This window comes from Lontra canadensis, unplaced genomic scaffold (genome assembly GCF_010015895.1).
Source record: "Lontra canadensis isolate GAN:19392208 unplaced genomic scaffold, GSC_riverotter_1.0 scaffold100, whole genome shotgun sequence".
NCBI lineage: Eukaryota > Metazoa > Chordata > Mammalia > Carnivora > Mustelidae > Lontra > Lontra canadensis.
In genome coordinates, this window is record NW_022631094.1 from 6,860,342 (window position 1) to 7,004,520 (window position 144,179).

The window sequence follows — 144,179 nt, forward strand, 5'->3', positions numbered from 1 at the left end:
TAACTATCACTATCTTCTTTCCATAGCAGTGGAAATCTAAGATGCTCCACAATGCTCCCATGGCATGGAGCTCCAGGCACTGACAGTCTTGAGATTAAAGAGACACTAAGGGAAGAAAAAATGTGAGGGAAGACAAATCTGCATAAAATACTAGGAGCTTCACTACTTACCACAATCCCCAAAACTATTTGCCTCTCTGAAGACATCCATGTGTAATAGAGATATTAGAGAGTGTTGGTGTGTGCTTTAGGATACCCAAAGTTTCTGAGAAACTGACGGTTCCAACTATTAGCTAATGGACAGCTGTCATACGACCATAGCCTTCGGTCTGGACATATTCAGGACAGAATGACACAACTGAAGTGAAAGTCAATTTTTATTTGGAAGAAGAAGCCCTGTGAATAAAATGGAGGCCTTCTTGATGACAAAGTGTTAATTATCAGAGGACAAAAAAAAAAAAAAAAAATCTAGCCCTACTTACTGCTTGAAGAATTAAGGACATTATGTTTAATCCACACCCTATTTGTCTTCCATTCTACTTTTTAGGAAATAACTGAAAATGTAAAAAGAAGGGACAATCTAAATTAGAAGCTGGAAAAAGAAAATTATTCAAATACTGGCATCTTTGGAAGCTTTCTCCTATACATAGTTCTGATGGCACATTAAATTAGGGCCAGCTTAAAAGTGACCTGTCAGAGAAGTGGTATAGCTTCTCAGTATGATGTGGCAAAGATCCTAGACTTATAGTCATCCACACTTCAGTGGTCAAGACTGAACGTTGATTTTGATTTTCACTCTCACTGAGAAAGTTCTATTTGAATTCTTAGTCTCTGTGTGTTGTGGTGACCATAGAACTCAAGATTATAGGCATTTGTAAACAAACAAACGAACAAATGACTCCCTGATCCAAAGGCAGATAGAAATTAAATTCTTACTTAAATGTAATATGACACGGTTTCCATTAGAAAGTAAGTAAATGAGGATGAGCTGGTAACAAAACAAATGGGAGTAAACATCAGTTGGATTAGAAAGGAAAAATAGGTAGTTGTGAAAAAGAATATTCTGAAATAGAGCAGAAATGATCACAATTTTAAAAGACATTATAAGTAGTCAAATTGTACAGAAAGTAAAGTCAAGAGTAAAGTATATTGTCTTTATTTACAGAAACAGGCAATAAACCAGATTTGGCTCAAAGCTTAGTTTGTGTACACTTGAATTGCATTGTGCTACATAGCTGGTGTTTTAAATTTGGTGTTAACTTGCTCTTCTTGAGGTATTTCTGTCATTATAACTTGATAATAATAGTTAACATTCATTGACACTGTTTCTAGAAAGGGGGCTAACCAATTTAGATAAGTAATTCAATGCTTATAATAACTCTATGAACTGAGAATCCAAGGAACTCAATACATTGTCCAAAGTGACAAATTCTCACAAGTGTGAGCCCTTAAACACTATGCAATTCCTGTCCTTTTGGAGCATTTGAATCTATGACAAATATACAACATAGACAACATAATTTTGTCTCAGATGGTATGATACATAAATTCTAGCTAGGTTTTTCTGAAACAGAAAGCTAGAAATTTCTTATAAACAAAGTCAGGAATTAAAACAAAGTGGGTATGCACAAAACAGGAAATATGTCTCAGAATGGACAAGCATATTCATGGAAGTCTTGAGAATTAAGAGCTTACTTTGGCTTAGTAAGGAAAACAAAAAATTGTAAGCAACTGAACTATCCAGTTGATTTGATTCACTACTCATTTGGTGCTTCCACGGAAGGACCAGATAGACTACCTACAGTTAAACAAACCAATGAGAATTTTTATTCAAATCTCATTCTGTTTTGTTTTGCTATTTTATTTAAATTATCGTGTAGCATATTATTAGCTTCAGAGGTAAAATTTGGTGATTCATCAATTGTATATAACACTTAGTGCTCATTCCATCAAGTGCCCTCCTTAATATCTATCACCTAGTTACCTCATCCTCCTACCCATCTCCCCTCCAGCAACATCTCATTCTGTTTTAAGCATGGAGATCTAAGGATGGTCAGATCCATATACAGCTAGCCTAAGCCAAGTTGAAGAGTCCTTAAAATCTGAATTTCACTTTAAAAAATTTATATTTTTAGAGAGAGAGAGAGAGTGCACAAGCAGGGGGAGTGGCTGGCAGAGGGAGAGAGAGAAGCAGGCTCTTCGCCAGTGGGGGAGCCCAATGCAGGACTTGATCCCAGGACCCCAGGATCACAACCTGAGCTGAATACTTAACCAACTGAATCACCCAGGCACCTGGAATATGAATTTCTATCTTTAACAACTCATTTCTTTTGGGGAAGCATTGTCTTTTCCTTGTGGTCTTTTCAATTGCGACTAATCTCTGCAACATAACATTTTGTTTTCCTAATAGAATCGTCAGGAAAATAAATTCAGTATTCAGTTTCTTCCCCTACTTTTATTTCTTTCCCTCACTTTTGGAATTCCTGTGCATTTCATCATGTTTTCAGTTTTATATCAGTTTCCAAAATCTATTTTTAACTTGAAATCTCAGATATCTCAAAGTTAGCTATAAATGCCTAGACTAATTTGATAATAATCACTTCAGGAGCATTTGGAAAGGCTTACAAGATCCAAATAAAAATTCACTTGATAAGTAGTAAAAATGATGCAATACTCATTTGTACTCATGGATTTCATCTGTGCTAGTGAATACAATAAACAAAATGATTAATTAAAAAAGAAATGCAATGTTAAAACAAGTTGAATATAAATAGAAAATAGTTTTACTTAATGAGGACTTTTTCATTCCTTTTCTTTCAGTAAAAATGTTAAATTATGGTTTAATCTTTTTCTTTAGTATCTAAATATGTCGAACTGTGAAAACCCAAATTTATTTCCAAGCACCATTAATCCTTAAATGTAAATGCTTTCAGTGGGAAAGTAAAAACATATGACATTTAATGAGGTTGTTCTTAAATCACAAAAGCATTACTTGTTAAGACTATTTGATATAAAGAAAAAAAATCAATCTTTCTTTATTAGCTCTTTTTTTTTTCTTTCTCTCTTTTTGCCAGGATGACATGCTTTTCTTGGTTTATGTAAAACTTTCCATGAAAAGGATGAATCTGAACTCTAATTTATTTTAGTGTGGGTTGCACACACCATAGACTGAGCTAAGCCCTTATGTCCACATTTGCACAATCCAGGGTCTAGAATGTTCTTTCTTTCTATCCTTTCACTGCCCATCCTCTGAGTTTTACTCCTTTTTTCATCTATCACATTTTGAACACCAGAAAGGAAAAAAATAAAATTTGGGTTTTTTTCACTGTTTTTTTTTTTAATATCTTGCTCTAAAAAATTGATGATTTAAGATATTAATTGAAAAGAGCCATAGGACAATTGGTATTAGTTATGATCAATCAGCTTTTAATTATTTGTGTCAACCTTGCCTTCCTGAATATTTAAGAAAGCAGAAAGAGTCATTCAAGTTTTGACCTTGCCCTGAAAGACAAGGTTTTGTTCTAAATGAATATGATTAATAAGGGAATACCATCTAGGGCACAGAAAAGTACTTGTGGAATATTAACATGAATGCTTGTTTGTTTGTTTGTTTGACAAAAGAAGTCACTGATTGCTGAAGTAGATTCAGTTTGCACTAGAAATAATTTTTACTTCCATTTTACCCATATGTTAACAAGTAGATTTGAAAAAAATATTGGTTCAAGACCTCAACATTTGTATAATGTTTACTTAAGTTGAACTTTAAATTTTAAAATGCCCAGGCAAATGCAAAATGTAGAATGTACATATATAGTATTTTCTCACTTTTATAGTGTTCTTTAATGGGTCATTATACCAATGTTAACTATTAATCTTATTTTTGCACATTCCACTTTCTTAGCTGCCTTTTTTTTTTTTTCTCTTTCCTAACCTGTGTCACAGGTATGAAATCATCCAAAACATATTTCTGAACTGAGGCCAAAGATAGCTCTTTTTTTTTTTTAAAGATTTTATTTATTTATTTGACAGACAGAGATCACAGTAGGCAGAGAGGCAGGCAGAGAGAGAGAGAGAGGGAAGCAGGTTCCCTGCTGAGCAGAGAGCCCAATGTGGGACTCGATCCCAGGACCCTGAGATCATGACCTGAGCCGAAGGCAGCGGCTTAACCCACTGAGCAACCCAGGCGCCCCCAAAGATAGCTCTTGAGTAGATTCTCTGTGCCTTTCTCCCATCTCTGGACATGTCCATTTTCTATTAAGGGGATAATAACTATGTTCTGTTGTTGCTGCTGCTGTTCCTCTAGTTTGTATTATTCTTTTCTGTTTATTTACTGTTCATAGTTTTTACAGAAAACAAACTCAAAATAAATCTGAAGAGGGCTTATTATGAGGTTTTAATGTTGGCAGAGATGGAGTCAACCATAGCATGTTAGGTGTTTGGAGTAACAATCCTTATGTATGAGCTTAATCATCACTAGACTTCAGATGGTCATTTGTCTTCAGTTTACTCTTTCCAAAAGAAAGGTGTGAAAATCATATCTTTATTATCCATGAATTTTAGCAGTCTATTATGTACCATCAAATTAAACTGCCCTTCCCTAAAGAATGTAAACATCGATAAATATTGTAAAATTAATTTTAATCGGTCAACTGTGAAAATATCCTAAACTAATTTTTCTACTTTCGAAGCCAATTTCAGTACTATTGTTGTGCTTACAAAATAAATTTTCTGTTAGTTTAACCCAATTCTATTTGAAAAATTGAAAATGTAAACTCTATTCTACTGAGAAATTCCTTTGTTTAACAAATCCATGATATTTTAGCTATAAATTTCTCTCCTCAGTGATTTGAGATTATGTTGGAGACATTTCTGCTTACCATTCTAGGATCAATGTATGACCATATAAACTTTATAATCAGTATAATATTTAAATTTTAAAAAATACCGTATTAGCATGACCAAATACTGGAAAAATAGTTTCCAGTGCTAAGTGATGCTGGAGAATCCATAAAATTGCATGGTTAAAAAGCTATTAATTCTTTTTGGAGGGATAATTTCGGATTTTACTGAGCTTATTTTAAATCAAAACCCAAGTATGAGACCATCTCAGTGGAATTCTATCTCCTATAACACACCCTACCTTATGACTACTTTTACATGAGGAAACATGTTTCACACATTGTTAAATTCTATAAATTATGAAACAAAGGTACCTGTGAAGAGTATATAATTATGACAATGATCTGGAAGTCATATAAGAGTAACTAACTTATGTGATGATTTCATAGTTCCTAATCTGAGGGTATCTCAGAGAATATTATTTAAAAATCTTATATCCCAAGGTGCCTGGTTGGCTCAGTCAGTTGAGTGTCTGCCTCTGACTCAAATCATGATCCCAGGGTCCTGGAATCAAGCCCCACATTTGGCTCTCTGCTTAGTGGGGAGTTTGCTTCTCTCTCTCACTCTCCCTTTGTGTTCTCCCTCTCTCTTTCTCTGTCAAATAAATAAATAAAATTTTAAAAAAATCTTATAGCCCAACTAGGTATTGATAAAATACAACTTACACTATGAAAATTAGTGTCAAAATTTGAGGTTATTTCTCTTGGAAATTAGTTATTTAGAGAACTTTTTATGTTTAGATGATGGAGCTGCAGAAGTTCTAGGAATTCAAAATGGCAATTTTACAAGTAGCTTTAGAAACCAGCATAGCATATCTGGAAATAAGAATATTATATTTAAGCCTACATATCTAAATGAAAAATGACAAGACAGATTTTTGTGGAGTCAGCCTGCTTTAGTCAGATTTCATAATCTATAACTTTTTTAGTCAAGTAAAACTAAGTCATGCTGGTTTTTAAAAATATGGTTAGTTTGAAAAATTCTTTGAAAGGAGGCATCCAGATAATATATTTATTTTTTATTTTATTTATTTTATTTTATTTTATTTTTTCAGTGTTCTAGGATTCATTGTTTATGCACCATATTACCTTTGTTTATTTATCACTACCTATTATAATCTTTTGCATTGACATGGATTTTCTTTTTTTTTCTTTTTAAAGATTTTATTGTTTTATTTGACAGAGGGAGATATAGTGAGAGAGGGAACACAAGCAGGGGGAGTCGGAAAGGGAGAAGCAGGCTCCCTGCTGAGCAAGGAGGAACCTGATGTGGGGCTTGATCTCAGGACCCTGGGATAATGATCTGAGCCAAAAGCAGATGCTTAACAACTGAGCCACCCAGGCACCCCAACATGGATTTCTTTATTGACAGGTTATGTTTGTATGGCTTTGGCCCATACACAAATATCACAAATTTGTTCCTTTAAGAAGATAAATGAGATATTAAAAGAAAGATTGTTTTGCTCTCTTGCTGAGTCCAATTTAATGGGTATCAGTAAAAATAACCACACAACTATATTAATTATAAAATCATATATAATCTGAGGCAAGACAATAGCTTAGTTGGGTTCCAAAGATTAGAAACTACAGAATCCTTAGAAAATGTCCTGATTTTGTTTGGTGATAAATTAATGAAATCTCCCAAAATATTAAGGTATTACTCAATTCACTGAATACAAATCTATGATGAAGAATAAAATAAAACATCTCTATTGAATTCCAATTACGTGAACTAAATAAGTCAGCTCTTCTAAGTTAAAACTTTTTAATGGATAAAGATTTACCATTTGTTTACATTTATTCACAATCTACCATGTGTCAGGTAATGGCAGTCCCTTGTATACAAAAGTGAGTAAGACTAAGTATTTTCTCTTAGTCTTTGGAGACACAGGATTCTTTTTCTTTCCCCAAACACTTATCCCTTAATTATGATAATAACAATAACAGTAAGAACAATAGCAACTATAGCAGAAACAACAATATTTTCAGTCCATCTCTCATTTCCATGACAAAGCTATGTTTTTTGTAATGTGTGTGTGTAGGTGTGTACACACAGGTGTGTATGTGTATAAAATTCAAGGAGCTGGACTTGAATTTTAATTTTCAAGATCTGATTCCTAGTAATAGATCTGGTAAAGAAACAAAACAAAACAGCAAATTCTGGGAAACCTTGAGCAAATTATTGAGCTCCATGTTTCTGCTTTTTGCTTAATGACGATTCCTTTAATAATAGTTCCCAAAGATCCTGTCCTTTAGATGTGCTTGCCCACTATGCTCTGTTGATGTCTTAAGATCAATCTCTAACATCTTTATTGCAAGAATTCAAAGAAAGAGAAGGCCTTTGTGGACTAAGTTGGAAAACTACCCCAAGAACAGCAGATAGGTTTCATCACTTTGCTTCAGTATAAATTAAAACAGATTGTGTTTTCTTCACACCCCCCCAAAAAATGTTATTATTACTTAGCAATTCCAGTCACATCTTTCTTTCAAAATAGTCCTTGAAAGTCCCAGAAAAATTGTAAATGAAATTCATAAAGAGGGGAAAACACAGTTATTAGGCGGGTATACATCAGCATGTGGGCAGGATTTAGCAGAGTCCCTTTTTCCTATTGAAGAACTGATCAGACGACTTGACAGCTGGAGTTTACATGATTGTTGTACAATAAAACAGGACTACAGTTACCTTTTGCTGTGTTACAAATGCCAAGTGCAATTCTGAATACTTCTTCTCTTGCATAAAAATATGTTCTCTTCATAAAAAGGAAGAATAGATACAACTTAGAAGTGGGTGTGTTTCTACAGAATCCAACATGTATAAAAAATTAAAGAGAAATTAAACCTATGACTTATAATTAAAAAGGAAAGGAAAAACCTATTGAAGTTTAATGGCTGGGTTGTAAGAGAAGCCACACACAACATAGTTGGCCCTCTGAGGTCTGAGGTAAATGGATTGTAGGATGTGTCATTGGAGCTCAGCTGTGAACACTGTGATTTTTTGAGAAAAAAGGATTGAATGCACATCTCTTTGTTGAAACTCTCTCAGAAATCCTAACGAATCTGACCATTTTAGATGCCAAAGATGGCATTAAGAAGTGTAAAATACCAAATAGGTGTAAAACCCAAAATATATAATATAATTAAATCACAACCCTTGCTTAATTTTTATTTTACTCTTTTGTATTAAATTCTTCTTTTTTTTTTTTTTTGGATGAATGAAGAGTCAAGTAAATTTCCTCCATTTGTATGGGGCTATAATGACATGATTTGGAATTTTAGGAATTGTGAGTAGGGTCAATACTTTTAGTTCAAACAGAAATTGAGCTTAAAATTGAGTTTTTGTTTTCCCTGGACTCTCAATTGTTCCAATGTATACTAGAACCTCTTTACAATTAAGGCATATTGAATTCAAGAATATAGTAATAAGTAACTCAATCTTTTCAGCACTTTTAATAACATCAGTACTCTCACATTTATCCATTTATAAATACAATATTATTTTGTAGCACCTACTACAAACCAAATACTGTTTTAGGTCTTAAGGGTACTATAGTAAATAAAACTTAAACATATTGATTATATTTTATAGGACGAGATAGAAAGTTTTTTAAAAGACAGGTGAAGAGATAGTGAATTAATTATATTCATGGGGAAAATAATTCAAGGGAGGACATGAAATGTTAAGAGTTGGAGTTGAAATTTTAGATTATATGGCTAGTTCTGAAGAGATGACTTTTGAGTAAATATCTGAAGGCATTGGAGCTACCCACTTGGGTATTTATTGGTAGGGTATTCAAGACAGTGGAATAGCATGTGTTAAGGGCTTGAGGTAGAAGTGTACCTGGAGTGTTTGAGGAAAAGAATACCTGTGTGGTTGGGGGTGAACAGAGTCAAGTGGAGGAAAATAAGGGAGATGTTCATAAATGTAGCATAAACCAGACTCTAAGGGCTTGTGATGAATGGTAAAGACTTCAGCTTTTACTTTGGAAAAGACAGGAAGTCTACCTCATTTGTCTTACATTGCAAACTTCTTCTATGAGGGAATAGATATGTAGGTTTTGTAGACAGATAGTCCTTGTCACAACCTCCAACTCTGAAGTTGCAGTATAAAAACAGCCAGAGATAATCCAAAAAAATGAAAGAATGTGGCTATGTTACAATAAAACTTTAACTACAAAAAAACAGGATGACAGAATAAGAAGTTATAGGTCCTCAATTAATGACAACAGATGAACAAGAATACCTCTGTGAGAACTCTAGGGACCAACTGAGAAACTACAACAGTCAGGGCATATAAAACCAAGAGGAGAGTCTAGTGAAAAAGGTAAGAAAATTTGCAGCATTTGTTACATGTCTGTGCCCCTGCCCTTGCAGCCTAATGCATAGAAACTCAGAGGAAAGACTGCATAGGGGGCTCCCTCATTAGGACAGGAATAAAGAAATAGACCATATATCCAGCATTCTTGCTCTTGAGGGCTGCTTAAGGGACTGGTTTCCATCTTACCTGATTCAGAGCATTGATGGAACCAGCATCGCAGTTTGAAAGCCACTGAAAACAAAGGTAAGTATGATGCATATTAAAATTGCTGTTCCTCACACAGAGATCATGGGGAGCAAGATGTGAGTGAGAGTTTCAGAGGTCCTAGAATCTTCAGCTAGGGTGACTGGTGAAGGTGTTCCCCTACACACTTGGCACAAAAACAATGTTTTGTTTTGTTTTTGTTTTTGTTTTTAATTCCTAAATTTCAACAGAAGATTACAAGACAGAGAAAGAAATAGGTTAGCATGGTGTAATCAAAGAAACAAAATAAAACTCTAGAAACTGACTCTAAAGAAACATACCTGCCAAAGAATTTAAAATAAAGATATTCATAAAGATATTCAATATCTGAAAGAGAACAGAAATGGACAATTAAAAAATAAAATCAAGGAATAATGAAGGAATAAAATGAAAATATCAACAAAAGATAGCAACTATAGAAAAGAACCATAAAGAAATTCTGGAATGAAAAATAGAATAACTGAATTGAAAAATTTATTAGAAGGATACAACATCAGATTTCAGAGGCAGAAGAAAGAAAGAATCAGTGAACCTGAAGATAGTTCATTTGAAATAATCAAGTCAGAAGAGGGAAAAAAAAATGAGAAAAAGCAAAGAGACCTAAGAGACTTATCAAGAGGATCTATATGCAGAATGTGGGAACTTCAGAAGAGGAAAAGGGCAAAGAGCTTATGTGAAGAAATAACTGCCCAAACTTCACAAATCTGAAGAAAAAGATGGATTCAGAAGCTCAAAGTACTCCAAGAAAAAAAGAAATCCAAAGAGGACCATACTGAAACATTATAATTAAACTGTCTAAAGTCAAAAAGCATCAAGAGAAAGCAGTTTATCACATACAAGTGAACTCTTATAAGACTATCAGTGGATTTATCAGTAGAAACCTTACAATAGGGCAATAGGAAATAGAATGATATAATCAAAGTATTGAAAGAAAAAATACCTATCAATGTATCTGGCAAAACTGTCTTTAAAAAATGAAGGAAAAAAATGAAGGAAATTGAAGACTTTCTCAGATAAACAAAGACTGAGATAGTTTATTACCACTAGAACTGTTCTATGATAAATACTAAAGGAGATCCTTTAATTTGAAATGAAATGATAGTAGACAGCAATGCAGAGATGAATAGAAATTTAAGGTTCTCTAGGAAAGTACAATTTATTTGGGCAAGCCACATTTCAGCTGTGAAACAGTCAGAAGTGACTAGTATCTACCATTTGGAGAGCATAGCTCTAAAGGTTAGAAAATCTGATTTTCTTTCTTTTTCTTTCAGTTGTCTAGCACTGAAATCTGCATTTATTTTCATAAAGTATATTGTACTGAGAATTATGACATCACAATAAATCCAAATTAACTCAGTGTCTCTCAGACAAATTAGAGGGAAAAAAAAAAAAAAAAGCAGAGAGAGGCTCAGCCTAGGAGCAGTAAGTAGTTTGCCAGCCTTTTTTTCAGTTATGTTTGTGATTACATTTGGTAGATGAAATAACTGAGTCCTAAACATATAAGAAACATTCTACAAATAACCTAACAAGTTGCAAATGCTATTGGGCCTAAAATTCAGGTGGGTATGTTTCCAGATTCTTTCAGCTACATTATATTACCTTCATAAAGACCTCTTGGTTTTGTAGACCAGTAGTTCTCAAAGCGTGGTCTATGAAACACATTCAGTGGTCCAATGAGGTAAAAAAAATCCTTGTAATAATACAATATCTTTCACTTGATCACATTTGCAATGCTGATACAAAAGCAATGCAGAGGAAGGGAGATGTGAACTTGCTGGGACCTAAGCACAAATCAGGGCACCAGCCCATATTGTACTAGTACTCATTGCATTTTTCTCCACCACATAGTCACAGGAACATTAAAAGCCAGTTTTACTTAAGAATGCCCTTGATACAGTAGTAACAATGGTAAATTTTATAAAATCTGAACCCTTGAGTGTATGTCTTTGTAATTCCATGTAACCAAATGGAAAGTACTCATAAAGTACATAAGGTGTCTATGACAGAATGGTGGTTTTCTCCAGGAAATGCACTTGAGTGACTGAGTTGTAAGCTGAACTAGCAATTTTTTTAATGGAATACCATTTTATTTGAAAGAATGACTTGCAAACTAAGGTTATGTTTGTTTATTTTTTGGAGGTAGAATTTATTTTCAGTTTTATTGACACATAAAATTGTAAGATACTTAACATATGTGATGATTTGATATATATGTATACATTGTGAAAAGATTCCCTCCATCTAGTAAATTAGTGCATTTGTCTCCTCACATTTAATTTGGATACCTGACTGACATTGGGAAAAAAAAAAAAAAGTGTGCCCATTATTTAAAGAAAGTAGCTGACAGTCTTTGTGGCCAGTGACAAAATAAGAGCTTTCAAGTTAAAATTATAATTTTGGAAAATTTATATCTGCCTCTGTGAGCTTGACATCTTTCTGATATTTAAAGACTCTCTTGATGAGATCAGTGGCAAAACTAACCAATGTAATTTTTATATATTAAATGGTGTATTATCTCAACATTTGCAAAATCTGTGAAAATTAGCAAACCAATATTTTCCAAATTACTAATGCATGATGTTACGAAATCATGAGTGAATTAAAAGATTCCTTCAAAGCATAAGACAGGCTATTGGATTTAATGTAAGAGAGAATAGAAGCTGATTGAAAGGGTTTCAGATCTAGGTGTGCCTGGGTGGCTCAGTCTGTTAAGCATCTGCTTTCAGCTTGGGCCCTGATCCAGGGTCCTGGAATCAAGCCCCATGTCATGCTCTCCACTCAGAGGGGAGTCTGTTTCTCCCTCTTCCTCTGCATGCCACTTCTTGTGCTCTTCCCCCCACCCACCCCATCAAATAAATAAATAATCTAAAAAAAAAAGAAGAGTTTCAGATCTACCTTGTAATGAACACTTAAGAAACCACCACTTGTGAAGTTTTGATGCAATGTCTAAGAAGAATTTCTATAAGATTTTTAAGGAGATCATTAAAATACTTCTCCCTTCCTTTTTTTTTTTTTTCAAAGATTTTATTTATTTATTTGAGAGAGAGAGTGAGAGAGAGAGAATGAGAGGGGAGAAGGTCAGAGGGAGAAGCAGACTCCCCATGGAGCTGGGAGCCCAATGCAGGACTCGACCCCAGGACTCTGGGACCATGACCAGGGCCGAAGGCAGTCGCCCAACCCACTGAGCAACCCAGACAGCCCCACGCAGAGCTGAAGGCAGTCGCCCAACCCACTGAGCCACCCAGGCAGCCCCAATACTTCTCCCGTCTTAAGCTACATATGTGTGTGAAGCTGGATTGTTCATATGCTTTAAACAAAAAACAGAACAAAATAAATGCAAAAGCAGATATGAAAACTTGTATCTTCTATTGGGCAAGACATTAAGATACTTGCAAAACTATAAAACAGTATCATTCTTCTCATGAAGTTATTTTTTCTTTGAAAAATATAGTTATTTTTCAGAAAATGTCATTAGTCATGTAATATTTATCATTTTATTAAGTACAAGAATATAATTCTTTTAAAGTTTCTCCTCCAATTTATAATACTGTAAATATTTCTTGGTATAACCTACATAAACTCAAGCTTGTTGTCATCCTCAAGAATCCTTAAGACTGGTAAAAGGGACCTGAGACCAAAAGTTTGAGAATAACTTCTATAGACAGTTATAGAGGGTATGTGTGCATGTGTGTGTGTGTGTGTGAGTGTGTGTATATGCTGTATGGTAAATTCTCAATTAACAGGAGGAAGGAGAAGGAACAAAAATTTTCTATTAACTGGCCTGTTTTCTTTGATCAAATTTAAGAGGATAGTAAAGAAATCATTAAACAAATCAGTGTTGAATGTCTTCTCAATATAGAGTCAACATAAACTGTTACTTATATGACTATATGTGACCAAATCTGATACAATGTAGGATAGTAAAAAATGTCTCCTATTTTCAGGGGTTCTTATAAGAATAATAATAACATTGAAAAAAATGGGATATTAGATAAGAAATCTTTTTGCATATTAAAAAGCAATTTTTAAAAAAAGATTTTATTTATTTATTTGACAGACAGAGATCACAAGAAGGCAGAGAAGCAGGCAGAGAGAGGAGGAAGCAGGCTCCCCACTGAGCAGAGAGCCCGATGCGGGGCTCAATCCCAGGACTCTGGGATCATGACCTGAGCCAAAGGCAGAGACTTAACCCACTGAACCACCCAGGTGCCCCTGAAAATGCAAATTTAAGTCAGTACTATATATTACTTAATATGGCATTTCACAAATATTGGCTATCAGAGTTATTATCTTATATTTTGACCATCAGATTTAATTACTTAATTTGACATATACATATTTCTCAAGAACCTGTCAGTATTGTATTAAACTCCATTATATACAAAGATGATTAAGACATATTCATTATGTTAGTATTCATGAAAGAAATTCAAACATGATTTAAAAAATAAGGGTTCTATATTTTGCCCTTAGACCATTTTATTTTCTAAGTCTGTGGGTAAATAATTTTCTGTATCATAAGTTGATAATTCATCATAGATAAGTCTATTTGGACATATTCTGAAAATTCCTAATCACCTAAAATTGTGTATTTAGTGTCATAAAACAAATTGTATAAATTAGCCTCTCTGGAATCCTGGATTCTTTTGAAATTTCTCTTTTGGACAGAAATAAATAGCTCTTAAAAAGGAAACAAATAAATGAAATAAGCAGTACTAAAATCACCAACATTAGAAAGCTGTAAAATACCTGTCTTTCTACCTGACCGATCTTTGGCCCTGGACAGGAATGCTTTTTCCTGTACATTCACCTACAGTGGCTCATGCACTAGCTTTTTGCTGTAGATTCATCTATGGTAGTGCCGTTTCCCTAATCAACTGGGGCTACTCCATCTTTCTCCCATTCTCCTGCCTAAGAAAGGTTTTTTTTTGAATTATAGAACAGAAGTCTTGTATTTAGACCAAAGGGATATATATTCTTTTGCAGACTCTTGTTATGTGTCTTTTCCCCTACAAAGTCTAAAAGTCAGGTTTTGGGTATGCTTCATTCAGTTTTTAGAAGGACACAGGGTAGCATTTTTTTTCTTTCATTTTTTAACATACACAAAATCAAGTCTCTGGTAGATGTAAATGTTAGAAAGTGGGACTTAGAGAAGTGATGTGAGAGTTAACAAACAGCTCTAATTTTGGAAAGAGAGCTTACATATCTTAAGTTTCAGGGCTTTCCAGAACTTTTAAAGACTTATTTGAGTATTTGAGCTATCATCTATCCATTCAATTGATTGACCCAAAAAACAATAAAATGAGTCTGAAAATTACAACTTTATTCACTGTAAGAAATTTTTCAGTGTCATCGGGCATCCAGAATATGATTCTCATTAGTTGTCTTTAATTTTATTAACACCTTCCAAAGTATTGAAACCTGATCCACATTAATTAATTAATTAATTTTAATTATAGTGCTTGATTGCAATTTAATCCTTTGCAGATGGGAAAGAATTCTTACTAAGAATCAATAGAGAAGTGCTGATTATAACACAGAAAAGAAAAGCCATAGGGTTGCCTGATGAGTGTTTTAGTCTTAAACACAGTTTCTTTTCTTTCTGTGCCTAGAGCTCATTAGACAGATGAATTTTCCCCCTGATTGCAACACCCACAAAAGGGCAAAGCAGAGAGAAAATCCACCTTGGTTTCAAATCAATCTGAAATCCTTTAGGCCTCAGTAGGTGCCCAAGGCACATTCTGCACCCATGTTATTTTTAGTCTATCGCTATTCTTCTGTTACTGGCAGCAAGATTGAAAACTGTCATGACTCTGAGCAAACCTGGTTATTTCAGAATACAGGCTTTCACAGCATTTCCCTCTAATGGCCCAGATTAGAAAAGAAAGGTTGTTTATACGTTTAAAAGGCCAAGGTCTCCTGAACCATCAAAGCAGTGGCTGGTGGTTTTAGAGCAATACAACTTCCTGCTGTGTGTAATGGGTGAGTGCAAATAGACGGTGCTTGAGCTGGGCTGCCACTGGGCACAGATGCTAATTGGCGTTCTGTGAGGGACACTCAAGCAGTGGATGAGCCTTAGCACTTATTTCATTTAGAGGGAAATGTACTGTAAGTAACAAAGGACACATACACCTTCAATGCCTTCTATCTGGATTTTTTTTTTTCCAGTGGATGGACTCAGAGACCAAATGCCATTATGTCACCTCCCATTTCTGTACTGACAACCATTTATAATGTTTTAAATAATAATAACAAAATAGTTCTTTGTAATTTGAATTTCGATCTTTGAAAAGGCTTATTGGAGAGAAAATATGTTGAATTTATTTTATTAATAAAATTTTGCTTCAAGAAACTGTAAACAGGAGAATGCATGTAGTTATCAACAACTCCTCCCACTGTCTGATGGCCTTTCTGACATCACAGGCAGCTTGGTGCTTCCTATACAGTCCCTCAAACTCCACACCCTCTGTTTGTCTCCTATGCTTTGTCCACTAGTGAGTAAAGTTGGTTACCTGTGTGTATGGTTATTCTATAATCCATGCTCTGCTGATTTCCTCACAATAATCATGTGTTAATAATGATCTCATGCTTGCTGAGCAAAACACAATTACCTTTCTCAGTGCATCAGATGTGCAGAGCATCTTATGACATTCATGAGAGACTCTTGCCTGAAGAAAGGAGGTAAAACACAGAACAAAATAGGTACTGTCATTAATGCAAATCTTAAACAAGTCATAGAATTAGGTACGCTTTCTGTATGAAGCAAAAGTAGAACTGGAAAAGCTAAGATTAGAAATTAGAGCTGGACTATAAATACAGCCCCACTTATGATATAATTCACCAATAATGATACTGTAATAGTAAAACTATTTGTGGTCATTTGTTTCACATGTAGTACTAATTGATCTTTTTCTGTGAAGTAAGACTCTGGCTAAGTCACTCTTTCTGGGCCTCAGTGTCTTCATTTTTAAATTTTATTCTTTTTAAACATTTTATTTACTTATGTGACAGAGAGAAAATGCTCACAAGCAGAGGAAACAGCAGAGGGAGAGGGAGAAGCAGGATCTCCACTGAGCAGGGAGCCCAATGCAGGACTTAAACCCAGGACCCTGGGATCATGACTGGAGCCAGAGGCAGTCACTTAACCTACGAAGCCACCTAGGCACCCACCTCAGTGTCTTATATGCAGGAGAGAGAATGGATTCTAAAGCACCTTCCAATTAAAACTATAATGATGTTTCTGTGATTTGTGCAGTGTCAAAAATATTCTCCTGGACACCTGGGTGGCTCTGTCGATTAAGCATCTGCCTTTGGTTCAGGTCACGATCCCAGAGTCCTGGGATTAAGCCTTGCATCAGGCTCTCTGCTCCTCGTGGAACCTGCTTCACCCTCTGCCTCTGCTTCTCTCTCTCTCTCTCTCTGTCTCTCATGAATAAATAAAATCTTTAAAAAAATATTCTCCTAATATTGGAGTCTTATTATAAAAGTCAAGACATAATAATAATAATACTTGGGACAATGAAACAAAATAATTTAAGAGTCAGTTTCTGTTCTCTCAACAGTTAAATAAACCCAGTTAATTACTCCTCTACTATCATATACATTTGACCAATTTAAAAAGCTGTTGCTCCATTCATCTCTGCTTTCACATTTTTAAAAAACTGAAATGCTCACCTCAAATTAAAATTACCTTAAATACATACATATTTTAAATTAGTCATATAATTTTTTTAGGAAAAGGAAGAAGTATGTCAAAAACTTTAGGGATTATTATTGTCATGATTAAATCTATAATGTTTATAAAATGTTAGCGCAATTATTACAAGGGGAATACTTTTTTTTCATCATGTTCTGTCTGGGCTTTCTATTCTAAAATTTTAAAAACCAAACTATTCCATTCCTTCCCCATGTTTCTTTGGGCATTTGTAACTCACCAGAAAAGATGTGTGTGCTTAGAAAAAAAATCATTGATTGCGCACTACACATGGATACAACTCACCCTCTCATTTTAAATGTCTGCATATCATACTCTAAATCACTTTGTGTCATGACAAAATCCCAGATCCTTATGATGCTTACCCTGTACATATAAGATTCCCTGTCATCTCCCATGTACACAAATTGCTCCAGTGTTCCCCAACTCTCCCTATCTCCCTATGTAAACTTATCTCTCTTATTCCCTTAATTTTTTAAAAAAGTTCTCTGATTTACTATTCTCATTTCCCTGTGTTTGCACTGACACCAACCACTACAGTCTGACTTAGTCCCTACTCTTCCACTAAAAATGCTCTCAAAAAGATCAAAAGAGTGTACAATTGTCTTCTCTAACTCCATCTCTTTTAGCATTTGACACTTTTGACTTTGCTCCCCATGCTCTCAAATGTGAATTTGGTGACACAATTCTCCATTTATTCAGCCTTTATCTTCCTGGGCCCTCCTTCTTATTCTCCCCAATGCATTTATATCTCAGGGCTGAAGAGAACAAAGACTGATTTCTCAGTTAGGTTGTATAAACATTGTGTTGTGTTGTCCTCTTCAGGTAGCCAGGCAGTCAGGATAGTCTCTCTGAAGCATGCAGGTCACAGTAGCAGAGGAAAAAGTGAGCCCAGCAAAGAACAAACTGGCTACTAAAGCTTCTGCCATTTCATTTCTACCACATTTCATTGGCCAAAGCTAGTCACATGACTGAGCCTTACTCCCATTGGGCAGGGAAATAAAATCCTCATTCTGAGAGTGGAGGGAAAACAGATACTGGTGGGGAATACCACCACATCCAAGTTCACCTTTTGTCCACTGACTTATTGTTGTTGTTTCCTGCCCTATATCTCCTCTTTTCTTATGTGTGTGATCCTTATGGTAGAGTTTATCCACAGTCAGGGTTTGGAATTGTCCTAGAAACTGGTAAGTCAAAAGTCTACCTACCATCTTCATCTCTTTTCTGAATTTCTGTCACTAGGTCCAAGTGTGCATCCACCCAAGTTTTAGTGATTCAAGGGATAGATAACTCTTAAGGTTTTGTGGAAAGGTGAGAAATTAGGATGAGACTGAGATAGGGATGGGCAGGATGATGCAAAGGTTCATATGTTTTGTAGGTTTACTTCTTAGTTGAAGTTTAATTACAATATTTCTGTTTATCTGTAAAATTAATAATACTAATAATAATAATTCCTACTTCATAAGATGGTTCTGAGAACTGAATTCATATATGTAAAATGCTAAGAATGATGGTTGGCTTATATAATCATTTTTTTACCCTCAGATTTTTAGCATGAGAGGAAGCTTAGGTATTATTCATTCTAACCCTCTACTTATACAGATGAGATAAATAAGGTCAAGAAAAATGCAAAGATTGACACAAAGCTGATAGCTAGCTATTGAGTGGACAAGCTCTAGCATTCGGCTTTCCCAATCCTCCACTCATCCACATTTCAGGGATACCATACTGTCATTTTTTATGTGAACTATAAAAATTCAAAGACAGGAATGCAAACTGATGTATCCAGTCATAGTACAGATTTTCTTCTGATTGTACTCCATTGCTAGAATCTGACATGTCTCATTATAAGTGCTACTTCATATAAGAGTCATGTGCTGGAAAGTTTGTACTCTCTTGAGAGAAGCCAAGATCATGTGGCAGGATTTGGTCTATTGGTTTAATTTGGAAAGTTGCACATAACTTTCTGGTATCCCACAAATTAAAGTAGAATTACTATAATTTAGATCCTAAGAGTACTGTGTGAAATCAAATTATATTGCATTATTATTGCTATAGCTATTCTTAAAAATATTCTTTTTTTTTAAACCAATATCAATATATGGAAAAGTTCAGAACTAGTCAAATACAGCCAAAATTCCTGTTTGTTATAAACAGAGAAGAATGTCTTGAGTGTAATAAGTTGTTTGGGCAAATCTGTTTTTGTCTGCTGTGACCAACTGTCCATTATATCTGTGTCTATTATGGACAGCATGTAATTTAAGAGCAGTGGTTTGTGAAGAATGAGGCAAATGCCAAGGTTGGGAGGGAAACCCAAGTTACTCTGTTAACCAAATTCATCTTAAAATAATTTCAATTTTTCAGCAACCTACCAAGCATACTTGGCTTTGCAATGTTACAAAATCAAAATGCTTTATTCAACTTAAATATATACTTCACAGGGGAAAAAAGACTCCCCCTGTCCAGGAATACTTAATTTAAAAATTCTGTGTTGAGAAGATTTCAGAGAGATCTATAGAGACCCAGGCCCAAGAATAAATAAATTAATTAAAGATTATAACACAGGAGAATACCTGTGAGCTTATGAATCTGTCAGCAAATTGGCTAGAAAACTTGCCTAGTTTTAACCCTGGAGGAAAACATTATCTTCATTATATTAGTCAGGAAACAGCACCATAATATTGATACCATCTCTGTTCTCCCAGGCTGTTTTTCATACAAACATCCTTTAAAAGACAGTCTGGGAAAAAGTTGCCTCTGGCAGTATAGAAACCCCATGGAGAATTATCATGTTTCTTTTTATTGTTGTGTAGTATTCCATGAAATGGATACACCACAATATATTTATCCATTCACCAGTTGAGCATTTGCATTATTTTGGGTTTGGCTAATAAAGCTCTTTTAAACATTCCTATATAATGTGTTGTGTGGATATTATGTTTCATTTATCTTACTGAACATATAGTTGTGGGATTTCTGTGTCATAGAGTAAATACATATCAAATTTTTGAGAAAGTTTCAAAATATTCTACAAAGTAGTTAATCATTTTGCACTTCTAGCAGCAAAGTACAAGAGTTTCAATTGCTCTGTATCTAAGTCTGCACATTAATTTAAACCCCTCTCCATATGAGCTAGTATCTTATTGTAGTTTTAATTTGATATTTTTAAAAAATTTTTAAAAGATTTTTATTTATTTATTTGTCAGAGAGAGAGAGAAAGCAAGCAAGCACAAGTGCACAAGCAGGCAGAGGCAGAGAGAGAAGCAGGTTCCCTGCCAAACAAGGAGCCTGATGCAGGATTCGATCCCAGCACGCTGGGATCATGACCTGTTGATGGTTAAGCAGTGGCTTAACTGACTGAGCCACCCAGGCGTCCCTTAATTTGATATTTTTAAGGAATAAAACTGTTGGATCTTTTTTTAAATTTAATTGAAATTTATTTTTCTCAGTGATCCATAATGTATTGTTCTGTTGGATCTTTTTATGTTTAAAAAGGATTTGCGGGTTTTTTTTTTTTTTGGTTAAATTTTCATTTAAATCTTACTTTATAATAATATAAAGTATATATATACTATATAATAATATAAAGTCTTCTTAACGTTGAGTTGTAATTGTTGACATAGACTCTCTTTGACTAAACCTCAGATAGATTCTTCAGGCCCTCTTTTCATTTTTTGTTTTGTTTTGTTTTGTTTTTGTTTTTCCTTTAAAAAAAATTTTTGTATCTGTTTTACCCATTTGATCTGTTTGAAGAAGAGCTTCCCATGTGTAAAAATTTGGGAAGAAAAGAATCCCTGGACAACTGGTGCCTAGAATACCAATACCCTGTAGGTCTTGTGTTCATCTAATTGGCCCGTCCACCTGGCAGGGACTCCCACATGCCTCTGGAGAACACAACAGAAGGTGCTGGGATAGGAGGGAGGGACATGGCTCAGCAGCTGCCCCTACCTAGACTCTTCTCTGTATACACAGAGAGGAGCAGCACTCCCAGCAGGGCAGCCTCTAGGTGAGGCTCCCTTTTCTCCATGGCCTGCAGTGCCTGGCCCCAAGCCTGTATACTCAGGAGCCCTCCATCTCTATCTATTACCCATGATGCAGGATGTGCTATAGCAGCCTGTTCAGCATGTCCAGCATATGGTCCTTCTCCAGCACAATGTCATAAGAGTCTGTGTGCTTCTGCTGCTCTTCCACCTTGTTATTTAAGAAACCAATCTTGAAAACTCTCTCCACACTGGGAACCCCATCAGCCATAGTGAGGTCCCTTATGGAATCTCCCAGCAGGAGGCTGTGGTTTTGCCCTGAAGCTGCTGGACTTAGCCAGAGTTCTCACAAACAGAGTTGTTCTTGTTGGTTATCTGTGCACATGAGCTGGCTCTTGAATCTCTGTAGGAAGCTGTCTTTCTCAAAGTCTGTGTAATTAGACACAGTGTGGATAATGGGGTAGAACACTTTCATCTGTTGGATAATCTCCTCTGGGATATCGCCAAGGTATGTGGAAAAGATGAAAAGGAAAAGTTATGTTGGTAGAGGATATTGAGGAATGTCTTGTCTTGAATCCCTCCCTAAGCATTGCATTGGACACTCTAACACTTGGGCTATCTGAAACTTCTCAATCATCTGCTGGCATGGGCAATCATGTGCTTTGGTCCACCAATCCCTTAGATGAAGTAACTTCTCTATGATGGTGCAGTGTGGGTCAATCTCAGCTGGATAATAGTGGTGAAGGAGCCCCTTAAGCTCATTCCAGTATTGCTCACTGATGATCTTCCTGCTCTCTAGAATGTTGTAAGAAGTCCATCACTTCTTACAAGTCCATTCATTGCATGCAAACCTGCTCAAGTTCATGTCAAAATCAGAAATGACCTGTAAGTGGTCCCCTCCACCCCTGAAGAGGGTGCCAACAATCTCTTACACCTGTCCAGGCTGTCAACATCAGGACCCTGGTCTTCATCAGGATGCTCACCTGTCCCGAGACCTGAGAAGCACTGATACAAGCTCCGCACTGGGCCCAGGGAGAGCTCAGGGCAGCTCAGCAGCTCTGTGAGGCTGGGATACAGGGGTGGGAGGTGGATGAAGGGAACTCCAGCTTGGTTTAGGGTGTCTACTGGCCAGGGTGGCATGGAAGGGACAGGTCGGGGGGAGGCTTGGAGAGCCTTGGGGTTCTGGGCCTGTCCCTGACATTTCATTCTGTCTCACCTCTCTGCCATGGCACTCCTGGCTCTCTTTTTGATTAAGCCTCATCCTTGGGCCTTGTCTTCAGCCTTCACTGTCTAGTTGTGGCAAGAATGTTGCTAAATTTGTTAATAGAGAATCCTCTATCTTTGATATCTGATCACCCTTGATATCTAATCAAATTTCTCATCCTCCATTTTTGATGTTTAAGCCCTTGAGTTGTCTTCAGCAAGAATCTTGTACAGATGGTCTTAAAGATACAGTCAGTTTAGCGAGAATAAACCTACCCTAGATATCCCTTCATAAGTGATTTTCTATCCACCAACCCCTCTACCTGCTTGATGTCTGTTAAGTCCCCAGCTGTCTCTGATGTATTTACATTTGGGCCAAATCTCTCTCAGTTGTGATAGTCCTAACACCATTTGAAATAGTTCTGAAGGAAGTCTTCCCTACTGTTTTAACAAGTAGCATCATAATTTTTTAACAGTGTTTTTTTATGTGTTCTAGATACAGTCCATAATCTATTGTGTATTTTGAAAATATTTTCTCCAAGTCCATGCCTGGCATTCTCATTTTTTATAATTGTCTTTTGGAGTACAAAAGTTTTTAGTTCTATTGAAGTTACATTTTATGAATATTTCTTATATACTTCAAGCTCTTTCTGTCTTGTTAGAAATCTTTGCCTAACCCCAAGGTCACAAAGGTATTCTCTTTTTTATATATAGCTTCAGCTCTTACATATAGGTTTATGATAATTCTGCATTTAATTTTCACTTATGTTATCAGGTAATGTTCAAGATTTTTTGTTTCCTTTTTTTATATGTATATTTAGTTTCAGCATTATTTTTTTTAAAGATTTTATTTATTTATCTGACAGACAGAGATCACAAGTAGGTAGAGAGGCAGGCAGAGAGAAAGAGGGGGGAAGCAGGCTCCCTGCTGAGCAGAGAGCCTGATGCGGAACTCAATCCCAAGACCCTGAGATCATGACCTGAGCCGAAGGCAGAGGCTTTAACCCACTTAGCCACCCAGACACCCTAGTTTCAGCATTATTTATTGAAAAATTTTTCTTTCATGTTTGAAGTGCTTTAATGCCTGTGTCAAAAATCAGGTAATTATATTAGTGTGGGTCTATTTTTGGACTTTATATTATTACTCCATTAATCTGTTTATCTTTACATTAGTACCACACCATCTTGGTAATTGTAGCATTCTAATAAATGTTTTTTTAAATTTTTGTTTAAATTCGTTAGTTAACACACAGTGTTATACTAGTTTCAGGTGTACTATATAGTGTTTCAACAACTGCATACATCATTCAGTGCTCATCATGACAAGTGCCCTGCTTAGTCCCCATCATTTATTTCACACATCCCCTTCCTCCCTACATTCTGGTAACCATCAGTTCGTTCTTTACAGTTAAGAGTCTGTTTCTTGGTTTGCCTCTCTCTCTCTCTATTCCCATTGCTCCTTTGTTTCGTTTCTTAAATTCCACATATGAGTGAAATCATATAGTATTTGCCTTTCTCTGACTAAGTTATTTCTAGTAAGATTTGATAGCAGGTACTGGAAGTTTTCCAAATTCTCTGTCTCTCTCTCTTTGTCTTCTGCCTATTCTAAGTTCAGTGAATTTCCATAAAAATATTAAATCAGCTTGTCATATTTCCTAATTGTGATTGTGTTGAAACTATGGAGTTTCAATTTTGGAGAGATTTGACATTTTAGTAAAATTGAGTGCTCTGTTCTGTTAATGTGTTATATCCCTCTATTTAATTAGGACTTCTTTAATTCCTGTCAGGAATGTTTTAAGTTGTCTATGTGTACGTCTTACATATATTTTGTTTAATCTATATTTAAGCATTTACTTTCTGATTCATTGTAAATAGTATTATTTAACTTCATTTTTTTTCTGATATATGATAATAAATTAATTTTTTGTTACCTGTGACTTTGCTAAACTCACCCTAATAGTTGGTTTGTAGATTCCTTATGCTTTTCTAGACAATAATGTTGTCTGCATATAAAGAAGTTTTGTATCTCCCTTTTGTATATTTTTTTGCGTGTGTGTATGTGTGTTCATTGCCTTATTACACTGTCCTCCAGCACAAATATGAGTGGAGTAGATGGGAATGGACACTCTTACCTTGTCAGTCTTTAGGGTCCAAAGCAAAAGGAACAGTATTTCACTGTTAAGTAAGATGTTAAATGAAGATTTTCTGTTTGTGTCCTTTATCAGTTTATCACATTTTGACATGGATTTTTATGATTAATATGTAAATTTTCTCAAATGTTTGGTGTATGTAATAAGAAAATCACATGTTATTTTTAAAAAATCTATTATTATAATAATTGCAGTGTTTTATTTTTGAATATTAAGCCAATTTTGCATTCCTGGTATAATTTCCCACTTTAGTTATGCTATATTATCTCTTTTATATATTGCTACATTTAATTTGTTAATACTTTGTGGAGCATTTTTATATTTATGTCTATCATTTTCTTACTATGTCTTTTTTTCTGGTTCTCCTACCAGAGTAATGCTGTCCTCATTAAACAAACTGGGAGATGTTGGCTCCAGTTCTATTTTCTGAAAGAATGTCTATAGATCTATATACCTTTTTCTTAAATATTTCATAGACTTCACTTGAGAAGCAACCAAAGCTTGGAATTTTCTTTGGGGAATATTTTTAACTATGAATTAAATTTTTAATAGTTGCAAGGCTTTATCACTACAGAAATTTTTTCTGCTTGTCTGTTTGTTCTATCAATTACTGAGGGAGGATTATTGAAATCTCAATTATTTGTCTGTTTCTATGAATTCTATTAGATTTTAATTTTTTCATCTCTGAAATTTCCATTTGAATCATTTTTAATCTTCCATTAAGAAATTCTTCTTCATTATCTTTATATTTTCCTTTATATTCTTAAGCATACTTATAATATTCTAATAGCTACTTATTTATTTTATTATTGAAGTGTAATTAACATACAGTATTATATTAGTTTCAGGTGTACAATATGATGATTCAGCAATTCTATGCATTTGTCTGTGCTTATCTTGACAACATTATTCTTAATCTTCTTTATCTAATTCACCCATCCTCACACTAACCCCCCTCTGGCACCTACTGGTTTGTTTTCTGTATTTAAGAGTCTGTTTTTTGTTTGTCTGTTTTTTCCCTTTTTTAATTTGTTTTTGTTTCTTAAATTCCACATATGAATGAAATTACATGGTATTTGTCTTTTTCTAACTGTCTTATTTCATTTAGCATTATAACTGTAGGTCCATCCATGCATTTGCAAATAGCAAGACAATTCTTTTTTATGGCTGAGTAATATTCCAGCATATGCATATCTATATCTATATTTGTATCTATATCCAGCACATTTTCTTTATTCATCTATGGATAGACACATGAGTTGCTTTCATATATTAACTTGTAATTACACTGTTTCTTCTTTTTGTGTCTGTTACTATTGATTACTTTTTCTCCTATTATGTGTATATTCCTGCTTCTTTGGTAAGTTTCTAGTGATTACCAGATATTATAAATTTATATGTTGAGTGCCAGAGTTTGTTTCATTCCATTAAGAAATGTTGAATTTTGTACTAGCATGCAGTTACTGGCATATCATTTCAATTCTGTTAAGTTTACTTATTATCTTAAGTGTGGCACGTACATAGCTCTTGGGCTAACTTTCTCCACTATAACGATGACAGCCTTTTGAGGAGTTTTTCTAATGCCCCACATATGATGAGGTCTCTTTACTTTGGCTGAAGAAACACAAATTGTTCCCATCCTTGTGTTACTCTGAGAATTGTTCGGTTGATTATTTTCTGGATATTCTTTCCAAGCTTATGGAGATTCCAGATATTGACTTAAGTCAATACTCAGACACAGATGATTCCTCAGCCAATGTCTGGAATTCTATATGTGTATATTTATGTGCATGTGCATGTATGTACCTATTTTTTTTCTCAAAATTGTTTTAATCCTTGCTATGTATAATACACACTGATATTTTCAATTCTGTTTTGTTTTTTTTTAATTTAATTTAATTTTTTTCAGTGATCCAAAATTCATTGTTTATGCACCACACCCAGTGCTCCATGCAATATGTGCCCTCCTTATTTTCTAGTATTCTGTCTCAAAATTTCTAGCTGCCCCAGTTTCACTGAACTGTGTCTCTCTCTGCAACTCATCCAAACATCCCATCTCTATTTGGGTTCTCCCTCTCTGCCTTTCAGCCTGAAAACTACCTTTAGGAAGTAAGCTTGTTCACTTGTTTCTTTTCCTCCTGTGCTGTATGATGTCCAATGTCTATCCATTGTTTTTTTTTTCTTCTTAATAGTTAAGCTTCTTTATTTACAAATTCTATTTTGAAATTCACATACTTGCTAATATATTTGTATATTATATTTGTAATCCCAAAATTGGTATTAACAGTGTTTTTGCACCATTTGCAACCATACATAGGATAGGGGAAAGTTTGAGTTGTCCAATATGCATTTTCCTGCTGAAGACCAAGAGTATGCTCTGCCTTCTTGTTTTAATTCTCACATTCATAGCAAGGGTTCTTTTCCTGGTCTATTGGATGTCACATTTTTTTTTTTGCATGTGTGTGTGTGTGTGTGTGTGAATGTGTGTTTTGGGTGGTGATTTCACTGCTTAAAATGGCCCTTGAGCATGGTGTTGAAACACTATCTAGTGTTTCTAGAAACATGAAGCCTATGATGTCTCTTAGGGAGAAAATATGTTGGTTAGATAAGCCTCATTCAGACTTGAGTTATACAGCTATTGGCCATGAGTTCAAGGCTAATGAATCAAAGAATATATGAAATAAGGTATTTTGAAACAGTAACATACATAACACTAGATCTCCTACTGATGGGTTGATGAAACTGTTTGTAACCAGTGTCTCTGATCTATTTCCTTCTTCTTTTAGAACATACAGATACATTCATCTCTGCCCTAAGTGAATATACATATATACATATGTATTAGAAAAGTTAATTTTAAAGAAAAATATGCATTTAACATTTCAGACAAGACCTCTTTCTCTCTCCCCCCACCAAATAATTAACACTAAGTAACTTCTTGATAACATGCAATCTTTCTTTCTATTTCCAAATGTGCACTAGACATGTTGTTATATTATTAATTTCTTGACACATCAGTAATTAGATTCTAAACTAGGCACTTCTTGTATCTATCATCAAACTCAATAATGGTCACAATCTCCAGACATCCCTACATTAATAATTGCTTGTATTTAGGTGTGTCTGTGTAACTAGAAGTTTGTCTACCTTGCCTTCTTGAGAACGGGGTCTTGTATTTACAAAACTATAGTTTTCTCCTAACATCTAGTAAAGAGCTACTCATTTAGTGGGTAATACTTATACACCCCCAACTCATTCATACATGTATACTGTGCCACATTCTTAAAAGGCCTGTAAGACTGGTGTGTGTCTATGTATTTAAATCAGGGATAACCTTATATGCCTATAGAATACAGGTACAAAAGCATACTATTTTGTGAGAAGAACCCCTTCTACACAGTCTGAAATCCTACTATTAATCATTCACCTATTTGAATTAGTTAAGTCTGCTGTATAAAAAATGTTAACTAACAAAATAGCTATTAATTATGTCCAAACTTTGCAACTTAGCAGTATAACAACTACAGTATTGTGGTAATTACACATTTTAATTTATAAGGAGGGCTCTGTGTTTAAAAAGTCAGTTTTTTATTTTATTTTATTTTTTATAAACATATAATATATTTTTATCCCCAGGGGTACAGGTCTGTGAAACACCAGGTTTACACACTTCACAGCACTCACCATAGCACATACCCTCCCCAATGTCCATAACCCCACCCCCCTCTCCCAAACCCCCTCCCCCCAGCCAGCTTCAGTTTGTTTTGTGAGATTAAGAGTCACTTATGGTTTGTCTCTCTCCCAATCCCATCTTGTTTCATTTATTCTTCTCCTACCCCCTTAACCCCCCATGTTGCATCTCCACTTCCTCATATCAGGGAGATCATATGATAGTTGTCTTTCTCCAATTGACTTATTTCGTTTAGCATGATACCATCTAGTTCCATCCACATCGTCGCAAATGGCAAGATTTCATGTCTTTTGATGGCTGCATAGTATTCCATTGTGTATATATACCACATCTTCTTTATCCATTCATCTGTTGATGGACATCTAGGTTTTTTCCATAGTTTGGCTATTGTAGACATTGCTGCTATAAACATTCGGGTACACATGCCCCTTCAGATCACTACATTTGTATCTTTAGGGTATATACCCAGTAGTGTGATTGTGGGGTCATAGGGTAGTTCTATTTTCAACATTTTGAGGAACCTCCATGCTGTTTCCAGCGTGGTTGCACCAGCTTGCATTCCCACCAACAGTGTAGGAGGGTTCCCCTTTCTCCGCATCCTCGCCAGCATCTGCCATTTCCTGACTTGTTAATTTTAGCCATTCTGACTGGTGTGAGGTGATATCTCATTGTGGTTTTGATTTGTATTTCCCTGATGCCGAGTGATATGGAGCACTTTTTCATGTGTCTGTTGGCCATCTGGATGTCTTCTTTGCAGAAATGTCTGTTCATGTCTTCTGCCCATTTCTTGATTGGGTTATTTGTTCTTTGGGTGTTGAGTTTGCTAAGTTCTTTATAGATTTTGGACACTAGCCCTTTATCTGATATGTCGTTTGCAAATATCTTCTCAATTCTGTCAGTTGACTTTTGGTTTTGTTAACTGTTTCTTTTGCTGTGCAAAAGCTTTTGATCTTGATGAAATCCCAATAGTTCATTTTTGCCCTTGCTTCCCTTGCCTTTGGCGATATTCCTAGGAAGATGTTGCTGCAGCTGAGGTAGAAGAAGTTGCTGCCTGTGTTCTCCTCAAGGATTTTGATGGATTCCTTTCTCACATTGAGGTCCTTCATCCATTTTGAGTCTATTTTCGTGTGTGGTGTAAGGAAATGATCCAATTTCATTTTTCTGCATATGGCTGTCCAATTTTCCCAACACCATTTATTGAAGGGGCTGTCTTTTTTCCATTGGACATTCTTTCTTGCTTTGTTGAAGATTAGTTGACCATAGAGTTGAGGGTCTATTTCTGGGCTCTCTATTCTGTTCCACTGACCGATGTGTCTGTTTTTGTGCAAGTACCATGCTGTCTTGATGATGACAGCTTTATAATAGAGCTTGAAGTCCGGGATTGTGATGCCACCAACTTTGGCTTTCTTTTTCAATATTCCTTTGGCTATTCGAGGTCTTTTCTGGTTCCATATAAATTTTAGGATTATTTGTTCCATTTCTTTGAAAAAAATGGATAGTACTTTGATAGGAATTGCATTAAATGTGTAGATTGCTTTAGGTAGCATAGACATTTTCACATATTTATTCTTCCAATCCAGGAGCATGGAACATTTTTCCATTTCTTTGTGTCTTCCCCAATTTCTTTCATAAGTAATTTATAGTTTTCTGTGTATAGACTCTTTGCCTTTTTGGTTAGGTTTATTCCTAGGTATCTTATTGTTTTGGGTGCAATTGTAAATGGGATTGACTCCTTAATTTCTCTTTCTTCTGTCTTGTTGCTGGTGTAGAGAAATGCAACTGATTTCTGTGCATTGATTTTATATCCTGACACTTTACTGAATTCCTGTACGAGTTCTAGCAGTTTTGGAGTGGAGTCTTTTGGGTTTTCCACATATAGTATCATATCATCTGCGAAGAGTGATAGTTTGACTTCTTCTTTGCCGATTTGGATGCCTTTAATTTCCTTTTGTTGTCTGATTGCTGAGGCTAGGACTTCTAGTACTATGTTGAATAGCAGTGGTGATAATGGACATCCCTGCCATGTTCCTGACCTTAGCGGAAAAGCTTTCAGTTTTTCTCCATTGAGAATGATATTTGCGGTGGGTTTTTCATAGATGGCTTTGATAATATTGAGGTATGTGCCCTCTATCCCTACACTTTGGAGAGTTTTGATCAGGAAGGGTTGCTGTAATTTGTCAAATGCTTTTTCAGATTCTATTGAGAGTATCATATGGTTCTTGTTCTTTCTTTTATGAATGTGTTGTATCACATTGATTAATTTGCAGATGTTGAACCAACCTTGCAGCCCTGGAGTAAATCCCACTTGGTCGTGGTGAATAATCCTTTTAATGTACTGTTGAATCCTATTGGCTAGTATTTTGGTGAGAATTTTTGCATCAGTGTTGATCAAGGATATTGGTCTGTAGTTCTCTTTTTTGATGGGATCCTTGTCTGGTTTTGGGATCAAGGTGATGCTGGCCTCATAAAATGAGTTTGGAAGTTTTCCTTCCATTTCTCTTTTTTGGAACAGTTTCAGGAGAATAGGAATTAGTTCTTCTTTAAATGTTTGGTAGAATTCCCCCGGGAAGCCGTCTGGCCCTGGGCTTTTGTTTGTTTGGAGATTTTTGATGACTGTTTCAATCTCCTTACTGGTTATGGGTCTGTTCAGGCTTTCTGTTTCTTCCTGGTTCAGTTGTGGTAGTTTATATGTCTCTAGGAATGCATCCATTTCTTCCAGATTGTCAAATTTGTTGGCGTAGAGTTGCTCATAGTATGTTCTTATAATTGTCTGTATTTCTTTGGTGTTCGTTGTGATCTCTCCTCTTTCATTCATGATTTTATTTATTTGGGTCCTTTCTCTTTTCTTTTTGAGAAGTCTGGCCAGGGGTGTATCGATCTTATTAATTATTTCAAAGAACCAGCTCCTAGTTTCGTTGATGTGTTCTGTTGTTTTTTTTGGTTTCTATTTCATTGATTTCTGCTCTGATCTTTATGATTTCTCTTCTCCTGCTGGGTTTAGGGTTTCTTTCTTGTTCTTTCTCCAGCTCCTTTAGGTGTAGGGTTAGGTTGTGTACCTGAGACCTTTCTTGTTTCTTGAGAAAGGCTTGTACCGCTATATATTTTCCTCTCAGGACTGCCTTTGCTGTGTCCCACAGATTTTGAACCGTTGTGTTTTCATTATCACTTGTTTCCATGAATTTTTTCAATTCTTCTTTAATTTCCTGGTTGACCCATTCATTCTCTAGAAGGATGCTGTTTAGTCTCCATGTATTTGGGTTCTTTCCAAATTTCCTCTTGTGATTGAGTTCTAGCTTCAGAGCATTGTGGTCTGAAAATATGCAGGGAATGATCCCAATCTTTTGATACCGGTTGAGACCTGATTTAGGACCGAGGATGTGATCTATTCTGGAGAATGTTCCATGGGCACTAGAGAAGAATGTGTATTCTGCTGCTTTGGGATGAAATGTTCTGAATATATCTGTGATGTCCATCTGGTCCAGTGTGTCATTTAAGGCCTTTATTTCCTTGTTGATCTTTTGCTTGGATGATCTGTCCATTTCAGTGTGGGGAGTGTTAAAGTCCCCTACTATTATTGTATGATTGTTGATGTGTTTCTTTGATTTTGTTATTAATTGGTTTATATAGTTGGCTGCTCCCACGTTAGGGGCATAGACATTTAAAATTCTTAGATCTTCTTGTTGGACAGATCCTTTGAGTATGATATAGTGTCCTTCCTCATCTCTTATTATAGTCTTTGGCTTAAAATCTAATTGATCTGATATAAGGATTGCCGCTCCTGCTTTCTTCTGATGTCCATTAGCATGGTAAATTGTTTTCCACCCCCTCACTTTAAATCTGGAGGTGTCTTCGGGTTTAAAATGAGTTTCTTGTAGGCAATATATAGATGGGTTTTGTTTTTTTATCCATTCTGATACCCTGTGTCTTTTGATTGGGGCATTTATCCCATTAACATTCAGGGTAACTATTGAGAGATATGAATTTAGTGCCATTGTATTGCCTGTAAGGTGACTGTTATTGTATATTGTCTCTTTTCCTTTCTGATCTACTACTTTTAGGGTCTCTCTTTGCTTAGAGGACCCCTTTCAATATTTCCTGTAGAGCTGGTTTGGTGTTTGCAAATTCTTTCAGTTTTTGTTTGTCCTGGAAGCTTTTAATCTCTCCTTCTATTTTCAATGATAGCCTAGCTGGATATAGTATTCTTGGCTGCATGTTTTTCTCGTTTACTGCTCTGAATATATCATGCCAGCTCTTTCTGGCCTGCCAGGTCTCTGTGGATAAGTCTGCTGCCAATCTAATATTTTTACCATTGTATGTTACAGACTTCTTTTCCTGGGCTGCTTTCATGATTTTCTCTTTGTCACTAAGACTTGTAAATTTGACTATTAGGTGACGGGGTGTGGACCTATTCTTATTGATTTTGAGGGGGGTTCTCTGAACCTCCTGGATTTTGATGCTTGTTCCCTTTGCCATATTGGGGCATTCTCTCCAATATACCTTCTGCTCCCCTCTCTCTTTCTTCTTCTTCTAGAATCCCAATTATTCTAATGTTGTTTCGTCTTATGGTGTCACTTATCTCTCAAATTCTGCCCTCGTGGTCCAGTAGCTGTTTGTCCCTCTTTTGCTCAGCTTCTTTATTCTCTGTCATTTGGTCTTCTATATCGCTAATTCTTTCTTCTGCCTCATTTATCCTAGCAGTGAGAGCCTCCATTTTTTATTGCACCTCACTAATAGCTTTTTTGATTTCAACTTGGTTAGATTTTAGTTCTTTTATTTCTCTTTAAAGGGCTTTTATATCTCCCGAGAGGGTTTCTCTAATATCTTCCATGCCTTTTTCGAGCCTGGCTAGAAGCTTGAGAATCGTCATTCTGAACTCTAGATCTGACATATTATCAATGTCTGTATTGATTACGTCCCTAGCCTTTGGTACTGCCTCTTGTTGTTTGTTTGTTTGTTTGTTTGTTTTGTGGTGAATTTTTCTGCCTTGTCATTTTGTCCAGATAAGAGTATATGAAGGAGCAAGTAAAATACTAAAAGGGTGGCAACAACCCCAGGAAAATATGGTTTAGCCAAATCAGAAGAGATCAAAATCATGAGGGGGAGAAAGAGGATAAAAAGAGGTTCAGAAAGAAAAAAAAAGAAATAAGAAACAATTACAAAAAGAAAACCAATAAAGAAAAAATTTAAAAAGGAAAAATATATATATATATATTAGATAAACTAGTTAAAAAACTTTAAAAAAGAAAAGGGTAAAAGTCAAAAAAAATTAGCAGAAGAAGAGAAAAAAAATTGAAAAGGAAAAAAAAAGTTAAATTAACTGCAAGGCTAAAGAATCATGGGGAGAAAGCCATGAGTTCCGAGCTTTGCTTTCTCCTCCTCTGGAATTCCGCTGCTCTCCTTGATACTGAACCTGCACTCCTTGGTAGGTGAACTTGGTCCTGGCTGGGTTTCTTGTTGATTTTCTGTTGGAGGGGCCCTTTGTAGTGTTTCTCAAGTGTCTTTGCCCCAGGCGGAGTTGCACTGCCCTTACCAGGGGCCAGGCTGAGTAATCCACTCGGGTTTGCTTTTGGGAGCTTTTGTTCCCTGAGCGCTTTCCGTAGAGTTCTGGAGGACGGGAATGAAGATGGCGGCCTCCCAGTCTCCGGCCCGGAGGAGCCGAGAGCCCGTGGCCCCACTCCTCAGTGCGCCCTCAGAGAACAGCGCCCAATTACTCCTGTCACCCTGGCCTCCGGCCGCGCTCTGAGCTGACTGAGCCTGTGAGCGGTTCAAGGTAACACCGAGCTATGAGCTCACTCCTCGTCTCTGTCTCTGTAGCCGGCTTCCCCGTTCTAATCCCTATAAGCTCTGTGACACTCAGACACCCTCGATCCTTCTGTGACCCTGCGGGACCTGAGGCCACGCTGACCCCGCATGGGCTTCACCCCGGTTAAGCTTCTGGAGCGATGTCCTTCAGTGGAACAGACTTTTAAAAGTCCTGATTTTGTGCTCCGTTGCTCTGCCGCTTGCCGGGAGCCGGCCCCTCCCCCCATGGTCTATCTTCCCGTCTCTTTGGATTCACTTCTCTGCCAGTCCTACCTTTCAGAAAGTGGTTGATTTTCTGTATCTAGAATTGTTGTTCTTCTTCTCTTCAATCTCCGGTTGGATTTGTAGGTGTTTGCAATCTTTAAATAAGCTATCTAGCTGATCTCCCGCTACCTGAAATAGTCTCAGCCTGCTACTTCTCCGCCATCTTGACTCCTCCCAAGAGTCAGTTTTTAAAATGAGTCGTTTAGAGGTAGGAGGGAAGATGGCAGGGGTAGGGGACCTCATTTCATCTGGTCCCTAGAATTCAGCTAGATATATGTCAAATCATTCTGAACACCTGTGAATTTAGCCTGAGATCTAAGGAGATAATGATGCAACTCTATAAATATGCAATCACTTTTTGCAAGGTAGGAGGTGCAGAGAAGTGAGTGAATCTAAGGGGATATATTGGAAGATATACAGCAGGTGGGAAGGAACCTCCAGAAGACAGCTACCAGAAAGTATATACACCAGAGTGCAAAATCAGAACTTTTCGAAGTCTGCTTCTGTAAGGAATGACCCTCCCTGAAGGGTCCTCAGGTCGTGAAGTGGGGCAGAACCCTAGGTAGTACAGTGTAGTCTCAGGATCCCCAGGGTCATGGAAAGAATGGGAGAGGCTGACTTGGCAGAGTTCCCAACCACTGGAGCAGGGAAACTGGCTACAATCAGCTCAGTTGCCATCATCAATGAACTACAGTACTATCCAAGGACCATTTTCTGAGCTGGTTTGCTGCAAAAAGCAGAAACTCAGTAATCCTCATGCTTCCCCAGGGAGGATCTGTGCAGTGTGCACTATAGGAATCTGTAGGGTTTAGTGAACACAAAAGTGATTGACTGCTGGGGTCCCTGGGTGGCTTAGTCATTTTTAAGCCTCTGCCTTCAGCTCAGGTCATGATCCCAGGGTCCTGGGATTGAACCTTGCATTGGGCTCTCTGCTCAGTAGGGAGCCTGCTTCCCCCTCTCTCTCTGCCTATCTCTCTGCCTACTTGTGATCTCTCTGTCTCTCTCTCTGTCAAATAAATAAATAAAATCTTTAAAAAAAATGATTGGGGGTGCCTAGTTGGCTCAGTGGGTTAAAACCTCTGCCTTTGGCTCAGGTCATGATCCCAGGGTCCTGGGATCGAGCCCTACATCGGGCTCTCTGCTCAGCAGGGAGCCTGCCCCCCCCTGCAGCTCCCTTCTTGTGATTTCTGTCTGTCAAATAAAAAAATAAAATCTTTAAAAAAATGATTGACTGCTTTTCCCTGAGGATTCACTGAAGAGTGGGGGCCTCAATCTTTCATTTCCAGGACTGGAGATCAGGGGGCTGCCATTTTAATTTTTTCTTTCTTTTCTTTTCAAATCCTCTAAAACATCAAAGAAATCCTTCAGTGAACAAAAGCTACATAGAGCAACCCAAAGCAGCTTACACTGAGCCTGGCCCCATGGAGGGGGTAGAGCACTCCACCCAGACAAAGACACCTGAGAATCAGTGTAGCAGATCTCTTCCCCAGAAGACCAGCAAGAACATCAAGCTAATAACAAGTTTATGGGTCACATAGAACTGAAAAACTGCAGCACTAGGGGAAAAGAGTATATAGAATTAGAGGTTTTTTTTCTCATGACTTTTTTGTCTTTCAATTTAAAATTTTCTTTTTCATTTTTTTTCTTTTCAACTAGCTTCTTATTTTATCAACCCATTTTAAGCCTTTTTTTAATTTTAATTTTTACATTTACATTTTATAGATATATTCTTCATTTTTGGCTTCTTTTACTGTGTTCATTTTTATTTTTGTGTACATATAAATTTTACTTTCTTTACAATTTTGGGATCAAGGGCCTTCTAATAAAGAGACCAAAATACATCCAGGGCCAAGAGTATTACCCTGTTCTACCTGTTTAATTGTATTCTCTCTTCCCCCTCCTTTTTTTTTTTTTTTTTGGTTTCTGATCTCTTCTCATTTGTCTAGTGTATATTTCTCTGGGGTTGTGGTTAATTTATTTTATTCTTTTTTGTCCTCTCATTCATCTATTCTTTCCTGGACAAAATGACCAGAAGGAAGAATTTCCAGAAAAAAGAACAAGAGATAGTACTCACTGTCAGAAACATAATAAATATCAGTATTAGTAAAATATCTGAGCTAGAATTCAGAACAACAATTATAAAGATACTATCTGAGCTTGAAAAAAAAAAGCATAAAAGGTACTAGAAAATCCCTTTCTGAAGAAATAAAAGAACTAAGATCTAATCAGGTTGAAATCAGAAAGGGTATAGCTGAGATGCAATCAACAATGGAGGTTCTTATTGCTAGGCTAAATGAGGCAGAAGAAAGAATAAGTTATATAGAAGGTAAAATTTTGGAGAACAAAGAAAATGAGCATAAGAGAGATAAACAATTACTGGATCATAAGAGGAGGACTAAAAAAATAAGTGATATCATAAATGGAAACAATATTAGAATTATTAGGGTCCCAGAGGAAGAGGAAAGAGGGGGCAAAAGTATATTTGAGCAACTTATAGCTGAGAACTTCCCTAATCTGGGGAATCTAGACATCCAAATCCAGGAAGCACAGAGAACCCCCCTCAAAATCAATAAAAATGGATCAAGACCCCAACGTATAATTGTGAAGCTTGTAAATTTCAGAGATAAAGAGAAAATTCCAAAAGCAGCTTGAGACAAAATGTCCTTAACCAACAAGGGTAGGAACATTAGACTGGCAGAAGACATATCTATAAAGACTTGGCATGATATACTCAGGGTAGTAAATGAGAAAAACATTCAGCCAAGAATACTTTATTCAGCAAAGCTTTCATTCAGAGTGGAAGGAGAGATAAAGAGCTTCCAGGACAAACAAAAACTAAAAGAATTTATTATCACTAAGCCAACCCTGCAAGAGATATTAAAGGGAGTCTTATAAGCAAAGAGAGAACCAAAAAGTAACAGATCAGAAAGGAAAAGAGACAATACATAGAAACCGTGATTTTACAGGTAAAACAATGACAGTAAATTAATATCTCTCAATAGTTGCTCTGAATGTAAGTAGGCTAAATTCTCCAATCAATAGACACAGGGTAACAGATTGGATAAAAAAGCAAGAACCATCGATATGCTGTCTGCAAGAGACTCCTTTTAGAACCAAAGACACCTCCAGACTGAAAGTGAGGGGATAGAAAACCATCTGTCCTAGTAATGGACATCAAAAGAAAGCTGAGGTAGCAATCCTTATTATCAGACAAATAAGATTTTAAACCAAAGACTGTAGTAAGGGATGAAGAGGGACACTATATCATACTTAAAGGTTCTATAAAACAAGAAGATCCAACAATTATAAATATTTATGCTCCTAACTTGGGAGCAGTCAATTATATACACCAATTAATAATAAGATTAAAGAAACGTATTGATAATAATAGAATAATAGTGAACGACTTTAACACTCAACTCACAGCAATGGAGAGATCATTTAAGCAGAAGATCAACAAAGAAAGAAGGGCTTTCTTTGAATGACACACTGGATTAAATGAGCTTCACAGATATATACTGAACATTCCTTCCTAAAACAACAGAATACTCATTCTTCTTGAGTGCACATGAAACTTTCTCCAGAATAGACCACATACTGTATCACAAATCAAATTGCAATCAGTACCAAAAGATTGGCATTATCCCCTGCATATTTTCAGACCACAATGCTTTGAAACTTGAACTGAATCACAAGAGGAAATTTAGAAGGAACTCAAACACTTGGAGGTTAAGGAGCATCTTAACTGAAGAATGAATAGGTCAAACAGGAAATTGAAGAATTAAAAAAAAATTATGGAAACAAATGAAAATGAAAACACAATAGTTCAAAACATTTGGGATGCAGCAAAAGGGCATCCTAAGAGGAAAGTACATAGCAATACAAGCCTTTCTCAACAAACTAGAAAAGCCTCAAATATATAAGCTAACCTTATTCTTAATGGAGCTGGAGGGGAAGAAAAACAAAAACAAACAAACAAACAAACAAACCAAAAACAATAAATAAAGCCTAAACCAAGCAGGACATGAGAAATAATAAAGATTAGAGGAGACAATGAAATAGGAACCAAAAGAACAGTAGGACATATCAGTAAAACTAGAATTGGTTCTTTGAAAGAATTAATAAAATTGAAAAACCCTTAGGCAGACTTATCAAAAAGAAAAGGCAAAGGACCCAAATTAATAAAATCACGAATGAAAGATGTCAACCAATACTGAAGAAATACAGGTAATTATAATAACATATTATAGGCAATTATATACCAAAAAATTAGGCAATCTGGAAGAAATGGATGCATTCCTAGAGACATACAAACTACAAATACTGAAACAGGAAGAAATAAAAAACCTGAACAGATCCATAACTGGCAAGGAAATTGAGGCAGTAACCAAAACTTCCCAAAAAATAAGAGTTCAGGGCCAGATGGATTCCCAGAGGAATTCTACCAAGCATTCAAAGAAGAAATCATATCTATTCTACTGAAGCTATTTCAAAACATAGAAATGGAAGGAAAACTTCCAAACTCATTTGTTGAGGCCAGCATTACCTTGATCGTCAAGCTAGACAAAACCCCATCAGAAAGGAAAATTACAGACCAATATCCCTGATGAACATGGATGCAAAAATTTTCACCAAGATACTGGCCAATAGCATCCAACAGTACATTAAAAGGACTATTACGACCAAGTGGGATTTATTTTTGGGATGCAAGCTTGGTTCAATATTTGCAAATCAATGTGATACATCACATTAATAATAAAAGAAAGGACAAGAAGCATATGATCCTTTCAATTGATGCAGTAAAAGCATTTAACGAAATATAGCATCCTTTCTTGATTAGAACTTTCCACAGTGTAGGGGTAGAGGGAACATACTTCAGTATCATAAAAGCCATCTACAGAAAGTCCACAGCAAATATCATTCTCAATGGAGAAAAACTAAGAGCTTTTCTCTTAAGGTCTGGAACATGACAGGGATGCCCACTCTCATCATTGTTGTTCACCATAGTAGTAGAAATCCTAGCCTCAGCAATTAGATAACAAAAAGAAATGAAAGGCATTCAAATTGGCAAAGAAGTCAAACTCTCACTCTTCACTGATGACATGATACTTCATGTGGAAAATCCAAAAGGCTCTAATGAAAAATTGCTAAAGCTCAAAAAGGAACTCAGCAACATGGCGGGATATAAAATCAATGCTCAGAAATCAGTGGCATTTCTATATGCTAACAATGAGACAGAAGAAAAAGATTAAGGAGTTGATCCCTTTCACAATTGCACCAAAAACCATAAGATACTTAGGAATAAAGCTAAAAAAAGAGGTAAAGAATCTGCATTCAGAATACTGTAGAACACTCAGGAAAGAAATTGATGAAGACACAAAGATATGGAAAAACATTCCATGCTCATGGCTTGGAAGAATAAATATTTTTAAAATGTCTATGCTACCTACAGCAATCTACACATTCAATGCAATCTTTATCAAAATACCATCAACATTTTTCTCAGACCTGGAATAAATATTCTTAAAATTTGTATGGAATCAGAAGAGACCCCAAATAGCCAGAGGAATGTTGATAAAGAAAGCCAATGCTGATATAATTACAATGCCTGACTTCAAGCTCTATTACAACGCTGTACTCACTAAGACAGTATGCTACTGGCACAAAAACCAACACATAGATCAATGGAACAGAATAGATCGCCCAGAAATGGACCCTCAATCTATGATCAATTAATCTTTGACAAAGCAGGAAAGAATATCCAGTGGTAAAAGGGCAGTCTCTTCAACAAATGGTGTTGGGAAAAATGGACAGCCAAATGCAGAAAAATGAGACTGGACCATTCTCTTATACCATACACAAAGATAAAGTCAAAATGGATAAAAGATCTAAATGTGAGATAGGAATCCATCAAAATCTGAGAGGAGAAGATAGACAGCAACCTCTTTGACCTTGGCAACAGCAACATCTTGCTAGACTTGTCTCCAAAGGAAAGGAAAACAAAATAAAAAATGAACAATAAAGACTTTGTCAAGATAAAAACTTCTCCACAGCAAAGGAAACAATTGACAAAACTAAAAGCCAATCTTTGGAATGGAAAATATTTGAAAATGATGTATCAGATAAAGCACTGGTATCCAAAATCTATAAGGAACTTATCAAACTCAACACCTAAAAAACAAAAAATCCAGTCAAGAAATGGTCAAAAGACATGAATAGACATTTCTCCAAAGAATACATACAAATGACCAACAAATGTATGAAAAAATGCTCCACATCCCTTGGCATCAGGAAAATACAAATCAGTGAGATACCATCTCACACCAGTCAGAATGGCTAAAATTAACAAATCAGGAAACATCAAATGCTGGTGAGGATGAGGAAAATGGGGAACCCTCTTATAATGTTGCTGGGAATGTAAGCTAGTGCAACCACTCTGGAAAACAGTATGGAGGTTTCTCAGGAAGTTAAAAATAGAACTATCCTATTACCCAGCATTGCACTACTAGGTATTTACCCCAAAGATAAAAATTTATTGATCTGAAGGGGCACATGTATTCCAATGTTCATAGCAGCAATGTCCACAATAGCCAAAGTATAGAAAAAGCCCAGATGTCTATCAACAGATGAATGAATAATGATGTGAGAAAAATACATAAATTACTCAACCATCAGAAAGAATGAATACCATTTACAGTGATGTGGATGGGACTGGAGGGTATTATGTTGAGCAAAATAAGTCAATTGGAGAAAGAAAATTGTTATATGGTTTCACCCACATGTAGAGTGTAAGAAATAGCACAGAGGATCATAGGGGAAGGGAGGAAAAATGGAATGGATGAAATCAGAGAGGGAGAAAAACCATGAGAGACTCTTAACTATTAGAAACAAACTGAGGGTTGCTGGAGGGAAGGTGGGTGGCAGGATGGAGTAATTGGGTGATGGGCATTAAGGAGGGTACACAATGTGATGAGCAATGGGTGGTATGTGCAACCGATGATTTATTGAACACTACATCTGAAACTAATGATGTACTATATGTTAGCTAATTAAATTTAATAAAAAATAAAATAAATTATTTAGTAGGTGATTTATTTCAGTGTTTGCTTCAGAAAATAAAGTTGTCCTATGCTCATGCAAAGTCCTCAAGGAATTACAATAGTCACTTCCCTTTTAAAAGTATAAAATGCAGTTGAATATGCTGAGGAAACTAAATATGAAAGTAGAGATAAATAGCAAGAGTGGATTGCTATATGAGAGAAGGCACTGTAAGGACACCCAGAAGACCAAGGATTCAGAAAGGCGGTAGGTATAAGGATGAGGTGAGCCAAAATAACAATTTTGAAAGGCATCTAGAAAGGCCATAATTATATTTTTACTAGAACCAAGCCAAGTACATAAATGTCAAAATAAACTGAGAGATCCCATTTTTGCCTCTTCACACATCTGACAATGGAAATCAATTTTATAACACTTTCTCCTCATTAAACAATTTCCAGGAAATCCTGAAATATGATACTGGAAACTTGCTTAATATTTTGTTGGCCTCATGCTTTGTGGTGATAAAGTCTATCAGCCACAAGACTTATGTATCCTTTACCAAAAATATGCTGAGCTTATGTGATTCCTTGATCATGTCTTGTCTCTCTTGTGGTATTGGAATGTACCTACAGAAAGAAACAGGGTACTCTATACAGCTTTGTTTACTTGAACATAAAAGACATTACAGTAACTTTGTGGTATTTTTAAATGCCTTCAATTTAAACATCCTAAATGAGCACCTCAGATTCCTGGTTTAGGTTTGGCCTAAAATAAAGCCTCTGGCCCATCTGATTTTATGCTTTCTCAGTACCCTCAGAGATAAGCTACATAACTGGTGATAGCAGCAATTGCTGCAAGAATAAGTGAATTTAGTTGATAAATATTCCCAGCTTGGCATATAGGCAATATACTGAGAGGAATACCAGATTTCTATTTAGAACAAAATTGCACTGCAGGCTAATTTTGTAACTGATTGAAGGCATGAACTTGGGGAAGTCCATGACTATTCTTTGAAAACTGTTACTACATTTTCAGTTAGTCCATCTCTTTTCATTTCCACTGTTCTACTCCACTAGCCATAATACTTTTTTACCCAGATTAACATTTCCCACCTTCTGTCTTCTGACCCATTTGTTTTCCAGGTAGAAGTCAGAATGATTTCTCTAGTACTTGTTTATGTTTATCTCATCTTCCCTTTGAAAAAAGCTAGCCAAATCATGATCTGATTCCTGCTTAGGTCTTCTGTCACATCTGCAGACACTTCCTCCTCATCAAGAGGTTCCAGATAAGCTCATTTTTTAGTTTCAGATCTGAACTCCTTAAAATCTAGAACTATATATATATTTTTAAAGATTTTATTTATTTATTTGAGAGAGAGAGAGAGAGACAGTGAGAGAGAGCACGAGCAAGGAGAAGGTCAGAGAGAGAAGCAGACTCCCCATGGAGCTGGAAGCCCGATGCAGGATTCGATCCCAGGACTCCAGGATCATGACCTGAGCCGAAGGCTGTCATCCAACCAACTGAGCCAACCAGGCGTCCCTAGAATTATATTTTTAAATATCCGCTGGATATTTCTTCCTTGAACTCTTACAAGCATTTTTCTTCTATTGTATTTTTTTTAAAAACTGTGGTAAAAACCATTATCCACCCTCTTAATAAAGTTTTAGATCCATAGGCAAATTCCCCCCACCCCAATAAGCATCTTAAACTTACATAGTCTAAAACTGAAGTCTTTAAAAGTTTTCTCATCAGACCCATTCAATTTCTATCTGTACTATTAATTCATCCAGTGAGTTTCTAAAGCTGGGACTTCATACTGAATTTTGAAAACACTTGTCCACCTGAGCAACCATTAACTTCTCTCAATTCTCCCCAAAAGAGTCTTGATTCAATTTTTCTCTCACATTATTTTAGAATTTCTGTTTTTACATCTATCTCAGTATTCTTTTGTAGGCTCTTTGAAGGCAGGATCTATCAGGCACTTAGATCTATCCCTGACACTATTGTAAACTCCATCAACAGTTGTTGAATGGCTCCATATAAAGGAAAGACTTGGTAGCACTCTGTTCTATGTGATTTATTAGTTACTAATGTACCTTTTTTATGGGATATGAACCATATAGGACAAGCTCTTCTCTGACTCAATGTTGTTCCTACCACAGAGCAGACAATCCAGCAATGTTTTAAATGATAAAGAGATTTGGAATCTCCTAATTGCAGATTATTATATTAGTACTTAATTAAAACATATAAGAATCTTTTTCTTATATATGAAGCAATAAGCTTTGAGATTCCATCATCAATAACAGCCAAAAAACCAAATTTTTAAAATCCATAATACAAAGAAACACCTATATTGTCAACTAAAGAACTTTTAGAAAATGACATTCATTTTATAATCATATTTTATAAAATTGAACACATTTATATGTATAGAGATATTTTAATGTCTGGTCTTAAAGCATTGGCAATGAGTATCTCTTTGTTGTATAATTTTATTTTATGTTTTTTTGGGGGTACATTTCTTTATTTTAAACATTTCTTATAGTGAATATATATTGATTTCCACAACCAATAATTCTATTAAAATATATATTATATCCTATATTTAGTAATGTACTTGCCAAATTCCTGAAAGATCTCTTTTGTCCATTACTCCTTATAATGTAAAAGAGGTAGAGTTGATGATTGTCCAATATTTTAAGCAGTGTTCTTTCATCAAGAGTGTGAATGTATTGCAGTTTAACAGTTAGCAGAGTAAAAGATGAAGTTGGAAATTGAGTGTTGCATGTGAGTGGCACAGAAGATAGGTGTCTATGTGTTTGTGTTCTGATGGGTGCATTTGTAATGCATAAAAGAGTGAGAATGAAGGAAAGTAAAAGTGTTGACAAGTGTTTTTCCTTTTCTGAAATTCCAATGATGCTGACACCCTTGTCTGAACAAATAACACTTGTATTCAAAACAGAAAAGAGAAGAAAAATAGACCAAATTTGTTTGGCTAAAATAAATCAACTTATAAGATAGGGTGGAGATCTATCAATATCATGGAATTTCTTTTTCCTTCTCTCTCTACACAAAAATTGGCTTAATGAAAAGGACATAAAATTTTGACCTAAAGGGTCAGATAAATCTGAAAAGGTGCATGCATGTATATATACATATAATTAAAATGAAGATTTTTAAACACAGATTACTATTTTTAGTAAGAATGAAATTTGTGCTTAAAAATATGTCAGTGTAAATATATATGGAACAAGTTATAAACTACTTTGAAATTTTCTGACAGTAACAGAAGATAGAAGTAGAGACTCACCAGAAATTATACCCATCAAATTAATAACCAAGGATTAACTACTGAGTTAGGAAACATGCCCAAGCTATGAGAGATAGTGTTTGTCATAGGAGTGGTACTTTCTATTTTCTTCTCTTCTCTGGTAATCCCTCTCTAATCAAGATTATTTAATTTTTCATGGCTATTAATTTTCAGTTTGAATTGTTTTGGATAACAGTGTGATTTAAAAAAATAATAAATTGTGCTCTTTCGTAAGAAAAATCTTGCCTAGTTTCCTGTATAACTTTGGTAAAATGTCAATTTAAAGCATGATATTAAAGTCCTCCTACTTCTAGCACAGTTGTTTTTGCTGAATTTAGTGGAGCCCAGGAATTGAAGAGAATTTTCCATGTCCTCATGTGGTATTTTCTTTGTGAGAACCCTAAACAAGAAGTACCTATGCTTAGTAACAAGAAGAGTCACAAATTCTCCTTACAAATTAAATTATTCTATTGAGTTTAAACTGTATAACAGACATTTCCCTTTTCTTCTGGACTCTCAAGCTTACAGCCAAATATTAGCCCATTCTTGGTGCTGCTAAATGTTTCACAACTAGCTCTCTGGGGAAAACAGAAAAGTTCTGCTTTGTGGTATTTACCAATTTCTGAGGTGTAAATTCTTCCACTAAAGCTGATTTCAAGCTACCAATGTGATGTTACAATGGTGGAACTGAGAAAATATGTGCTCAGCTGGCTTTTAAACTGGTATGAACTGGGGTGCCTGGGTGGCTCAGTGGGTTAAAGCCTCTGCCTTCCGTTCAGGTCATGATCCCAGGATCCTGGAGTCAAGCCCTGCATCAGGTTCTCTGCTCAGCAGGGAGCCTGCTTCCTCCTCTCTCTCTCTGCCTGCTTCTCTGCCTACTTGTGATCTCTGTCTGTCAAATAAATAAATTAAATCTTTAAAAAAAATAAAATAAACTGGTATGAACTAGCTCCAGTGTACTGCTGAGCCTACCCATTATATTTATGCTCTAATCATATACTATTTATGCATTTTCCTAGCTCTCTTTTTTCTTACACTTGTTTTGTTTTGTTTTTTGCTCGTGTTTTGCTCACCACATTTTTATCACAAAATTAAACAACCTGCAATTTTTTTCTGGTATAAGATAAAATAAAATAAATAAACACCAACTGACCCATTAGTGGGAAGATGCATTTAAGATGTAACTTTTGTGATACCTGCCAAATCTAGCTTTCATTAACAATAATGACTGGAAGATAATTGTTACCATAATAGATTCTCTAGAACTTTTCTTCAGGTCTTTCTTCAAAAAGAACGATGCAATATTAATTAAGTACATCACTCTGGATTTCACAAACATGCTATGTACATTAGCTTTTTTATCTTCTTGCAAAAGTCCTCTGAGTAAGAAAGGGAAGATACTACTGTCCTCACTGTATGGATGAAAATGCTTCAAAAGTCTAAATATGTTACTTGAAATCATACAATCTATAAGTAGCAGAAACTTCAGTCCTGTTTTTATTCCATTAACACTCTAAAGAACAAACCACAATTCCTACTACTTTCTCCTGGGATATCAGGGTACACTAGATACTATTTTCAATGGTATAATTTTCATGGTAAATGAAAACATATATTGCTGCTAAGTTCTAAACATTACTAGGATTTTGAGCCCTAAGATAATAATGATGTACTTAATTTTTAAATTCCCATGTATACTGTTGCTTTTAAATTATAAAATAATTGCTTTGAGGAGAATCATAATGCTAAGGGTCCTGTTGTGGGACAGTTTTTCAAGGAAATTACTGCCAACGTAGTTGATAATTGAATAGTGAGAAAGTTTGTCTGTTATCTTCTAAAGGGCTAATAAATTCTGCATAACTCATTTGAGCTATGAAATCTGTATATGAAACGTAGTAATTGAAGGTAGGAGAGTATTCAGATATAATATCTTGAGTTAGTTACATCTTAACAAAAACCAAATCTAAGCGTTCTCTTTTTTTTTAAGATTTTATTTATTTATTTGACAGACAGAGATCACAAGTAGGCAGAGAAGCAGGCAGAGAGAGAGGGGGAGGCAGGCTCCCTGCTGAGCAGAGAGCTCGATATGGGGCTTGATCCCAGGACCTTGACATCATGACCTGAGCCGAAGGCAGAGGCTTAACCAACTGAGCCACCCAGGTGCCCCTAAGTGTTCTCTATAGGGGACTCAGAAGAATTTTGTGCAGCAGTGGCTTACTCACCCACCTTCCAGGCCATTATAGCCTAATGGCCGGAGAACTACCGGGATGTAAGCTGCAGAACTGCATTTTCAAGTACGCTTACAGCACCAGTATTGATTGCTTGATTTTGTCCAACTACCCCTTGCAATAAACAACCCAGCTAGAGTCTGCACTGCTGGGAAGCAGTGATGCATTATTTAACAGTAACTAATCAATATAAAACAAGCCTCCCCTTTGTTACAGCAGTACTATTGATAGACTGCTTCTCCATTTTAATTTTTTATTATTTTGCATTGATTTCTGAAACTCAATTCTGTATCTTACTTTTCTTCCATCAGTAACTGTGAGCTGAGCCCTACCTGACTAGAAATCTAACATCCTTTTTGAATCACAAATTACCCAGCTTCATTAAGAAACAATTAGTTGAGAGTTTTAAAAAAAAAAATCATTCAACTTTGCTCTAATCAAATTTAATGAGTGTGACACATTAAGTACAGGATTTGGGGGAGGATACATATAGAAAAAAAAATCTAAAAAGACAAGATTTTTGCTGCTGTATATGTTTTAGGGAGCAGGCTCTCAAAATCTTCCATTTAACCTGGGTGAATGTGGGAGGGAATTCAGTCCTGCAACTACCATTAACAGTAATAGGGGTTTGTCCTCTAAATCCTGCTCTATCTATGGAAGAATAGGGTCCTTAGTTCTTTCCTTCCTTTCTTTCTTCCTTCCTTCTGTTATTTTTCTTCCTTCCTCCTTCACCTCTTCCCTCCTTCTCCCCCTTTCTTTCTCTCCCCTCCACCATCCCCCCTCCCTCCCTTCTTTTCTCTCTCTTTCTTTCTTTTCTCTCTTTCTTTCTTTCTTTCTTTCTTTCTTCTTTCTTTCTTTTCTTCTTTCTTCTTTCTTTCTTTCCTTCTTTCTTTCTTTCTCTTTCATTCTTTCTTTCTCTTTATTTCATTCTTTCTTTCTTTTTCCTTTCTAAATCTTAGCTGAATTTATTGTCTATAACAAAACATCAGTGGCAGCTACTTTGGTCATTGTTGCACCTGAGTGCTAATCCCTAATCAGCCAAACAGAAAAGATCTAATCCTCTGTCTGTTTAAACAGTGTGAGAGAGGAAGGAAGTCAGGTGTGAGCAGGCACACAGATAGTGTAGATGTATGTACCTATGTGAATTGTGCTTAAAATAAGCAGAGAGATGCCAGCTGATCTGTTCATTTGATAAAATGTTTTTAGTTACGCTTTTTGGCCTATTATAAAGCAATGGCAAAATACAATTGGGCTTCTAGATAATTTATAGAGGTTTAAAATTTATGTACTAAAGATATTTCTTTGGTTAGTTATGCTCATCAATAAGCATTTGTTGTTTAATATGTATTTTTCTTTTTTTAAAATATTTTATTTATTTATTTGACAGAGATCACAAGTAGGCAGAGAGCAGGCAGAGAGAGCGGAGGAAGCAGGCTCCCCTCGGAGCAGAGAACCCGATGTGGGGCTCGATCCCAGGACCCTGGGATCATGACCCGAGCCGAAGGCAGAGGCTTAACCCACTGAGCCATCCAGGCGCCCCAATATGTATTTTTCTAATTAAGAAAGAAATTCAAAATCTTTGGAAAAAATTAAAAAGTACATGAGTAGAAAGAAAATACTAACTGACCTGTACTTCTACTTATCTAATAACAACTGTTAAGTTGTTCAAACTTAGGTGTGTACAGCCAGCAACTCATTCTCATTTTCTTTTTTTTCCCCATATATAATTAACTTATGTTACCTAAAGTTTAAATAATACAGAATATCATGTCTACTCCCTATGTAATTTTGCACAATGTAACAGAGTCCAGATTATTTTACTAATGTTTTATTTTTGTCATTATTATTTAAAAAGACACATTAGCATGACATACTGTATTAATATTAAATCGTATGTTTGCTCTAAGTGTTAAATTACCGTTAATTTGGTAAGGGACACAGGGTTGCCAGGATTTACTCACCATTACAAGGTCAAGAATTCCAAAGCCAAATTATTAATACAAGGAATAAAAACAAACCAGGATTGGGAATGTTAGCTCTGGTTAATTGGGAGCAGTAAAATAGGAGATCAGAAACAAAAACGCTCATGGAACTAGGATGTTCAGGCTCACAAATCAAAATAAGCTATAAAAAGAGAATTAAAAAGTCCCTCAGAAAGGGACAAGATCTAAGTGTACATTTCCAGTTATACTTACGGTATCTCCATTCTAATTTTCCTTCAGCAATAATCAACATATATTGAGCACTAACAATGCCCATGTTTTTCTCTGAGTTAGCTGCTAGAAATCTGACAGCCAACTTTAAGTGCAGTCCCTGGAAGGTACATAGCATTTTAAGATTAATATTTTAGACCTTGTGTTGACTCAATTTGACATGCTCACCCTGGTTTTTTCTTAGTCTACTTTAAGAAATCAACAGGGTCCTCTATATCTATATTTATGGATATATCATTATAAGCTATTTAAAATTATGTCTGGAATGAGGCTAAGTGAGGAAAACACAAAATATAGCTTCACTAGAAACTTGAGGAGAATAAGCTATCAATAAGGGGTGGTTTTGATTCACAGTAAGAATAAGAGTCTAGTAAAAAAATACCTCTTTACTAAAAGAAAAAAAGCCTTAATAAGTGTTACACAGTGAGGGTTGAAGTGGTGGCAAAATGATTGAGTCAGGACCTTGCAATGTGCCCTGTAGTCTCAACCTGCTTGAGTCATTTTAAGATATTTAATAGTCATCATTGCCAAATAGCCATTTTGGGGACAGAATTTGGTCATTTGGTTTTTAATCTCTGGAAGGCCTTAATATATTTAGTTTCTTACTTAAGGAATTTCAACATGTTTATATTTTTTTAATTGAGAGAATTACCACAAAAACACAATGCTTCTATTTAGAAAAAAAAAATCAAATTACCAGAGCTTAATGATAGATTTAAATGACCTAAATAGGGTTCTTTAACTTTGACTTTTAAAAATATCTATTTTATATTTTATTTATTTTAGCTGTTTTCATTTAAGCCACAACAAGTAATCAATACTTATTAGAAAGTTTAAAACATGATTTAGTCATAGGATCTCTTTATGCCTGAACAAACACTCAGTCCTTAGGGAAAACCTGGTAATGGGCAAGTCAGTGTTTTTGTTTTGTTTTATTTTGTTTTGTTTTTATTAACATATACTGTATTTTTTTTTCAGGGGTACAAGTCTGTGACTCATCAGTCTTACACAATTCACAGCACTCAACCAATGACCATCAGCCAGTCACCCCATCCCTCCCACCCTCCTCCACTCCAGCAATGTTCATTTTACTTTCCAAGATTAAGAGTCTCTTATGGTTTGTCTCCCTCTCTGGTTTCATCTTGTTTCATTTCCCCCCTCCCTTCCCCTATGATCCTCTGTCTTGTTTCTCAAATTTCTCCTATCAGTGAGAGCATATGATAACTGTCTTTCTCTGATTGACTTATTTTGCTTAACATAATATCCTCTAGTTCTATCCACATAATTGCAAATGGCAAGATTTCTTTTTTTGTTCTTGTTGGCTGCATAATATTCTAGTGTGTGTGTGTGTGTGTGTGTGTGTGTGTGTGTGTGTGTGTGTAGATAGATAGATAGATAACATCTTCTTTATCCACTCATCATTTGATGGACATCTAGGCTCTTTCCATAGTTTGGCTATTGTGGACATTGCTGTTATAATAATACATTGGGATGCATGTGCCCCTTTGGATCACTACATTTGTATCTTTGTGGTAAATATCCAGTAGTGCAATTGCTGGGTCATGGGGTAGCTATATTTTCAACTTTTTGAGGAGCCTCCATACTGTTTTCTAGTGTGACTGCACCAGCTTGCATTCCCACCAACAGTGCAGGAGGGTTCCCCTTTCTCTGCATTCTTGCCAACACTTGTCATTTCCTGAGTTGTTAATTTTAGCCATTCTGACTGCTGTGAGGTAGTATCACATTGAGGTTTTGATTTGTATTTCTCTGATGCTGAGTGGCATTGAGAACTTTTTCATATGTCTCTTGGCTATTTGGATGTCTTCTTTGCAGAAATGTCTGTTCATGCCTTCTGCCCATTTCTTTATTGGATTATTTGTTCTTTGGGTGTTGAGTTTGGTAAGTTCCTTATAGGTTTTGGATACCAGCCCTTTATCTAATATGTCATTTGAAAATATCTTCTCCCATTCTGTCAGTTGTCTTTTGGTTTTGTTGATTGTTTCCTTTGCTGAGCAAAAGCTTTTTATCTTGATGAAGTCCCAGTAGTTCATTTTTGCCCTTGCTTCCCTTGCCTTTGGTGATGTTTCTAGGAAGAATTTGCTGCCGCTGATGTCAAAGAGTTTGCTGCCTGTGCTCTCCTCAAAGATTTTGATGGATTCCTTTCTCACATTGAGGTCTTTCATCTATTTTGAGTCTATTTGTGTGTGTGTGTTATAAGAAATCATCCAGTTTCATTCTTCTACATGTGGCTGTCCAATTTTCCCAGCAGTATTTGTTGAAGAGACTGTATTTTTTCCATTGGAAATTCTTTCCTGAAAGACCCCAAATAGCCAGAAGAATGTTGAAAAAGAAAACCAAATCTGGTGGCATCACAATTCTGGAGTTCAAACTCTATTACAAAGCTGTAATCATCAAGACAGTATGGTACTGGCACAAAAACAGACACATAGATCAGTGGACCAGAATAGAGAGCCCAGAAATGGACCCTCAACTCTATAGTTAACATAGACTTTCAAAAAGAAACAAAAGAAAGAAAGAAAGAAAGAAAGAAAGAAAGAAAGAAAGAAAGAAAGAAAAAGAAAGTCTATCAGTTGAGCCAAAACTTACAGGTGAAACTACCAATCTTAGACACATGTATAATTAATTATTTATATATGTGAGATATATTTGTCTTTGTTCAATATCTTCTCACTAAGAAGTGGGAAAACTTTAAAACTTTGTATGTCTAGATATAAATTCAACACAGCTCAATCCTCTTATGAGTTGTCCTTTCCTTGAGATTCATGTTTTTCTCTGATGGTTGACAGTCATGACTTCTTGATTAAAATTAGTTTTCTTTTCTTTTCTTTTCTTTTCTTTTTTTTCTTTTCTTTTTCTTTCTTTCTTTCTTTCTTTCTTTCTAAATTCTGGGTCACCTAGGTAGCTGAGTCAGTTCAGCACCCAACTCTTCATTTTGGCTCAGGCCCTGATCTCAGGGTCATGGGATTGAGTCCAGTGATGGGCTCTGCCCTGAGCTTGGTGTCTGATATAGATTCTTTCTTCCTTTCCTTTTGCTTCACACACCCTGACTCTGGTTCATGCTCTCTCTTTCTAAAAAAATAAATAAATATAATCTTTAGAAAAAAAATAATTCTATAAGGTATAATGGGCATAAAGCAAGGTGCACAAATCTTAGGTATACATCTCCATATATATTTACCCCTGTGATACACCTGTAAGCACCCTTGTAATTTCTAACTGAATCAATATATAAAACATGCCCAGTATCCTGGAGGCCTCCCTTTGTACTCTTTTCCATTAACATTCCTTAACAGAAACACTACTCTGACTCCTACCTCATGAAATAATTTTTTGTATATTTTTAAAAGGTTTTATTTATTTATTTGTGAGAGAGAGAGAGAAAGAGCACAAGCAGCAGGAGCGACAGCAGAGGGAGAAGCAGACTCCTGGCTGAGCAGGGAGCTTGATACCGGACTTAATCCCAAGACGCTGAGATCATAACCTTAGCCTAAGGTAGGCCCTTAACCCACTGAGCCACCCAGATGTCCCAAAAATAATTTTATCTGTTGTTAAAATTTATATCAATGGAATCACATGATAAAAACTTTTTGTTTGACTTCTTTCACTCAGTATAATTTTTGAGATCATCCATGTTCTGAGTAATCTATTGATATTGTTCATTCTTTCTTGTGCAGTAATTCTATATATGAATATACTGCAAATTATTCATCCATTCTACTGATAGACATTTGAGTTGTTTTCAGATATTGTGATGGAGCTGCCATGAAAATTCACCAATGTCAGGTAACATTGGTATTGTCAGGATTTGATTTGTTTTAATTTTGCTCATTCTATTGAACATGTAATGATTATTTCCCTCTAGTATTAATCTGTATTTTTCTGATGACTAATGATGTTGAGAATCTATTCATATGCTTATTGGTCATTTGGATGCTATATTCTGTGAAGTGCCTGCTTTAACTCATTTGCCCATTTTTCCTTTGGGTTGTCTTAATGATTTTTTTTAAGTTCATTATTCAACTCAATTCAATTCAACAAGTAATATAGAGCTAGAACTTGATGTTTCACAATAACTTTTCTCTTCTCTTGGCATTGCTGCTATTTCTGCTTCAATTGAATGTTTTTTCATGGCCTGTGCTATCCTTTGCTGTTTAATATTTTTCTCTCCTGCTGTGAGCTGCCATACTCTCTGGGTCATATGACTTTTATTGCCACTTGCCAAAAATAAACTTTCTAGTCTTCCAAGGGACTCCAATGTAAGATTTCATAGCCCAGAGACAGTGACCTTTCTATCAAATTCCAAGTGGAAGTCTTATCTTTTGGGGTTCCCTAGTAGCATCAATGATTTTACTATTGATCACTTATTTTTGAAATCACTCATCCTATTGGTTACACTGGTCCATATCACCTACAAACAACTGTTGGATGAACCAACATATCTCTTAAATTTTCTTGGAATTCCAGGTGTAATTTTCCTGAGTCTCTTTCCTCTGTTGACTAAGTAGTATAATTTTGGACAGTGAATAATGCTTCTAGCAAGAGTCCAGTAGAAGATTAGCCATAGTTAACAACATACTTTTTTTACTAACTTCTTTCTCATCTCTCTTCTTTCAGGTTCCTTCTTCATTATGGGTCATTCACAGATTTTCTAAGACACATGTAAATGCTTCTTACAATAGGAAAGGTTAATGGCAGGACTTTTAAACTCCTTTAGCATTCCCACTTTCCTGCCCTTAGTAGACCTTACATAGACAGAACATGAATGGGAAGCCATGTTTTCCAACAAGGATAAGTTCCATTTGTAACACTACTCTTAGAACAAAACAGTTACTCCTCATCAGAAAAGTCTATAAACTTAGATAAGCAGGTGAATTGACACACGCAAGGTAACTGACATAAATATGCATGTGTCCACTCACATGCTGAAGACCTATCAATGACCAAAAGATCCATCAAATGTCAATGTGTCATGAAGTTTTCGATCATCTTATCTGCCATAAATGCTTGCTATTATATGCAAATAAGGTTTATTATCTTTAATATCTAAAACATACTTTTATTAATGAAAAAGCTGAGACTTCAGTGAGATAAAATTGCCAATTCATGTATGACTAGCTTCAGAAGTATGCTCTTTCTACACCTCAAGAAACAACCTATTCTCTACTGCTCTAGACTTTTGTTCTTACATCTCTCATAATATTTAAAGCATTTACCATAATTGACTTTTAATATGATTGTTGTTTTGATCAGAATGTGAGTACATACAAAGGATCTGTCTTATGCTTCTCTTTTTCACAGGGTCCAGATCCTCAAGAAAGTTTGTTGACTGAAAACAGTGGTTATAATTTAAACACCAAAGGACATACCTTAAGTTATAATAAACATCTATTCCCCTAAAACAGTGGAAAAGTTTATTTGAATGGGCAGAATCAGACAAGATAGCTAAAATATTCCCAGCACTAATTTATTTATTAGGCATTGCAATAAGGCTTAATCTGCATGAAATCCTAACAATAAACTTAGTAGTTAATTACTACTATTCTCATTTTAAAGATGTAGATATGTTTCTCTTTCATATTTCATATTTTTCTGGACTGACTCCAGAAAAAAGTACCAAGTTTCAACCACTATGCCTTGAGGTTGCATTAAGAGGGTTGAGGCAAGACTTGAACTGAAATATAGTCCTAAAGGATAATTATAATCTGTACAAACTAAATTGAGGAATGGGAAATAAGGCTAAACATAAACTAGGGAAGATGCTGTAACAGAAACATGGTTCAATTCACCTTGGGAAGACAGATGCTGGAATGGTTGGAACTGCATAAGATGTCTACTAAAACAGGTAGGAGAACCCTGGGTTAATGCACGTGCTTGCATCTGACTGCCGGGAGTTGACTCAGCTCCACCACTTAGTATTTACATAACTCTTCAAGTGACTTAACCTCTCTGTGCTCTATATGTTTGCCAATTTCATAGGGTTTTTATGAGGATTAATATGATTATGTCTAGAAGGACAATATCTGGTATTCGGTTAACACTGTTCACGTTTGGTCATTTTATGATTATTAGCATTAGTATTATTTTAAAAATTGCACTCATTCAAATTTATAGGTTTTGGTATATTCATCAAGAAACTTATCTCACTTTTACATTTGTTATTCTTTTGCCCTAAGAATATATGGCATAGATTAAATCAATTCTGGATTTTAAATTGTCTTTTAGGTTCATCTACTTTAGTAGATGTGGGAAAATCAGGCTTAAATAGATGGGTGATTTGGCTGCATCCACATAATGCCATTTATCTGTGCTCAAGCCTCAGCTTGTGATGATTGGAAAGACCAGAAACAGTAAATGTATATCCTGTATACAGCAAACCAAAACTCTAGATTTAGTGATAGATCCTTAATTTTCTTGAAAAGATCTTATTTCAAGTATCTGTTCAGTTATAAGTCTGGCTGTAATGTTCTATGTCTGAATTTCAAAGCAATTACCAACATTTTAAAAATTAATTTGAAAGACTGTTATTTTTACCTCCCCCTGCTCTCGTCATTTGCACTATACAAAGTAGCTATTTTGATGAGTCTGCTTGTCCAGGTGGTCTCAGTTACATAATTTGACCCAGTCAGCTAAATTTTTGAATAAGTTTGTGTATATAGAGCTAGGGGTCATATATAGAGCTAGGGGTTAATTCCCAAGGATTTCATTTACAAAGGTTCCTTCACTGCAAGGAAATCTTAGTGCTCCTAGACTTAACTTCTTAAAGTGTCTGGTCAACAAGTTTGTCTAATGAGTTATCAGCTGGTTGTTTCTAATATTCCCTTTTCTCAGTTTTCACCCTGAAATGACATCCTTTTGTTTGTATAAGTATGTATATTTATATGTACAAACTATATAGAGCTCTGTATGTATTTGTATAAACATACAAATACAGTCTTCTACAGTCTTTTCCAGGAACTCAACTTTTCTTCTTTATGGTTAATAAAAATTATATTTATCAATAGTCATTAGATTTTCAGAAGCCTCCTCTTTTCCTATCATATTTTCCTCCTTTCCTATATCATAACATAATTTATAGGGATGCATATTAGATATATATATATATATACACACACATATATATATATTTTAAAAAATCTAGGGTGTGTCATACATGTTGACTTTTTATTTTCATGTTTATAAACTGAAGAGTAATTTGAAAAAAAAATTGCAGTGTGATTAAAATATGTTCTTTGATTAGCCTAAATACATAATCTTTAAGCAATAGTAATAAAAAAGAGGAAAGGCAAATAGAAAATATGAAACCACTTTGATGAAAAATGCCCACTTAAAAGGACCTGTATTGCTTTATAGTTCATTACAAGAAGGTAAACAGAATACTAGTTTTGCTACTGCTTTATATTCTTACTGCATTTTTTCTTAATTTTATCAAAGATATATTTGAGTATCCCCCGCTTCATAGTCTGAGAAAATGAGAAGCCATAGAAAGCTTATTCAGACTTCAGTTTTACTTCAAGTGTAAACTATGTGACAGTTTATCAGAATTTTAATATGGAATATAAGATATAATAGAAGTATATCAAATGTTTTATAGGCTAAAGTGAAGTATATATTTAAGAGAGTTTTTGGCAAAATTCTTCAGCCCATTTTGTATTTACTGTCTTCTTTACCTTTGATTTTTTCCAAGGTTTTTATTTTTTTAAAGTTTAATACTATTAAAATAAGATTATGCAGTTATATAGATATAACTTTTTAAAAAAATTTTTATCCCCACACTTGATTTCCTTTTTCCTCTTTTTCCTCCAAGATCTATAAAATGTTTCTAAAAACTCATGGATTACCAATGAAAGCCATGATTCAACTACAATGCCAGCTGATTTCCTAAATAAATTCTTAGCTAGTATCTTCCATTAAGAAGTCCAGCCAGAAAAAAAAAAAAAAAAAAAGTTAAATTTTCTCTAAAATGTTCACTAAAATACTCATCCAGGAAGAGGTGTTGGTAAATACACATATTGTGAAGAGACATGATTTATTGTTTAGTATACCTGAAACTGCTTCACAAATAATGGACCTTTAGAGTAAAAAAAAGCAAGCAAAAAAACAAAAAGCAAATTGCTAAGTTTTCTTTAGCTTCTTTTTATAGCCTCTCTTTCTTTGGGAACAATATGGTTAAAACTTCAGTGTTGTGATGAAGCGACCAAACATCCTTCATCCTGGCTGGTCATCAATTTTCACTGATGGAGTTAGGATATCTTATTGCATGAGGAAGAATGAGAATATATAGGCCAGAAAACAAAGATGGTAACTTTTCACTTTCTATGTACACATATACCTTCTCTGTTTCCTGAAAGAAAAGGAAAATCAGTATCCCTTCTTCTTCCATGAAAACTAAACTTTTAAATGAACATTTTTTTTTCTCAAAGTTGCATATCTGGTGGCTCCTTTTAGCCATGGAGTTCATGAATTCCTTTAAGCGTATAGATTTAGAACATCTTTCTAGCCAAATGTTATTGGCAGGTACCTTTACAATTAAGGCAGCAATGGTCAAATCACAGAATATGCTATGAACAGAAATAGTTCTCCAAAAATTATAATTCCCTAGCCATGGTTGTATTCTACAGCATATTGAATCATATTTTGGCCATAGAGTTGATTACAATGTGATTTTGACTGTCAGAATAATGTTCCCCAATAGAATCTTAGCAAAGCAGAATGTTTGAGGCTATGGGCAATTCTATACTTACATGCATGGCTAATTGGCTGGTAGTTATGGACAAGGACCAAAGTTTAGAATTCTCTGGAAGAAACAAATCTGCTTGCATGTGCCCTTGAATTTATATTTATATGTCCTTTGGGGAGTTTTTGTATTTCATAAGCTTTTTAAATTCTCTTCCCCAATCTATCCTCACAATGATTTTAAAGAGTCAGCAAGACAGCTATCTTCCTAAAACACAAAGGGACAATGAGACATATGACTCATTCAGGGTCACCAAGTAAATTTGGATAAAAGTGAGGGCAGAACCAGATTCCTCAAGTCGATGCATGAGAGTTCTCCTTTTTCTTATGCTCATAGACACAAAAAACGTGTTTCAATAGGTTGAATAATAAAATTTGACCTAAAGAACTAGAATTATCCATAGTCAGGGAATAGCACACTTAACATAAAATTGGCCTATAACAAACTATTTTAGCTCAATTTCCTTTTCTTTGATTACATAATGGAGGAAGGACTAATAAACAGTAAAATTACAAAAGTGGAGAAGAGGAAGGAAATACAGAAATCAAGTTCATGCAAGTAGCCATCTCCTGAATAATTAAAGGTTGGCTGTGATTAGAAGCAAAGCAAGCAAACATTTAAAGGATGTTTAAAGATGCATTAACTAAAATGCATGTTACAAAGTTATTTCCTTACTGGAAGCTTAACTTGAACTAATTAATCTGTTTTAACTTATATCATTTTAACAGCCAATAGACATTCCATATCTGTGAGCATAGGAGAATCCTGTGAGTTTGAACAATATGGTTCTACTGCAGGCTTTATCAGCTAGCGATTCCAAACAAGACTTCAGTCTTTGCCTTGCTCTGAAAACTTCCTTTTTCCACCAGCGTTACTGTGCTTGCCAAGAGTGACATAACCTTGAAATTATTTGTTACATTTTCCAATGAACAAACCCAGCTTGTTAAGGAAATGGGCAGCCTATATCATTAGCAAAGAGTACAATAGTGGACTCAGAATTCAGTCTTGATTGGTGAGCCCAGAGTATTACTTGTTTCTGGGAAATCTCTCTGATTTTAGAAACAATCCAGTATTTTAACTGTGCTGGTAGAGCTGGGTTAGCTTCTCAAGGTTGTTAGGGAAGTGTGCCACCTCCTGCACCACATGAAAGCTGAAGTTCACGTTGTCTTCAATACAATCCAGTCCAAATAACATTTACACTCATTTTAATTGCACTTGCCATGTATTAGTGATCTTTCTTTGAATGAGGTGTGTTGGCAATGAAATAAAATCTTGAGAGTAACTATTATTTTTTCTAATTATGAAATTAATATGCTTCTACTGCAGGCAATTTAAAAGTACTCTATAGAGTTAAGTAGAAAAACAAATCACTCTCACCTGTCAAACATACAATGGTGAACACACATATACATATAATTATCCAACTCGAAGTAATGATCCTATAGGTGATTTGATTCAGGATAATAATAAGATTTATAAACTGCATAACACCTGTTGGCTTCACAATATTTACAGATTTAAACAAAAGAACCAATCCATTAATAAACTCTGTATTTCCAATGTGCTATCTGGCAGATAGATTAATCTGAGGAATACCGTAATAGAAAATCTTGATTTGGAGAAGAACTGATGTGTGAAATTAACTTACAGGAAGTAAGTGCTTTCTGTTTTTTCCTTAAAAATTACATTATGCTCTATCTTTTGTAGTTAATTTTATTTTTAAATAAGTAATATTTGCATATTTCTCAATGAAAAACTATATAAGAAAATACATTTTGAAGACATTTGCTTTCATTCTTATCTCTGCCTGTCCCATTATATCTCTTGCCCTAAAAAGAAGTGACCTTTATTAGTTCTCAATGTATACTTTCAGTTTTGTTATCATATTATGAAAACATGAGTAGGTTTTCTTATATTCCAGTTCACACAAATAGCAGCTTACTAAATTGCCTTTGGTATCCTTGTCGCTCCTGCAGAATTTCAATATAAGTACATAAAGAACTTCCCTTGTATATATTCATATACTCAGAACTTCCATTTCTGTGTAAAGAAATACTATAATTTAAGTAGTTTCTTATAGATAGTTCCTTTACATTATTTTGTGATTGTAAAGAATGCTGCCATGATAGTCTTGTGCCAATGTTATTTTGTACTTTTGCATATATATATTTAGAATAAATTCCCTGGAGTGGGATCACTGTGTCAAAGACAATTTCATTTGTAATTTTGAAGGATATCTTTCATAAGGATTTTAACATTTTGCGATACCATCAGATGTGGAAGTGTCTGTTTTCCTTTAGCTATACAAACATTCTATGTTATCATTCATTTACATTTCTGTGATTCTGATAGGTGAGACATTATATTTCATTTTAGTTTGCATTAAAATTTTAAAAGGGACAGCACATCTTTTTTAAATGCTTGCAAATGTTGTGATACTTTTCTAGAAAATGATTCGTTCTGATCTATGCCTATTTTTCTATTGGGTTCTTTATTAATTTGTAGAGCTCATTGTACATTGGAGAAATTAACCCTTTATGATATCACTTGCAATTTTTTGTAATTCTCTTATATATTTACTTATACTATTTGTTTTGAAGTCTGAGTTTTTATTTTTTTTTCTTTATTTTTTTGTCCTTGTTTTGTTTTATTTTGTTTATGCTCTTATCTGGGATTTTGTGTGTGTGTGTGTGTGTTGTCAAATTATCAGTCTATTTTCCCCACAAACTAAATTCAGTCTTTCTTAACCAAAATTCTGTAAAGCAGAATAAATGATATTTTAGATATTTTCTCCTTCATAAAGTATCCATTTAAAATAAGGCTCTTTTGATGAAAGATAATGCTATCACATTCTGAAGAAAATACTGCAAATTTCTAAGTTATCAAAGTGTAATATGTTTCCTCTTAAATAGGAATGCTAACACTACAAACCTTTGGGATTTGACTTTTTAAATGTCTGATCCCACATATACAGTACAAGATTTTTATGATCATGAATATTTGATGAATTCATATACTTTTGCATGATAGAGATACAGATCTCAATAACAATTCCAAGTAGTCTAAATAGCTCTGCTGGAAGATTAATATATCTCAGAATTTCTTACATTGAATTAACTACAGAAAGCCATCTGAGGAAATATGTGGAGCTATGTCTCATGTATTCACAGTAGAGAGGCTCAAAATATAGGAATGACATTCATATATGTTAATGTTTGCATCACTTTGTATTCATTATACAAATAGTAATAAAATGAGGTCAGTAATAAATTGGAACACTTCTGTCTGCTCCGGACAGCTGGTACAGTAGTGTGTGCTGATATTTATGATAATAATCAAACAGTTTGCTTATTCAGCATCAGCTGCCTTGGGTTAAAGTCTGAACATGTCTTAAACTGCATGTCAGGAGTGTTTAGGGCAACTCTATCATTTATGTAGCTAGTACTGATACTACTCCCTGGTGGTGGATTCAGAGCTAAGCTCCAAGGCTCCAGTTCTAATTGAAGAAATCTCTGATAAATTCCCACAGCATTCCATTTGGATACGTATTGCTGTTCTGCTATGAATGTTCTCTACCCCACTCCCACACAATGACCCTGCTAGTATAATCCCATCCTATAAGAACTGCTCTGGTAAAGAGTATATCTTTGGATTGATTTTATGGAGTCAGATTTTTGTTTCTTAGTCTCAGAGGAGATAATCTACAATTTCAGTTTCCTATTTTGAAGGAATAATGGACAAGTCAAAGAGAAGGTAAGTGCTGACAGTAAGCCAAGTTATATTTTCTTTTTTACAAGGAAATACTCATCCTAAAAACACTGTTTTAGTTCTACATTTTAAATAATTTGAAGAATGCCTATCTGCCACAGATGCTCTCCCTTTATCATTCTCAAGCAACCTTGTTCATTCTTTTTCCACGAAAAACTTGTCACTAATTTGAGACATGTGTGAAAGACCTCCATTAACATCAAAGTATCCTACAAACATTTATTTTCTACCATGGATATATATATTTTTTAATTTTTTAAATTTATTTTCAGTGTAACAGCATTCATTGTTTTTGTACCACACCCAGTGCTCCAAGCAATCGGTGCCCTCTCCAATACCCACCACCTGGTTCCCCCAACCTCCCACCCTCCACCCCTTCAAAACCCTCAGATTGTTTTTCAGAGTCCATAGTCTCTCATGGTTCACCTCCCCTTCCAATTTCCCTCAACTCCCTTTCTCCTCTTCATCTCCCCTTGTCCTCCATGCTATTTGTTATGGTCCACAAATAAGTGAAACCATATGATAATTGACTCTCTCTGCTTGACTTATTTCACTTAGCATCATCTCTTCCAGTCCCTTCCATGTTGCTACAAAAGTTGGGTATTCATCCTTTCTGATGGAGGCATAACACTCCCTAGTGTATATGGACCACATCTTCCTTATCCATTCGTCCGTTGAAGGGCATCTTGTTTCTTTCCACAGTTTGGAGACCATGGCCATTGCTGCTATAAACATTGGGGTACAGATGGCCCTTCTTTTCACTACATCTGTATCTTTGGGGTAAATACCCAGTAGTGCAATGGCAGGGTCATAGGGAACCTCTATTTTTAATTTCTTAGATTTAATTTAATTTCCTCAATTTCTTGAGGAATCTCCACACTGTTCTCCAAAGTGGCTGCACCAACTTGCATTCCCACCAACAGTGTAAGAGGGTTCCCCTTTCTCCACATTCCCTCCAACACATGTTTTTTGTTATCTTGCTAATATTGGCCATTCTAACTGGTGTAAGGTGGTATCTCAATGTGGTTTTAATTTGAATCTCCCTGATGGCTAGCGATAATGAACATTTTTTTCATGTGTCTGATAGCCATTTGTATGTCTTCATTGGAGAAGTGTCCGTTCATATCTTCTGCCCATTTTTTTTATATGATTGTCTGTTTTGTGTGTGTTGAGTTTGAGGAGTTCTTTATAGATCCTGGATATCAACCTTTTGTCTGTACTGTCATTTGCAAATATCTTCTCCCATTCCATGGGTTGCCTCTTTGTTTTGTTGACTGTTTCCTTTGCTGTGCAGAAGCTTTTGATTTTGATGAAGCCCCAAAAGTTCATTTTCACTTTTGTTTCCTTTGCCTTTGAATCAATAAGATCGATAAACCATTGGCCACACTAATCCAAAAGAAAAGAGAGAAAGCCCAAATTCATAAAATTATGAATGAAAAGGGAGAGATCACAACTAACACCAAGGAAGTAGAAACAATCATCAGAAGTTATTATCAACAGTTATATGCCAATAAGCTAAGCAAACTAGATGAAATGGATGCATTCCTGGAAAACTATAAACTCCTAAAATTGAACCAGGAAGAAATTGACAACCTGAATAGACCGATATCTAGTAACGAGATTGAAGCAGTGATCAAAAACCTCCCAAAAAACAAGAGCCCAGGACCTGACGGATTCCCTGGGGAATTCTACCAAACTTTCAAAGAAGAAGTAATACCTATTCTCCTGAAGCTGTTTCAAAAAATTGAAGCAGAAGGAAAACTTCCAGACTCTTTCTGTGAAGCCAGCATTACCTTGATCCCCAAACCAGGCAAAGACCCTACCAAAAAGGAGAATTTCAGACCAATATCACTGATGAATATGGATGCTAAGATTCTCAACAAGATCCTAGCAAACAGGATCCACCAGCACATTAAAAAGATTATCCACCCTGACCAGGTGGGATTCATTCCTGGGCTACAAGGATGGCTCAACATTTGCAAATCAATCAATGTGATAGAACAAATTAATAAGAGAAGAGAGAAGAACCACATGGTCCTCTCAATTGATGCAGAAAAAGCATTTGACAAAATCCAGCATCCATTCCTGATTAAAACATTTCAAAGTGTAGGGATAGAGGGAACTTTCCTGAATTTCATAAAATCTATCTATGAAAGACCCACAGCAAATATCATCCTCAATGGGAAAAAGCTTGCAGCCTTCCCGTTGAGATGGAACACGACAAGGATGCCCACTCTCACCACTCTTGTTCTACATAGTATTAGAAGTCCTAGCAACAGCAATCAGACAACAAAGAGAAATAAAAGGTATCCAAATTGGCAATGAAGAAGTCAAACTCTCTCTCTTCGCAGATGACACGATTCTTTATATGGAAAACCCAAAAGACTCCACCCCCAAACTACTAGAACTCATACAACAATTCAGCAACGTGGCAGGATACAAAGGCAATGTACAGAAATCAGTGGCTTTCTTATACACTAACAATGAAAATACAGAAAGGGAAATTAGAGAATCGATTCCATTTACTATAGCACCAAGAACCATAAGATACCTGGGAATAAACCTAACCAAAGAGGTAAAGGATCTGTACTCGAGGAACTACAGAACACTCATGAAAGAAATTGAAGAAGACACAAAAAGATGGAAGACAATTCCATGTTCTTGGATTGGAAGAATAAACATTGTTAAGATGTCTATACTGCCTAGAGCAATCTATACTTTTAATGCCATTCCGATCAAAATTCCACTAGTATTTTTCAAAGAGCTGGAGCAAATAATCCTAAAATTTGTATGGAATCAGAAGAGACCCTGAATCGCTAAGGAAATATTGAAAAACAAAAATAAAACTGGCAGCATCACGTTACCTGATTCAAGCTTTACTACAAAGCTGTGATCACCAAGACAGCATGGTACTGGCATAAAAACAGACACATCGACCAGTGGAACAGAGTAGAGAGCCCAGATATGGACCCTCAACTCTATGGTCAAATAATCTTTGACAAAACAGGAAAAAATATACAGTGGAAAAAAGACAGTCTCTTCAATAAATGGTGCTGGGAAAACTGGAAAGCTATATGTTGAAGAATGAAACTCAACATTCTCTTACACCGTACACAAAGATAAACTCAAAATGGATAAAAGACCTCAACGTGAGACAGGAATCCATCAGAATCCTAGAGGAGAATATAGGCAGTAACCTCTTCGATATCAGCCACAACAACTTCTTTCAAGATACGTCTACCATGGATATTTTATTCTTTTACTTCATTTAACAAATAGAACTACAACCTCTGCTTATTCTATTTTTTATTTTTTGGGCCACTTTTACAGATATTTTTACTTATTCACCATTTCATTCATCAATTAAACATTTAGTTTGCATGGACTATATACTAGGCATTAACTAGGTTTGGTGACTACTTGGAATATAAGACACTGCCCCTGTCCCTGCCATTCAGGTATTCATAGACCATGGGGGAAATATCCACACAAAGAGAAAACAATGCAATGAGTGTTAATACATAATACAATCAGAAAATAATACAATCAGTGGCAGTTCAGAGAGGTGGATGCTAGTTTGTCAAAATCATGTTCTGTTATTGGGTTGAAGTAAGTCGTTACATAATAATCAGCTTGAGTATTCTGAAATCATTGGAAACCAACCAAAATATGACATAAGCTAGTTTATAGGGATCAGACATTGTTTGCAGCTCCTAGAGATTTTGATTCTGGGCCTTTCATGAAGTCACTGTAAGCAACTTGGGTAATGGATCATTTATCCTTGGCATGCTGGAATCCTCCCTAATATGAAGACTATTCTTGCCAGACATACTTCTAGTGACATTATCATATTTTTATTTGTGATATTGAATGCTTAACATGTCTTTCCCTGAAATTCCCTAGTCACTTGTTCTTTTTTTTTTTTTAATTCCAGTGTAGTTAACAAATAATGTTATATTAGTTTGAGGTTACAATATATGATTCCATATATTACTTAGTGTTTCCATATATTACTTAGTGTTCATCATGATAAGTGTACTCAATCCAATTCACCTATTCCACCCATCCCCTACTTACCTCCCCTTTGGCAAACCTCTGTTTGTTCTCAATAGTTAAGGGTCAGTTCTTTGGTCTGTCTCATTCTTTTTTTTCTCTGTTCATTTATTTTGCTTCTTAAATTTCACATTCAAGTGAAATCATATGTTATTGTTCTTCTCGCACTGGCTTATTTTGCTTAACATTATACTCTCCAGATCCATCCATGTTGTTGCAAATAGTAAGATTTCATTCCTTCTTAAGGATGAATAATATTCCATTATATATATATATGCATATATATATATGCATATATATATGTGTATATATATGCATATATATATATATATATATGCATATGTGTGTGTGTGTGTGTGTGTGTATGAATAAAGAAGAAATGGTATATATACCATCATCAATCTATGGACACTTGGGCTACTTCCATATTGTGGGTATTGTCAATAATGCTGCTATAAACATAGGAGTGCATATATCCCTTCAAATTAGGGTTTTTATTCTTTTCGTAAATACCCAGTAGTGTATTTATATATATATACCCACTGGATTGTGGGGTAGTTCTATATTTAATATTTTGAGGAAACTCCATACTGTCTTCCACAGTGGCTGTACCAGTTTGCATTCCCACCAGCACTGCACAAAGGTTCCTTTTCTCCACAACATCACCAACACCTGTTCTTTCTTGTGTTGTTGATTTTAGTCATTCTGACAGGCATGAGGTGATAGCTCATTTTGTATTGATTTTCATTTTCTTGATGATGAGTGCTGAGCTCCTTTTCTTATGTCTTCTGGCCATCAGTATGTCTTCTTTGGGGAAATGTCTGTTCATGTCTTTTGCCCATTTATTAATTAATTTCTTTTTTTAATTTTTTTGGTTGTATCAGTTCTTTATTGGTTTTGGACACTAACCCTTTATGGGATATGACATTTGCAAATACAATCTCCCATTCCATATGTTGCCTTTCAGTTTTATTGTTTCCTTTGCTATGCAGAAGCTTTTATTTTGATATAGTCCCAATAGTTCTTTTTTGCTTTTGTTATCCTTGCCTCAAGAGACATATCTCGAAATATGTTATTATCGCTGATGTCATAGAAATCACTGCCTGTGCTTGCTTCCAGGATTTTTATGGTTTTGGTTTTCACATTTAGGTCCTTAATCCATTTTGATTTTATGATTGTGTATGTTGTAAGGAAGCCGTCCAGTTTCATTCTTTTGTATGTAGCTATCCTGTTTTCCCAACACCATTTCTTGAAGAGAATGTCTCCTTCCCACTGCTTATTCTTGTTTCCTTTGTTGAAAATTAATTGACCATAATGTCATAGGTTTATTTCTGGGATTTCTTTTCTGTTCCATTGATCTATATGTCTTTTTTTGTGCCATATTGTTTTGATTACTATAGCCTTGTAATGTAATTTGAAGTCTGGAATTATAATATCCCATTTGATTTTTCTTTTTCAGATTGCTTTGGCTTTTCAGGGTATTTTGTAGTTCCACACAAAATTTAATATTGTTTTTGCTAGTTCTGTGAAAAATGCTGTTGCTATTTAATAGGGATATCATTAAACGTGTAGATTGCTTTAGGTAGTATGGACATTTTAACAATATTTGTTCTTCATATCTGTGAACATGGAATAGCTCTCCATTTGTGTTGGTTTCAATTTCTTTCATTAATGTTTTATACTCTTCAGAGTACAAGTCTTTCACCTCCTTGGTTAAGTTTATTATTATTATTATTATTATTGGTTTTTGTGTAATTATAAGTGGTATTGTTTTATTAATATCTCTTTCTGCTGCTTTATTATTAGTGTGTAAAACTGCAACTGCAACTGATTTCTGTACATTAATTTTGTATCCTGTGACCTTCCCGAATTCACTTATCCCTTCTAGTTGTTTTTGGTGGAGTCTTTAGAATTTTCTACATACTCATTTGCAAATAATGAAAGCTTTACTTCTTTGCGGATTTGGATCATTCTTTCTCTCTTTCTTCTCTCTCTCTCTCTCTTTTTTTTTTTTTTTTTTTTTAGAGAGAGAGTGGGGAAACAGGCAGACAAACAGGAGAGAGAATCTTAAGCAGGATGCTTAGCACAGAGCCTGATGTGGGGTTCAATCTAACAACCATAATATCATGACCTGAGCCCTAAATCAAGAGTTGGATGCTTAACCAACTGAGCCACCCAGGCATGCATGGATGCCTTTTATTTCTTTTTCTTGTCTGATTGCTGTGGCTAGGACTTCTGCTACTGTGCTGAATAAAAGTGGTGAGAATGGACATCCCTGTTTTGTTCCTGACCTTAGAAGAAAAGCTGTCAGTTTTTCCCTATTGAATATGATGTTACCTGTGGACTTTTTATACAAGGCTTACATTATGTTCAGGTATATTCCCTCTAAACCTACTTCACTGAGGGTTTTTATCATGAGTAGACGTTGCAGTTTGCCAAATGCTTTTTCTGTCTATATTGAAATAATCATATGTTTTTATCCTTTCTCTTATTTATGTGATTCATGTATCACATTGATTGATTTGTGAATACTGAATCACCCTTGCATCCCAGGAATAATTTCCATTTGATCATGATAAATGATTTTTAATGTATTGTTGGATTTCGTTTACTAGTAGTATGATGAGGATTTTTGTATCTATGCTTTTTGTTTATATTGGCCTGTAGTTCTCTTTATTTGTGGTGTTTTATCTGTTCTTTTTGTATCAGAGTAATGCTGGCTTTATGGAATGAATTTGGAAATTTTCCTTTCTCTTCTATTTTTTTTGAATAGTTTGAAGAGAATGGGTCTTAAATTTTCTTTAAATGTTTGGTAGAATTCACCTGGGAAGTCATCTGGCCCTAGACTTGTTTGTTGGGAGGTTTTGATTACTGTTTCAATTTCCTTGCTGATAACTGATCTGGTTAAATTTTCTATTTCTTCCTGCTTTAGTTTCGGTAGGTTATATGTGCCTAGAAATTTATCCATTTCTTCTACGTTGTCCAATTTGTTGGTACAATTTTATTTTAATATTCTCTTACAATCTTTTCTTATTCTGTAGTGTCAGTTATTTCTCCTCCTTCTGATTTTGTTTGTTTTCTCTCTCTTACTTCTTTTTGTTTGTTTGTTTGTTTGATGAGTCTGGCTAGAGACATCCATTTTGTTGATCTTTACAGAGATCCTGCTCCTGGCCTTATTGATCTGTTCTATTGTTTTTTAGTTTCCATATAATTTGTTTCTGCTCTAATCTGTATTATTTCCTACCTTCTGCTGGTTTCAGGTGTTGTTTGTATTTCTTTTTATAGCTCCTTTAGGTATAAGGTAAGGTTGTTTATTTAAAATTTTTCTTGCTTCTTGAGGTAATCTTGTGTTGCTATAAATGCCTCTTTTGGAACTACTTTTGCTGCATGCCTAAAATTTTGGACTGTGTTTCATTTTTATTTGTCTCTGTATAATTTTTAAAATTTCTTCTTCAATTTCTTGATTAAGCCATTCATTATTTAATTTAACCTCCATGTATTTGTGGTTTTTCTAGAGGTTTTTACGATTTATTAATTTTAGAGAAAGAGAGAGAATACAAGTTGGGGAAGGGGCAGAGGGAGAGAGAGAGGAAGAGAAGCAGACTCTCCACTGAGCCCAGAGCCCAACATGGGGCTTGATCTTCTGACCCTGAGATCACGACTTGAGCCAAAATCAAGAGCCAGACACTCAACTGACTGAGTCACCCAGGCACACCCAGATTTTTTTCATGTGGTTGATTTCTGGTTTCAAAACTTTGTGGTCAGAAACAATGCATGATATGAATTTTATATTTTTGAATTTGTTGCAACTTGTTTTGTGACCTAATATGTGATCTACTTTGGAGAATATTTTAAGTGTGCTTGAAAAGAAAGTGTAGTATGCTGCTTTAGGATGGAATGTTCTGAATATATCTGTTAAATCCATCTGTTTCAAAGTATCATTCAGAGGCATTGTTTCCTTGTTCATTTCCTGTTTAGATGATCTGTCCATTGATTTAAGTGGAGTGTTAAAATGCCCTATTAATATTATTGATTACTTCCTTTATTTTTCTGATTAAATGTTTTATGTATTTGGGTGTTCTCAGGTAGGGGGCATAAATATTTACAATTATATCTTCTTGTTGGGTTGTCCTTCTAATTATTATACAGTATCCTTTGTCTCTTTGGTATAGTGTTTGTTTTGATATCTATTTTGTCTGACTTAAGTAATGCTACCCCAGCTTTCTTTTGACATACATTTGCATGATAAAAATTTCTGCAACCTCTCACTTTTAATCTGCATGTATTGTTATATCTGAAGTGAGATTCCTGGAAGCAGCATATAGATAGGTCTTGTTGTTCATCCATTCCATCACTCTCTGTCTTTTGATTGTTTAGTGCATTTCCATTCAAATAAATTATTGATAGATATGTATTTATTGTCATTCTGTTACTTGTTTTGTTATTGTCTTTTATAGTTCTCTGATTCTTCTCTTGCTTTCTTATGGTTTGCTGGCATTCTCATGGTTTGCTGGACTCCTTTCTCTTTATCTTTTGCATATCTATTTCTGGTTTTGATTTGTGGTCCATTAGGTTTGTGTATAACATTTTCTGCATATAGCAGTCTATATTAAGTTGATGGTTGCTTAGTTTAAACCAATTCTGTACTCCTCTGGCACCCATTCTTTAGGTGTATAGTGTCATAATTTACATCCTTTTATTCTTTGAGTCCCTTGACAAATTTCTACAAATATATTTACTGCTTTTGTGTTTCCTACTTTTCATACTCTTACTTATGTTCTTGCCTTTCCACTCAAAAAATCTCCTTTACATTTCCTATAGCACTTGTTTAGTGGTCAAGTACTCCTTTAGTTTTTGTTTGTCTTAGAAACTCTTTATCTCTCCTTCTTTTTTGACTGATATCCTTGCTGGATAGAGTATTCTTGGCTGTAGATTTTTTTTTTCTTTTCAGTACTTTGAATATATCATGCCACTCTCTATGGGGCTGCAAAGTTTCTGCTGAAAAATCCACTGATAGCCTTATGTGGTTTCCCTTATATGTCACTGTCTTCTTTTCTCTGGCTGCTTTTACAATTTTCTCTTTATCACTACTTTTTGCCATTTTAAATACTATGTGTTTTGGTGTGGAGCTCCCTAGGTTGATTTTGTTGTGGCAATATCTGTGCCTCCAGGTCTGGATATCTGTTTCCTTCCCCAGATTAGGGAAGTTTTCAGGTATTATTTATTCAAGTAAAATTTCTGCCCACTTTTCTCTCTATTCTTCTGGGATCCTTAAAATGCAAATGTTGTTAAGCTTGATAGAGTCACTGAGTTCCTTAAGTATCTTATTCTGAATAATTTTTTTTCTCTCACCTGCTCAGCTTGATTACTTTCTATTACTGTGTCCTCCAGATTGCTAATTTGTTCTTCTGTTTCCTCTAGTCTGCTATTTATTCTATGTAGTATATTTTAATGTCATTTATTGGATTCTTCATCTTTGATTGGTTGCTTTTTATCTGTTTTTAAGAGTCTTGCTGATGTCTTCCACTCCTTTTCCAAGTACAGTGAATATATTTAAGATCATTACTTTAAATGCTCTATCAAGCATGTTACTTATCTCCATTTCACTTAAGTATTTTGCTGTGGTCTTTTCTTGTTCTTTCATTTGGGACATGTTCCTCTGGTCTCTTCATTTTATCTAACTCTATATGCTTGTTTCTGTGTATTAGAAAAGTGAGCTATATCTTCTGCTCTTGATGGTAATGCCAGTAAGCTGCAATGGCTCTCTTTGCCAATTGTGGGGAGTGTTTGGTTCCTTTGGTGCTGGTAAACCACTCTGGGGCCACTTTGGGCTTGAACTGAGTCAATCCAGGAATTTGCCAGAGATGTAGTAGCACCAAACTACTGGATGATTTTCCTATGTTGTCCCCAGAGAAATTTTCATTGATGGGCAGGTGTGCAGTCAAACCAACTGCCTGCCCCCAACCCATGCTGGGCCTGCTGTTTGATTGGTGTGAAGTTTTCGTCCCTTCACCCCAGGGCAGGAGTTACTTTGGAGTGGTGCTAGCCCCTATTGTGGCAGTTCACACACTGCCAGTCTTGTGACTCTGGTTTGGCCTGAACCCAAGAGTGAATGGTAAAGGATGTGGTGCCACCATCAAGACCAGGCCAGCCATGGTGGGGAATGGAGTTTTAACAAGTTGTGCATAGGTCTACTTGGGAGGTGAGCTCTTCTGCTACCACCACCACAACTGGGGCTGGCCTAGGTACATATGCAAAGTGCTAGTGTGCTGGTATGGGAGCAATTTTGAGAAGGTGCGTGTTGGTCTTCTACTGTCCTGCTGCTGGCACTGACACTGTGACCATTGTCACTTAGACTGAGGCCCACAAAGTCTGTGGGTCAGAAGAGATACTGTTGGAGAGGTTTTTAATGGTGTTCTGGGAGAAGGAACCAACAATGATGGGATTAAAGTAAGTGTGACTAGAAAAGATGGATCTGCTGAAGTGTGTGGAGAGGTACCATAGTGTAAACATGCTTGGTAGTGAATTTCAACATAACACTGGTTCTTCCAGGTGGCCCTGTGTTTATGCTGGGGGCTAGGAGATGTTCCTGAAGATGTCCCTCAGCAAACTCTGTCCCTCCAGTACATGCTCTGAGATTACTAAATAACTCTGCCTCCATTATGCCCCAGGCATTTTTCAAACTGCTGCTTCTATACTGTGATGCAGAGGTCTATTTGTTGTGTTGTTTCTTTAAGGCCAGGAAGTTGGCTTCCTATTGCTTTCAGGGCTCTTTCAAAGCTAAGCCTATTGAATTTTTAAACTCATGACTTAAAGTCCCACCAGTTTTAAGAACTAATGAAATCTAGCCTCTCTAATTTTTAAAGCCAAATATATGGGGATTCATCTTCCCTTTATTGGCTTCCTAATGTGATGGTCTGTTTCTCTCCCTTGGGTCCCTCCCTCCCACTGATGACCTGCTGTCCATTTAGGTCCCCACAACATCTCCTTCCTTCCTACCTTTTTCAAAGAGACCTCTTATCTACCTTAATTTATGGAGTTTGTTCTGTCAGTCTTTGGATCATTTTCTGGATTATTGACATTGTAGTGAGTGTTATCTAGCTGTAGCCATGGGATGAGGTGAGCTTAGGGTCCTCTTACTCCATCATCTTCTGGGAAGTCTGTTCACTTGTTCTTGGTTGTATTCATTTTATACTTACTGCTAATTGTCTTATTTTGGAGTAATATATATTTCTAGTCCCTTGGAGGATAACATCTTATAAGAGAGGGACCAAGGTCTTAGATGTTCATGATATAGGTATTGAATAGACCATGCTCAATGACTCACACCCTGGTTTTAATTCTGATTCTGCCACGAGCCACACGACTTTGGGTAACATAAAACTAAGGTGTCCTTTCCTTCATTATTGTTGATATGTATTATTAATATTACAGCATTAGTAATAATAATTTCAGTCTCTTGTATTACTATGAAGATATTCTATAAAAGTCATTCCAATGAGTGTTTTGCAAACATTTTTTTTTTCATTTTCATGGTGTTATATCTTTTGATAAAAATCACATATTGGGTTCTATCATAAAATGTATAATACATGCCTGGTAAACATTTTACATATATTGTTTTATTTAATACTCACAACCTTATGCAATAATGTCCTAATTCATTTTATGGATGAACAATTATAAACATAGATATTTTGCTTACTTTCTCTAAGTCACATATTCAACAAGAAAACTCAAAGCTGAGGGCATATCTGATACCAAAGTGTGCTAAATTTTACAAAAAGAAACTGTTCATAAAATTAATATATATGTATATAAAATATTAGAAAAGTGAATACGAGATTAAATAAAAGTAACAGTTAAAACCCTTGATCTAGTTTCTTTCACTAGAGGCATATACTGTCATGGTAGAAATTCTTTGTGCTTGAACAAGCATGCACCCACCACTATATATATGCACAAATATTGTATACATCACAAATGAGCATACTAAGTACATTCAACAACTTGCTTCTTCCCTACTTAATGTTTCTCCAGGTACGTATGTATGCATGTGTGTGTGTGTATCTGTGTTGTTCCTTTTAACACATGCATCATAGTTTTCTACTGACTGAATGTAATATAACCTATATAGTCAGTTCTTTAATGATGGAAGTCGAGATTGTTTTAAGTTTTTTTTTATTAATTTTATTTTTTTAAACATATATTTTTATCCCCAGGAGTGCAGGTCTGTGAATCACCAGGTTTACACATTTCACAGCACCCACCATAGCACATACCCTCCCCAATGACCATAACCCCATCCCTCCATCCCAACCCCGCTCCCCCCATCAACCCTCAGTTTGTTTTGTGAGATTAAGAGTCACTTATGGTTTGTCTCCCTCCAATCCCATCTTGTTTCATTTACTTTTCTCCTACCCTCTTAACCCACCATGTTGCATCTCCTCTCCCTCATATCAGGGAGATCATATGATAGTTGTCTTACTCCAATTGACTTATTTCGCTAAGGATGATACCCTCTAGTTCCATCCACATCGTCGCAAATGGCAAGATTTCATGTCTTTTGATGGCTGCATAGTATTTCATTGTGTATATATACCACATTTTCTTTATCCATTCATCTGTTGATGGACATCTAGGTTCTTTCCATAGTTTGGCTATTGTAGACACTGCTGCTATAAACATTCGGGTGCACATGCCCCTTCGGATCACTACGTTTGTATCTTTAGGGTAAATACCCAGCAGTGCAATTGCTGGGTCACAGGGAAGTTCTATTTTCAACATTTTGAGGAACCTCCATGCTGTTTTCCAGTGTGGTTGCACCAGCTTGCATTCCCACCAACAGTGTAGGAGGGTTCCCCTTTCTCCGCATCCTCGCCAGCATCTATCATTTCTTGACTTGTTAATTTTAGCCATTCTGACTGGTGTGAGGTGATATCTCATTGTGGTTTTGATTTGTATTTCCCTGATGCCGAGTGATATGGAGCACTTTTTCATGTGTCTGTTGGCCATCTGGATGTCTTTTTTGCAGAAATGTCTGTTCATGACTTCTGCCCATTTCTTGATTGGGTTATTTGTTCTTTGGGTGTTGAGTTTGCTAAGTTCTTTATAGATTTTGGACACTAGCCCTTTATCTGATATGTCATTTGCAAATATCTTCTCCCATTCCGTCAGTTGTCTTTTGGTTTTGTTAACTGTTTCCTTTGCTGTGCAAAAGCTTTTGATCTTGATAAAATCCCAATAGTTCATTTTTGCCCTTGCTTCCCTTGCCTTTGGCGATGTTCCTAGGAAGATGTTGCTGCGGCTGAGGTCGAAGAGGTTGCTGCCTGTGTTCTCCTCAAGGATGTTGATGGATTCCTTTCTCACATTGAGGTCCTTCATCCATTTTGAGTCTATTTTCGTGTGTGGTGTAAGGAAATGATCCAATTTCATTTTTCTGCATGTGGCTGTCCAATTTTCCCAACACCATTTATTGAAGGGGCTGTCTTTTTTTCATTGGGCATTCTTTCTTGCTTTGTCGAAGATTAGTTGACCATAGAGTTGAGGGTCTATTTCTGGGCTCTCTATTCTGTTCCACTGACCTATGTGTCTGTTTTTGTGCCAGTACCATGCTGTCTTGATGATGACAGCTTTGTAATAGAGCTTGAAGTCCGGAATTGTGATGCCACCAACTTTGGCTTTCTTTTTCAATATTCCTTTGGCTATTCGAGGTCTTTTCTGGTTCCATATAAATTTTAGGATTATTTGTTCCATTTCTTTGAAAAAAATGGATAGTACTTTGATAGGAATTGCATTAAATGTGTAGATTGCTTTAGGTAGCATAGACATTTTCACATATTTATTCTTCCAATCCAGGAGCATGGAACATTTTTCCATTTCTTTGTGTCTTCCTCAATTTCTTTCATAAGTAATTTATAGTTTTCTGTGTATAGACTCTTTGCCTTTTTGGTTAGGTTTATTCCTAGGTATCTTATTGTTTTGGGTGCAATTGTAAATGGGATTGACTCCTTAATTTCTCTTTCTTCTGTCTTGTTGCTGGTGTAGAGAAATGCAACTGATTTCTGTGCATTGATTTTATATCCTGACACTTTACTGAATTCCTGTACGAGTTCTAGCAGTTTTGGAGTGGAGTCTTTTGGGTTTTCCACATATAGTATCATATCATCTGCGAAGAGTGATAGTTTGACTTCTTCTTTGCCGATTTGGATGCCTTTAATTTCCTTTTGTTGTCTGATTGCTGAGGCTAGGACTTCTAGTACTATGTTGAATAGCAGTGGTGATAATGGACATCCCTGCCATGTTCCTGACCTTAGCGGAAAAGCTTTCAGTTTTTCTCCATTGAGAATGATATTTGCGGTGGGTTTTTCCATAGATGGCTTTGATAATATTGAGGTATGTGCCCTCTATCCCTACACTTTGGAGAGTTTTGATCAGGAAGGGATGCTGTAATTTGTCAAATGCTTTTTCAGATTCTATTGAGAGTATCATATGGTTCTTGTTCTTTCTTTTATGAATGTGTTGTATCACATTGATTAATTTGCAGATGTTGAACCAACCTTGCAGCCCTGGAGTAAATCCCACTTGGTCGTGGTGAATAATCCTTTTAATGTACTGTTGAATCCTATTGGCTAGTATTTTGGTGAGAATTTTTGCATCAGTGTTGATCAAGGATATTGGTCTGTAGTTCTCTTTTTTGATGGGATCCTTGTCTGGTTTTGGGGTCAAGGTGATGCTGGCCTCATAAAATGAGTTTGGAAGTTTTCCTTCCATTTCTCTTTTTTGGAACAGTTTCAGGAGAATAGGAATTAGTTCTTCTTTAAATGTTTGGTAGAATTCCCCCGGGAAGCCGTCTGGCCCTGGGCTTTTGTTTGTTTGGAGATTTTTGATGACTGTTTCAATCTCCTTACTGGTTATGGGTCTGTTCAGGCTTTCTGTTTCTTCCTGGTTCAGTTGTGGTAGTTTATATGTCTCTAGGAATGCATCCATTTCTTCCAGATTGTCAAATTTGTTGGTGTAGAGTTGCTCATAGTATGTTCTTATAATTGTCTGTATTTCTTTGGTGTTCGTTGTGATCTCTCCTCTTTCATTCATGATTTTATTTGGGTCCTTTCTCTTTTCTTTTTGAGAAGTCTGGCCAGGGGTGTATCGATCTTATTAATTATTTCAAAGAACCAGCTCCTAGTTTCGTTGATGTGTTCTGTTGTTTTTTTTGGTTTCTATTTCATTGATTTCTGCTCTGATCTTTATGATTTCTCTTCTCCTGCTGGGTTTAGGGTTTCTTTCTTGTTCTTTCTCCAGCTCCTTTAGGTGTAGGGTTAGGTTGTGTACCTGAGACCTTTCTTGTTTCTTGAGAAAGGCTTGTACCACTATATATTTTCCTCTCAGGACTGCCTTTGCTGTGTCCCACAGATTTTGAACCGTTGTGTTTTCATTATCACTTGTTTCCATGAATTTTTTCAATTCTTCTTTAATTTCCTGGTTGACCCATTCATTCTCTAGAAGGATGCTGTTTAGTCTCCATGTATTTGGGTTCTTTCCAAATTTCCTCTTGTGATTGAGTTCTAGCTTCAGAGCATTGTGGTCTGAAAATATGCAGGGAATGATCCCAATCTTTTGATACCGGTTGAGACCTGATTTAGGACCGAGGATGTGATCTATTCTGGAGAATGTTCCATGGGCACTAGAGAAGAATGTGTATTCTGCTGCTTTGGGATGAAATGTTCTGAATATATCTGTGATGTCCATCTGGTCCAGTGTGTCATTTAAGGCCTTTATTTCCTTGTTGATCTTTTGCTTGGATGATCTGTCCATTTCAGTGTGGGGAGTGTTAAAGTCCCCTACTATTATTGTATGATTGTTGATGTGTTTCTTTGATTTTGTTATTAATTGGTTTATATAGTTGGCTGCTCCCACGTTAGGGGCATAGACATTTAAAATTCTTAGATCTTCTTGTTGGACAGATCCTTTGAGTATGATATAGTGTCCTTCCTCATCTCTTATTATAGTCTTTGGCTTAAAATCTAATTGATCTGATATAAGGATTGCCACTCCTGCTTTCTTCTGATGTCCATTAGCATGGTAAATTGTTTTCCACCCCCTCACTTTAAATCTGGAGGTGTCTTCGGGTTTAAAATGAGTTTCTTGTAGGCAATATATAGATGGGTTTTGTTTTTTTTATCCATTCTGATACCCTGTGTCTTTTGATTGGGGCATTTATCCCATTAACATTCAGGGTAACTATTGAGAGATATGAATTTAGTGCCATTGTATTGCCTGTAAGGTGACTGTTATTGTATATTGTCTCTTTTCCTTTCTGATCTACTACTTTTAGGGTCTCTCTTTGCTTAGAGGACCCCTTTCAATATTTCCTGTAGAGCTGGTTTGGTGTTTGCAAATTCTTTCAGTTTTTGTTTGTCCTGGAAGCTTTTAATCTCTCCTTCTATTTTCAATGATAGCCTAGCTGGATATAGTATTCTTGGCTGCATGTTTTTCTCGTTTACTGCTCTGAATATATCATGCCAGCTCTTTCTGGCCTGCCAGGTCTCTGTGGATAAGTCTGCTGCCAATCTAATATTTTTACCATTGTATGTTACAGACTTCTTTTCCCGGGCTGCTTTCAGGATTTTCTCTTTGTCACTAAGACTTGTAAATTTGACTATTAGGTGACGGGGTGTGGACCTATTCTTATTGATTTTGAGGGGGGTTCTCTGAACCTCCTGGATTTTGATGCTTGTTCCCTTTGCCATATTGGGGAAATTCTCTCCAATAATTCTCTCCAATATACCTTCTGCCCTCGTGGTCCAGTAGCTGTTTGTCCCTCTTTTGCTCAGCTTCTTTATTCTCTGTCATTTGGTTTTCTATATTGCTATTTCTTTCTTCTGCCTCATTTATCCTAGCAGTGAGAGCCTCCATTTTTTATTGCACCTCACTAATAGCTTTTTTGATTTCAACTTGGTTAGATTTTAGTTCTTTTATTTCTCTTTAAAGGGCTTTTATATCTCCCGAGAGGGTTTCTCTAATATCTTCCATGCCTTTTTCGAGCCCGGCTAGAAGCTTGAGAATCGTCATTCTGAACTCTAGATCTGACATATTATCAATGTCTGTATTGATTACGTCCCTAGCCTTTGGTACTGCCTCTTGTTCTTTTTTTTTTTTTTTTTTTTTTTTTGTGGTGAATTTTTCTGCCTTGTCATTTTGTCCAGATAAGAGTATATGAAGGAGCAAGTAAAATACTAAAAGGGTGGCAACAACCCCCAGAAAATATGGTTTAGCCAAATCAGAAGAGATCAAAATCATGAGGGGGGAGAAAGGGGATAAAAAGAGGTTCAGAAAGAAAAAAAAAAAGAAATAAGAAACAATTACAAAAAGAAAACCAATAAAGAAAATATATAAAAAGGAATACAGATATAGATAGATATAGATATATTAGATAAACTAGTTAAAAAACTTTAAAAAAGAAATTGGTAAAAGTTAAAAAAATTTAGCAGAAGAAGAGAAAAAAAATTGAAAAATAAAAAAAAAAATTAAATTAACTGCAAGTTTAAAGAGTCATGGTGAGAAAGCCATGAGCTCGTGCTTTGCTTTCTCCTCCTCCAGAATTCCGCTGCTCTCCTTGGTATTGAAACTGTACTCCTTGGTAGGTGAATTGGTCCTGGTTGGATTTCTTGTTGATATTCTGGGGGAGGGGCCTGTTGTAGTGATTCCCAATTGTCTTTGGCCCCGGTGGAGTTGCATTTCCCTTACCAGGGGCTGGGCTGAGTAATCCGCTCGGATTTGCTTTCGGGAGCTTTTGTTCCCTGAGCGCTTTCTGTAGAGTTCCGGAGGACAGGAGTTAAGATGGCAGCCTCCCAGTCTCCCCCCCAGAGGAGCCGAGAGCCCGGGGCCCCACTCCTCAGTGCGCCCTCAGAGAACAGCGCCCAATTGCTCCCGTCACCCTGGCCTCCGGCCGCGCTCTGAGCTGACCGAGCCTGCGACCGGTTCAAGGTAACCCTGAGTTTAGAGCTCACTCCTAGGCTCTGTCTCTGTAGCTGGATTCCCCGTTCTAATACCTGTAAGCTCTGCGACACTCAGACACCCCTGATCCTTCTGTGACCCTGCGGGATCTGAGGCCACGCTGACCCCATGTGGGCTTCATCCCGGTTAAGCCTCTGGAGCGATGTCCCTCAGCAGAACAGACTTTTAAAAGTCCTGAGTTTGTGCTCCGTTGCTCCGCCGCTTGCTGGGAGCCGGCCCCTACCCCCGCGGTCTATCTTCCTTTTGCTTTGGATTCACTTCTCCACCAGTCCTACCTTTCAGAAAGTGGTTGATTTTCTGTTTCTAGAATTGCTGTTCTTCTCTTTGATCTCCTGTTGGATTTGTAGGTGTTTGCAATCTTTAGATAAGCTATCTAGCTGATCTCCCGCTACCCGAAGTAGTCTCAGCCTGCTACTTTTCCACCATCTTGACTCCTGCCCCCGATTGTTTTAAGTTTTATTGACATTTCAAACAATGCTACACTGACCACTTTAATGTATATATCGTTGTATATTTCCCTTGCAATTTGTACTCCTAACAACAGTTTGAGTTAATATTTTCTTACAAATCCTGGAATAAATTTTCAAAATTTTATCAAATTAGAAAGTAAACTAGGGTGTGATGTATGCATGTAAATATATGTATATGTATATAAGCATATATTATATACAATATATATATTCAGTTATAGAAGTCTTTAGTAAATGGTAATATTGAATCAAATGTTTGAAGGTGAGGGGGGAGCCAAGATATGAGAATTTCGTAGAGGATTTCAGAATGGACAGCAACTGCAGCAGTCGTGAGGCTGAAACACATGAGCACATACAGTGTTTAGCAAAGAGGTCACCGTGGTTGGAACTGTGTGGGAGAAGGGGAGGGTAGGAGTAGGTGAGCTTTGAGAAGTGAAAATTTGGATTGGGCCGGGCCTCATAGGCTATCTTAAGGACTTTACTTGCCTGGGTGAAGAAGGTAATCATCAAAGGATCTTTAAACCCATGAGTGACATATCTGATTTGAGTTGTATGTGAGGTTTGGGTTGCCATGTTATATATGGCATGTAGTGGGCAAAGGAGGAAGGAGAATCACTAGTTATCATGCTATTGAAATCATTTCAGACAGAGGTAATGTTGGCATATATAACTGCAGAATTGGGGAGTACATGAGGACAGGTAAATTTTTGAATATATTTTGTATGATCAAAATAACCAGGATGTACTGACAGATTATATGGAGGTTATGAAAGAAAGAAATGTCAAAGAGAGGGATAAGCTGAGAAACAGACTCTTAACTATAGAGAGTCAACCGATGGTTACCAGAGGGGCAGGGGTGGGGAGATGAGTGACATAGGGGATGGGGATGAACGAGTGCACTTGTTGTGATGAGTACCAGGTGTTGTATGAAAGTGCTGAATCATTATATTGTACACCTGAAACTAGTGTTACACTGTATGTTAATTAACTGTAATTTAAATAAAAATTTTTTAAAAATTTAAATACAAAAATACATAAATAGAAGAAAGAAGAGTCAAAATGATGTCAGTGTACTTGATCCAGGCAACTAAAAGAGATGAGGAAGAGAGTAAGAAAGTCAGGTTTGTAGAGGAGATTAGACATTTAGTTTTGGGTGTGTTAAATCTCACATTTATATTAGACATCCAAGTGATGTTATTAGGACACCAGAGATCAAGGAAGAGGTCTGGGCTGGAGATATAATTCCAGACATCATCAGCACATAGATTTTCCCAGTTAAAGCCTTGAAAATGTATTTTATCACCCAAGAGATACATAGAGAAAAAGAAAAGAACTGACTACTGGATTATATAATGTAAATATTTTTGATTTTGGTTTTGGGCTTGGTTTATATCATTTTTGCCCAAGTTTTTAATATTGTCTCTACACTTCAACAAAGTAGTATGTCTATTTTCATTTACAAACCAAAAAAAAAAAAAAATCAGCAATAACAGTAATGAACTTGATATTCAGAGATGATTTACCATCCTCAAGGCCTGAGGGCTAACATGTTTGGGGGCCTGGATTAACCTCCTTGTGCTCCTTTTCTAAAGCCCAAGATCTTCAATCTGACTGTTTTCTTATGGAGCTTCTTTTATCTTTAGGGGAGGAAATGTAACTTACTTTAGCAAAAGCATACTTAATTTAAAAGAATAGATTTTATTGAGCTACACCTATGTTTAAGTATCTCTTTGGATTTGATTGACATCTTAACATAGTGTTCCTGAGAGAACGATTCATAGTGAACAAATATTATGTACTATGTTCCAGACAAGAGGCTGGAGATTTTAGCATTCATTTATCTAAATAGTCTACAATAACCCTCTGAATGAGAATCCTATTTTCTTTTCATTGAGCAGTTAAGAGAGGGGGAGGAGGTCATATCTAAGCCTCTAACAGATATCCTTACAGCTATATTAATTCCAGAAGGTGAAGATTTTCCTTATTGTGGGCTTGACAGGGCCTGGCCTTTAATTCAGTCAAGAAGCCCCAGTTCCCTCCTTTGTAAGCCTTATGGGCATATACATGGAATCCATTATGAACATTTCATATATTTTAGAACACTGTTTTGCTCAATAAATAATACATCAGTCAAGGTTAACTGACTTGCCCAAGGTCATGTAATAAATAGGCAGTGTTGTGGCAGAGAAACAAACTTTATACATGTCTCCTGGCTCTAGGCCCTGACTGTATTCCCCTGGCCGAACTATTTCTGTAGTTGTCAGGATTTGAAACACACATTTCACTTTGGTTAGAAAATACCACTTGAAGGTAGGAATGCTTGAATAGTCCATAAAGGCCATGCTGGGATCTTTCAACCTGTTACAAATATTACCATCCAAAAGGCATATTAAGAAAATCTTGTCATCTGTGCTGTGGAGTTAATGCCTGGTTATAAGCAGCTATTTTGACTATGTTCCTGAAGAAGGAAGGTGAGCAGATCATTTCTGGGTAATGAATTAATCACTTTAAATATGTTTTCTGATGGAGCCAATGTGTAACACAGGAGGGAGCCACTAATGATGTGCTTAACCCATCAGCCCACTAGACTGGCCAAGCCTCTCCTTTGAGGCCTTGCGGGATTGAATAACATTAGAAACAGATGAACAGTAGGTTATTCTGAATCCCCTGCAGAACTAATTGGTCATACAACAGAATGTTCTATCAGCAGGCTACCATTTATTGAGCATCTACAGAGCAAAAGAGCATTATAGACTTGTAGCTTTTCACAAGCCTAAACACACTCTCAACTAGTAAGGACAATTTTGGTAACCTGCCTTATTCAGCCTAGGTATCTGAAAATTTGGTATTAGAATGGTGGTGCTTTAGTATTTAGATACATAATTGTTTTGAAAATTGCCCAACCTGTTTCAAATTATCTTATTCTACAGGACATTGTTTTAATTGAGTTTTTCTTGAAGTTTGAATTCATTGTATATTGAGTGTTAATGCCTCTTTGTTCTTTAGACAACATAACATGTCTCAAATGCTCTCATTGCCATTACACTTCATCTAGCTGAATTTCTGTATTTCTGGTATCAGTAGAGAATTAAATCCATCATTTTTTGAATTGGAAAAAAAACTGCAGTAATTTCAGGAACAACTATTTCTTTTTAAAATACAGTATGATTTCAGTTTGAGCTGATTTTCTCAATCTACCAAGAGCTAAGAGAGAACAGTGTGGGTTAGGTTGCCATATATGTGAGCGTAATCTGAGTTCCTGCAGTTAAAAGCATGAATGTGGGGAATCACTCTAAATGGATGCATCTTTCTCTAAAACAAGGTTTTCAGAAGGGAAAGCGAGTAATAACATGTACACAGGATTTAAACTGCAAAGGGTATGATTGAAAATGAAAATGAAATGAAATGAAATGAAAATGAAAAAAAATAAAATAAATATTATTTCTGTCAATGGGTAATTCAGAACACTAACAGTATAAAATACAACTCTATGTGATGAAATCATATAATAGAGTCTTAGAAACAATATAATGCATGATTGTCAATTTAATCCCTTCATTTTAGAGATGAGAAAAAGAAAATGCAGTGCAAGAATAGTAATAATAATAAAATACCTGTAACTAAAACTTATTGAGAACTTACTAAATCATTGCTATAAGCATATTACATATATTATCTTATTTCATTATGTCACAATGCTATAAAGTCAGTAACATTATTACTACAGACGGGAAAATTAGGGAATTTGCCTGAGCCACATAGCAAGACAGACTCTCGTTTTGAATCCAGGCAGTTGACCTCTGGAGTCTATGCTCTTAACCACTACACACATACACACACTCACATATACACACATATATACACACATACACACACACACATATATATGTATGCATATATACATACATATATAGTTAGTATAAACCAGATGTCTTCAGTTTGTCCTCTAGTCTTCCAAATTTCTGGAGTCATTCTTTCCTTTAATATTAAACAAAGCAGGCTTGACACCTTCCTAATCACGTTTATCATAGAACAAAGTATTTAAGAGAACATTTTTTTTGAATCTATAAATTCCAGTGCCCCTTCCAGAATTTTTTGGATTCCTTGAAGGTTAATTACCCATAGTCATCATAATTCTAATACTGTCAATTTCACTCATGGATGATCTCCTGTAAACTTTTCTTCATTCTCTAGTTTAATTGACACCTTTAAGATTAAACAGAGATTCAATGTATTGTCCTAAACATAAAGTCATCTTTAGGAGATATACAATGATACAATTACAAAAAATGGCTGTAGACTGCTATTTTTAATAATAATTTCTAAAGATCTCTCTTTTATCTTTTCTTCCTCCTTTCTTAGCCTACCTCTTGGTGGAAAGTTCTTCCTTCTGAACCTTATATAATAAGTGTGTGTGTGTGTGTGTGTGTGTGTGTGTGTGTGTGTAATTTCCCCTATCCTATAATAGGAAGATCCAACAAATTGATCCCATACTAGGAATGAAATGTAGAAGTTATTTGATAAACTGTATTTCCTCTATCTCTACTTTTATCTGCTGTTCTGTGCCTAGTGAAAAGGGACAAGATGATTTCTCTTTCCTGAGTACAGGTGTAATCCTAACATTTGCAATTAAAAGTCATGCCAAGGCCTGTAGCTGGCACCCCAACTCTATCTTTTTTTTAATCTTTTTTTTAAATTTTCTCTGCCTTTTTTTTAAATTTATTTTCAGCATAACAGTATTCATTGTTTTTGCACCACACCCAAGTGCTCCATGCAATCCGTGCCCCTCTGCACCCCACTGCTAGTTGGAGTTACAGTATCTCCCTTGCCCCCACCAAACTGTTATTTCACGGCCAACTTCTTGAACCTCCACACGGGTGGAGAGTTTGCCTTTAAAAAGTTGACCCACGAATGAGAATAGAACAGTTTCATCAGTGAACTCAACAACATTTGGGAAGGATGGTCTGGCATCCCAGGTAACTGGAATGAAGTCTAGAACTGAAGTTACTGGCTCTGAGAGGGCATGTATCTTTGTTGCAGTGATACCTTCTCTTATCTATGAGAAGCAGGCAACTTGGAATGGTACTACCTGAGGTAAGTCATGACAGTCTTTCTTAGAACAAACTGCAGCTGATTTCAATGGATGTATGAACATGTATTTTATTGAAAGATCAAGAACACATCCTGAAGCAGGTTGGAATAAAACCACAAATAATTGTAACTTTTGTGATTACTGTTTAACTTGGAAGTAAGAATGTGAAATCTCACTTAGACCTTTGTAGGTGGCCCTTCTTGGATATGCTCATCTTTTCACCTTCTGTATTATAGGCATCCTTCCCTCCATTTGTACTAATCCCAACTGGTCCTCATAGGCCCTCTGTCTTCTACAGGAAGTGAATATCACAGGAGGTAGGAGTCTAGGATCCTTCCTGTAACTTGTAACTTCTGACTTTTCAGGCCTGAGCCCTATGCTATTTTAAAGTTTATTCTGTTTGTATTTTGACAGTTCTGGAATAAAGTTGGAAAAGCCAGCCACTGGTTTTACTTGTCATCACTCCTTACTCCACAGAATTATTTTTCTTGAAGAAAACCCAATCTACTCTTCTAAGAGAAAAGCACATTCGTTTGTTTACATAACTTGATTAAATTCCTTGTCTAATGACAGCCCTAGGATTATTGTGCCTAAAGATATTTTGTTCCTTAAGCATGAAGGACTACCTGTTAACCCAGGGACTTGGGCTAAAATACTCAATTTTTTTGCCAACTGAAAAGAAATGGTGTTTCAGTTCATCCTGCAAGGGATACATGATAAACACTCATACATACACCCACATTCATAAATATATACTTGCAAGAATTTATATCTGCTACATTTGCATTCCTAATTTTATATTCAGAGAGATGAGAGGTTGCTTTCTGACTCTATTTCACTCAGGAGATACACCTGTAGGAAGTGAGGAAGGCAAGATAGGCAAAGGGAGAAATTGTCCTGATGAGTATTTGTAACTGAAACCCAGCCCGCTTTACACCAAATTCAGAGCCAATGGACATTCCATGTTAAGGCAATGAACCCTGGCCTTTGAATATCAACATCACAAAGCCATTGATCACTGTACTCATTTCCTTTCTAATGGAAACTTAATAAAAGAGAACAAAAATGTCATTTTATAAACACTAGCTTTTATTTAAAAGATTCAATAAACAAACAAAAATCAGAATCAGACCTATAAAGAAAGAAAACAAACTAATGGTTGCCAGAGGGCAGGGAGAGGAGAAGATGGGCAGAATCAGTAAAGAGGAGTGGGAAATACAGGCTTCCAGTAATAAAATGAACAGTCATGGGAATAAAAGTTACAGCATGAGGAATTTAGTCAATGATACGATAATAGTGTATGATGGCTGATGGTAGCCACACTTGTGGTGAACATAGCATAACATATAAACTTGTTGAATCATTATGTTGTACACATGAAGCTAAAGAACACTGTGTCAACTATACCCAAATAGTAATAATTATGATAATAATAGTAATTTTAAAATAAAAAATATTTAATGTATTATTTATGATTTACGAACTTATGTTCCAGATACAAATACCCTTTAATAAAAAATACACATGATTATAAGACAACTTTAAATATAATTTTTGAGTTCTTAGTTATAATTTATTTGACCCTTTTCTGTCATTAAGACTTATGGAGTTCAGCTGCTTTTGGTGATCCTTCTCTTTCCCTTCTGTGGTTTATTGCAGTTCAATTCCCTTGGGAACAACACTAGCCCATTCATTTGTTTCCTAGCAGAGGGGGCTACTTGGCAGATTCCTCATGCAAAATGAGCTGCTCTCTTGTCAGGAGACTGTTTGATCCTGATAGGTTTGTGATACAAGCCTTGCCATCTGTTGAATAAATATAGGACAATGAAAGCTCAAAGTATAAACACATGTGAAAACATGCAGAGCTACTCTATATGAACACTTGCTCTTGAATAATTTTATGCCATTTGGAAAAATTTTATGAGGCATGAAGTGTAGCAAGCATTGAATTTTTAAATTTGCTTTTCTGACTATTTTCTCCAAAAAGTGATTGGAGTAATTTCCCTGGCAAAAGCTCCCACTATTCCCCTTTGATTTTTTCTTATCTTTTCTGTATACCCTTTCAGTGAAGCCCTGATGCCGAAACCTTCCCCTTCTTGAGGAAATGTATTAGAAGAAAGAAAGAAAGAGAAAAAGAAAGAAAGAAAGAAAGAAAGAAAGAGGAAGGAAGGAAGGAAGGAAGGAAGGAAGGAAGGAAGGAAGGAAGGAGAAGGAGAAGGAAAGAAGGAAACAAAACTTCAGGGGCTTCATTCATAGTGATAAAATGAGTCAAATCTAATTTGGACACTTAGGACCCATGCCTTGACTAGAAGTTTGAGGGTTTTTTTCCTGGTTTCTTACCTTTATCATCTACTACTGAAATTCACATTTTTCTATGTGCTTATAATAATGATATTTTAAGAAGAAATCAAATACTGTTTACAAACATGAGAGTTCAGGAGACTGACCCTTGGCAAAAATCTCAACAACACTTTTGTTTCACTCCTCTGTGTTTGATATATTTACTGCAAGTTTTATCCTAAAGATGCACCATTAATTAACCCACTTGTCTTTTTCTTTGCTGAGTTGTCAATGCCAATAAGAAAATGATCAGTAAAGTTGAAGGCATAAGCCCAAACAGTCATACCAGAACAGGTTGTTTGAGTAGTTGCCATTATAACTCCTTCCAACTTCTCACCTCAATTTTTTAAACATCTGTCTTTATGGACCAGGAATAAAATGTTTTAAGTCAAATAATACATATTAGAAACTATATACAGTACCCCCTTTATTTTTGAGAAAGTTGGCCTTTGAGATATTACATAAACTTTGCATTCATAATGAAATGTAAAACAAAACATTTTCTAGAAGAGACTATTGGCTACTTTAATATCCTTGACAATTAGATGTAGTGTTTAGCACAACAAATAGAACAATTTGTGACAATTAGTCTATGCTAGGCACTGTTTTAGGCACTTTATATCCATTAAATCATGTAATTAGCATAACAAATTCTAAAGTGGTAGTAATATTAAACTGAAGCACAAAGAGATGACTTATAAGACAAATGTCATATGATTTCACTCATATGTTGGAGCTACAAAAAAGAAAAAGGAAACAAATAAGTAAACAAAAAGCAGAATCAGACCTATAGAAACAGAGAACAAACTGATGGTTGTCAAAGGGTTGCAGACCAGGAGGATAGGCAAAATGAGTGAAGGGGAGTGGGAGATACATACTCCCAGTTATGGAATGAACAAGTCACAGGAATAAAAGGCACAACATAGAGAATATAGTCAATGAAATTGTAATATAATAGTATGGTGACAGGTGGTAGCTACACTTGTGGTGAGCATACCATAACCTATAAATTTGTTGAATCGCTGTTGTATACCTGAAACTAATATAATATTGTGTATCAACTATATTGAAATAAAAATTATAAAAAATAATTTTGCTGGAAGGATAGACATGTACTTATACACATATCTTTTATACTACATGACATAGGATAGTCATTAATTTTTGGATCTCGTAATCCTTTTCCTTTCAAAATATTGTTTAGTGAGATAATGGAGTTTCTTTGACTAGCTCTAGGAAGAATCTAGAAGAAACTCTTTCAATGTGAATCTTTAAAGCATAAAAAAACAATTGCTTAATTACCTAATATATTCTTGCTATCTTGCCCCATAATGTCTTGTGGTAGATTTCTGAGATTTAGGGGTACCCAGATTGTGCTATCATAGATAAAGAGTAAGAAGAAATCCAAATATATAAGGTTATGGTCTATCTAGCAAACACTTAACAAACCCATCTTAGCGTTAAACTGTTTGGAAAAGACTCTTTAATATTATTAATTCTTCTGACTTTTCTGTTTGAATAGGTTCTACCCTGGTCCTACATTTTTTTGATGGCCTGGAATAATATTTATTCATTCAAATATAATTATTATGCATCTATTATTTACAGGTATTCTTCCAGGTTCTGGTTATAGATCAGTGAATATTCAGAGAAGGTATCTTTTGTCCTGGAGCTAATGTTCCAGAGAAAATGATAGGAAATCAAAAAAGATCATTTATGTGGGGATCAGGGACAGGCTTTGGGCTCCATGGGCTCAAGATTCTTATGCATAGTCTATGTAAAACAGTCTTAAGGGGCACATGGGTGGCTCATTTGGTTAAGCATCTGCCTTTGGCTCAGGTCATGATCCCAGGTTCCTGGGATCAAGCTCTATAGGAAGTCTCTGCTCAGTGGGGAGTCTGTTTCTCCCTCTTCCTTGACCTCCAGCTCTGCCTGCTTGTGTTCTCTCTCTTTGGCAAATAAATTAATTAAATTAAAAAAATAAAACATTCTTAAATGACTATCCCTATAATAAGCAAGCAGCCACACCAAAGAATATTCAAATAAAAATACATACACATTATTATGAGAATCAGTGTAGTAACCACAAAATCTTGTCTGGATCAGTGAAGGATGATATGCTGTGAACTTTATAACTTTGCTTCACCAAACTCCCTCTCAGGATTCCTTACACTTTTGAAGTTGCTCGTAGTTTCATGGTATTATATTGAAGACACATCAGATCCTAAACAAAATTTTAGTTTTATTCCTATAACTCAAAAAATAAATGAGACTCAGGTGACTGAGTGGCTCAGTGGGTTAAGCATCTGCCTTCTGCTGAGGACATGATCCCAAGATCCTGGGATGGAGCCTTGCATCAGGTTCCCTGCTCAACAGGAGAATATGCTTCTCCTTCTCCCTCTGCCCTTTCCTAACCTCACTTGTGCTCTCTCTCTCAAGTAAATAAATACAATCTTTAAAATTAATTAATTGTTAATTAATTAATTAATGAGATTCAGGGGCACCTGAGTGGCTCAGTAGGTTAGGCATCTGCCTTTGGCTGAGTTCATGATCCCAGCATCCTGGGGTTGAATCCCACATCGGGCTCTCTGCTCAGTGAGAAGCCTGCTTCTCCCTCCTCTCCCTCTGTTCCTCCCCTTGCTTGTGCTTTCTCTCTCTCTCAAACAAATAAATAAAATCTTAAAAAAAAAAAAGATAAATGACTCAGACTATCACCTTCTCTCTCTCTCTCTCCTTTTTTTTTTTTTGGATTATCTAACAGGAAAGTTGAGGTAGCACAGTATCCATTTTAAGATTAAAATCCACTGCAAAGGAAAAATCCAACACCCAGAATACTGTGATAATAACCATCATGAACTGAGATAACACAGTTTGTTTTCTTATGCCAGCCCCCAGTCCTTTAGAAGAGATACTCCTTGGTGATACAGAATGTATTCCCTGCCAAGGTGTCTCTGGGTAAACTTAGGAAGTGTAGAAGTCAGAAAGAAACTTCCTGAAATCTTTAATAATAGAGCAAAATGAGGGGTGCCTGGGTGGCTCAGTGGGTTAAAGCCTCTGCCTTCAGCTCAGGTCATGATCCCAGGATCCTGGTATTGAGCCCTGCATCAGGCTCTCTGCTCAGCAGGGAGCCTGCTTCCTCCTCTCTCTCTGCCTGCCTCTCTGCCTACTTGTGATCTCTGTCTGTCAAATAAATAAATAAAATCTTTAAAAAAAATAGAGCAAAATGAGAGTAGCAGGATAAATCTAAATTGTGTGAGTTGTATATATGTATCACCGCCCCATGTAATGTATTATTCTACTGATGATATTATTAATAGAAGTGCATATAAGGCATTGGTGAATCACTGGCGATGCAGAGTGTAATCCTTTTTAAAATTCATTTCTTAATGATGATTAAGAGTATAATATAATCATAATTATGTAATTATGAGTATATTATAATCATAATTAATGATTCTTAAAAGAAATACAAATGCAAAGGCAGGCAGGAAGGAAGGAAAGAAAACTAGCCCAATAGCCAATTAAGGAAATGCATTTTAAACAATAAAGAGGTAACATGTTTTACCTTTTAAATTGTTGAAGAATTTAAACAAACACCATGTTCTAGTTATCTATTGCTGTATAAAAACTCAACCCAATTTTAGTGGGGTAAAAGAACCATTATTTAATCATGTTCATGGATTCTGTGAATCCGGAATTCAGAACGGACACAATGAGACAACTTCTTCTGTTTCACAGTGTCTGGGTGCACAGTTGGAAAAGATTCAATTAACAAGTATGGTAGTTGACCTCAGATTCAGCTGTCAACCAAACATCTACACAGGGACTCTCCATGTGACTAGTTTCTTCACAACATTATGGCTGATTTCTAAAGCATTTGTTTCAAGAGAAGTGAGATTGAAATTTTCTTTTTTATGACCTGGCTTTGGAAACCACATTGCATCAATTTTGCAAGTCACAATTCCAACCAATATTCAAGGGACCTTACTTTTTGAGATGAAGAGTGTCAAGGGCACATTGTAAGAAGAGTCTGGGGCATGAGAGATGTTTTTAGGGAATTTTTTTTTTTTAAGATTTTATTTATTTATTTGACAGAGAGAGCACAAGTAGATGGAGAGGCAGGCAGAGAGAGAGAGAGAGAGAGAGAGAGAAGCAGGCTCCCCGCTGAGCAGAGAGCCCGATGCGGGACTCGATCCCAGGACCCTGAGATCATGACCTGAGCCGAAGGCAGAGGCCTAAACCACTGAGCCACCCAGGCGCCCTTAGGGAATTTTTTTAAAATACAATTGGCTACATATACTAATAACCATTTTGATGAGAATTTAAGAAAATGACAGTAATTAAAATTTTGTACTACCAATCTAGACACTGGCTGGATTTAACATAGGACTTAAAATATACCTATTCTTTGACAAACTAATTCTAGGTTTCCAAACACGAAATCTATTTTTTTTTCTTTAAGATTTTATTTATTTATTTGACAGAGGGAGAGACAGTGAACAGGAACACAAGCTGGGGAGTGGGAGAGGGAGAAACAGGCCTAGCAGGAGCTCGACATGGGGCTCGATCCCAGGACCCTGGGATTATTACCTGAGCTGAAACCAGATGCACAACAACTGAGCCATGCAGATGCCCCCCAAATATCAAATCTTAAAGAAATAATCATGGTTGTATCTATAATCCATTATGTGTCATAGTTCACAACCTATTAATATTTTATTCTTTTCAAAATCATATCTGAGTTATTGTAGCACAAACCTCCAAATTGGAGGGCAACTATAAGAAGTTAGTAACCTTAAAATGTCCCTGCCTTTATTCAGTTTTTTTTAGAGGATCCCAAAGGTATGTCCCATGCTGCACTCAGTACCAGGTCTTCATCCTGTTCCTGCTTCATTGAGTGATGTAGACTTTGAACACTTGGTACTGATGGAAGTGGTATTATGTGTTACTGTAATTATTTTAGCTGGGACAAATACATTTGTAATCAGAAAAAAGTTATTAGAATGAAACCAAAATTTTGTAGCTCTCATGCTAATTTGTTGGGACAAACAATATTTTATCCTCATACCTTATAGTTCTGTTACCAAAGTAGTTCAAATAAATAGATAATAGATAAGATAGTTTGAGAGATGATAGGTAGAATTATATGTAACCATATATATGAGGTGTTTTATATGTCATATATATTATATAAGACATATGACATGACATATGACATATGTAATATAGGACATATGACATTATGACATTACATATGACATATATATCATATATGTTATATATACTTAAATATCTATATATGTAGGTATAGATAAATATCTTAATAAATATATGTCTATCTATCTATATCTGTATCTATCTATACAGATCTTAAATACTGTGTTGTCTTCCTAACTGATTTCCCTGACAACAGTTTTGCCCACTTCAATCCAACCTTCAAACTATATCCAGCCAGAAGGAACTTTTGAAAATGAAAGTTTGATCACATCATATCTCTGTTTAAAAACCTTCATTATTGTTTGGATACAGCACACATTTCTTCCCATAGCTTACATGTTCTGATAGAATTTGGTGTCTGCTTACCCCTTTGCTCCTATCTTTTCCCTCTATACCTACAAATAATCAATGCTTTAAATATTCTTGCCCTCCTTCAGCCTGTAGTTTTGTTTTACATGGCCCATAGTACATTTAACAAATATTTTTATTTGTGGCTAATGTTTATAAATTGGGAGATTTTACATTAAAAATATCTAGGTCTTCAGATTTTTTAAAAAATATGATACCTTGAGGCAACTGGGTGACAGAGCCTCTTAGGCAACCAACTCTTGGTTTTTGGCTTGGGTCATGATCTCAGGGTTGTGGGATCCAACCCCACATCAGGCTCTGGGCTCACCACAGCATCTGCCTCAGATTCTCTCTCCCTCTACTTCAGCCCCTTCTGTTTATGGTCTCTCTAAAATAAATACATAAATTAAAAAATATATATATGACACACATATATATAAAATATATATATGACACAAATATATATATGACAATGTTGTTTGCCAACATTAGGTTTGCATTTCTAGTACCTCCTTCGGAGCAGCAAAGAGATTTATAGATTGCAACAGGGATCATTCCTTCCAAAGTTCCCTTGACAGCTCATTTCACTATGTACACTACACTCCTGGCACCTATACACATAGAAGTTTGTGACTCTTGTCAAAAGACAAAATTACTCTACTTTTTCACCTGAGTATTTTGGCATCATTTAGAAGAAACATAAACATCACATCTTTTCTTGGATTAGAAAACATAATTTCAATCAGTTCCTCAATTCTAGGGAAATGTAAGGTTTATAGATTAAATTTAGTGTTTTCTTTAGTCATTCTTCTCTGTATTTCTTAGAGCCTTTTAAGCTCTGCTTTTCAAGTGAGTGATTTATTATACACTTTACTTTGCCTGCTAATTGTTTCATGGTTGTTAGTTTTGAATCCTCTACCAGACTCCAAACTCAGTGAAGGCAGAAGCCATGTCAGGATGCTTGTACTTAGAAAAGCTCTCAACAAATTCTGGTTGTGGTTTTGATAACAACATATCCTCTTAGGCACTGATAAATATTCCGGGAGAATGGTATCCTGGTCATTGACAAGTCAGGCAGTCCTAAACAACTCTTTGGGAAAGGTCAATTTTTATTCCCATACAGGAGGAGAGAGTAGAAAAGTCTTTATAGTCTGTAATCCAACTTTGCCTTCCCGCATTTATTTTTCAACCTAGGAGTTTCTCAAGATAAAAACAGCACCATAGACTTTTTCCTTCCATGGGGAAAAAACCCAAATGAAAAGCTCTCAGTAGGTTCCCTGGCTACCTCTCTCTGATGTCATCATGATTTGCATGCCAAAGGGAAGCCTGAAGGCGTACAGGCCTTCTCTGGGAATGGGTACTGGGCAGAACTTGAGACTGACAGTTCTTGGTCAGGGCACAGAGAAAGACTGGGTCTGCAAGTACCCAGGTGCTCTTATTTGGTTCTTTGGAAGAGGCAGGATCCCAAGGGTAGGCCAAGAGCTGGAGATCAGGGGTTTGCCAGTTGCAAGGTCTAACTAAATGCAGAGCTGAGGAAAATTTGGAAAATTAACTTGTTGAGGTGCTGATAGAATAATTAAATGACTCCATGTCTTACTTCCCAACTGACACAAGGTATTGTAATTTTAGAATCATTTTCTTCTCTTAGATGAAGACAAATTTAAGAGCTAAGTGATTGCTTTCAAATGGATGCATAATATCTCTATAGACAGCATGAGGGATCTCTTTGCAGCTAACATTTGTGAAAGATTATTTGTCAAAATCCTAGGTAACTAAACTGACAGAGTCATTTGACCTTGGGATGAAAATGCAAATGACAGCTTCCATTTTAAGTCTTCCTCACAGGAACAATTTCTTTTTACATTAGCTTGAATGAAAATACTGACTTATAACAACATATTTATTACTAATGTGTGATACAGAGCTCTGCCAAAATTCAGAACAAACAAAATGATGAGACCATGGTCAGATATTTCAGTGATCACTGGTAAAGGGTGATATGACTTATATACTTCCCATGAACAATTAAAAACTGAACTATAAAATAAACTCATTTCAGTTGCTATTCTCTTTCTGCAAAAATATGTATGACAAAATAATGAAATAAACTAGATTAAATATTTTTCTTCTAAAATAACCTCTCAAAGTAGATATTCTTGGAGACTGATAAAAATTCATGTGCACATTCTGTCTTTTAAACATGTAGACATACAGGGGTGCCTGGGTGGCTCATTTGGTTAAGAGGCTGCCTTAGGCCCAGGTTATGGGATAGAACCCTACATCAGGCTCCCTACTCAGTGGAGAGCCTGTTTCTCCCTCTCCCTCTGACTGCCATTCTTCCAACTTGTGCTCTCTCTTTCTCTCTGTCAAATAAATAAAATCTATAGAAAAATAACTGCTGTCATTTCTAAAATAAATAAATAAATAAACATATACACATACATACATACACTTACATCTGGTAAATCTTTATGAGAAAGATAGGTGTATTGACTAGCAGGAGGTAGTAAAGGAAGAAAAGGAAGAAAAGACAGCTCAGGCTTTGTTGGCATTAGCACTATTGACATTAGAAGCTGGATTATTACTTGATGGGGAGACTGTCCTATGCACTGTATGATGTTTAACAAAATTCTTAGTCTCTACCTACTAGATACAAGTAGCATGTCCTCCTTCCACGTTATGACAATCAAGTATACTGTCCAGGGTATCATCACTAAAATGGCAACACAGGGGACCTCAGCCTCTGTCCCTCTACAAAGATCAATAATTAGATAGCTGCCAAAGAACAAAAACTATATAGTCTACCTGAGAAACTTTAGCAACACAGCGGAAAAACAAAAACAAGAAAAGAAAAAAAAAAAAAAACCTGAAGATAACTGCTCAAGAAGAGAGCTTCATTTTGAATACATCATCCCATTCCCATGAGATGAAACTTAATACCTAAAACAAGTTCTCCTTACCAGGAAGGGGTCGGGGTGAGGGTCCAATTTCTCCAACCTGTTGGGGGAACTGCATGAATGACCCATTTCATTTTCACCCCTCCAGACCTGAAAAGCTGAAACATATAAAGAAGGCTACGAAGAAAGAAGAAAAGAAGGAGTTACCAATAGTGGCCCTACAAGAGCAATTGTGGTTTACAATGAACTGCTTTGCAGAAAAATCTAGCAGATTTTACCACTGAAAAAACCAATACCAACACAGCTACCAAATACCTCACTACAGATTTCACCAGTTCTCATACTTCAGGTATATGCAGTTAGTGACACCAGCTGCCTCAGTCCTTCTTGCCTTGCTCCTTCTCCTCCTCCCCACTGGAGCCCAAAAGTTCACTAGAAGCCAGCCCAGGCCTCTGAGATTGTACAAGTGCAAGATGCCAGCCTAGACTCTTGAGGCTGACCCCCACCACCATGCATGTGCTTCAGGCTAGCCTACCCTAACCCTCTAGCTGTGTACTTACATGATGCTGGTCTGGCCTGACACCCATCACCAGTCTCCTCTGCAGTGTGCAGTGTGCATTAAAGGAGCTAGAGAGATAAAAGACCACTCAACCATAGGATGGCACATTGACAGCCAGGGTCCTCATAGCTACATGTGGGCCTGCATGAGACTCTGTCTTTTGTCACTGGCCTGTACCACCACAATCAGCAACAGCTAACACTTCTGGTTGTTTACATTCTTACCCCCAGCCCAATCCCCATCATTGGACTCTACTGTCACGTGCCCATGGCAAAACACAGCAGTCATGGTAGTGCATGGTGACAGCCAGAGCCTACACAGCTCTTGCTCTTTCTCCCTACCTTGGTTCCTATTATTATTATGTGTCTGCAAGTGACTCTGCCACTGCACAGGTACCTAAAGATAAACCCCAGAGCCAAGTGTGTGAACCCCACAAATTCTAGCCACCACTATAGCTTGCCTTGGTCCCCAGACACTGGACCTGGAGATGTCACTGCACATCTCCACAGAGATGATAAGAACCACATAGCTATCAGTGCTCTGGAATCTCTTGTCCTGAGCCAAAGAGACATCATGTGCCCCCAAGATCCCAGCCATCACATGTCCCCATACGAGGTATCCTGTACCACTAGACACAGGGTAACAGTATGCTCCAGCATGCCCCATATCTAAGTGAAAGTCTTCCTTACTGAAATCAATCTATAAAATTTGGAAAAGGTGACTGTTTCTTTAAACAGGCAGACACCCATGCAAGACTATGCAGGTCACAAAAAAATACACTAAAATAACTTCAGTAACTGGCCTCAAAAAAAATGGAGATCCAGGAATTAAATGATAAAGACTTTAAATATTTTTTTCTAAAGATGATCAGAGAGCTACAAAAGAACAGACACATCCTTTAAAAATATCTGAAAAATAATACAAGAACAAAATGAGAAGTTTGACAAAGAGACAGGGGAAAAAAAAAAAGACCCAAATAGAAATGGATAAATTCCTAGAAACATACAACTTTCTAAGACTGATTCAAGAAGGAATCGAAAGCCTGAACAGAGCAATAGTAAGTAAGGACATCAAATCAGTACTAAAACTCCCCCAACGTCAAGGAACAGATGCCTTCAGGGGTGACTTGTACCAAGCACTTATAGAATTAATGCCAATCTTTCTCAATCTCTTTCAAAAAACTGAAGAGGAGGAAACTATTTTTGAGACTAGGATTACCTCAATTGTCAAAGCTAGTTAAGGGCACTGGAAGAAAACAAAACAAAACAAAAACAAAAACAAAAACAAAAACAAACAAAACAAAACAAAACAAAAGTTATAAATAAATTTCCATGATGAATATCAATGCAAAAATCTCAACAAAATATTATCAAACAGAGTTTAAGCACATTTAAACAATCATATGGGATTTATCCCTGGGATACAAAGATTATCCAACTTATACAGATCAATAAATATGATATACCACATTAATACAATGAAAAATAGAAATTATGTGAGCATTTAAATAGATGCAGAAAAAAGCTGACAAAATTCAGCATCATTTTATGATAAAAATACTCATCAAATTGGGTATAGAAGAAATATACCTCAACATAATAAAGACCATATATGATCAGCCCATTACTCAAATCGTACTCAATGGTATCATGCTTATCAAAAGCTTTCCTTCTAAGATTCAGAACAAGACAATAGTCCAAATCTCACCAATTTTATCCAACATAGTGATAGAAATTCTAGCCAGAAAAATCAGCAAGAAAAAGAAATAAAATGCATTCAAATTGGAAAAGAAGTAAAATACTCTCTGTTTGCAGATGATTTAATACATAAAAAAAATTTCAAATTCCACCAGAAAACTGTTAGAACTAATCAATGAATACAGAAAAGTTGTAGGGTAGAAATATCAACATACAAAAATCAGTTGTAATATACACGAACAATGAAAGATCTGAAAAGACACTTTTAAAAAAGTCTCATTCACAGTAGCATAAAAAATGAAGTATTTTGAAATAAATCTAACCAAGTAGGTGAAGAATTGTCTACTGAAAACCATAAAACATTGATGAAAGTTACTGAAGAACACACAAACAAATGGATAGATATCCTGTGTTCATGGATCAGAAGGATTAAAATGTTTTTTAAATGTCAATTCTACCCATAGTCATCTGTAGATTATTTGTAATCCCTATCAAAATTTCAATGGCATTTTTCACAAGTAGAAAAAAAATCCAAAATTCTATGGAACAAATAAAGACTCTGAAGAGCCAAAGCAATCCTGAAAAAGAGCAAAACTGGTGGTATCACACTTTCTGATTTGAAGCTGCACTACAAAACAATAACAATCAAAAGAGTATGTTACTGGCATAAAAATAAGCACACAGATAAATGTAAAAGAATCAATAAATAAACCCCTGTATAGACAGTCAACTATTTGTGAAGGGATCAAGGAGTCTTTCTCAGTGTAGAAAGGATACTATCTTCAATAAATGGGGGGCGGGGCATTTGATGGGGACCCATCATGGGCTCAAGTCAGGAATGACAGCTGCTGAGACCCGGCTTGCCCGGACCAGTATCCCTCACAGTTTTGGTGGCATGGGGGTACAGAGATAAGCAGGGGCCTCAAGTAACCACTGAGATGGTGGCTGGGGTGTGCACTGCCTGTGGATTCTTGTATTCAATGGAGTTTGCAGAGGGGGAGTCTGTGTGTTCTGGAGGATTCAGAGAGGAGCAGACTGTGGATTCTCTCTGAGGCAGAGGTCTAGGTGCAGACAGTTTACTTTGCTCTGACCCTCCAAAGAGGCGTGAAAGACCGCCAGAGAAAAAAGCCTCCAGAGAACAAAAGCCCAGAAAAACTGGTTTCCATGGATCCCAGACCCTTGACTGGGGGCAGAGCAACTCCACCCAAGAAGCACTGACTGGAAAATAATGCAGCAGGCCCCTACTCGAGAAGAGAAGCTGAAAGAAAAAGAGGACTACAACCACATGGTCCCCAGAAAACTGTAAAACTCCAACACTAGGGGAAAACAGTATATTAAACTCCTGGTATTGCCTCATAGCCTGCATATTTCTTAGATACAACATTTGTCTCTTTTTTTAAAAAATTCTTACTCATGATTCTTGTTATTTTATTTTTTTACCTACTTGCCCTTTCAACTAGATGTTTAATACAATATATTCCACAGTAACTTTTTAACTTGAACTTTTTTCATATGTATACTTTTTTCTTTCTCTTTTTTAATAGATATAGATATAGATATAGATAGATATAGATACAACCTTCAAGTAGTCCTTTTTTCCCTATTCAGTACTACCTCTCTATATATACACCAATATTAATTTCCCTGTGTCTATGGGAAGTTGAGTCCTCTAATAAACATAACAAGATATACCCAGAAAGAACTGAAATATCCTTCCTCATCCACATTGAGGGATAATAATAACCTTCCCATCACCCTCCTCTTTTTATTTTGTGTTTTTATTTTTATTCTTTTTCTTTTGTCAGTCTTTCTCTTTGTGTGTTTTTGTTTTTGTACATTATAAATCTCACTCTTGGGGCTCATTTTCACTGCTTTTTTTTCTCTCTTTTTTTCCCTTTTTCTTTCTTTTTGGCAGTGAGTTCCAATTGCTCAAAACTTTCTAGGGTGCTCCTTGCCTGAATCGTGGTTGATGTTTTCAGCTATACATCCCCTCAAACACCTCTCACCAGAAGGACTAGGAGGAGGAAATCCCAACAGAGGAAAAATTCAGAGACTGTGACCTCTACCACAGAACTAATGGATATGGACATAAATGAGATGTTGGAGATAGAATTCAGGGTAACAGTTATCCAGAAAATAACTAAGTTAGAGAAAAACATTAGTGGCAACATAGATTCTCTAAGGGCAGAAGTGAGAGCTGACCTGGCAGAATTTTAAAATGTTATCAATGAGATCCAATCTAATCTAGATACCCTAACAGGATAAATGAGGCAGTAGATCAAATTAGTGATCTAGGAGACAAATTGATAGAAAAGAAGTATCAGGAGGAGCCGTGGAACAAATAGCTTAGAGTCCCTGAAAACAGAATTAGAGAAATAAATGATGCCATGATACATTCAATGTCAGAATTATTGGGATCCCTGAGGGGGTGGAGAGACAAAGGATTAGAAAATATAGTTGAGCAAATCCAAGCTGAGAATTTCCTTAATCTGGGGAATGAAACAAGTCTTCGTATCCTAGAAGCAGAGAGGACACTTCCCAAGATCAACAAGGATAGAGCAACCTACTGGCATGTGATAGTGAAACTCGCAAATCGTAAAACCAGAGAAAATACCTTAAGGGCAGATAGAAACCTGGCAAGCCAGAAATGGCTGGCAAGACATATTCAGGGCAGTAAATGAGGAGAACATGCAGCCACGACTACTGTATCCTGCAAGGCTGACAATCAGAATGGATGGAGAGATAAAGAGCTTCCAAGACCAACAAAGACTAAAAGAATATGTGACCATCAAGCGGACCCTGAAAGCAATATTAAGGGGTGTTCTGTTAAATAAGAAAGACCCCAAGAATGATAGAGAACAGAAAAATACAGAGACAATCTATAGAAATGAGGATCTCACAGGCAACATGATAACAATAAAAACATATCTTTCAACAATCACTCTTATTGTGAATGGCCTAAATGCTCCCATAAAATGGCACAAGGTTGCAGATTGGCTAAAAATACAGACCCATCCATATAAGAGAGACTCATTTTGAAACTAAAGATACATCCAGACTGAAAGACTGAAAGATAGAAAACCATTTTTCATGCCAACAGACCTCAAAAGAAAGCTGGGGTAGCCATTCGCATATCAGATAAGTTAGATTTAAAACTAAAGCCCATAGTCAGAGATACAGGACATTACATCTTTCTTAAAGGTCTATCCAACAAGAAGATATAACAATTGTAAATATCTAGGCCCCCAACATGGGAGTAGCCAAGTACATAAGCCAACTGTTAATAAAAATAAAGAGACATATAGGTAAAAATACGTTAATTTTAGGGGATCTTAATATGCCACTCTCAGCAATAGACAGGTCATCTAAGCAGAAAATTAATGAAAAAAAAAAAAAAGAGGAGTTTTGAATGACACATTGGACCAGATGGACCTCATAGATATATACAGAACATTCTACTCTAAAACAACAGAGTACTCATTCTTCTCAAGGCCACGTGGAACTGAATAGACCACACACAAATCAGGTCTCAATGATACCAAAAGACTGAGATTATTCCCTACATATTCTCAGACCACAGAGCTTTGAAACTGGAATGAATCACAAGAAAAAGTTTGGAAGAAATTTAATCACTTGGAAGTTAAAGTCCATCCTGCTCAAGAATGTTTAGATCAACCAGAAAATCAAGGAAGAACTTAAACAACTCATGGAAACCAATGAGAACAAAGACATATTGGTACAAAACCTATGGGATATGGCAAAGGAGGTTTTAGGGGCAAAATACATAGCCATCCAAGCCTCACTCAAAAAAATAGAAAAATCCTGAATACACAAACTCTTTTTACACCTTAAAGAACTAGAGGATCAACAACAAAATAAGCCTACCCCATGCATGAGAAGGGAGATAATTAAGATTAGAGAAGAGATCAATTAATTAGAAGCCAGATATATATTACAGAATATCAATGAAACTAGAAGCTGGTTCTTTGAAAGAATTAATAAGATAGATAAACCACTGGCCAGACTAATCCAAAAGAAAGAGGAAAGACCCAAATTAATAAAATTATGAATGAAAGGGGAGAGATCATAACTAACACCAAGGAAATAGAATCATCAGAAATTACTGTCAACAGCTCTATGTGAATAAGTTAAGTAACCTAGAAGAAATGGATGCATTCCTGGAAACCTATAAGGAAGAAATTGACAACCTGAATAGACCAATATCTAGTAATGAGATTGGAGCAGTGATCAAAAGCCTCCAAAAAACAAGAGTCCAGGACCTGGTAGATTCCCCAGGGAATTCTACCAATATTCAAAAAAGAAATAATACCTATTCTCCTGAAGGTGTTTCAAAAAATAGAAACAGAAGGAAAACGTTCCGACTCTTTCTATAAAGCTAATATCACCTTGATCGCCAAACCAGGCAAAGACCCCATCAAAAAGGAGAATTTCAGACCAATATCCCTGACAAATATGGATGTCAAAATTCTCAACAAGATCGTAGTTAATAGGATCCAACAGTACATTAAAAAGGTTATCCACCATAACCAGGTGGGATTTATTCCTGGGATGCAACGGTGTTTCCACATTTGCAAATCAACCAATGTGAGAGAACAAATAAATAAGAGAAGAGAAAAGAACCACATGGTCCTCTTAATTGATTCAGAAAAAGTATTTGACAAAATATAGCATCCGTATTAAAACTCTTCAGAGTATAGGGATAGAGGAACCTTTTCTCAACTTCATAAAATTCATCTGTGAAAAACCCATGGCAAATATCATTCTCAATGGGGAAAACTTGAAGAGAATTCTCATTGAGGTCAGGAACATGACAAGGATCCCCACTCTCACCACTGTGGTTCAACACAGTACTAGAAGTCCTAGCAACAGCAATCAGACAACAAAAAGAAATAAAATGTATTCAAGTTGGCAAAAAAGAAGTCAAATACTCTCTCTTCACAGATGACATGATATTTTATGTAGAAAACCCAAAAGACTCCACCCCCAAACTACTAGAACTCATACAGCAATTCGGTAATCTGACAGGATATAAAATCAATGCACAGAAATAATTTGCTTTCTTATACACTAACAATGAAACTGTAGAAAGGGAAATTAGAGAATCAATTCCATTTACAATAACACCAAAAACCATAAGATACTCTGGAATAAACCCAACAAAAGTAGTAAAAGGCCTATACTCAAGGAATTACAGAATGAAACTCATGAAAAAAAATTGAAGACACAAAAAAGATGGGAAAACATTCCATGCACATGGATCAGAAGAATAAACACTGTTAAAATGTCTATGCTGCCCAAAGCAATCTTTTTTCAATGCCATCTTGATCAAAATACCATTGGTATTTTTCAAAATGTTGGAATAAACAATTCTAAAATTTGTATGGAAACAGAAAAACCCTGAATCGCCAAGGAAATGTTAAAAAAAAAAGTTGGGGGCATCACATTGCCTTATTTCAAGCACTATTTCAAAGCTATGATCACCAAGATAGCATGGTACTGGCACAAAAACAGACACATAGACCAATGGAACAGGGTAGAGAGTCCAGATATGGACTCTCAACTCTATGGTCAAATAATCTTCATCAAAGCAGGAAAAAATATCCCATGGAAGAAGACAGTGCCTTCAATAAATGGTGCTGGGAAAATTGGACAGCTATGTATAGAGGAATGAAACTCAATCATTCTCTTACACCATACGCAAAGATAAACTCTAAATGGATGAAAGACCTCATTGTGAGACAGGACTCCATCAAAATCCTAGAGAAAAACATAGGCAGTAACTTCTTTGACATTGGCCACAGCAATTTCTTACAAGAAATATCTCCAAAGGCAAGGGAAACAAAAGCAAAAATGAGCTTTTGGGACTTCATCAATATAAATATCTTCTGCACAGCAAAAAAACAAAACAAAACAAAACAAAACAAACAGTCAACAAAACAAAGAAACAATCTATGGAATGAGAGAAGATATTCACAAATGACACTATGGACAAAGGGCTGATATCCAAGATCTATAAAGAACTCCTCAAGCTCAACACACACAAAACTGATAATCAAGTCAAAAAATGAACAGACACTTCTCCAATGAAGACATACAAATGGCTAGCAGACACATGATAAAATGTATATCATCATTAGCTATCAGGGAGATTCAAATCAAAACCACATTGAGATACCACCTTACACCAGTGAGAATGGCCAAAATTTAGACAGCAAGAAACAACAAGTGTTGGAGAGGATGTGGAGAAAGGGGAACCCTCTTGCAGTGTTCATGGGAATGCAAGTTGGTGCAGCCACTTTGGAAAACAGTGTGCAGATTCCTCAAAAAATTAAAAAATAGAGTTATTCTATGACCCAGTAATTGCACTACTGGTATTTATCACTAAGATCCAGATAAAAAGAAGGGCCCTCTGTACCCTAATGTTCATAGCAGCAATGTCCACAATAGCCAAACTGTGGAAAGTGATGAGATGCCCTTCAACAGATGAATGGATAAAAAAGATGTGATCCATATATACAATGGAATATTACTCAGCCATCAGAAATGATGAATAACCAACTTTCACATCAACATGGATGTGACTAAAGGAGATTATGTTGAGTGAAGTAAGTCAAGCAGAGAATGTCAATTTTCATATGGTTTCACTTACTTGTGGACCATAAGGAATAACATGGAGAACATTAAGAGAAGAAAAGGAAAAGTTAGGGGCAGGAAATCAGAGGAGCAGATGAATCATGAGAGCCTGTGGACTCTCAGAAACAGATGTTTTTAGAGGGGAGGGTGATAGAGGGATGGTTGGCCTGGTGGTGGGTATAAGGGAGGGCTTGTATTGATTGCATGGTGCACTGGGTGGTATATATAAACAATGAAAATGAATATTGGAACACTACATTAAAAAAAAAAGAAGTCTACATCAAACTAAAAAGCTTCTCAAAAGATAAAGAAACAATCACCAAAACATAAAGACAAACAATAGAATGGGACTGATAAGAAGTTAATACACACTATATATAAGAGACTCATTAGGAAAAAAAACATTTTGAGTCAAAATGGGAAGAGGAACTAAATATATTTTTTTTCCCCAAAGAAACATACAAATGGCTAACAGGTGCATGAAGATATGTTCAACATCATTATTTATCAGAGAAATGTAGATCAAAACCAGAATGAAATATCACCTCACACCTCTTAGAATGGCTATTACCAAAAAGACAAGAGACAACAAATTTTGGTGACGATGTGGAGAAAAATTAACCCTTATGTACTTGGTGAGAATGTAAATTGGTGGAAAATAGTATGAAGATTCCTCAAAAAATTAAAATAGAACTACCAAATGATCTAGCAATTCTACTTCTGGGTATGTATCTGAAGAAAATAAATACAAGATACTGAAGCGATATCTGCACTCCATGTTCATTGCAGCATTCTTCACAATAGCCATGATATAGAAACAACCTACATGGCCGTTAATGAATGAATGAATAAAGAAGATCTGCAATAGAATATTATCCAGCTATTAGAAAGAAAGAAATCCTGCCATTTGCAACAACATGGATGGAACCTGAGAGCATTATGCTAACTAAAATAAGTCAGATAGCTAAAGACAAACACTGCATGATATCACTTATATGTGGAATCTAATCCAATCTCTGTTTCTCATAGAAACAGAGAGTAGACTGGTAGTTACCAGGTAGTTAAATGTTCTCACCACAAAAAAAAAAAAAAAAAAAAAAAAAAAAAAAAAAAAAGATAATTATGTGATGTAATGGAAGTGTTAGTGAACACTATGGTAGTTTGCAATATATAAATGTATCAGATCAACATATTGTACATCTTAAACTTACACAATGCTATATGTCAATTGTATCTCAATACAACTGGAATAAACTGTCATTAGATGTCACTAAATTGGGTCAAAATTACCCACACTAAGATGGACTGGTTTAAATGATCCAGTCTTAGCCTTGTATTGTTCCTTGTGGGAACAGAATGGTTTTTTACCAAATTTCATATTTCAGTGGTTTTTTACCAAATTTCAAACTAAAGTGTGATGACACTGAAATGTTGTGGACTGATCTCATTAATCTATTAATCTTCTCTTTTTTCTCACACAATCTTGTTTTAAGTTTTCAGTACTCTCCCATCTGATTGAGTGTTTTGCTCCATAACTTAGGCTTAGGTTTAGTCATGGGATTTTCTTTGGCAATGTTAGCAAAATAACACAATCAGAGGCTTGAAAAAGTGCCTAAGTTTCTTCTGCCCCTCTTGCTTATCTGCTTTTTCCATCAGAAAATAAGCAGCACACAGCTTGCTGTAAGGTGAGATTCATTGTTCAGAGCCAAATCATCTAAGCTATTCCAGCCAAATCAGACACTACCTGCCCAACTGCTAGTCAGGAAATACTCCAAGAATTGCCCATTTGAGGTTGGTCTAATTCACTGATTTTAGAATTGTGGTCTAAGTAAATGTTTATGGCCTTAGAGTTGAACAATTATTTGTTATATAGCATTATTGTGCCAGTGGAGAACTGATGCACTTAATAGACTCAGTAACTTTTAATTGCATGCTAGACATACACACATTTTTAGAAGCTTCAGCTGATGTTTTGTTCCATCAGAGTAGGTTATCATTTCACTGTGCTAGTCAGTCAATTCAATCATGAATTTAGCTGGACCAAGGCTGGGTTCAAATTTTAGTAAAATTTTGTCTGTTTTTCCCTATCCCCAAAAACATGGCTTCCCAGGGTTTTTAACTTAAAAAGGCATGTTTTTATCTCCTCAGTACCGAGAAATTGCAGGAATGTCTGCTTTGCCTCTCAGAGGTTTTCTGCTTATGTCCATGGCCTCCCTCTCTGAACATCTTCAGAATGTAGCAAATGTCTTAAAGGGGAGAGCTGCTGTGAATTTAAAGACTCTTAAATCACTAATTTCGTCATTCTACTCTGTACAACCATCAAAGGCTACTTTTCAATCTCTTCCAACAATGCTCTTGTGGTAGAGTCAAAGCATCTAGTTATGTCCACATCAGCAAAGCTCCCAGGAAAAAGTGATTGGAGATAATTCACTATCCAGGAAGGACTTTCAGCTCTCTTTAACTGTTCTTAGAGTGCCCTCCCACCCCTTGAAGGTCTTTGTCTCCTAAGCATTGTGAGACTTAACACTTTTGAGCTATCATGACTTAACTGTTCAGCCATCAACCCTGCTTCAAGCTTCAGCAAATGATTCAAGGCAGAAGCCAAACATGCATCATGTGTTTGAGAACCTTCATATTTCTAACTTTGTCACCTAGCTCCATGTGATTGTCAAAAGCTGTACTAGGTTCTCTGTTCCCTAAAGCATCTTCAACTTGTGGCCTATACTGAGAATCAGCAAATACCCTACAGATCTTCAGCCCTTCTCTGAAAGCTTCTTTCTCCTTGGGGATTTTTCTGTTTTTAGTCTTGACTCAGTTCATTCTTTGATCCCTTCAAGTGGAAAATTTACAGTCTCTAGCTTTTCTGCTAGTTCTCAATGGGCACATTGGTCTGCTCTGAACATTACCATACATGAAAATGGAAATCCAGGCCAGGACATTTATATGAAGTAAATTGAATCAATTTCTGAAGTGAACTTTTTATGCACAGAGAGAGCTTAGCTGGGTAGATGCTCAAGTCATCTTTCATGTTATTATTAATAGAGACTAAAATATCAAGTTACTTATGGAAACTGAAAAAAAATCAATAAAAACTTCCTTATATCTTAAAACAATCTTGATGAATATGATAATTTAAGAAAAAGAAATCTCTAAAAGCAGGTTAATACTTGTGGCAGAGAATAGTATATAATGACTGCTTAATATGATTTAAGTAGGGAGAGTTTTTTAACTTGGCTATTTAGCTGAGAAGAAAATAACAGTGTGTGGAGAAAACAACTGAAAAAGGAATGGATTGAGAGAGAAAACATTTGGTTAATACCTTTTTATCGGTATGTTACATACGAGAGATAAATTCTCTGGCTATCCATTGTTCAGGTCCAATTTCCTTTCTGAGTGTCCTGGAAACTTTCTGTAAAACATTTCAATTGATGAAAGTTAAGAAAGCAAGTAACTTTATTTTTTTTATTTATTTAGAAACAAAGATCTCATACTGTTTGAATAATATTATTCATTGGATTTCCTCTTTGCAACTTCAGTTTATATCCTGCATGCCATTGCCAGTGATTGCTAGTGTGAGGTTATGGTTTTGTTATTGTTATCTTGTTCAGTCTTGGGTTCCACCTCTGCAACCAACCCCTAACTTGGATAACATCAGTCCGATATCACAGGATTTGGGAGCTAAATAACCATACTATACAATCTTTATTTTTAAACATTATCATCTTTTTCACAAGGGTACAAACATTTAATTTTATCCATGTGACATTAGCCAAAAACCAGGACCAAAGAAATCTGTAAAATGTTCAGAATTGCAACATATTTAATGGTTTAGTAAGGCTGTATGGAAGACAATCAGAAAAATGGCATCTAAGTCCAGAATTTGTAGTCCTGCACACATTCCATAATCTCTTAAAATTTCAATTTCTTTATATGGTAAGTTGTAAGTTGTGATGGAAAGATTTAAATAGGATAATACAAACAAAAATATGCTATGCAGTTTTTTATCTGAACTAAAGATATTAGATATAAATTAAAATATAAAAATTATTAGTTTAGCTCAGTTCTACATGCAAATAAGACTACACTCATCTACGTGAGCAGAAAATCATGAGCTTGACTAATTTACTGGTTTGATAGGACCAGGAGTTGAAGCCATTTTTAGGAGCAGGTGGGACAAGTTAACAGTGTAGTTGTCTATGTAGACTAACTACAAAGTATCTTAGAAAATATCCATTGTAGGGGTGTCTAAGTGGCACAGTTGGTTAAGCATCTGACTCTTGGTTTTTGCTTAGGTCATGATCTCAAGGTTGTGATATGGAGTCCTGTGTCTTAAAAGAAAAGAAAATATCCATCATGAGATAGAAATTTTAATTTAATTTAATTTAATTTAATTTTTTAAAGATTTTTATTTATTTATTTGACAGAGATCACAAGTAGGCAGAGAGACAGGCAGAGAGGAGGAAGCAGGCTCCCTGAGACCCTGAGACCATGACCTGAGTCAAAGGCAGAGGCTTAACCCACTGAGCCACCCAGGTGCCCCTAGAAATTTTAATTTTAGTTCAGAAGTTTTATTTTTAAAGAAGATTTATTTGTTTGAAAGAGAGAAAGATAGAGAATGGGAGGGGGGCAGGAGGGACAGAGGGAGAGAGAGTCTTAAGCAGACACTGTGCTGAGCACAGAGCCTGGTATGGGTGATCTCAAAATTTTGAGATGACAACCTGAGCCAAAACTAAGAGTCAGTTGCTTAACCAACTGTGCTACCCAGATACCCTCAGAAATTTAATTTTTAATATTCTTTTAGAAGAATAAAAGAATGTAAAATACCCAAATAAAATTGGTAATGGCAGTCAAGTGGCTTTTTGGCTGATGGATACTCATGTTGCCTTATGAGCCACATACAAATTACGAAGTTTTATCAAATGCTGACACTTTAAAGAAACAGAAACATAAATATTCCTTCAGAATTATAAAATATGACATATTTAAAAATAAAACTTTCAGAGGTGCCTGGGTTGGTTAATTGTCTGCCTTTGGCTCAAGTCATGATTCTGGGGTTCTGGGATTGAGTCCCAAGTTGGGCTTTCTGCTCAGTGGGGTGCCTGATTCTCCCTCTGCCCCTCCCTTTTGTTTATGCACTCTCTCTCTCAAATAAATAAATCAAATCCTTAAAAAAATTTAAAAAAAATGAAAAATGCAATTTTCACTTGTTCCTGTGAAACATGAATACATTAGGTTGGGAATCTGCAGGCAGTAGTACATACTTTAGAATATTAAAAGAATTATATTTTTATAAATGAATATCTATAAAAGTGACTTAAGCATATATATAGTTTAAATATACAACCATACTAATTTCATTGCATATAGAACACCCAGTCAACTAAACATTTATTTTCTAGGACCTGGAGAAATGAGATGAAAAAGATTGGATGCCAACATATAGATGTTTATAGTCTTGTGTGAGACATATAAGTAGATAAACTAAACAAATGTGACAGAAGACTTGGGGTCTTATAAGATGAGTTAAGCCTGCAGAGAAGGGGAGCACTTCTCCATGTCTGTCCATAGAAAGCATACAGTAGAAGTGAAGGCATAACAGTAGGCTTCTAGGGTAAAGAATACTTGAGTTTGATAAATGAAGAGGGGTCTGGCCTGGCAAGGAGTTGGGAAGAGAAGTTTTAATTTGCACAAATGTAGTGTATTCAGAGGAGAGGAGTAAAAGATGATGATAAACAGGCAGAGACCAAAATAACAAGGTTTATGTCCAAACGTAAACTTTTTAGAAACTTGGGCATGAAAATTGATAGGTCCTTTATTTGTAAAAATCCCAAATTGGAAATAACCAAAACACCCATCAACAAGTAAATATATAAACACATGGTTGTGTATCTGTACTCAACATCAAAGAGAATTCTGTATTGAAACATTCAACAACTTGAATGAATCTCAAAATTATTACTGAATAAAATGACCTAAACACAAATGATGATACCCTATATGATTCCATATACACAAAATTGTAGAAAAACAGACCTACACAGACCCCAAAAAACAGACCCATCGTTGTCTATGAATTGGCAGGTAGAGGTTGAAGGTAGGGAGGTAGAGGAAGAGAAAGACTCAATGGGGCAAAAGGAAATTTTTTAAGGTGATAGATATGTTCATTATCTTGATTGTGGTGATGGTTCCTTGGGTTCACACTTATATCAAAACTCATCAAGTTGTACAATTTAAGCATATACTAGTTACTGTATATCAGTAATACCTCAGTAAAGCTGAGAACAGTTTTTAGACAATAGGGAACCCTAAATGATTTAAGAAAAAAGATAGCATGCCCAATTTTATATTTTTGAGATTATGATATACCCCTGGTTTCTGATTTGGAGAATGGAAACTGGTCAAATGAGGACAGCTATAAACCTATTCTACTCCTGTCTATAGCAAAAACTGCCTGATTTTCATACTGGAGATTAATTGTCTGATTCAATTTCAGACTACCAGACTGACTAGTTTTTGGACCAGCTTAATGTTTCACAAACATGAGATTGATTGGTTTATGTCTATAGAATTTGCATTGGTTGTTCTTGTCTGCCACTGTGGGCAACATTATTGGTTGCATTTTATCCCACAGTTTACTACACTGTGCTTGCACTGTGCTAGGAACTAGAGATTTAAAATATCTAGGGGCGCCTGGGTGGCTCAGTGGGTTAAAGCCTCTGCTTTCGGCTCAGGTCATGATCCCAGGGTTCTGGGATTGAGCCCCGCATTGGGCTCTCTGCTCAGCAAGGAGCCTGCTTTTCTTCCTCTCTCTGCCTGCCTCTCTGCCTACCTGTGATCTCTGTCACATAAATTAAAAAAAAATAAAATATCTAAGGTGTAGTTTATGCCATTAGAGATCATTATCCAGTTAGCTCATAAAGATATCTTCCTATTTTAGAGAGAAAAATTATAACTTTCACTGACTGCTTACTAAGTACATTTTATGCCTTATATCCCTCAATCCTCACAATGCTATGAGGACTGTATCTTTATTATCCCTATTTTACAGAAGATGAATCAGGCTTAAAGAATTTTAATAGCTGGTTCGTGAGCATGTCTAGATGATATAGATTCCATTTGAGCCTGGCAATATAATTGTGGAGTCCATATGATTTCTTAACGTTTTCTTTAGTTTTTTGGCAGCTCAACAATTTTCTTTAAGAAATTTGTATTTTCAGACTAGTGTTATGAATGAAGTTACTAATGCATTTATGTGTTTTATTTCTACAAATAAACACCTTATCATAGGTGAATTAGAGCAGAAATGGGAATAAAAATTGAAAACTTTGCTATGTTTTATCCCAGCCATTTCTGCATGCTTGCTTTTTGAACCAAGAACCGTGATGATACAGTAAGCTGGTGCTGAACAGGACAGTATGAGATTTAGAATCTCTGAGGTGACACTACCAAAGTGTGTTAGTTTATTCACCATCAGATCTGATCAAGCAGATGAACAAAAAAAGCTGTAAGGTATTTTTGATGGTGCTCTTCTTTCTGTTTTTGTGGAAGATAGAGAAAATGTTATACTAATTTAAAATCATTTTTACAGATAACATCTATTCAAATGTCTTTCTGCACATTTCTATGCATATATGTAGTTCAAAATCGAAATCATTTGTGTACTTCCTATTCTTTCATTATAAAATAAAGTACTTGAAGAAAAAATGAAAATATTTGTCTGCTTACTCTGCTAAATTATAAAATGGGTGATTCATTTTACCCTAAAGTATATGAAAAGGTAGAACTATGAAGACCTGTGTGTTACTTGCTACTGTTTATTTATTGACATATTTAACTGTTAATTGGCTATCCTGAAATCTGTTTCCCTCTTTTTTTTCTTTTTTTCTTTCTTTCTTTCTTTCTTTCTTTCTTTCTTTCTTTCTTTCTTTCTTTCTTTTACTAAATTGAGAGGTTTGGCCTTTTCTTGGAATCTAAATGCCATTCGCACACCTATTAATACTGCAGTGGTTTGGAATAACAGAAATTCTTGTCTCATAAATTTTTAAAAATGATTTTCTGATAATACTCAATATTGAGAAGGGCTGGACACTCCTAACATCATGCTGTGAAGAAAGTATGCTTTTGCATCTTTGATAGAATGAAATTTGATAATATACTTTAAAAGTATTACAGTTGTTCAGATGCCTAATACAGCATTTCAATTTATATAAGTATACTGAATGAAAATGGCAAGAAAAACTGACATAGGTTTATGTATATGTATAAATGTTAATATTAACTATGATGTTAAAAACTTGAAAAACCCTACATGGCCTGCTATAGGAAGATCTCTAAATTATGAAACAATCATAGTGTGAATATTATCTAGTTGTTAAAAATATATGTTTAATAAATATTTTAGTAACTTGAGAAATGCTCATGGTACACAGTAAGGTGGGAAATGATATGTATTTAGCTATTCTGACAAACTGTTCAATCTTTAAGAAAACTTTTTTCCTTGGGATGCCTGGGTGGCTCAGGTGAGTCAGCATCTGCCTTTGTCTCAAGTCGTGATCACAGGGTCCTGGGGTCAAGGCCCACATCAGGCTCTTTTCTCAGCAGAGAACCTGCTTCTCCCTCTGCCTGCTTCTCCCCCTGCTTGTGCTCTCATTTTTTCTCTCTCTCTGACAAATAAATAAAATCTTAAAAAAAAAACCCTTCTTTTATGAATTTATACACTTAAAAATTAAAATAAAATACAATAAAATTTTAAATTTGTTTTTTCTATGGGCTTGGAGATGATTTTTAATTTCTCTTTATGATTTAATGTTTGTCTTCTCTCAGTAGTATATAGTGTGTGTGTGCTCTTTAAAATTGGGAAAGAGCTTATTTCTATATGAGGTGTCCATGTCTGGGTTTTTGGCTTGCTTTCTTCCCTCAGGCCTAATGCTACCTCCAGTGGAGCTTCCCACTCAAAGTCTATTCTCTTTTTATTCTTGTAGAAATTGGTGTATAATAAAATCCTTTGGGATGATGTTTTTTTCTAGGGAGGGAGAAAAGAAAATATTAGCAGTCAATTGTGGAAAACATTGCACCAGCTGACTTTAAAAATTCTAAATTGTATGCAAGAAACCCCAGATTAACAAGGGCAGGTTTTGTAAGGTTTAAACACCTCATTTGAAGTGTCATGAGTATGGTGGAAACATACATGGCTAACTTTTCCCCAATTATCTCATCAGATTCTTATTTTACTATTATTATTTAATACCTCCCAAATGTCCGTAATTTTTTATTATTATTATTTAGCTTAGAAATAGACTGCAGTGACCAAACACTTAAAGGAAAGCTTATAGGAAGCTTTCAGTCTGAAGGTTCTTGCTAATGTTACACGCAGAACTAGTCTAACATTTTATGTCCAAAGTGATTATTGTTTCTATGTAAATTGTTGGTGGACATATTGAACTAATTTCTCCATAATATAAATTTGCAAATTAATTCTTGGAGAAAAGAATGAATTCAGTTCAACATGGTTCATTCTCTTCTCTGCCTTTCCTAATTTTTGCTCAGACCAAGAAACCTGGCAAATGAATAATACATTTTTTTTTTCTGAACCATTTCCACAATTCATTTGGCTCACCAAATAACCATATAAAAAACATTGGGAAAGTATTGATTTCTTTATTCCCAGGTGCTTAAATGAGGCCCAAAAATGCTAAATTACTTTCCTAAAGTCTCAAATTAAACTAGAGAAGAGCCAAGTTTTTCCAATATTTAGTTCTTTTTCTTCTTTTTTCAACTCTAAGATATTGGACTGGAATCTAGGTTGGCCAAAAAATGTAAGTTCCATGTAAATGAATTATTTGCAGCAGCTGCATCTTGAAGAGTTTTTGGTCAGAGACAGGTACAAAAGAACTAATATATATTGAATCCTCTAGATGCCAGTGGTTATTTTATGCAATTTTTACCATAGCATGTGAGATAATTATTGTTATGTTCATTTTACACATGAAAAATCATGAGACGGATTGACTTATCTGAGATGATGCAGTGTTTGAATGCAGTTAGGATGAGATCAGATCCATACCATGCCCTGTGTCCCATGTCCTACAATACTTGGGAAGCAACACCAGCAATTTTACTGAGCATGTCAGCATTATCAGTTAAGAAACGTTTGGTCAGTCATTTGCCACACCCTGTTATACCTCTTTAAGTCTTAAGTGCTACAAGCTTAACTTTGGAATATATAACATAAAATCTAATACAAGCATTAGTGAAATTCAAGAACCTCATAGAAATTGCTAGAAAAATGCTCTTACCAAACCATTATCCCATTCATAAGCATTTCCAAATAGGAATTATTAAGATTCCAAAGGGATTATATTATTGGATTTTTTCCATCAAATTGCTTATATACCAATGCTTTAAAATAGACTTTCTAGAATGTATGTTTGCCCCAGACTGGTGGGTTTGTGTTTTCTACATAGTAAGTGCTCAGTAAATGTTGATTGCTTAAATGAGTGTACTTTATTTTTCTGAAATTAGAAAACATAAAAATGAATATAGTATGTAGTCCATTTATGCTTAACCTAATTACTAAAGTCATGAATCTTGCCTATTAAATAAAAAGCCATTGTCAGGGGAGACAAGATGGTGGGGAAGTAGGAGGAGGCGCCGTTTCAACCTGTACCCTAAAGTGAGCTGATTACCTACCAAAGAAGTCTGATCACCCATGAAATCATCCTGAGATTAGAATTATACACTTCTGGTTCTCCATGGAGGCAGAAGATGCCCATGGGCAGGTAAAGTGGAGTGGGAACTTCGGACTGATATCAGAAGATAAACAAAAGGGGGAGGGAGCCACCAGAAGTGACCCATTCGAAAGTAATACCCCAATATGAGAGTGCCCTGTGATTGGGGACCAGCATTAACTTGGAGTCTGGTTGAAAGCACTCAAAAACAGCAAAGGATCTTGGGGAGAAATTGTGGGAATTGGGCAGTTAAGGACAGGGGCTTAAGTGCCCTGACCCAGGACAGCCACCACTGGCGCTGAGCCAGAAAGAGTGCGGCAAAGAAGCCAGGTCTTGGTCCCTGAGCCGCCAGCGCACCTGAGAGCCTCTAGGTGGCAGCTCCCATGAGGGTGAGGGAGACTCACCAGCTGGCAGAACCACAACCTTTTGCACTCTCCATGAGCGTGCTCTGCACTACCAGAGTCTGAGTCGTGCCCCACACCCTCCCCTGAGAGAGGTGCGTGCAGACACCAGCCAGTGCTCTCTCAGACCCCAGAGAGCCTGAGCACTCCGAGCCCAGGCCAGTGGGAAAATCTCAGTGTGCTCTCACTGCTTGGGACTTCTCTGGTGTTCTGGAGCTGCCCAGACAGCCACACCTATTGTGGTTTTGGGTACAAGTGGGAGGTCCTGTGACCCCAGAGACCGTGACTGGGAACGTGCTCTGCCAGTGGCAGAGGGGGAATTTATGTGCTCTGGAACACCCAGAGGGGACAGACTGAGGCTTGTCTCTGAGAGGGAAGTCTGGGTGCAGTTTGCTTTCCTCTAAATCTCCAAAAAAACATCAAAAGCTGCCAAGGGGAGAGAAAACAAATGAACAAACAAACAAAAAACCTCCAGAGAACAAAAACCTGAAAAACCGGTTTCCTCAGAGCCAACCCCCTTGATGGGGGCAGGAGGACTTAACTCTAGTAACAGTCCCTGAAAACCATGTGGCAGCCCCCCCACACCAGAAAGCCAGCCCAAAAAAAAAAAAAAAAAAAAGACTAGAGGACAACCACCACTACTTCATAGATACAATTTTTATTTTTAATTCGTTCCCACTATTCTGTTTTTTTTAATATATAACTTTTTAACCTATTTACTATCACAGTGAGATGTCCAGTACATCAAATTCCATAATAACATTTAAACCTGAACTTTTTGATACATATACTGTATTTTTCTTTTGGTTTTCTATTTTTTAATTTTTTAAATTTTATTTAATTTTATTTTAGTTTATTCTTTTTTTTTTTTTAAATATTCATATAGAGTTAAGCGTCAAGGTAATCCCCTTTCCCCAATCAATGCTATCCCTATAGGTAAACCAGTTTTTAATCCTCCTTTATCTTAGGAAAGTTGAGTCCTTTATGAAAATATCAAGATACATCCAGGAAGAATCAAAATAACCTTCCTCGCCCACACTGAGAATTTATAACCACTCTCCCATCCTTTTTTTTCTGCCAGCGCTTCTGTGTATTTGTTTTTGTCCTAGTAGTATATACAACTTTTTTTTTAATTTTATTTTTTATAAACATATATTTCCCCCCCAGGGGTACAAGTCTGTGAATCGCCAGGTTTACACACTTCACCGCACTCACCATAGCACATGCCCTCCCCAATGTCCATAATAACCCCAACCCCCTCTCCCAACCCCCTCCCCCCAGCAACCCTCAGTTTGTTTTGTGAGATTAAGAGTCACTTATGGTTTATCTCCCTCCCAATCCCATCTTGTTTCATTTACTCTTCTCCTACCCCCTTAACCCCCATGTTGCATCTCCTCTCCCTCATATCAGGGAGATCATATGATAGTTGTCTTTCTCCGATTGACTTATTTCGCTAAGCATGATACCCTCTAGTTCCATCCACGTCGTCGCAAATGGCAAGATTTCATTTCTTTTGATGGCTGCATAGTATTCCATTGTGTATATATACCACATCTTCTTTATGCATTCGTCTGTTGATGGACATCTAGGTTCTTTCCATAGTTTGGCTATTGTAGACATTGCTGCTATAAACATTCGGGTGCACGTGCCCCTTCGGATCACTACGTTTGTATCTTTAGGGTAAATACCCAGTAGTGCAATTGCTGGGTCATAGGGTAGTTCTATTTTCAACATTTTGAGGAACCTCCATTCTGTTTTCCAGCGTGGTTGCACCAGCTTGCATTCCCACCAACAGTGTAGGAGGGTTCCCCTTTCTCCGCATCCTCGCCAGCATCTGTCATTTCCTGACTTGTTAATTTTAGCCATTCTGACTGGTGTGAGGTGGTATCTCATTGTGGTTTTGATTTGTATTTCCCTGATGCCGAGTGATATGGACCACTTTTTCATGTGTCTGTTGGCCATCTGGATGTCTTCTTTGCAGAAATGTCTGTTCATGTCTTCTGCCCATTTCTTGATTGGATTATTTGTTCTTTGGGTGTTGAGTTTGCTAAGTTCTTTATAGATTCTGGACACTAGCCCTTTATCTGATATGTCATTTGCAAATATCTTCTCCCATTCTGTCAGTTGTCTTTTGGTATTGTTAACTGTTTCCTTTGCTGTGCAAAAGCTTTTGATCTTGATGAAATCCCAATAGTTCATTTTTGCCCTTGCTTCCCTTGCCTTTGGCGATGTTCCTAGGAAGATGTTGCTGCGGCTGAGGTCGAAGAGGTTGCTGCCTGTGTTCTCCTCAAGGATTTTGATGGATTCCTTCTCACATTGAGGTCCTTCATCCATTTTGAGTCTATTTTCGTGTGTGGTGTAAGGAAATGATCCAATTTCATTTTTCTGCATGTGGCTGTCCAATTTTCCCAACACCATTTATTGAAGAGGCTGTCTTTTTTCCATTGGACATTCTTTCCTGCTTTGTCGAAGATTAGTTGACCATAGAGTTGAGGGTCTATTTCTGGGCTCTCTATTCTGTTCCATTGATCTATGTGTCTGTTTTTGTGCCAGTACCATGCTGTCTTGATGATGACAGCTTTGTAGTAGAGCTTGAAGTCTGGAATTGTGATGCCACCAACTTTGGCTTTCTTTTTCAATATTCCTTTGGTTATTCGAGGTCTTTTCTGGTTCCATATAAATTTTAGGATTATTTGTTCCATTTCTTTGAAAAAAATGGATGGCACTTTGATAGGAATTGCATTAAATGTGTAGATTGCTTTAGGTAGCATAGACATTTTCACAATATTTATTCTTGCAATCCAGGAGCATGGAACGTTTTTCCATTTCTTTGTGTCTTCCTCAATTTCTTTCATGAGTACTTTATAGTTTTCTATGTATAGATTCTTAGTCTCTTTGGTTAGGTTTATTCCTAGGTATCTTATAGTTTTGGGTGCAATTGTAAATGAGATTGACTCCTTAATTTCTCTTTCTTCTGTCTTGTTGCTGGTGTAGAGAAATGCAACTGATTTCTGTGCATTGATTTTATATCCTGACACTTTACTGAATTCCTATACCAGTTCTAGGAGTTTTGGAGTGGAGTCTTTTGGGTTTTCCACATATAGTATCATATCATCTGCGAAGAGTGATAGTTTGACTTCTTCTTTGCCGATCTGGAAGCCTTTAATTTCCTTTTGTTGTCTGATTGCTGATGCTAGGACTTCTAGTACTATGTTGAATAGCAGTGGTGATAACAGACATCCCTGCTGTGTTCCTGACCTTAGCGGAAATGCTTTCAGATTTTCTCCATTGAGAATGATATTTGCAGTGTTTTTTTCATAGATGGCTTTGATAATATTGAGGTATGTGCCCTCTATCCCTACACTTTGGAGAGTTTTGATCAGGAAGGGATGCTGTACTTTGTCAAATGCTTTTTCAGCATCTATGGAGAGTATCATATGGTTCTTGTTCTTTCTTTTATGAATGTGTTGTATCACATTGATTGATTTGCGGGTGTTGAACCAACCTTGCAGCCCTGGAATAAATCCCACTTGGTTGTGGTGAATAATCCTTTTAATGTACTGTTGAATCCTATTGGCTAGTATTTTGGTGAGAATTTTTGCATCAGTGTTGATCAAGGATATTGGTCTGTAGTTCTCTTTTTTGATGGGATCCTTGTCTGGTTTTGGGATCAAGGTGATGCTGGCCTCATAAAATGAGTTTGGAAGTTTTCCTTCCATTTCTCTTTTTTGGAACAGTTTCAGGAGAATAGGAATTAGTTCTTCTTTAAATGTTTGATAGAATTCCCCCGGGAAGCCGTCTGGCCCTGGGCTTTTGTTTGTTTGGAGATTTTTGATGACTGTTTCAATCTCCTTACTGGTTATGGGTCTGTTCAGGCTTTCTATTTCTTCCTGGTTCAGTTGTGGTAGTTTATATGTCTCTAGGAATGCATCCATTTCTTCCAGATTGTCAAATTTGTTGGCATAGTGTTGCTCATAATATGTTCTTATGATTGTCTGTATTTCTTTGGTGTTCGTTGTGATCTCTCCTCTTTCATTCATGATTTTATTTATTTGGGTTCTTTCTCTCTTCTTTTTGATAAGTCTGGCCAGGGGTTTATCAATCTTATTAATTCTTTCAAAGAACCAGCTCCTAGTTTCGTTGATGTGTTCTATTGTTTTTTTGGTTTCTATTTCATTGATTTCTGCTCTGATCTTGAAGAGAAATCTATGATTTCTCTTCTCCTGCTGAGTTTAGGGTTTCTTTCTTTTTCTTTCTCCAGCTCCTTTAGGTGTAGGGTTAGGTTGTGTACCTGAGACCTTTCTTGTTTCTTGAGAAAGGCTTGTACCGCTATATGTTTTCCTCTCAGGACTGCCTTTGTTGTGTCCCACAGATTTTGAACCGTTGTATTTTCATTATCATTTGTTTCCATGAATTTTTTCAATTCTTTAATTTCCTGGTTGACCCATTCATTCTTTAGAAGAATGCTTTTTAGTCTCCATGTATTTGGGTTCTTTCCAAATTTCCTCTTGTGATTGATTTCTAGCTTCAGAGCATTGTGGTCTGAAAATATGCAGGGAATGATCCCAATCTTTTGATACCGGTTGAGACCTGATTTAGGACCGAGGATGTGATCTATTCTGGAGAATGTTCCATGGGCACTAGAGAAGAATGTGTATTCTGCTGCTTTGGGATGAAATGTTCTGAATATATCTGTGATATCCATCTGGTCCAGTGTGTCATTTAAGGCCTTTATTTCCTTTTGGATCTTTTGCTTGGATGATCTGTCCATTTCAGTGTGGGGAGTGTTAAAGTCCCCTACTATTATTGTATGATTGTTGATGTGTTTCTTTGATTTTGTTATTAATTGGTTTATATAGTTGGCTGCTCCCACGTTAGGGGCATAGACATTTAAAATTCTTAGATCTTCTTGTTGGACAGATCCTTTGAGTATGATATAGTGTCCTTCCTCATCTCTTATTATAGTCTTTGGCTTAAAATCTAATTGATCTGATATAAGGATTGCCACTCCTGCTTTCTTCTGATGTCCATTAGCATGGTGAATTCTTTTCCACCCTCTCACTTTAAATCTGGAGGTGTCTTCGGGTTTAAAATGAGTTTCTTGTAGGCAATATATAGATGGGTTTTGTTTTTTTATCCATTCTGATACCCTGTGTCTTTTGATTGGGGCATTTAGCCCATTAACATTCAGGGTAACTATTGAGAGATATGAATTTAGTGCCATTGTATTGCCTGTAAGGTGACTGTTATTGTATATTGTTTCTGTTCCTTTTGATCTACTACTTTTAGGGTCTCTCTTTGCTTAGAGGACCCCTTTCAATATTTCCTGTACAGCTGGTTTGGTGTTTGCAATTTCTTTCAGTTTTTGTTTGTCCTGGGAACTTTTAATCTCTCCTTCTATTTTCAATGATAGCCTAGCTGGATATAGTATTCTTGGCTACATGTTTTTCTCGTTTAGTGCTCTGAATATATCATGCCAGCTCTTTCTGGCCTGCCAGGTCTCTGTGGATAAGTCTGCTGCCAATCTAATATTTTTACCATTGTATGTTACAGACTTCTTTTCCCGGGCTGCTTTCAGGATTTTCTCTTTGTCACTAAGACTTGTAAATTTTACTATTAGGTGACGGGAAGTGGACCCATTCTTATTGATTTTGAGGGGGGTTCTCTGAACCTCCTGGATTTTGATGCTTGTTCCCTTTGCCATATTGGGGGAATTCTCTCCAATAATTCTCTCCAATATACCTTCTGCTCCCCTCTCTCTTTCTTCTTCTTCTGGAATCCCAATTATTCTAATGTTGTTTCGTCTTATGGTGTCACTTATCTCTCAGATTCTGCCCTCGTGGTCCAGTAGCTGTTTGTCCCTCTTTTGCTCAGCTTCTTTATTCGCTGTCATTTGGTCTTCTACATCGCTAATTCTTTCTTCTGCCTCATTTATCCTAGCAGTGAGAGCCTCCATTTTTGATTGCACCTCATTAATAGCTTTTTTGATTTCAACTTGGTTAGATTTTAGTTCTTTTATTTCTCCAGAAAGGGCTTTTATATCTCCCGAGAGGGTTTCTCTAATATCTTCCATGCCTTTTTCGCGCCCGGCTAGAACCTTGAGAATCGTCATTCTGAACTCTAGATCTGACATATTACCAATGTCTGTATTGATCAGGTCCCTAGCCTTTGGTACTGCCTCTTGTTCTTTTTTTTGTGGTGAATTTTTCTGCCTTGTCATTTTGTCCAGATAAGAGTATATGAAGGAACAGGTAAAATACTAAAAGGGTGGCAACAACCCCAGGAAAATATGCTTTAGCCAAATCAGAAGAGATCCCAAATCGTGAGGCGGGGGGGGCGGAAAGGGGATATATAGAGGTTCAGAAAGAAAAAAAGAAAAAAAAAAGAAAGAAAGAAAGAAATAAAAAAAGAAAACCAATAATGAAAAAATATAAAACGGAAAAAAATATATATATATTAGATAAACTAGTTAAAAAACGTTAAAAAAGAAAAGGGTAAAAGTTAAAAAAATTTAGCAGAAGAAGAGAAAATAAAATTGAAAAAGAAAAAAAAAATTAAATTAACTGCAAGGCTAAAGAATCATGGGGAGAAAGCCATGAGTTCCGTGCTTTGCTTTCTCCTCCTCTGGAATCTGCTGCTCTCCTTGGTATTGAAACTGCACTCCTCGTAAATGAACTTGGTCCTGGCTGGGTTTCTTGTTGATCTTCTGGGGGAGGGGCATGTTGTAGTGATTCTCAAGTGTCTTTGCCCCAGGCAGAGTTGCACTGCCCTTACCAGGGGCCGGGTTGAGTAATCCGCTCGGGCTTGCTTTCGGGAGCTTTTGTTCCCTAAGCGCTTTCCGCAGAGTTCCGGAGGACGGGAATGAAGATGGCGACCTCCCAGTCTCCGGCCCGGAGGAGCCGAGAGTCTGGGGCCCCACTCCTCAGTGCGCCCTCAGAGAACAGCGCCCAATTGCTCCCGTCACCCTGGCCTCCGGCCGTGCTCCGAGCTGACCGAGCCTGTGAGCGGTTCAAGGTAAACCCGAGCTTAGAGCTCACTCCTCAGCTCTGTCTCTGTAGCCGCCTTCCCCGTTTTAATACCTGTAAGCTCTGCGACACTCAAGACACCCCCGATCCTTCTGTGACCCTGCGGGACCTGAAGCCACGCTGACCCCGCGTGGGCTTCACCCTGGTTAAGCCTCTGGAGTGATGTCCCTCAGCGGAACAGACTTTTAAAAGTCCTGATTTTGTGCTCCGTTGCTCCGCCGCTTGCCGGGAGCCGGCCTCTACCCCCGTGGTCTATCTTCCCGTCACTTTGGATTCACTTCTCCGCCAGTCCTACCTTTCAGAAAGTGGTTGATTTTCTGTTTGTAGAATTGCTGTTCTTCTTCTCTTCGATCTCTGGTTGGATTTGTAGGTGTTTGCAATCTTTAGATAAGCTATCTAGCTGATCTCCCGCTACCTGAAGTAGTCTCAGCCTGCTACTTCTCCTCCATCTTGACCTAAATGTCCTAGTAGTATATAAATCTTATACTTGGGGTTCTTTTTAATGAGGTTCTTTTTTGTTTGTTTGTATGTTTCTATTTATTTATTCATTTATTTATTTTTCTCTTGTCATCTACTTTGGTCGGTCTTTTTATTTGTTTTTGTTTGTATACTTCATAAGTCTTACCTTGGAGCCCATTTGGGCTAGGGCTTCTCTTTTATTTTATCTCCCCCCCCTTTTTTTTTTCTGTCTCTCTCTCTTTTTTTCTTTTATCTTTCTTTTGGCTGGGGACTCTTGACCACTCAGAAGCGTCCCAGGGTGCACATTGCCTACACCACAGTTGTTATATTCAGCTACACATCCATTCAGCCATCTCGCACCAAAATGACTATAAGGAGGAATGCCCAACAGAAGAAAAATCCAGAGACTAGGCTTTCTTCATCAGAGCTATTGGATATGGACATAGACAATATGTTGTAAAGGAAATTCAGGCTAACAATTATCCAGGCAATAGCTAGGTTGGAAAAAGCCATGGATGAAAAAATGGAATTGATTAGGGTAGAAGTGAAAGCCACCAGGGATGATGTTCACAATGTTCTCAATGAGTTCCAATCTAATCTAAATTCTCTAAAAGCTAGGGTAACTGAGGCAGAAGGTAGAATTAGTGATCTGGAGGACAAACAGATAGAGAAAAAGGATCAGGAGAAAGCCTGGAACAAACAGCTTAGAAGATATGAAAACAGAATTAGGGAAATAAATGATGCCATGAAACGTTCCAATGTCAGAATTATTGGATCACTGAGGGGGAGGAGAAAGAAAGACTAGAAGATATAGTTGAACAAATTCTCCATGAGAATTTTCCCAATCTCGTGAACAGAACCAGCATTCATGTACTAGAGGCAGAGAGGTCTACCCCAAGATCATAGAATCTATAAAGACCTCAAGACACCTGATAGTGAAAATGATGAATCATAATTGTAGACAGGAGCTGTTGAAAGCAGCTAGGGCAAAGAAATTCCTTACATACAGAGGAAAGCCCATGAGAATAACATCAAACCTGTCCACAGAAATCTGGTAATCCAGAAAGGGCTGGCAAGACGTATTCAGGGCACTAAATGAGAAGAACATGCAGCCAAGAATACTTTATCCAGCCATTCTGACATTCAAAATGGATGGAGAGATAAAGATCTTACAAGACCTGGAAGGTTTAAAAGAGTATGTGACCACCAAGCTGACACTGCAGGAAATATTAAGGGGGGTTCTATGAAAGAGGAAAAATCCTAAGAATATCATTGAACATAAATATATGGAGACAATCTATAGAAAAAAAGACTTCACAGGTAAAATGATGTCAATAAAAAATATCTCTCAATAATCACTCTCAATGTGAATGGCCTAAATGCGCCCAAAAAATGACACAGGTTGCAGATTGGATAAAATGAAAGGACCCATCCATATGTTGTCTACAAGAGACCCATTTTAAACCTAAGCATGCTTCCAGACTGAAAGTGAAGGGATGGAGAGCCATCTTTCATGCCAATGGGCCTCAAAAGAAGGCTGGGGTAGCGATTCTCATATCAGATAAATTAGATTTTAAACTAAAGACTGTTGCCAGAGATACAGAAGGACACTACATCATTCTTAAAGGGACTATCCACCAAGATGATCTAACAATTGTAAATATTCATGGCCCCAATATGGGAGCAGCCAATTCCATAAGAAAACTGTTAATCAAGATAAAGAATAATATTGATATGAATACATTAATAGTAGGAGATCTTAACACGCCACTCTCAGTAATAGACAGATCATCCAAGCAGAAAATCAATAAAGAAAAAAGACACATTGGATCAGATGGACCTCATAGATATATACAGAACATTCCACCCTAAAACAACAGAATACTCATTCTTCTCGAGTGCACATGGAACCTTCTCCAGAATAAACCACATACTATGTCACAAACCAGGACTCAGCCAATACCAAAAGTTTGAGATTATTCCCTGCATATTCTCAGATCACAATGCTTTGAAATTGGAGCTCAACCAAAAGGAAAAGTTTGGAAGGAACTCAAACACCTAGAAGCTAAAGACCACGTTGCTTAAGAATGCTTGGATCAACCAGGAGATGCAAAGAAGAACTTAAACAATTCATGGAAACCAATGAGAATGAAGACACTTCAGTCCAAAACCTATGGGATACAGCAATAGCTGTCCTATGGGGGAAATACACAGCCATCTAAGCCTCCCTCAAAAAAGTTGAAAAATCCAGAATACACCAGCTGTCTCTACACCTTAAAAGAATTGGAGAATCAACAACAAATTAAGCCAACTCCACATACAAGAAGGGAAATAATCAAGATTGAGCAGAGATCAATGAGATAGAAACTAGAGATACAGCAGAACGCATCAATGAAACTAGAAGCTGTTTTTTTGAAAGAATCAATAAAATCGATAAACCGTTGGCCACACTAATCCAAAAGAAAAGAGAGAAAGCCCAAATTAATAAAATTATGAATGAAAAGGGAGAGATCACAACTAACACCAAGGAAATAGAAACAATCATCAGAATTATCATCAATAGTTATATGCCAATAGATGAAATGGATGCATTCTTGAAAACTATAAACTTCCAAAATTGAACCAGGAAGAAATTGACAACCTGAGTAGAACGATATCTAGTAACGAGATTGAAGCAGTGATCAAAAACCTCCCCCAAAACAAGAGCCCAGGACCTGATGGATTCCCTGGGAATTCTACCAAACTTTCAAAGAAGAAATAACACCTATTCTCCTGAAGCTGTTTCAAAAAAAACTGAGGCAGGAGGAAAACTTCCAGACTCTTTTTATGAAGCCAGCATTACCTGGATTCCCAAAGTAGGTAAAGACCCCACCAAAAAGGAGAATTTCAGACCAATATCCCTGATGAATATGGATGCTAAGATTCTCAACAAGAAACTAGCAAATAGGATCCAACAGCACATTAAAAAGATTATCCACCATGACTAGGTTGGATTCATCCATTGGGTTTAAGCGTGGTTCAACATTCGTAAATCAATTGATGTCATAGAACCAATCAATAAGAGAAGAGAAAAGAACCACATGGTCCTCTCAATTGATGCAGAAAATTCAGGAAAAGCATTTGAACAAAATACAGCATCCATTCCTGATTAAAATGATTCAATATATAGGGATAGAGGGAACATTCCTGAACTTCATAAGATCTATCTATGAAAAACCACAGAAAATATCACCCTCAATGGGAAAAATGTCACACCCTTCCCGTTGAGATTAGGAACACAACAAGGTTGCCCACTCTCACCACTCTTGTTCTACATAGTATTAGAAGTCCTATCAACAGCAATCAGACAACAAAGAGAAATAAAAGGTATCCAAATTGGCAATGAAGAAGTCAAACTCTCTCTCTTCGCAGATGACATGATATTTTATATGGAAAATCCAAAAGACTACAACCCCAAACTACTAGAACTCATACAACAATTCAGCAACGTGGCAGGATACAAAGGCAATGTACAGAAATCAGTGGCTTTCTTATACACTAACAATGAAAATGCAGAAAGGGAAATTAGATAATAGATTCCATTTACTATAGCACCAAGAACCATAAGATACCTGGGAATCTGTAGAGGTAAAGGATCTGTACTCGAGGAACTACAGAACACTCATGAAAGAAATTGAAGAAGACACAAAAAGATGGAAGACCATTCCATGCTCTTGGATCAGAAGAATAAACATTGTTAAAATGTCTATATTGCCTAGAGCAATCTATACTTTTAATGTCATTCCGATCAAAATTCCACTGGTATTTTTCAAAGAGCTGAAGCAAATAATCCTAAAATTTGTATGGAATCAGAAGAGACCCTGAATTGCTAAGGAAATGTTGAAAAAGAAAAACAAAACTGGGGGCATCACATTACCTGATTTCAAGCTTTACTACAAAGCTGTGATCACCAAGAGAGCATGGTACTGGCACAACAACAGACACATAGACCAGTGAAACAGAGTGGAGAGCCCAAATATGGACCCTCAACTCTATGGCCAAATAATCTTCGACCAGGCAGGAAAAAATGTACAGTGGAAAAAAGACAGTCTCTTCAATAATTGGTGCTGGGAAAATTGGACAGCTATGTGTAGAAGAATGAAACTCAACTATTCTCTTCCACCATACACAAAGATAAACTTGAAATGGATAAAAGACCTCAATGTGAGGCAGGAATCCTTCAGAATCCTAGAGGAGAACATAGGCATTAACCTCTTCGACATCAGCCACAACAACTTCTTTCAAAATACGTCTCCAAAGGCAAAGGAAACAAAAGCAAAAATGAACTTTTGGGACTTCATCAAGATCCAAAGCTTCTGCACGGCCAAGGAAACAGTCCACAAAACAAAGAGGCACCCTACAGAATGGGAGAAGTTATTTGCAAATGACACTACAAACAAAGGGCTGATATCCAAGATATATAAAGAACTGCTCAAACTCAACACACACAAAACAGATAATCATGTCAAAAAATGGGCAGAAGACATGAACTGACACTTTTCCAATGAAGACATACAAATGGCTAGCAAACATGAAAAAATGTTCATCATCAGTAGCCATCAGGGAGATACAAGTTAAAACCACATTGAGATACCACCTTTCACCTGTTGGAATGGCCAAAATTAGCAATACAGGAAACATCATGTGTTAAAGGGGATGTGGAGAAAGGGGAACCCTCTTACACTGTTGGTGGGAATGCAAGTTGGGGCAGCCTCTTTGGAGAACAGTGTGGATATTCCTCAAGAAATTAAAAATAGAACTTCCCTATGACCCTGCAATTGCACTACTGGGTATTTACCCCAAAGATACAGATGTAGTGAAAAGAAGGGCCATCTTACCCCAATGTTTATAGCAGCAATGGCTATGGTCGCCAAACTGTGGGAAGAACCAAGATGCCCTTCAACGGACGAATGGATAAGGAAGATGTGGTCCATATACACGATGGAGTATTATGCCTCCATCAGAAAGGATGAATACCCAACTTTTGTAGCAACATGGACGGGACTGGAAGAGATGATGCTGAGTGAAATAAGTCAAGCAGAGATAGTCAATTATCATATGGTTTCACTTACTTGTGGAGCATAAGGAATAAGACGGAGGACATGGGGAGATGGAGAGGAGATGGGAGTTGGGGGAAATTGGAGGGGGAGATGAACCATGAGAGACTGTGGACTGTGAAAAACAATCTGAGGGTTTTGAAGGTGCGGGGGGTGGGGTGAGAGGTTTGATGAGCCTGATGGTGGGTATTATGGAGGGCACATATTGCGTGGAGCACCAGGTGTGATTCATAAACAATGAATTCTGTTACACTGAAAAAAAAAAAAAAAAGCTATTGTCAGACCTAAGCATCAACTTCTGACTTTTAACTCTCTGGTTAAAACCACTAATCTAGATAGTTTTTTGATTTCTGTTATTTCACAAAATAATTCATATGTAATAAATGGTCAATATGTGCATAAACGTGTATTAAGGAAAATGTCAGCTGTAAGCCTCACATAATTTTCTTTGGAAAAAGGCAGATTCATATACGAAATCATTCTGGGTGAGTTCTCACTAATGCTCTGAACGTTCATGCATGTGTCATTTGCCCCACAAACTATACATTTTCATTGTTGCATTCGGAGCATAATAAACAGACCTCTGTTTCACAGATAAGTTCCCAAGAGAAAATTGCATATTGTTCATAATGCAATATTTGTTCCAGTAAATTTTAAAAATCTTTTTTTCTTGCTTTTGATAACTTTTTTACATCTCTGTGAATATAGTAAGAATGCTTTATAAATCAAGTCATCATGTAAATCCTGCAGGCATTTCTTGGATGAGGACCAAGGTTTAAGTTCTATTAAAGTAGAGGGGGTGCCTGAGTGGCTCAGTGGGTTGGGCTTCTGCCTTCGGCTCAGGTCGTGGTCCCAGGGTTCTGGGATCAAGTCCTGCATTGGGCTCTCTGTTTGGCAGGGAGCCTGCTTCCCACCCCCACCCCCAACCTCTGTCTGTCTCTCTGCCTGCTCGTGATTTCTCTCTGTCAGATAAAGAAATAGAATCTTCAAAAAAATTTATAAAATAGAATATTTCAATTTATTCATGGACTATGTAGCATAATCTCCAATAGGATACAACAAAAGGCTAAAATTTTATTTTCATCCATGGCTAAAGACACATGAGACAAATTTTAACAAATATAGATCAATAAGTTTCTGATTTTTCAAAATTATCTTTAAGATTTTTATAAGTTAATATTGAATTGGCTAAATTTATACAAAATCTTTTTTTTTAAGATTTTATTTATTTATTTGACAGACAGATCACTAGTAGGTAGAGAGGCAGGCAGAGAGAGAGGAGGAAGCAGGCTCCCCGCTGAGCAGAGAGCCTGATGCCAGGCTCAATCCCAGGACCCTGGGATCACGACCCGAGCCAAAGGCAGAGGCTTTAACTCACTGAGCCACCCAGGTGCCCCTATACTAAATCTTTAATTGAGAAATTCAACTATTCCATAATATCTAGTAATTTCAACAATTACATTTTATTTTAATTTGTTATATTTTTATCAGATTCACATTTTATTAATTCACTTAGAAATAAATTTATTTACAGTTCATTGTATGTAAAACCAAATACTAGACACTGGACACAAAGTTGACATTGTTTAACTCCAAAGGTTAAAAAAAAAAAAAAAGAAAAGAAAAAAGAAAAAAAGACAAAACAAAACCAAAAAAACCCCCCACATTATTCACTTACTATCTTTATTTTTTAATTTGAGAATTATGAATATAAAGAAAAATTCTTAAGTTTGTTATATTATTTAATCATATGAATTTCTGTGTATTACATGGTATGTGTAATTATGGGTGTCATTTTTTGGAAAGAATTCTTTCATAAAATGTATTGCTATATACATTGGTCAGAAACAATAATTACAAAACCCAACAGAAAAAAATAAATTTATTTTTACCTTTCTTGTAGTTTGGAATAGGAATTTTACTTTGTTACTCTATATCTTGGAGAATAAATACACATCCTGATTTATAATTAATTAGGCAAATACACAACAAATTGTCAGACATATGAAACTATTTTATTAGACAGTTTTCTGTTTAACTTTGTGTTCCGAAGTCTGAAGTCTGAGATATACTCTGCATCATTAAAAATCTATTTCTCCAAGGAGAGTGGCATGACTAAGTGTGAATTTTAGGAAGATCTCTTGTTTATTTCAGAATACAGAGTGGAGGTGAACCAGACTGAAAGCAAAGGGAACCATTAAAAGATTCATGTGATAATTTTTGCAAAATATGTCAATGATTTAGACAATGGCAATATTGTTGGAGATGAGGAGGCAAGTTTAAAAATTATTTAGAGTCACAATGTACATAAATATTTACTCAAAGTAGATCATGGACCTCAAATATTGATTTTAAACTAAAATAGAGAGTTAAGACTCCAAAATTCTTAGAAGGAAATATATTGTAAATTTTCATGACTTTTTATTAGGAAAAATATTATTAGATATGAGACCCAAAACACAGACAACAAAAGGAAAAATTAATAATTTAGAATTCATCAAAGTTAAAAACTATTGTGTTTCAAAGACTACAATCAAAAAATAAAATAAGAACTTACAGAATGTAAGACAATATCTGCAAATCATTTATATTAAGAGGTTTGTAATTAAAATATATAAAGGACACCTACAAATTAACGAGTCAAATAACTTGATTTAAAAATGGTCAGGAAATTTGAAAATACATTTTTTTAAGGGAGATATTCAATGACCAATAAGCACATAAAGACATACTTAACATTATTAGCCATCAGAAAAATGCAAATCAAAACCACAATAAGATACCACTTTATTTCTTTGAGAATTGTTCTAAGAGAAAAGACAGTTAATCACCAGTGTTGGTTTGAATACAGAGAAAATAAACTCTCATGCACAGAAGCATAAGATATTGCAGCTACTTTGGAAAACAGGCAGTCCTTCAAAAGTTTAAAATAGAGTTACCATATGACCCAGCACCTACACTCCTAGAGAAATAAAAACATGTCCACACACAAACTTGTAAAAGTATGTTTATAATGACCTTATTTGTAATAATCAATATGTGGAAATAATACAAATATCCAATAACTGATGAATGAATAAATATCTACAAAATAGAATATTATTTGACAATAAAATAAATAAGGTACTGATACATACTATAACATGGATGAATTTTGAAAGCATTATGTTATGTGATAAGAAATCACTCAAAAAATGCATATTGTATTATTACATTTATATAAAATGTCCAGAATAGGAAAATTTATAAATACAGCAAGCAGAAGGGTCATTGTCTAGTGCTAGAGAAGTTGGAGAGAAATGGGAATTAACTGCTAATGGGTACAAGGTTTCTTTGTGTTAATGTTTGCATGACTTTGTGAATATATTTCAAAAAAAAGTTATACACTGCAAATGGGTGAATTGTATGGTATGTAAGTTATATATCAATAAAGTTATTATGTAAGAAAAAATATTTAATAAATAAATGTATCTTATCTTTAGGTATGGAATAAGAATGGGGCGGGTGCATGGCCAGGAAAGGCTTTTGACTAATCAGGAGGGTAGATAAGAGTGACAAGGACACAGGAAAAAGGGAAGATCCATAGAAGAAAATGAATAACTAAGTTTGGGACATAGCAAAAGTTTGATGAGATGAATCCATAGCAATGACTGTGCTGAAGATAAAAAATTTGGAAACCAGGACCACTGATGGTACTTGAAGTCATTAGTGTAAGAAAAGGGCCCAGCACAGAAGAAGCTTGAAGAACTCCAATATTTAGGGGGCATGCTTGGGAAGAATCAGCTAAAAAGGCAGATTATTTCATGAGATAGTTAATTTCTATAAGCTAATATGTAAAAGTTGACCCACAAAAAGAAGGATTTCAAGCCTGTTGTATATCATTATTATGATTGGCTAATACAAGTACTGGTAACAGAAATGATCGAAACACCTCTTTTTATCTTTTTATCTTCAAGAGAATGTCAATTCTTAATAACTGTGTTGTTTTGGAATAAAACAGTTTTAATAAGTAAAATTAACATAATTTCAAAATCTAACTTTCTTGATACCTAAAATTACTCTTTGATCAAACTTGTTATCATCTATTTAAGTAGTACAAGATTATTTATTCTGTCACTATTTTATGAACTCTGTGAAAGAAAAGTGCTACTATCTTTCCTCTTAGTCGTCTGTATTTTTCAGAGGTAGTCTATAAATATAATTTTTACTTGTTAAAGCAATGAGTTCCTACAAAGAGGTTAATTTTCAAAAGGAGATCAGTTATTGTAAGGTTTTCTATTACTGTATAATTCAGATTGTTTCTATTGCAGTTTATTGTTCAGAATAACTTCATTAATGTTTATATTATCCTGCTTGGAATGCTTTGTTTTTTCAACATGAACTCACTAGAACTATTAACTTGGCAGTCAGATACTTTTTAAAACTAATGTACAAATGGGATAAGAATAATCAACTTAAATATTTACTTGAAAACTTTCCAAAATACAAGTCTCAAACCAGAATAACAAAATTTGAAGAGCAATTGCAGATACAGTTGAATTTTTGCATGCTTTTTAAAGACAAAGGACAAAAAAAATGTTAATATATTGATCTTGAGCACTCTCTCAATATTACTTAGAATATTTTAGAATATATATGTCTTGTACATAGGTGTGTATTTCTGTTAACTTATTTACCCAAGAAAGTTTAAGTTTTGCTTCTTGGTTTTTAAAAGTGTGCTCAGAACTCAAAATGGTAACAGGAAGATGGTTGGAAGTACAATCTTCCATCGTAGCTAATACTATGATTTCTGATAAATTTGCTAGTAGACCATATGTTTAAAATACATTCAGAAATGTATTTGTAATAAGAGCTAAGACCAGGAGCTTATCAGCTACAAATCAGAATTAATACATCCCCTCCCTTTTCGCTTAAAGCACTCCTAATTGAATAATATGTGTGTCTCATTATCATATAGCTTACAAAGCCAATATTATTTCTTATTCCAAAATTCCAATCTGGGATATTACTTGGAATTTCACATTATCCTCTTTGTTAACATTCAAGAAAATCTAGAAAGTCCTCAAAAGCATTACATGGAGATGAGTCATGGAGAATCACTGTATTATAAAAATGTTGGCAAATGATGGAACAATACTTCCTCTCACACTAGAGACAGGGATGGCATCTTTTCACTGCTCCTCAACCTCGCATCTCAAGATCTGGTCAATAGGATTTTCATGGAAAAAGTGAAAGAAATACAAATAGTCCTCATCTTCCTATTTATGGTGGAAAGCACATGTAGGTGCTAGCTTGAAGAGATGCAGCAAGGGCCAGAGTACACTTGGAGTATTGGGGCTTCTTTAACTTCAGAGACAGAAATTCAGTTAGAGCAGATTTCAAAGAAAAGAAGTGAAGAGCAGGTAGATTTGATTGACCATTGGCTCCAGGAAGGAGGGATTAAGAGGTGTTTGATGTTTTCCTTGTGTTGTGTAACCCTAATCAGTAAGAGAGAGGAAACCAGTTATAAGACAGAGGCTAGTATGCATTTTGAAAGAGGAATTGTCAGTCACAAGGATTCATTGGTCATATTGGTTACAGTCTGATGTCAAGAAAATACTGTTCTCTTTTAGTGAGTCAGAAGGAAGTTCAACTGAATAAAGTAAATTTGAGCTTTATATTCTGTTGGATGCAGGAAATAGAGGAGAAAAAGGTTTTTAGGATTTTTTTTGAACATTACAAATTTCTTTTTTTTTTTTTAAGATTTTATTTATTTTATTTGACAGACAGCAATCACAAGTAGGCAGAGGCAGTCAGAGAGAGAAGAAGGGAAGCAGGCTCTCCGCTGAGCACAGAGCCCACCTGGGGGCTCATCCCAAGACCCCAGGATCATGACCTGAGCTGAAAGCAGAGGCTTTAACCCACTGAGCCACCCAGGTGCCCCTGAACATTACAGATTTCTTCACATGAAGAAAACTTCTTGATAAGTAGTTGAAACATATTCTATTAACATTTCCTAAGTTGTATGCCTCTATTTCCATATTAAGATAATTTACTTATCTTTTATTAAAGCTTTAAATATTAAAAACTTGAGCATTCAGCATTAAATAAATTTATGAACTGAAAAGGAACTATTACAATTTATATAATGGATTATCTTCCTTTTGAAATATTTTGGAAAGAAGAAACAAAAAATAATTTAAAATATCTCTAAATTATATTTTAATTTCCATTTAATATGTATGGACTTAAATGATTATGATTATATAGAGTTTTATGATGCATGTACAATTCTTAAAGTTATTTTAAACTTTATTTTATAAGCTAAATGGGATAATTATGCTGAGAAGCCAAAGAGATAACAGATAATCTAGATCTTTTCTCTTCTGCAATGTTTTCTTGACTCTACCAGACTAACAGAGAAAGGGTGCAAATTGTTTTTGATCTTTCAGGGGATTTAGTGTTAAATTTTAAAAATGGCTTGGTCAGAGTTCTCTTAGAACACAGTTATACTTCCCAGCTTAGTAGATATGGCCCTTGTTTCCCAGTGGATGAAATGTTAGCTACAACAATATGTGGCCATTTATACTGCCATTTTAGTAAAGAAAACAGCTCAGTAGATGGTAATAATTTGGAATTACATAAGATCTCTCAGCAAAACTGATTCTTCTGCTTCCATTTTTTGTTACTGCTTTGCATTTGAGGGAGAATATTTTTATTCCTATGCAGTCCATGTCATTTTCTCTCTTTTCAAAGTGGGTTTTCACAGACTGATGTAAAAGTTCTTAGCCAGAGTGATGTCTCTAAGAAGGCAAAAAAGGTTGTTCCTAATTTCATCTTTCCCTCACAAGAACTAGCAACTATCAAGAATAAGACACCATTAAGAAAATCCTAAAGCACAAGGGTGAGTCTGAAGTTCTCTCCTATACCACAAAGACCAAGACACACTGCATTAGAAGATAAGATAAGAAACTGCACATTGACCACATTATCCCTCCCCTTAGGCCAGCACAGTACTATAAAGAGAGGTATTCCCTAAGCTACCAGTTCCTCCAATGTGAAAAGAGAACCCAGAGGGGACAACCAACTGCCCAGTCATTGTGGGATACTTTGTGGGAACCCCTACTTTTACTTTGTCCCATGGGAATTGCAAGGGAATCTGTGGGGCTCAACCACCAGAGAATCTGAATGTGACAGAAAAGGAGAGAAGAGCTTGCAACAACCAGCAGATAGATTTTGTCAGGCTGAGTTCATACTTGTAATGCCCAACTAGTAATTCCACCCAGAAACTTTGTTCATCTGCAGCACCAAGCCAGGGGCACAACCTGACCAGGAACCTGACAGGATGCAGTTCTGCTTGATTCAGGCAAAACATTTTTTACAGTTTTCCTGGTCCTGAAACAGGAGTTTTGCTGGTCCTCGAGCAAGGAATTTTTCTTTCCCTAGAGCCTGGTGTGCCATGCCCAGGCAAGGAGATGAATCACAACCCCACCCACTTTGTAGAATGTCTTCCAGACCCATCTAACCAGACAGGGTGACAACAACCCCTGTAAGCTGTGGAACCCAGTAGCATTTGAGCCAAGAGACAGGTAGGCAGAGCTGATCACTTCCACAATAAAGGAAGTCCTGAGCTTGAATTGTTTCCATGTCATGACAGGCAGGGGGATTAATTTAGCTAAGGCTGAGGGTAGCTTTTGGTCCCTCCCAACCTGGGGCCTATTTGGAAAATTGAGAATAGCCTTGGAGTGTCTCCTCGTCCTTCTTCCCAGGCAAGGAAGCTAAAATATAGCCTCATATACTGGGGAGAATGTCTTCTGTGTTCATCTAACTGGGGCTGGAGATAATTCCTAGAAATTGTGCAGCCCAGCAGCACTTGAGCCAAGAGGTAGAGAGAACTGGTAGTGTGAGAATAAAGCCAGTGGCCCTGTTTGGTCAGGTAATTTAGAGTGAAGGTTTATTTAAGACAATGAAAAGTGATGAAATTTAGAGATGATTCTGCTACATCTGGCAGAACGTCTAATTTGTAACTGCATTCATTGCTGAGAACAACCATCGTTCTGTCTGCCCAGGGAACCTAAACTAGCACACACTGACCATGGAATTCAATGTATACTCTGGCCCAGATCTACAAACAATGAACTATACTATCCCAAGGTCTTATGCTCTTGCCTTGCTAGAACAAGGAAGTTAATTCTTAGCCCCATCTATTACTGATTAGGGTACCTAGTCCTGACCATCTAGAAAGCTTGATCAGAGAATCCAAACAAACTTAAAACCCATCCTACAGCCTCACTTGAGTAGGGAAACAAGCCAGAAGTCCTATCCCTGTTCTCCGCAAGAGACATAAACCCTATCCCCATCCTCAGAGGCTGAACAGTTGACTTCCCCCCAAATAGACCATAAACAAGACCATCTTCTCAATGACATTACCAGCAGACATATCCAGAAACCAAAAAATGAGCTGGCTGGTAAAAAACTGTTTCAGCCAAAGCAAGCCTATAAACTCTTGAAGAGAGACTGATTACTCAAATATGCAGACACCAACATAAGGAATCAAGGATCATAAAAAATCAGGTACAGATGACACCACAAACAGAAACTAATAAAGCTCTAATAAGAATAAGAATCTAATAAAAAATGTAGATATATAAGCTGGCAGACAAGGAATTCAATAATCCTCCTATGGAAGTTTAGCAAACTTCAAGGACACACAGACAACTAAAGATAACTGGAAAACAAGGAAACAGAAACCATCCAAAAAACCCAGAATCTTTAGAGTTGAAAAATAAAATAACTGAATTGAAGAATTCAATAGAGAATTTCAAAAGCAGAAATGGCTATGCAGAAAATTAATAAGTTAGTTGGAAGACAGGATAATAGAAATTACCCTATCAGAGGAGCAAATTGAAAAAAAAAAAAAAGAATGAAGAAGAGTGAATAAAATGTATGGGAATTTGGGGATGCAATGAAACCATATTCATATTATGGAAATTCCAAAAGGAAAGGAGAAAACGACAGAAAGTATATTCAAAGTAATAATGGCTCAAATTTCCTGGTCTGGGAAGAGAAATTGGCATACAGATCCATGAGTCCCAAAGGATTCTAAATAGGCTGAACCCAAACAGGACTACACCAAAACACATAATTAAACTGTAAAAAGTCAAAGACTAAGAATTTTAAGAGTACCAAGAGATAATTGATGGATTTTTCAACAGATGCTCTTTAGGCCAAGAGAGAATGGAATGACATATTCAAAATATTGAAAGAAAATAACTATCAATCAAGATTTCTATACCCAGCAAAGCTATCCATCAGAAAAAAAGGAAGGCTAAAGACTTTTCTGAACAAACAAAAGCTGTGGGAATTCATTACCACCAGGTGTTATTTGATTATAAGTAAAGAACACTAATTAACATCATAAAAACATAAAAAAGGTAGCATAAATGTCACTGTTACTCGTAAATGTATACTCAGATCCCGAAATAGGGTAGCAGCAGTGTATAATTCCCTTAAAATTCTAGTTTAAAAGCTAAAAATATTACTGTCTTCATTATTAACATTGTAATATGTTTAATGTAAAAATAACTTCATTGCAATAATTCGTTATTAGTTGCACAGTATAAAAAATATAAACTGTAATGGCAATAACTCAAGATGTAAGTGGGAGAAGAAGTAAAAAATTTCAGTTTATGCATTCTACTGAAGTTAAGTTGTTATTAATTTAAAATAGGGTGTAATATGTTTAGGATATTTTAAGTTAGCATCATGGTAACCATAAAGAAAATCCAGTAGTAATCACACAAAATAACATGATAAAGAACTCAAAACATGCTATATAGCAAAAGACATCAAAACACACACACACACACAGAAAGGCAGAATAAGAAACAAGGAATAATGGACCAACAAAACCACCTGAAAACAATAAATAAAATAACAATAGTATGATCCTATCTCTTGATAGTTACTTTAAATATAAATGGGTTAAATTCCACTTAAAAGACAAAGACTTGATCAGTGGCTTAAAAACCCAAGACCTAACAATATGCTATCTATAAGAGATTCACCTTCAGCCTTAAAGTCACACATAGATTGAAAATGAAGGGATGAAAAAAGATATTTTAACCAATTGGTTACCAAGAAAAAGCCAGATATATCAGATATATCAGGTAAAACTATCATCCACACTTGAATTTTACTATTTTCTCAAAAGGGGATGTACTCGTTTGTAACTGTAGTTGTTGAAAAATACATGCAAAAAAATTTTAACTTGTTTTCCACGCTAGATGTGGTTTTTGTGTAAATATAAAATGGTGAGAAAGAGCTGCCTTTGCAAAGGAAAATCCATAATTCATTGTTAATGTATCCTACTAATAACAAAGAATAAATTAATTTGTGTATTGGCAACACCGAGAAGAGCTTCTGCTGGCCCAACACATATTAAACTCTATTCTTTTCTTGATTTTGTGATTTCTAAAGAAGAATCAGATGTAATTCTTGTCATTGTTTCTCTATAGCTATGTTGTTTTTCTCCACTTGGTTTCTTTCAAGTTTTTTCTTTATCTTTGATTTTCTGTAGTTTGAATGATCTACCTAGATGCCCCCCCCTTTTTTTCTTCATTTGTTCTGCTTGCTGTTCTCTGATTTTTCTGGACTTGTTGTGTCTGAGATTAATTTGGGGAAATTTTCAGTTATTATTGCTTCCACTGTTTTTTCTGTTTTTCTTTGCTTTTTTCTTTCTCTGGCATTCCCATTGTGTGCTTGTTATACCTCTGTAGTTACCCACAGAGTTGACTTTTCAGTTTATTCAGTCTTTCACTTGTTGTTAGGATGGAGTGACAATTTCCAAGCTCCTTACATGATGGAACCAAACAGTAATACCTTCTTTGAATGTCCATTTATCTTGACCCTATGGGACAAGAGTGCAGAATTAACTTCATACTTTTCTTAGCTTTGGGCTTCTCTGCTCTGACTGCCCCTTAAACCTTACCAATTATTTCATGATTTTGCCAAACATTGTTTTTGATAGTTAAACACCAACATGTGGCTTCTGTTATTTCATGCTCTTTGCTCTCAGGGTGCCCAGTTCTGTAATAACATTACTTCCAATCAACCCCAAACTCTAGTAACAAACCACTATTCAGCATCTCAGTGAAATTCTTGTCACTCTCATTATCACCTTGTTATCATTTTGATAAATGGAGTATCCTCTGGCCCATTCCATGAAAATAGGTGGTAGGATATTCAGATTTACTCTATTCTGGCATGTCTTATTCTCTTTACATTTAAATTTTTCTATTAATCATTTAATTTGGCAATTATGGCATTTCAGCTAGTGAAATATTATTTTTGGTGAAGATTGTTTTATCCATTGTCCACAGTCCATCCTACCAAGGTATTTACAATGTCTCCTGGGTTCTCTCCAGGGTGGTACATCATGAGGGAATGTATCATGAGGGAATGCACCAATATCCATATGAATATCCAATATCCATATGAATATCCAATATCCATATCTCATCTAACTTTTTGTTCTGTATCATATAATCTGGCATTCTCAGAATCCAGCTCTATGCTTGTCCACTGGCTCCTAGTTTATATTAACTGAATTATGGAGCTTTTTTGGGTAGTCCTCATCTTCTTTAACCAGGGTCAGAACATTTCCAGTAAGGCAATGCTGAAATTCAGTGATTGTTACTGTTCTGGTTGTTAGGAGAGGCAGCAGAGATAGATCTTGAGGTAGGAGCAGAAATTGTTTTGTAGATGATTTGGAGCAAGATGGCAGAGAAGTAGGAGATGCTTTTTCAACTCATCCCCTAAAGTGAGCTGATTATCTATCAGAACACTCTGAACACCCATGTAATCAGCCTGGGATGTAGGATTATACACTTCTGGATTTCTGTGCGGGCAGAAGATGCCAGTGTTGAGTTAAAGCAGAAGAGTTTGAATGATGGGACTAATATTGGAAGATAAACAGAAGGGGGAGGGAGCCACCAGAAGAGACCCATTGGAAAGTAATATCCCAATATGAGAGTGCCCTGTAATTGGGGATCAGGATTAACTTGTAGTCTGGTTAAAAGCACTCAAAAAGAGCAAAAGATCTTAAGGGGAGACTGGTGGAATCGGGGTCAGGGGCATGGGCTATGCCCACAGACCCAGGACAGCCACCGCTGGTGCTGTGCCAGGGAGAGTGTGTCAAAGCAACCAGGCCATGGTCTGAATTGTGCTCCACACCCTCCCCTGAGAGAGGTCTGAGCAGATGATAGTGGCACTTTCTAGAACCTGCAAGAGTCTGAACACCCAGCCCTGACTGATGTGAAAATCTCAGTGCGCTATCTCTGATTGGGATTTCTCAGGCAATCTGGACCCAGCCAGAAAAAGCCCCAGCAAAGACAACCACTTGAAGTGGGCTTTCTGAAGCAATATTGCTCATGGTTTTAATAGTACCGGGGTACATAAACAAATGGGAGCTCCTGTGACCCCTGAGACAATCGCAGAAGACATGCTTTGCTGGTGGGAGGCAGCAGAGGGGGAGTCTATGTGCTCTGGACCACCCAGAGGGGAACAGACTGAGGCTTCTCTCTAAGACAGAGGTCTGGGTGCAGTTTGCTTTCCTCTAAGCCTCCGAAGAACCACCAAAAGCTGAAAAGGGAAAACAAAAACAAAAACAAAAACAAAACAAAACAAACAAAAAAACCCACAACAAACTCCAGAGAATAAAAGCCTGAAAAGCTGGTATCCTCAGAGGCCAGGCTCTTGACAGGGGGGCAGGAGGATTCAACCTAAGCAAGACTGCCTGAAAAACCACGTAGCAGGCCCTTCCCCCAGGAAGCCAGGAAAAAAAAAAAAAAGAGGACAACCACCACAGGGTCCCCATAAAACTGTAAAACCCCAATATCAGGGGAAAAGAAGATATTAAGCTCCCAGTATTGCCCTAATACCTGTATACTTTATAGATACAACTTTTATTTTTAATTCTTTCCCACTATTCTCATTCTTTTTAATTTTTTATAATTTCTATTTACCATCACAATGAGATGTTCAGTATTAAAAAATCCATAATAACCTTTGAACTTGAACTTTGTTGATACATATACCTGTGTTTTTCTTTTGCTGTTCTATTTTTTTTTAATATTCATATAGAGATAAACTTCAAGGTAATTATGTTTCCCCAGTCAGTACTACCCCTATATATAAACCAGTTTTAATCCCCCTTTATCTCAGGAAAGTTGAGTCCTTTACAATGATATCAAGACACACCCAGGAAGAATCAAAATAATATTCCTCGCCCACACTGAGAATTTATAACCACCCACCCATCTTCTTCTTCTGTTAGTGTTTCTGTGTATTTGTTTTTGTTCCGGCAGTATATAAATCTTATACTTGGGGTTCATTTTGGCTGGGTTCTTTTGTCATTTACTTTTGTCAGTCTTTTTGTTTGTCCATTTTTGTTTGTATACCTTATAAATCTATCTTTGGGTTCCATTCGGGGTGGGTCTTCTTTCTTTTTTTTTTTTTTTTTTTTCCTCCCTGTCTCTTTCTTTCTTCCTATTTCTTTTTTTCCTTTCTTTCTTTTTGGTGGGGACCCATGATTGCTCAGAAGCATTCCAGCGTGCACCTTGCCTGGGTAATGGTTGATACCTCCAGTTACATATCCCCTCAGCCATCTTTCACCAAAATGACTAAGAGGAGGAATGCCCATCAGAGGAAAAATTCAGAGACTGTGCCCTCTCCATCAGGGCTATTAGATATGGACATAAACAGTATGTTGGAAAGAGAATTCAGGCTAACAATTAACCAGGCAACTGAAGGTTGGAGAAAACCATTAAGGACAACATGGAATTGATTAGGGCAGAAGTGAAAGTCACCCTGGAAGAAATTTAAAATGCTATCAATGAGTTCAAATCTAATCTATATTCTCTAGCAGCTAGGGAAACTGAGGCAGAAGGGAGAATTAGTGATCTAGAGGAGAAACTGATAGAGAAAAAGATCAGTAGGAGGTCTGGAACAAACAGCTTAGAAGCCATGAAAACAGAATTAGGGAAATAAATGATCCCATGAATTGTTCCAATGTCAGATTATTGGAATCCCTGAGGGGGAGTAGAAAGAAAGAAGACTAGAAGATATAGTTGAACAAATTCTCCACGAAAATATTCCCAGTCTGGAGAACGGAACCAATGTTCATGTCCTAGAGGCAGAAAGGTCTCCCTCCAAGATCATAGAATCTAGAAAGACCTTGAGACACCAGATTGTAAAACTGATGAATCATAATTTTAGACTTGAAAGCAGCTAGGGGGAAGAGATTTCTTACCTACAGAGGAAAGCCCATCAGAATAATGTCAGACCTGTCCACAGAAACCTGGCAAGTCAGAAAGGGCTGGCAAGACATATTCAGGGCACTAAATGAAAAGAACATGCAACCAAGAATAAAATATCCATCATTCAAAATGGACATTCAAAATGGATGGAGAAATAAAGAGCTTCCAAGACCAGAAAGGTTTAAAAGAGTATGCAATCACCAAGCTGGCACTACAGGAAATATTAAGTGGGGATCTATAAAAGAAGAAAGAACCCAAGAGTGCCATGGAACAGATATTCACAGCGACAATATATATAAGAAAAGACCTCACAGGCAACACAATAATCACTCTCAATATGAATGGCCGAAATGCTCCCATAAAATGGCACAGGGTTGCAGATAGGATAAAGAACAGGACCCATACATATGTTGTCTACAAGAGACTCATTTTGAACCTAAGGATACATCCAGACTGAAAGTGAAGTGATGAAGTAGCATCTTTCATGCCAATAGGCCTCAAAAGAAGCTGGGGGAAGTGATTCTCATATCAGATAAATTAGATTTTTAACTAAAGACTGTAGTCAGAGATACAGAAGGACACTACATCATTCTTAAAGGGTCTACCCAACAAGAAGATCTAACAACTGTAAATATTTATGCCCCCAATAAGGGAACAGCCAACTACATAAGACAACTGTTAATCAAGAAAAAGAGTCGGGAGAGGCGGTGGGGCAGGGGCAGCTGGGGAGAGCGGAGCCGGGAGCCCGGGCTGACAGTGAGAGCAGGCAGGCAGGATTCAGGCACAGGAGGACATGAGGCAGGCAGCCCGGGCACAGCCAAGACACAGCGAGAGGGAGGAGTCAAGATGGCGGAGAAGTAGCAGGCTGAGACTACTTCAGGCAGCAGGAGATCAGCTAGATAGCTTATCTAAAGATTGCAAACACCTACAAATCCAACCAGAGATCGAAGAGAAGAACAGCAATTCTAGAAACAGAAAATCAACCACTTTCTGAAAGGTAGGACTGGCGGAGAAGTGAATCCAAAGCAATGGGAAGATAGACCGTGGGGGGAGGGGCCAGCTCCTGGCAAGCAACGGAGCAACGGAGCACAAAATCAGGACTTTTAAAAGTCTGTTCAGCTGAGGGACATCGCTCCAGAGGCTTAACCGGGTTGAAGCCCACGTGGGGTCAGCGTGGCCTCAGGTCCCACAGGGTCACAGAAGGATAGGGGGTGTCTGAGTGTCACAGAGCTTACAGGTATTAGAACGGGGAAG

At 36.3% G+C, this 144,179-nt stretch overlaps 1 pseudogene; it reads right to left on the bottom strand.

Moving 5' to 3' along the window:
- Positions 1-21,252: 21,252 nt before the first annotated feature.
- On the bottom strand, positions 21,253-97,235 carry LOC116855290 (annotated as a pseudogene).
- Between the last annotated feature and the right edge of the window lie 46,944 nt (positions 97,236-144,179).